This window comes from Thamnophis sirtalis, unplaced genomic scaffold, assembly GCF_051295495.1.
Source record: "Thamnophis sirtalis isolate CommonGarterSnake01/CBP01778 unplaced genomic scaffold, rThaSir2_p1.2 scaffold_9, whole genome shotgun sequence".
Lineage (NCBI taxonomy): Eukaryota > Metazoa > Chordata > Lepidosauria > Squamata > Natricidae > Thamnophis > Thamnophis sirtalis.
This window is the reverse complement of record NW_028261389.1, coordinates 18,720,197-18,864,375: the sequence shown is the minus strand read 5'-3', so window position 1 is coordinate 18,864,375 and position 144,179 is coordinate 18,720,197. Positions and strand designations below refer to the sequence as shown.

At 40.8% G+C, this 144,179-nt stretch overlaps 1 protein-coding gene across 1 annotated transcript; it reads left to right on the top strand.

Annotated features, from left to right (window-relative positions):
* The first annotated feature begins 71,330 nt into the window (after positions 1-71,330).
* PKP2 (plakophilin 2) lies at positions 71,331-138,575 on the top strand. The gene is made up of 13 exons (XM_087722988.1): positions 71,331-71,613; positions 89,148-89,260; positions 91,879-92,534; positions 96,684-96,819; positions 102,542-102,749; positions 110,555-110,732; positions 129,694-129,811; positions 131,140-131,298; positions 133,427-133,600; positions 134,562-134,715; positions 135,701-135,890; positions 136,204-136,279; positions 138,364-138,575. The coding sequence occupies exons 1-13, from the start codon at positions 71,412-71,414 to the stop codon at positions 138,430-138,432; spliced, it is 2,433 nt and encodes an 810-aa protein (XP_087579114.1). The 5' UTR covers positions 71,331-71,411; the 3' UTR covers positions 138,433-138,575.
* The last annotated feature ends 5,604 nt before the right edge of the window (positions 138,576-144,179 follow it).

Below are 144,179 nucleotides of genomic sequence, written 5' to 3'. Positions count from 1 at the left end.
CCAGACTCCAGAGTCAAAGTGACTCTGAATCTGCTTAGTGCTAACTGCAAGGGGAGGCGAGAGAACTACGGGCCTCCTTTGCATAAGGAATTTTTCACTTTTTAACGCTTGCTCAGAGTTAAGCAAGGGTTAAAAGGCGAAAAATTCCTTATGCAAAGGAGGCACGTGATTCTCCCGCCTCCTGATCTGGGAGCAGCAAATCATGCCTTGGCAGCCTTGCCTAAGTAAGTTGCTTTTTTATTTAATTTTTTTATATTTTCATCATGGCGGGTGGACAAGAGGAGAGTTGAAATCCACAGCTGGAAAAGGTATATGGATTGGACAGGGGGAGGGGGGATTCAAAGTGATAATTTAATTTGTAATTATTTGTGAGGAATTTGTGTGTGTGTGTGCGTGTGTTTCTTTCGGGGGCAAGGCGGCGGAGCGCGGCAGCGGCAGGGACGTTCTCGCCGCTGTGTCCAACAGGCCAGGCATCTCACGTTTATGTCCGCTATAAATGCAAGATGCCTGACCTGTTGGACACAGCGTTGGCGGGGGGAGGAATGGGAGGAATGGGCTGAGTGGGCTGGCTGGCTGGGGAGAGGGGAATCATGGCCGCTCAGGCCCCGGCAGCAGGGCTTTAAAGTGGCGGCAGGCACCGGCGGCAGGAGTTTAAAGTCCTGGCGCCGCATCTCCGGTCTATGGCGGACGCGGCACCGGAGCTTCGGCGGGGCTTTTGTGCTTGCCTCACTGGCCATGAAGCTCACCACACATCACTGATGATACCTTACCCAAACCCATCACCCTAGTCTTAGCTGAAGATGCCCTACCAGAGTAATCATGAATGTATCTTCTTTTTTTAAATAAAAGGTTAATATTGAAGCTCATGTCCATAGAAATAAAAAGACATAAGTAATAAAAGGATTACTTCAAGCATCCTTCTAAATTATGATAAGCAGGAGATAGGTTCAACCCCTGTAATTTACCATTAACCAGAAAAAAAACAACAGTAGTTAAGTACATCTATAGCAAAGCCGGTTATAAAGCTTATGCCACATTGTGCCAATGTATACCACACTGAACAATGAGCACTTTATATTTGGCTTCAAAAATAATTCACAATCCATTAAGTGGGTTCACCATAGAAACAGCCATTGCAATTTGGGCTAGCTGCAATTATGTATTTGTTTGGGATTGCTTGTACTTGATATTTTGACACTGTTGCAGTGTTGATAAACATGCATTGAAAATTGTTTTGTTTCGGGAATACTCTTCAAGAGAGGCACATTCGTTATCACTTGTGCGAGGAAAACATCATTGTTGACTTGTGGAGCAAAATAATAATTTAAAAAACCATCATAGATCTTGAATGGAAACTGCCTAGGTAAGATAATTCCCTCAATTTATTCTCACATGGTGAAGTCCAAGCCAAATACAGGTGGTCCTTGGGTTATGTTGGCAATCCCAAAAGTCCCCAGGATTGAGCCATTAAGCAGGAAAAGACTGGAATATGGTGGCGCAGTGATTAAAGTGCAGTATTGCATGCCAACTACCTGCTCATTGATCTTGACTGGCTCAAAGTTGACTCAGCCTTCCACCCTTCTGAGCTTCATACAATGAGGACCCAGATTGTTGGGGGCTCTGTAAACTACTTAGAGAGGGCTGTAAAGTACTATGAAGTGGTATATAAATCTAAGTGCTATTGTTATGGAATGTGGCTAAAGAGACTTCTTAGATGAGTAGCAAAATGTTTTCAAAAGAAAAAGAAATCAAGGAAATCCAGTTGCCTTTTGCAAAAAAACACTTTTGTGACAACTAGGAAATGTGGGGAAGTGAGGAGTGCTGCGGGTGGGCACTCCCTATGGAGTGTGGGTGGGCAAGGAATCCTGCAGAGTGGGGATCCTCAGGAGAAAAAACAGCAGGGGCAACTCATAGGAGCAATTTGCAACTTTGCCCGAATGTTTCCCCATTGATTTGACTTGTAGGAAGACAGCAGGGAAGATTGCAAAGGATGATCCCAAGATCATGACTTATTGCAATGTCCTAATCATGAAATTGGCATTTAAGCACGGAGATCACGAGCACATGACCACAAGAACACTACAATGGGTACAACTTTGCAAACCATCAATAAGTCCCCGTCCAGGGGTAGTATTCACTTACTTTCCCTACCAATTTGCACATGTAAGCACGCGCACCCTGTCCATGCATGCACTCGCCCTTCTGCATATGCATTTTGATCATACGTGCAGCTTGTACACATGTGTGTGGTTTGAAAATGTGCCTAAATAAGATGGCATAGAGCCAGGGCGGGTGGGCAGGCCCACTCACAATTTCTACTACCAATTGGGGTGAAACAGTCCAAACTGGCTGAATACCACCTCTGTCCCCATCATTCAACACCACTGCAATTTTTAATGGTTGCTGAATATATGTCTGAACTTGAACATGGGTTTCCATGAGCCAGACAAACACTTTAATCCTTATGCATTATCTGCCATAATTCTTTCCTAGGATCGTCTTTCTTTTTCTTTCTTTCTTTCTTTCTTTCTTTCTTTCTTTCTTTCTTCCTTCCTTCCTTCCTTCCTTTCTTTCTTTCTTTCTTTCTTGCTATGCTTGAGGGAGCAGATTCTTCTTACCTGAATTTATATAGAAGCTTTCAATATTTGTGCTATTTGTACTATATATTTGTTCCTCATATATTGTCAGATTATTAATTGATAATCTATACATATTCATCTCAAATAACAAGTTAACAAGTTGTATTGATTGGTTATTATTTAAAGTTTCATTTTTGTACTTCTGGAATGCATAAGTCTGACTTTATAACTTAGAGAATTTAGGCTCCAAAAGAATTGCTGCTTTGGCCTATTCCAGTAACAGCAAATTTGATTTTTGTCTTATCCAAGTGTAAGACTTTGCATTTGTTTCTGTTGAAATTCTTTCTGCCTTCCATCCATTCTTCCAGTGTAGGAATCCTGACACTCTCTTCTTAAGTGTTTCCTGTACCTTCACCTTTATGTCATGTGGACATCTTCTAATCATCTTTTATACATCCTCACCCAATATATTTATAAATATGCTGAACAACACTGAGCCGAGTGAGAACCGTGAATATGTCACTCAACCCTTCTCTTCAGCTAGATGCAAAGCCACTCCTTAGGGTGGTTAACCAGTTCTCTTTCCATTTCATATCATTTTCATCATATAAAGATCGTAAATTTCTTTGCAACTCCCTTTATGACTTTTTAAAATCTATCACAAGATCTCACTTTGTTTCAAGACCCTTCCATTTAGTTTCTTCTGACTCTATTTAATTTGTCCCCTATTTTATGTGACTCGATACCACTCTATAAAGCCGTAGTAAGACCACACCTAGAGTACTGCATCCAGTTTTGGTCACCACACTATAAAAAGATGTTGAAACTCTAGAAAGAGTGCAGAGAAGAGCAACAAAGATGATTAGGGGACTGGAGGCTAAAACATATGAAGAACAGTTACAGGAACTGGGCATGGCTAGTCTAGTGAAGAGAAGAACCAGGACAAATGATAGCAGTGTTCCAATATTTGAGGGGCTGTCACAGAGAGCGGGGAGTCAACCTATTTTCCAAAGCATCCAAAGGCCGGGCAAGGAATCATGGATGGAAACTGATCAAGGAGAGATTCATCCTAGAAATAAACAACAATCAACCAATGGAACAGCTTGCCTTCAGAAGTTGTGGGAGCTTCATCACTGGAAGCTTTCAAGAAGAGACTGGACAGCCATCTGTCAGAAATGGTGTAGGGTCTCCAGCTTGGGTGGGGGGTTGGACTAGATGACCTACAAGGTCCCTTCCAATTATTTTTCTATTATTATTACTGAAACTCTTCTCTTTGTATGCTCCATTGGTGAATGTGGATTCTGTCTTGCTTTTGTATATATACTGTTATCCATGGCATTTTTCAAACGATAACTTAGCCTACAAGAAGTTGGTTAAAATGTACAAATAATTCTCACTAGCAAGATAACTAATTATAAAAGAAGGCCCGTACTGATGACAATTTGTTCCCCACCCCGTTGGATAGAATTCAAAGCATTGTTTCTTGACCTACTTTTATTGTAACTGTGTACATTCCAGCCCATAATATCTTGAGTAAGACTGCATTGGCAATGAATAAAATGAGCTGTTCACTCATTTTAATTATATAGCAACAGTCTTCTTTGTTGAATTGTGAGCGTGTGCTCATGAAGACATCCCCCTACTGAAAAGTACTTTTTTTTCTTTGCTTTCCACAATACACACTTTGAAATAAAAGCCTAATGGCTTTGGATTTGAACAAACTCCTTGAAATTGTAGGTTCAAATCTGTTTCAACTACAGCTGAACTTCCCCTGTAAGTATATAATGATTTCTGGTTCAAAAAGAACTTCAAATATTCATTTCTCATTTTAGAATTGAATTTGAGAAAAATCCTATGCAGGCATTAAGTCTTTATACATTTTTTCCCTTAACAACTCTATAATCCCTTGCATCAGAGTGGAGTCAGGAAGACTGAATAAAGCTGAGCATTTACTGGCTGGATGCTCTTCCTGTTGCCTCTATGGAGGCATAGTAGATATTTCTCTTTGCACCCAGAGAGCGAAATATCTCCCACTTTCTAGGATTGAACTCATGACCTCCTGATTATGAGATGAGAGCTCCATTTCTAGGCCACCATGCCACAAGGTTTTATACAATTAACTTTCATAGAATTGAAGCTAATGATATCTGATTCTCCAAAAAGCAGATACAATACAATACAATAGCAGAGTTGGAAGGTACCTTGGAGGTCTTCTAGTCCAACCCCCTGCCTTAGCAGGAAACCCTACACTATTTCAGATAAATGGCTATCCAACGTCTTCTTAAAGACTTCCATTGTTCGGGCATTCACAACTTCTGGAGGCAAGCTGTTCCACTGATTAATTGTTAACTGTCAGGAAATTTCTCCTCAGTTCTAAGTTGCTTCTCTCCTTGATTAGTTTCCACCCATTGCTTCTTGTTCTACCCTCAGGTGCCTTGGAAAATACTTTGACTCTGTCTTCTTTGTGGCAACCCCTGAGAAATTGGAACACTGCTATCATGTCTCCTCTAGTCCTTCTTTCTATTAAACTAGACATCCCCAGTTCCTGCAACCATTCTTCATATGTTTTAGTCTCCAGTCCCCTAATCATCTTTGTTGCTCTTCTCTGCACTCTTTCTAGAGTCTCCACATCTTTTCTACATCGTGGTGACCAAAACTGAATGCAGTATTCCAAGTGTGGCCTTACCAAGGCATTATAAAGTGGTATTAACACTTCATGTGATCTTGATTCTATCCCTCTGTTTATGCAGCCTAGAACTGTGTTGGCTTTTTTGGCAGCTGCTGTACACTGCTGGCTCGTATTTAAATGGTTGTCCACTAGGACTCCAAGATCCCTTTCACAGTTACTACTGTTGAGCAAGCTACCACCTATACTGTACCTGTGCATTTCATTTTTGTTGCCTAAATGTAGAACCTTACTCTTTTCACCATTGAATTTCATTTTATTAGATAGTGCCCAATGTTCAAGTTTGTCAAGATCCTTCTGTATCTTTAGCGTGTCTTCTGGCTATTCCTGCCAGTTTGGTGTCATATGCAAATTTGATGAGTTCCCCATTTATTCCCTCATCCAAATCATTGATGAAGATGTTAAAGGGTACTGGGTCCAAAACAGAGCCTTGGGGTACTCCACTGCTTACTTCCCTCCATGAAGATGCAGTTCCATTGAGGACTACATGTTGAGTGCAGTTGGTCAGCCAGTTACAAATCCATCTGGTGGTGATGCTGTCTAACCCACATTCTTCTATTTTATCTAGTAGTAGGTTATGGTCTACCTTATCAAATGCCTTACTGAAGTCCAAGTAAACTATATCGACGGCATTCCTCTGGTCCACTAATTTTGTCACATTATCAAAGAATGCAATAAGATTAGTCTGGCATGATCTGTTTTTGACAAACCCATGTTGGCTTTTGGCTATTACTTTGTTTGCTTCTAGGTGTTCACTAATTCATTGCTTGATTATCTTTTCCAGAATCTTTCCTGGTATTGAGGTCAGGCTGATAGGTCTACAGTTACCTGGATCTGTTTTTTCCCCTTTTTTGAAGATGGGAACCACATCAGCTCTTTTCCAGTCCTCTGGTAGTTCCCCGGTGCTCCAGGATCTCTGAAAGATATAGTTTAGTGGTTCTGAGATCTCGTCTGCCAGTTCCTTCTGAACGCTGGGGTGTAATCCATACAGTCCTGGTGATTTGAACTCGTCTAGAGTAGACAGGTGCTCACTTACCATTTTCTTCCCTATTTCAACTTGTGTTCCTAATCTGATTTTTGTGGTGCTGTTTTTAATAGGTTGGACTGTTTTATCCCTTTGTATAAAGACAGATACAAAACATGAGTTAAATAGTTCGGCTTTCTTCCTGTTGCCTGTCTACATAACCTGTGTTATGCCTGACTGCCCCTATTTTCTTTCCACTTGTATGATTCATGCACATGGTATGGCACTCACTATTAAATGCTTGGTTTTGCTTGACAGCGGGAGTGATAATCTTACCCGCACAAACATCTGTATTACATGCACTGATAATCCTATGAATTTTAGATTGCTGGGGACAGAAATGTTCTGTATCAATTAATTCTCTGTCCCCACTGTTCAGTTTAAATGTTTATCCAGAAAAATCTGTGAATTTAATGCCAAGTAACTCAGTCCCTTTCTTGGATGGGTGCAAACCATCTCTTTTGTACAGTTTTTCATTGGACCAGCTGCAGACATCATGACTAATAAAACCAAAGCCTTCCCTTTTACACCACTCCTTTAGCCATACATTAAACTCTGCTACACACTCGCCCTTCCCTTTTTGTTCCTTATTTACTGGTAAAACCTCTGAAAAGATAAGCCTACAACCTATACTACTAAGTTCATACCCCAAGCTCTGGAAATCATTCTTCACAGAAAGTACAACTTTTTGGGACAGATCATTTGTGCCAAGATGTATAATAGCATCAACTTCACGGTCCTTACTTGCATTCTTGACTATCTTAAGAATATGCCTCTTGTCTCTGCTGGCAGTAGTACCTGGCAGAAACCTGACCTCGATCTTTGAGTACAAACCAGTAGTAATTAATTGGACTCATCCGACTTCTGAATTCTGACTCAATCAAGAAAAGATCCAGACCTTGTAATGTTCTATCAAATTTCCTTTCAGGTATCTTTTCTAAAAGCTAAACATATCCAGATCTTTCAATCTCTTCTTGTTAAGTTTCCAATCCACAATGTACAAATATTAATTTACAGTTTGACTTTCCATACAGCACATAGAAACAATCAATTCAAAATAATAAAAACATCAAAATGTCAAATATATCCAGTAAATATAGATCTTTACACAATGAAATTATAAAATATAAAGAAAACTGAGTCCACAATCAATAAAGCAACAAAACCAATTAAATATGTAATATTATACCTACCAAAACTGCCAGTTTAAAAAAAAAATCAATTGAATAAAAAAATCCATAAATAATAAAATATAAATGTCAGTGTGGTACCTAATTGGTAAAGGATCAGGCTTTGCAGTGTCTCACAAGCCATGATCAAGTACATCTGTCCATTTAACTGAAATAAATGTGTTTGCTAACCCTTTCTTTGCCCTTTTAAATTGGTTGTGATCAAAGTCTAGACAAAGATTTATGCTGGACTTCTAGAAGACAGATCCTGAAAAGTGCTTAACCAGAAAGAAGCTGTTGGAAAAAACAAAAAAATTAAAATAAAGCTGTATGAATCATCAAGGATATACATGGAAGAAGTAAGGGAAGAAACAAAAGATTGAGTATTGCCCCACAAAGACCAAAATCAAATGTTTATGTAAGACCCTTTCTCTTACATGGAAGAAGTGAAGGATCCTTCAATGAATGGAGCTGCTATAAAGATAGTCCTTCCTTAATTATGTTCATTGGGCTTGAAATACCCTAGGTCTGACATTGTATAGTGTGGTATCACATGATTATGCTGCTTAGTGATGGCAGTTTTTGCAGTCCCCTCTTGTTGATGACATTATCCCATCAGTTGTGTCCAACTGTTGGCAATTATCTGGGCCACATCTCTCCATGCCTTATGATCTTGCACTACTTTTTTGACTTGTAGTCCACAGTTACTATCGTTAATTGAATCACTGTGGGTCATTAAGCTTCATCATTGACTTTGCTTGTGGGAAGCTGGGCATGACATTGCAAATCATTATCATGTCACTGCAAGGGCACTACCACAGCCAAAACTTTCAGAACTGGTTATCAGTGCCTTCATTCAGCGCTGTCACAAGTTTAAATAGTCACTGAATGAGTTGTCATTAAGTGAGAATCATTAATGTAGGAGAACCAGAGAAGGTTCTTGTGCAAAGTGCATAGTTGTGACCCAGTTCAAGGTAGAAAGGACTTCACATAGAAGGTCTAAGAATAAATTGCCATAGGAGCCCTGTCACAAAATAAAGAGAGCTCACACCACTTGTCAAATTGTTATTGTTCTTTGAGTCACTTTTAAAAGATGGTACAATAGTATGTAGCTTAACTTGTTTTAAGTATATAAGTCAATAACATATTAGATTTTTCTCCTCATAATTATCTTGTCCCATGCAGTAAAAGTTCTTTTGGGAAGAATAAGGGATGTTAAGCAGTGGTGAAATTCAATTTTTTTTACTACTAGTTCTATGGACATGGCTTGGTGGGCGTGGTATGGCTTGGTGAGTGTGGCTTGGTGGGTATGGCAGGGAAAGGATACTCCATTCCCACCTCATTCCAGGGAAAGGACACTGCAAAATCTCCATTCCCACCCCACTCTGGGGCCAGCCAGAGGTGGCATTTGCCGATTGTCCAAAGTACTCAAAATTTCTGCTACTGGTTCTCCAAACTATTCAAAATTTCTGCTACCTGTTCTCCAGAACCTGTCATAACCTGCTGGATTTCACCCATGATGTTAAATCTAAATTTAGAAATAACTAAAGGTCAGAGGTCCTTGGTGCTTTCTGAGCTTGCTTGCTTTCTTGCAGACATTTCAATACCCTAACTAGGTAACATCATCAGTGCTAGTAAGTACATACTATAAACTGACAGCAAACCTTACTCCTTACTAGCACTTACTAGCACTAATGATGTTCCCTAGTTTGGGTAACGAAACATCTGCAAGAAAACAATCCAGCTCAGAGAGCACCACTTCAACTCTGAGCTACAAATATTCTCCTTTATTGATAACCAAAGATGTCTGTCAGTTCATAGATAGATGGGGTGCATACAATAATATTGATTTTAATTTTCTCCTCTAAAATTCAACTTTAGCCAGTTGTGAAAATAATAACAAGCACTCAAATAAATGCTTTTCTGATGTCCCCTCTCAAAGAAAACAATGAGCCCCAGTTAATACTGACAGAAGCTATAAAATTTCCTATTTCTTTTGTTGAACCAAACCTTTAACATTCTGGGACCATTCAGAAATCTGTTCTGAATTTTCATCATGCACACATTATTAAACTTCCATGAACATGATCAGACATCATAATAGCAGCTATATCACTTAGATACCAAAGAATGAGAAAATCAGGAGATAATCTAGCTAAAGAAATTTCTACATGTGTAAGAAATGTTTGCACTGAGGAGGATTGAGAGTAGGGTAAATAGAAGGATTACTTCAAATTAAATTTATAGGATTAACTTCACACATGTAATCAACAAGGTATCACTAAATAATCTAATTTGAGTGATGGGGAAAAAAACCGATCCAGGTTTATTTCATCTAGATCTAGAACATGCCCATTGAGCTAGTTGCATTAAAGTGCTTTAGTTATTAAAAATAGATTCTCCTTATGATTCCATTGTTAAGGAAAGGGAAAGAAGGAGTTTTTGTCCTTTTTTAAAAATATCATCTTTAATAAAGATAAAATTAAAAAGAAATGAAAAAATGGAGAGAGGGAGAAGAAGAAAAAATAGGAAAGGGTATAGCTATTAAAGTTGTAAAGAAGTTACAGATTGTAATCTTTATCGGTAATCAGTTTATTTATTTACTTACTTATTTACAGAAGTACATAAATATATAATTAAGAGCCATTTTCTTTTTTTGAAAAAAGGTCTTAATACCAGTAGCATCACCAGCAATATATTAGAAAGAAAATATTATCTCCAAGATTCAACAAGAACTTAAAGAAATAAAACGTTTCTCAGTTTTTATTAATGATGACTTAAATTTGGAATACCATTTGATAATTTCAGAACAAAGATAAAGTGAAACCTCACTTAGCAATGAAGATTGAGTAAAAATGTCACAAACCCATAGTATAAGGGAAATAAATTGGCATTGTTTATTTCTAGGTCAAGACATTCAATCGACTCCTGAAATCAAATTTCCATTTCTGACATATTAGCACCATATAAATGGATGTGAGCTCCCAATATAACATAGTTATTCTAACTAAACATGACTTTATCATCCTCAAAGGAAAGGTGAGGAAGAAGACAACCAAAAGTTGTCCATAAGGTCTGGGTCAAGGGAATGACCTCTTAAAGAGAAGAAGACTATGACCTCTTTCAAAGGTGAAAGCATTGGCTGGTGGGCTACTGTGAATTATGATCTTTTCTGGGCCATAAGATTTTACAAAACTGAGTCAGGGCCATTATTATCTAAAATAATGTCAACCTGTCAATGATGTCTTCAGCTTCAACCTCAATAATACACGAGCAAACAATCAATACAAACTCAAGGTAAACCGTTCCAAACTTGATTGCAGACCTCAGCAACAGAATGGTCAATGCCTGGAATGCTCTACATGACTCCATTATTACATCCTCTAACCCTCACAGCTTCAACCTTAAACTGTCTACTCACCCCATTCCTAAGAGGTCCGTAAAGAGGGCATGCATAAGCACACCAGCGTGCCTACCGTCCCCGTCTTACTGTCCCCATTTATTTGTATTCATTTCTTTCATTCATGTCCACGTTTATATTTATACCTGCTATCTTGTACATGTTTGGCAAACTAATAAATACAAAAATACAATACAAAATTTGCAGTGAGATATATGGCAATATATGCCAGCTGGAGAATTCTGGGAGTTAACGTCCACATATCTTAAACTTGCTACATTGGGAACTGTTGCTATATAGGGCTGATTTGGAAGGCTGTTTGGAAACTACAGCTGTCCATTCCTGACCATTTGCTGATTGAAGGTCCTTGGTAGAAAATACAGCTGTCCACTTGCTGACTGGACATGTTGCAAAATAGAAGGTTTGGTACACAGACATAGTGCCTCCAAAAATATTCACATTGAAAGTTAACCCTTTCAGAATACAACATATAATCTCAAGAATGTATGCATGGACTCATTACTAAATGTACCCCAGTTTTGCTGAAGAAAATATGCATACTCAAAATTTCCCTAAACAATGAATAATGAATACACTGACAATGTTTATTCTCGTATATTTAACTTGATCATTTTTTCTAACTGAGGGTAGAACATTTCATTTGAAGTACTGCAAAACCTGAAAAGAAAAGTGTTAAATCAATTTATTTTGATTATATTGGTTGTGTGTTGCCTATACCTTGAGTAATTATCCAATATATCTTCTCTTTTAATTACATTTAAATGTTTAGAGTCGGCTCTCTCCAGCTTCATTAGAAACCAGTGTATGCAGGGTCACTGAAAGATTAGGAAGGAGAAAAAGTGGGAATATCTATCATTTTGATGAATTTTGCTGATTAGAAATTCACTTTCACATACAACCAATTTACAATGTCCTTGGAACCGTGCATCTTAATGGGGTCTTTCAACTTTGTCACTCTTAAAAACGTTAGCAAGAAATATTTCAAAAAGAAAGCTCTTAACCAAAGCAAAAGAGAAAGAGTTGCTGGTACTATAAATATTGTATAATGTTTACCTGCATAATTATATTATAAAGAATGTCCTCTTTTAAATGTTTTGCAGGATTCAGCAGTGTTATAGATACTGCCCAGAAGCCTTCAACCACATCGCAAATATTTAATTCTCACTCTGTCATCTTGCCACAATTGAAATGTTTAGAGTCTTCAACAGGATCATCTGACACCTCCATAATCAACATGCCTCTTTTCTTTTTAATTTTTATTGTGAGGCCTATCCATTTGGAGATTGCGCAAAACATTTGACAGAAGAATTCACATCATGCCAAAAGTATGAATATTTTAAATTGTTAAGACAGTCATCTTTGTCAAGGTTAAACCAGCTGCTACTAAATCTTCCCCCGTTCTCTTCCTGTTTCACTGGCAGTTCAGTAGAAGTGCTACATTCATCAATGGAGACAGGGGGCAGTGTTTGCCACAATGTGTTTCATTTTTCACTTACATTTGTTCAATAAAATTGTGCACAAGAACAATATGGCCAGTTCTGGTTGGCAGGATAATTGGGATTCAGAGGATTTTAGCAACCAGACGTATGACCGAATGGTGGTACAGTGGTTAGAATGCAGTATTGCAGGCTGACACTGCCCACAACAAGCAGTTCGATTCTGATGCTTGATCAAAGTTGACTCAGCCTTCCATCCTTCCAAAGTCAGTAAAATGAGGATCCAGATTGTTGGGAGCAATATGCTGACATTGTAAACTGCCCAGAAGGTGCTGTAAAGCATTATGGATTATATATAATCAGAGTGCTGTTATTATTGCTATTGCTATTACTATGCCAAACCACCAACCCCCCAAGGAATTTTCAATCCAGTTCTGAAGTTACAACAGCTGACCCTCTCCACATCCTGTGGTCATGTGATCCTGTTTTATGTTTTTTGCTAAAAACCGGCATTTGGGTTCCAATTTTCAGCAAAAAATACTAACATACTGTAGCTAACAATGGGTTTACTTAATGGCTGCAGTGATTTGCTTAAAGAGTACCACAAAAAAAGGTCACAAAATTGAGTCCATGACATGGGCAGGCTCCATTAAGGACGCAAACCAAGGACTACCAGTATGATTTGATTGTTTCTTGGGACATAAGATGAGATTGATATTTTGTTATTACTGGCAAACTGTCAATTTATTTATTTATCATTCCTGCTTTATTGCTACATAGGTGATTGCATAAGTATTATAATTTTTGGAGTATAAGACACACCTTTTTCAAAAAAGAGGGTGAAAATCTGGGTGCGTCTTATACACTGAATACAGCATCCCATAATGCAGCATTTGCGAAAAATGGACCTTTGGGGGAGATTTGCAGAGTGCAAAACCTTTTTTTTATTTGCCTCTTCAAAATCTTAGTGTGTCTTATATTCCGGTGCATCTTATACTCCGAAAAATAAGGGAGGTGTGTATTTAAATATGTAATAGATATTTTCATTCATTAAAATCTCCAGTTACAATTAATTGGTCCCACTGAAAATCAAAAAGATTTGCAAATCAACTGTAAACAATATAACTAGTTGAACCACAAACATTTATCTAAGTCAAACAATTCCAGGCACTTAATCGCCAAAATTATATAATATGCAGCAACATGCATATTGATATTTTGACAGTGTCTTGCTGTTTATGAAGTTTAACATTTTCTTAATACTTTACTCCTCAAGTCATATTTGAATTTCCATTTAAATCGATTCCACCCTGTTTCTAAGTAAAATATATTTTTCACCAGGAAGAATGTGAGTCCCTTGCAGGAAATAATTTGTCTTCAAACACTTGAAAAGTTTCTTCTCTTACATATACCTCCCAACTCTTTAACATTCCATGATACAATAATTGCATATATAATTAAATTATATATATATATATATATATATATATATATATATATATATATATATATATATATATATATATATATATATATATATATATATATATATATAACAATTGCCATTCCTGAATCATAGAGAAAAAAAAATCCCCCTAAAATTTAATTATGTATGCATCTCTTCTCTTTTTTTCTTCACCCAACATTTTCAAGGCATGTGATCCTGTTCACCATTAAAACCATCTTTCCAATCAGCCTCCATGTTTCCAGTGTCTTTCTCCCCACTTGGAACTGAACCCAAAAGGACATTTTTTCCAACAGGTGTATCTGCGCACGCATGTGCACACACACACACACACACACGGGTACACACACAAAAAAAATTGTGATCCATCCTGAGCAACTGCATTTTAAATTTTAATATACATGTACCTATTAAACTTGAATAGAATTCTCCCTGAATTATTGCAAAAAAAGACAAGTCTTCTTGCATTGTTTTTGTTCCTTTTATGAATACGATACAGAAGAGCCGAGGTGGTGCAGTGGGTAGAGTGCAGTACTGCAGGCTACTTCAGCTGACTGTTATCTGCAGTTCGGTGGTTCAAATCTCACCAGGCTCAAGGTTGACTCAGCTTTCCATCCTTCCGAGGTGGGTAAAATGAGCACCCAGACTGTTGAGGGCAATATGCTGACTGTAAACCGTTTAGAGAGAGCTGAAAGCCCTATGAAGCGGTATATAAGGCTAACTACTATTGCTATTGCTATAGATCTGCAAGATATGCATGTAGAGAAGAATGTCCTTGCTACTTACAAGAACAAAAAGCAGAGAGCCGATGTGGAACCTTTCAACAATCTCCAGCTGTGCACAACTGGGCACTGAATCTTGCATGGTGCTCAAAAGGTATCAGATGTAACATCTGTCCATAGATGTCCGCATTGGAGAGAAGAAAACAAATAGGTGTAAGGCAGATAATTACAGAAATATACTAGAGGAAATTAACCTACAGGGTAAACAAGTTCTGTGGGGATTAAGCAAAGCTGTATTAATTGTGTGTGTGTGTGTGTGTATGTGTTTCAGTTGAAGCTAGGAGGTTTTAATTAGTCTTGGAGAATTATGTTTCAATGAATTAATTACACTAAGGCTTGTTCTTACCTATCATGACAACTTTAAAGTGGGAGTGGGCTGTTACAGGTTTTGGATGCGAGGTAAGTGCAGGGCCTATGCAGAGACTCGGGGAGGGGGAAAAATGGGCTTCTTGGAAATTCCTGAAGGCCAGAAATGGGCCATTCTAGCCTCCAGAGCCCAGGGGAGGAAGTTTTTGCCCTCCCAGAGGCTCGAGGAAAGCTTCCAGAGCCTGGGGAAGGAGAAAATGGCCCCCCACCGTGGTGCAGGAGGCCGATTAGGCCACACCCACCATGCCCATGCCCACCCAGCAACCGGGCTGAAAACCCGTTGCTGAAATTTTTGAAGCCCACCCCTGCTTTAAAGTTCATGATACTAAAAAAAAAAGTGAAAAGGAAATAATGCAAATTGAATATGGCAACAAGTGTTACAACAGCCTTTCAAAGAAAGAAAAAGAAGGAGGGAGGGGGAGGAGAGAAGGAGAAGAAAGTGATGGATAAGGTACAAATATGGTGTATGGAGAGCAGAAGAGCCAATAATTGGTTTTGGGGAGTTGTTGGTAAGATGAATTGACGTAAACATTTAATAATACAATACGATGTTGGTTATGTAATAGTATACATGTGGTTTTATGTTATGAAAATGAAAAAAATAAAAAAACTTTATAAAAAAAGAAAAAGAAACACACACACTGTAAAATGTACATGCAAGGAAAGGGTGCCCTTTTGTTCCTTGTTCCAGTTCCTGGATTTCTTAAATCCTTGACTACCGGCAGAATTACATTTCTATCAGAAGTCAATCTAGCTGAATTTCCCATTGCCCCTGTCACATGCCTCTTTGACGAATCGATCATCTAATACAGAAAGGCCTCCTCTGTATCTTCTGTCTGTCATAAGTAGTTTACAATAAGCTCCCATGACAATAACACTTGTTTTCCTTTTCGTGTTTATAACCAAATAGCCTCTACGGATTTTTCAAATCTCTGCTTTATGAATTTCTGTGCAGGCATATGCTTTCTTTATGCTCAGTGCCCTTTCTGTTAAGGCTGTTCCATTTATTTATTTATGTAGTTTATTCATTGAGTTTATACGGCAGCCCACTTGCAGAGCCTGGGCTGCTAACAAGGTTAGAAAACTTAATACAAATGCAACGATAGAGAAATAAATTGCAGGTAGCCCTCAATGTACAGTGGTTCATGTCATGATGGTTCAGAGTTGCAACGGAAAGAGTAAATTTACTACCAGTCCTCCCAATTGCGACCATTGCACTACCTCTATAGTTCCTGATCACAATTTGGGTGTTTGGTAAACCAGTTCACGTTTATGGCCAGTTGCAGCCATAAGGTCTGCTGATTGTGGTTTGCAACCTTATAGCAACAGCAATAGCGGTTAGACTTATATACCACTTCATAGGGCTTTCAGCCCTCTCTAAGCGGTTTACAGAGTCAGCATATTGCCCCCACAGTCTGGGTCCTCATTTCACCCACCTCGGAAGGATGGAAGGCTGAGTCAACCTTGAGCCGGTGAGATTATAGCAATAGCAATAGCAGTTAGACTTATATACAGCTTCATAGGGCTTTCAGCCCTCTCTAAGCAGTTTACAGAGTCAGCATATTGCCCCCACAGTCTGGGTCCTCATTTCACCCACCTCAGAAGGATGGAAGGCTGAGTCAACCTTGAGCCGGTGAGATTATAGCAATAGCAATAGCAGTTAGACTTATATACAGCTTCATAGGGCTTTCAGCCCTCTCTAAGCGGTTTACAGAGTCAGCATATCGCCCCCACAGTCTGGGTCCTCATTTCACCCACCTCGGAAGGATGGAAGGCTGAATCAACCTTGAGCCGGTGAGATTATAGCAATAGCAATAGCAGTTAGACTTATATACAGCTTCATAGGGTTTTCAGCCCTCTCTAAGCTGTTTACAGAGTCAGCATATCGCCCCCACAGTCTGGGTCCTCATTTCACCCACCTCGGAAGGATGGAAGGCTGAGTCAACCTTGAGCCGCTGAGATTAGAACCACTGAACTGCAGATAACAGTCAGCTGAAGTGGCCTGCAGTACTGCACTCTAACCACTGCACCACCTCGGCTCTTTAAACCTTCCCCACCAGTTTCTGACAAAAGAGAAGAGAAGAAGAGAATACTTTATTGTCACAGTATACCCATACAGTGAAATTCATATAACACCCAGAGACCAAGCCCAACACACAAGACAATCCCTACGCATATCCCCACCCATCAAAAATTCCCTGCCCCTAAACCACCCAAGCATCCACACAACAGACCAAGAAATGCTGTCCAACAGCTTTACTGGTGGCCCTTTAGTTCATTGTTGAGTGCAATTATAGCTCTGGGATAAAAACTGTTCAGAAGATGTGTGGTCCAAGTTTTAATTATTGTGTATCTTCTGCCAGAAGGCAACAGGGACCTTGGAGATCTTCTAGTCCAGCTCCCTGCTCAAGCAGAAGAACTTATACTATTTCAGATAAGTGACTTTCTAGTCTCTTCTTAAAAACCTCTAGTGATGTGGAATGCCCACAATTTCTGTAGGCAAGGTGTTCCACTGGTTTATTGTCCTCACTGTTAGGAAGTTTCTCCTTAACTGCAGGTTGCTTTTGTCTTTGATTAGTTTCCAACCATTATTTCTTGTTCCTGCCCTTTGGTGTTTTGGAGAATAATTTGACCCCTTCTTCTTTGTGGCAATCCCTCAAACACTGAAATAATGCTATCATGTCACCCCTAATTCTTCTTTTCTTTAAACTAGCCAAACCCACATTCTGCAAGTTTCATGGAATTTGAGAGGGGAGGGGGTTTAGCTCTGGGTCTCTTGCAGCAACACAATGACTCAAAACCAATTCCCGACTTGATTCCTCCTCCTTGCCTGTCTGGATGTTTCCCAAAGAATCAATCCTTATGGATGAGACCTAGATTCTAAACCTTGGTTCTGCAACCACAGTCAGAACTTTTTAACCAAGGAAAATGAGGTACACTTTAGAAGTAATCTGTTGGGCCTAATAGCATGTATCTTACCAAGCAAACCCCAGCTAGATAAGCAGATCTTATTTAAACACTTAACTATTTAGCTAATTAAGTTTCTGCACTAATAAGCATGAAAACAGTATATGTAGGACTACCTACCACTAAAAGTTCTAGAAATTTCTGTAGCCAGGGATGCAAGACAACCCATCATCCTAAAACTTTGTTAACAGTTTTGAAACAATTAACCATCCAAAGTGAAATACCCATAATAATAATATGAGAGCTCTCCTTTATAAAATACTAGCTGATAACTCAGTGTTGCCCAGGTTTTTATTTATACGGGGAAAATGTCAGGACCAAATGTAAGTTTTAATGTTGGATTTTCTCCCTTCCCAGAGGGAGCCCTCTTGTGGAGTACTGTGAAGCCATTACCATAGCAACTCCACTCCACTGTACAGTAGAAGCCATTTTACGGCACAACAGGCTGTATTGTAACAGAACACACACACTGAGGGTGTTAGGGATGTCTTACCCCCACAGTATTAGTTTCTAGAGAGTAAGTCATCTGTGTACCAAGTTTGGTTGAAATTGCTGCAGGCGCTCCAGAGTTATGCTGGAACATACAAACACAGATATACATACACACACATATATATATACCGGTATATACGTATATGTCTATCAGATAAAGCTTTGAGAACCTTAATTGTTATATAGTCTAATATATTAATAAAAGAAGTAACCATTATATGTGGAATTGAGTACAGATAGCCCTCCACTTACAACAGTTTGTTTAGTGACAGTTTGAAATTACCACGGCACAGAAAAAAATGATATATGACCATTTCTCACACTTATGACCTTTGCAGTATACTAATGGTCACGTGATTTAGATTTGGATGCTTGAGAACTGACTCATATTTATGACAGTTGATGTATCCTGGAGTCATTTGTCCACTTTTTGTGACCTGATAAGCAAAGTCAATAGGGAAGCCAGATTCATTTAACAACTGTGTCACTAATTTAAGATCTGCAAAGTCGTAAAATGGGATAAAACTCACTTAACAAATTTCTCACTTAAGCAACATAAATTTTGGGCACAATTGTGGTCGTAAATTGAGGATAGTATTTATGCATCCTGCAATCTTCCCTGAAATTTTGCTTATTAATCTGATCATATTTTTAATCCACCCAATAATTGCCTATAGCCCATTTAAATAATCTCTGATATGTTGCATCCAATTTATATAATCTCTGGATTCCTTATCATCCTTTGTAGTGACTTTTAAATGGGGAGGGGGAGAATGTCTCTGAAATGTTTTTGGCCAGATATCCCCCTATTTAGGCCAGAGATAATCTGTTAATTGGATTTTCTTCAGCTTTTTCTGACTCCCCACAATGTCTCACATCAAGGTGATTTTTTTAAAAATCTCTCTAAATCCTAAAGCAAATAGGAGAAAGTTGGTGTCTTTTTCTGCTAATGAAATATAAACAGTTTGGCAAATCTCTTGAGGAGATACTCACAGCACTTTCCTCCAACAGTCACCAACCTAACTTGGTTCCACAGAGGATGTAGAAGGACCATCATGCTTGACTAAGAATCTGGGTAGAAAAACGCAAGAGGAAAATAGGAAGTAAAAGCTAATTTTGCTCTTAGATTGGTTTCTTCAGCACAATTTGCAGATATTATCTTTATTGTCATGTCCTCTTTCATTGTTAACCCTACCGCTTTGACTGTTGACATTATCTTACAGAACCTGTTCTTCCATTAGTAGGACTATCTGACAGGGAGAATCTCTACCTATTGACATTCTTGTGACACCATAAACTGTGGGATAAATGCATTAATTCCATCTCTTACACAACACATATTATCTTGTTAGTAACCTTTTATATTATATGGCTTCACAAAAACCTCTCGCTTTTTCATACTAAGACTAACTTCAGGAAATTAGCAGGTCTCTGGACAAAAGCATCTATTTTTTTCAGCACCATAGTGTCCTATATATGACAATTGGATTGTTACTTAGAGACAGATAAGTGAAAATAGTAGCCTCCCTTTGAATGCATTAGCGTTAGAGTATTAGTTGGTAGAGTACTACCAGGGCCTCTAAAAATTGGAAACATTACTTCTTTCTTCATATCCTTCTCCAGCTTCATACCTTTCTCTGTTCCATTGAGTGGGAAATCAGGTTTATCTTGTTATTGGATTACTAATTACTTTGGATTCTTTTCCAAAAGTTGCTATTTAACTGAGCCATTTTTTCCCACTTATTTTTAGTATATCGGATAACAAAGGATAAGAGATCAAAATTCTTCTCCTTGATTGGGTATCAGGTCTGATATCAATGAAGTCAAAGAAAACCTTATAATCTTTTCCAATCCTCATCAGACACATGATGTCAAGATCTATCACCGAAATTGGACTTGCCTTAAAAATCTATCCTCCTTATCTAATTATCTTAAGGAAAGAATAATCCCAAATTTTAAGAGTTACCAGAAGTACTCTCTGAAATTTACACTATTGTAGTCTAGGTGTAGTCTAAGAGCTGTGGTGGCACAGAGGTTAGAATGCAGTATTGAAGGTTAATTATGCTGAATGCCAGCAGTTCAATTCTCAACAGCTCAAAGTTGACTCAGCCTTCCATCCTTCCAAGGTCAGTAAAATGAGGACTCAGATTGATGGGGGCAATAGGCTGAAAACTGCTTAGAGAAGGCCTGTAAAGCACTGTAAAGTGGTATATAAGTGCTATTGCTATTGTAATTGCTAGGTGATTTATGTATCATTAAAAAATACATAGAGCAGTACATTTTCTTCTTGTGTAACTTGAGTTTCTCAAAATATTAATTGTTGTTTGTTATTTTATTCCTTGCTGAAATAGAAAAGATGCCTGACATATTAATGCAGAATATTATGTGAAGTATATTTAAAGGAATTGATTATGGCAAGTAATTAAGCTTAAGGTGTAAATGTCCTGTGGAGAACAGTTATTCAAGTACTGAGAGTCTCAAAAGTTAGAAGTGACAAATAGTTAAAATAACCACCGTGTTTAATCTTTCATCCTCTGACATTCTGACACAGCCCACTTTGATTTTCTACTTTTTAAGTAGAATGCCCATTTTGATTTGTGAGCTGTAGATGAATTTAAGCGCACGTACCGGCAAGGCGTTCATAAATTAGAAAGGAAAGTGTTTCAGTATATGATCTGAATAAATCTTACAATAGCAATAGCAGTAGACTTATATACCGCTTCATAGGCCTTTCAGGCCTCTCTAAGCGGTTTACAGAGAGTCAGCATATTGCCCCCAACAATCTGGGTCCTCATTTTACCCACCTCGGAAGGATGGAAGGCTGAGTCAACCCTGAGCCGGTGAGATTTGAACCGCTAACCTGCTGATCTAGCAGTAGCCTGCAGTGCTGCATTTAACCACTGCGCCACCTTGGCTCTTAATCCAATGCAGGATTAAGCCCTGGCGTGAGAGAATGTATAACTATAACCTTTGTGACTCCATAGACGAACTAAAGAATTTGCAAAACAGGTAGAATCAATTATATTTTGAAGTTTCAAACCTTGTAACTTAGAACCCTGATTCAACAAACAGTTACAAGTTGAAGACTACCTGTGTTTTTCTCTCATAGCCAGCCAGCAAGAAAAAGTAAAGGGGACTATTTACCCTAGTGAGAATAAGTGCAGATCTGAACCTGATTTCCTCGATTTAAAATAAACCTATCTAAATAAATAAATACATTCATTCCCCTATCATAAAAGAAACCAAATTCTTGTGTTAAGTATCCAAACATTGATTTGTCCTAGTTAGCCATGTCCGTATGTCTCCTTTTCTGACTTTTGCAGGGGAACTCTTCGGAAACCTCTAGGTATCAGCTTTTCAATAAAAGAGTATTTGTCATCTTATTTCACGCTCTGGTTCCTAATGGGAAGTGATACTACTTAGTCAAGATTGACTACACAGATAACTCTTGAAAGATCTGAAATTGCCTAGTTTCAAATTGCAAACTCTCTCCCTCTCTCATATTCATACACACACACACACACACACACAAACACACACACACGGATTTAAGTGATTCATACTGGAGAAACTGCATTTTTGCTCATGCATTTTTCATTTCCTTTTTATGAAACTTTGTTTGGTTTCTTTTAAAAATGCATCATGCCTCCAGGTCCTAAAAGCTCCCCAGAGCTTGTGAAACGGAAGGAAAAAGCACTGTTTTCAAGGGAACGCTTGGGTCATAGAGACACTCAACTTTTTAATTTGTTTAGATTTTTTTAAAAAAATTGCAGGGGGGGGTTCCTAAGGAGGAAAAAGGGAGGGTGTCTTAACAGGAGCTACTTTACAGTCCTCATCTCTCCTTTTTGTCAAGCCTTCTGGGCTATTTTGTGGCAGTATTTGTTTTCCTGGATAACCTAATCGTTATCAGAGGTTTAAGGAAGAGGATGAATGTTCCTTTGCAGCTAAATCTCTCCCCTTCACTCTTTGCTTTAGCAACCTTTCAGCTGTTTGCGGTTTACAAGAAAACTGGGATTTTGGAGCAAAGCAATTTGTCTTGTGTTTAGAGCCCCAAGTACAACAAATGAGAACTCCCTGCAGCATAGACTTGTTACTCTTTGGGAACTTGATGTCAACTTCGACATTTGGTGCTCTGAGTCAGGGGTCTCCAACCCACCCACCCCCAGTCCATGAACCGGCACTGGGTAGGGGCTTGCCAGAAACCAGGCCATGCAAACAAGTGAAGCTCCATTCGTGGGAAGCAGGTAGCATGCGAAACCACGCCCCTTCCAGTCTGCGGAAAAAACTCTCTCCATGGAACTGGTCCCTGGTGCTCAAACCTTTGGGGGCCGCTGCTCTTTAATACAAGTATTTACAAAACTAACAGGCAAAAATCTGATAACAAAGGCAGCCTACATCCCATATGCAAAGACAATACCATTCTGAAGCCATTCCACAGAATTTCCCACTTATGAAATGTGGAACACCTAACAATGAGGTGTTCAATAAGAATTAGCCATGTGCTTAGATGTAAAAGTCGTTCCAGATGTAAAAGTTGTTAGATGTAAAAGTCGTTCCAGCTAAGAATGCCATTTTGCATAACAGAAAAAGTGGAGCAGTGAGAATTATCGGTGCTTGCACCTGCTTATTGTTGTTGTTATTTTTTTAATATTTTATATTTATTTTAACCATTTAAAAAAAAAAGATAAAAAGAAAAAAATTTTTTTTGCAATTTCCTTCCGTATCACATTTCCACCTCGGTATGCATCCATTGTAAATGTGCTTCTTCCCCCTAATTTCAATTCCTCTTTGTCTATACATATGATACTATTATAGACAGTCCTTAATTTACAATCCTTCTTTCCATTTATACATGTTTGTTCATCTCTACCTATATGTTAATTTCTAACTCCTGTGTCTTCTTCATTTAGCCTTTCCTTAAGCTTCACACCTGTCCTCTAGCCATTTGTACTACTCATTTCATACCATATAATATTCTGTTTCCTCCTTTTCTTTTATTTCTTTTGTAAATTGTCCATCTTTGCACACTCTAACATTTTCATTATAACATTGTTGTTCTTATTATGTGCACTTTGGCATTCTACTGTGAAGGTAAGAGAACTGCTAGAGGGTTTTTTTTCATTTTGAAGATCTGATTAATACTTGAATGGGAAGTCAAAAATCTCAGACTTGTAGCTAAGCCCAAGAACTGAAAACGAACCAAAAATCGGAAGAATGTAACAGCAAACCAGTTCCAGGTAATCACCAAGGAAATGACAAGGATGAGCAATTATTACCAGCCCGCATGAAGGTCAAGGATGCTTTAATCTTTTGGATGTTTCATGTTTGAAAAAAGCACGAAACTTACATGTGTTTACTTCCATCTGCTGCTTCCTAATTGCAAAGATACTCTGCTTGATTGCTTATTCTTGGTTTGTGCTGTGTATCAGAGGTATCAAACTTGTGACACAGAAGTGGGTTTCACATAATTTTACCATCGGTTTGCCACACATTGAAACTGTGAGCGCGCACTTCCACCGGTTTGCCTGAAACGGTCTAAACCGGCAGTGTGACACTGTCGCGGTGTCACATTGCCATCATGTGTTTTTCCCCCTTTGCGGAGCTGGAGTGGGCATGGCTGCGCATGACGCATCCAGCCTGCAGCTGCCAGTTTGACACCTCTGCAGTGTGTGTTTTTCTTAATCGATAGTTAAAATTTAAAACCATTTGTTAATTCTTGTATATTCTGTAGTAGTAATGAGTGGAACTTTGGTTTAGATAAAAGCCACGAGATTTGGAAGCTTTTTCAGATCTGGAATGGGGCAGAACAGATCCTAACAAGATTGGGTGACTGTTTGAACACATTGGGTTGGGGAGATCACCATCTTTGGACTTGGCTGGGGCTGCATTCCTCCAATCAAGACTGGTGTGCAATTTGGGTGCCCTTCTGGACTTGCCCCTAGCAGCTGTGGCCAGGAGTGCCTTTGTAAAGATTGATCTTGTGCACCAGTTGTACCAGTTCCTGACCTGGGAGGCCCTTCAGACAGTCACTCATACCCTGGTGGGACTCACAATTGGATTGTTGCAATGCATGCTATGTGGGACTGCCCTTGAAGACCAGCTACAAGTTACAACTGGTGCAACGTTCACCAGCATGAGCTGTAACAGGCACCTCTCAGTGTGCCCGTGCATCACAATTGCTACACAATCTGCATTGGTTTCAAATTCCAGATGCTGGCTATTCTTACTACCTCTGAAGCAGTGGTGGGATACACTTACCTTCGTTACCGGTTTGCAAATGTGAGCGCGCTTGCATGTGCAGAAGGTCGTGCATTATGTCGGGGCGGGTGGGCGGAGCCTCCAGCAGCAGCCACTACCAGTTCGCCTGAACCATTAAGAACCGGCTGAATACCTCCTCTGCTCTGAAGCTCTGTACTGTATAGAGGCACCACTTGTCTCCAACTGTATCTGCCTACTCAATGCATTTCAGAAGAGTGGGTGCACTCCAAGTACCCTCCTTTAAACACTGTCATCTTATGGGACCAAGGAAGTGTGTCTTCTTTGTTGTGCCACCCCCAACTTCTGCAACAGCATCTCTTCCAGAAATACAGCACTTTCTCTCCTAAGGTTTCAGAAAGCTTTGAAAATGTGGCTTTGGTCCCAAGCCTGGGCTTGATATTTATGATTTGTTCAATGACCCCTATTTTGTTTTGTTGTTTTTCCTATCTATTAGATTATTTTCATCTGGGCTGCCTGTCTGATTCAATATTTTTAGCTGCTTTTATGTTTTCCCTTGTTTTGTGTACTACCCAGAGTCCACTGGAGTTGGACAGCCGATAAATTTAAATTAATAATAGCAATCCAGTCTAAACATCGGGCTGACTGTGCAACCAACCATAAATTATATTCAATAAATTTAAATACATTTGTTTATTTAAGGGAAAAGGGAAGACAGATTTTACATGCATGAAATATACTTGCTTTGGTATTTAATTTAGCAAAGAGCATTCATCATTTTGGTTTTTAAAAACAAGGTTTTCTTGTTTAGATTTTATTGCTCATTTAATGTTCTGCCAGTGTTGATGCTTTTAAAAGATGGAACAATTATATGGGTGGAGGAAATGATGCCTGACATGCTGAATTGACATTACCGGAAAGAATGGCAAGAGTTTGAACAATAGCTAAAATGGCACTTGTTCAGTGAGGGAAGATACCAGCTAAAGCTGCTTTGTAAAAAAAAAAAAAAATAAGTTTTATCATTTCAGTTTTCATGTATTTTTATGCCATTAGCTCACTTTTCTTTTCTTTTTCACTGAGAAGTCAGTCAGAATCTGTCTAAATATACAGACTGTACAAAATAGAGTAGAAAAAAAATATATTAGGAAAACTTTCAGGGATACACTATAAAAAGAGGTATCATCCAGAGGTGGTATTCAGCAGGTTCTGACCAGTTCTGGAGAACCAGTAGTGGACATTTTGAGTAGTTCAGAGAACTGGTAAATACCACCTCTGACTGGCCCCGCCCCCATCTATTCTCTGCCTCCCGAGTCCCAGCTGATTGGGAGGGAATGGAGATTTTACAGTATCCTTCCCCTGCCATGCCCACCAAGCCATGCCCACCAAGCCACGCCACGCCCACCAAGCAACACCCACAGAACCGGTAGTAAAAAAAAATCGAATCCCACCACTGGTACCATCCTATCTTGTAACTTGAGAGTAGAAGATCTCAACAGTAACGGAGTTGGGAGGAACCTTTGAGGTCATCTAGTACAACCCCCTGCTCACACAGGAGACCTATACTAGGGATTTGAACCACAACCTTTCTGATTGGCAAGGTCAGCGTCTTAGCCACTGAGCCACCTAGCAATAAGTGTGTTTATTGGTTACTTTTTTACTTTTGGTTATGTTCCTGTGAGTGACTGGATTGATTCCTACCGTTTCTGGATCCCAAGGCTGTTGGCTGTCTATCAAATCTTTTCAAGGCCAAACTAGAATTTTCATCAGAGAAGAGGGAAACCATACATTTATTTATATATCCAGCCTTCAAGTTTAACATCTCAGACCAGAAATGTGTCTGGGAGACTTACCTCACTGCTAGGGGAAATTCTGGCTTTCTAACAGAAATTCAGGATTTACTGCTGTGATCAGTACACAGCACCCACAGAGGCAAACAACATCCTTGGTCTTCAAAATTATGTATGTAAACACACTGAGAGAAATTAGAAAAGAGAAAGATTTATTCTACCTTTGAAGCAGAACAGTACATTCAGAGAAATCAGAATAATAAATCATGCCAAAAATGGAATACAAGCAACATCAAAACAGACAGCCATGAATGTTGCTACTCTTATGTTTTTTCAAAATGGGTTCCCCTCTTCTCTCCTCCTCAAGTATATTGAATGAACTCCATTTGCCAAATGTCAATGTTCATTTATTAATTAATTTATCCAGATGCTCCTCCTGATTCTTTTAATGACCTTGGGACAAATGTCAAAGAAATATTCCATAGAGCCGCGATGGCGAACCTATAGCAAGCATGCCCAAAGTGGAAGAGCTGGTCCCACATTTTCCGGCCTGAGCATGCGTGCCGGCCAGCTGATCTTCGCATGCGCATGCGGCAGTGGTGGGCTACTGCCAGTTCAGACGGGTTCAGGCGAACTGGTAGTTGTGACCTGCAGGTGGCCCCGTCCATCTGCCCTGGCACTATGCCATCCCATAGCCGTTTTTTTCAAGTGGCACGCATGCACGCAAGGCATGTGAGCAAGCAAAGCGTATGCGCAGAAGGCAACACACTCACATTTTTGGTGCTGGGCAAATTGGTTGTTAATTTATGTGCATGCGCCCCCTGGAAAATGGAAGTGCCCCTGGGCTGCTTCTCTTCTGGGTCGTGTCCCAGACCAGCACTTGGTGCTGAAAAGGTTTGCCATCACTGCCATAGAGTATACACTTCTTGCATTTTTATATTTGTTTAGAATTTAAACAATGGCAACAGTGAACAGAAGGAGCTCAGTTTGAAAATGGTTCTCCAATCATTTTGGTTATAACCTGGGAATGTTCATTGAACAGATTTCTTTCTCTAACAGTTGGAGATAATGTGTCTGTCTATCTGTCTGTCTATCCATCCATCCAGCTATCTGAAATTATGGCAGATATGAAATAGCTATGTTAAACCAAAAGAGACCATTCATAATGGTTTAACCATAATAATCTCGCAATACTACATTCTAATCACTGCACCACCATATGGATTTATACAATCCATATTATGACTCTTCAGATCCCTCTTGAGCACAATACTTTCAATTAATTATTAGACTTTTAATTAATTATTAGAACTTCCCTGAAAGTCTTGTGCTCAAGAGGGATCTAAAGAGTCATAATATGGATTGTATTTGGTGGTGCAGTGATTAGAATGTAGTATTGTGGGTTAACTCTGCTGACTGCCAGCAGTTCGATTCTCACCATCCCAAGGTTGACTCAGCCTTCCATCCTTCCAAGGTCAGTAAAATGAGGACCCAGATTGTTGGGGGCAATATGCTGACACTTAGAGAGCGCTGTAAAGCATTATGAAGCTGTATATAAGTCTAAGTGTTACTGCTCATTCAGGGAAGTGTGGACACATTCAAATTATACAGGTAAAACTCCTTTGTCTTGATACAGGTTGGTACAGGATGTCTTGCTAGGTTGTTCTGAAAGGCACTTAATCATTTAAAAAAAACTTGTGTCTCATAGCTGTTCCTCAACACACATCTGAGCAATTGCTGGCTAACTGGACTGTACTTTTTCATCTTTTATTTCCTTTTATACAATTAGTTTGATTCAAGAGTTGTGCATCTGATGGTGTCCATGTTTATTTCCAAGGTCTCTTTTTACATATCTTGGGGCAAATGCATATAATAAACAAAGAATTATCTTCACAAAATTCTATTAACCTAAAATTTGCATTTATTATTTTTATCAGCTTAGATCTTCTTGTAATTCTAAATTTCTTTACTTCTCCAACTTTTTCCTTCCAATCACCTGGTGGTAATAATACAGGCTAATCTATAGAAACTGCTTTGCCATGGTTTTCTCTGCCATCAAAGCTGGAAAGAAATGACGTGAGCAGAAGTCACACTGCCCACCTCCCTCACCATGTCCTTAACAGATATTGTCAACCCCACCAGGTACCCTAGACCAGGAGTCGGCAACCTTAAATCCTCAAAGAGCCACAACGGTCCTAAACGGAAGCCCCTCGTTCAATTCTGGAGCCAGCCGGAAGTCCAGTTCCCCCACCATAGAGTCTCCTCCTAGTGCAGTGTCCTTTTTCCTCTACCTATCCTAACCGAAAGCCCTATCAATTGTAGAGCCAACCAGAAAACCTACCCTTGCCATAGAGCCTCCTCCTGGCACGCCGTGCTTTCCCCCACCTAACTGGAAGCTCCTCTCAAAATTGTGGTGCCAACTGGCAACAGGGAGCCGCAGCAGAGGGATGAAAGAGCCACATGCGGCTCCAGAGCCACGGTTTGCTGACCCCTGCCTTAGACCAAGAAATCAAGGCAATTCTGAGAATTAAGTCCACTCTTCTTCAAGCTGCTAAATTTGGGGAACACAATCTATTGCCTTTATTTTTGTAGAGTGAGGTTACAACAGTGTGGCTTTAATCAGTAGGAAAACATGCTGAGCTGTTACTATGAGCAGGACAGCCACCATTGGAAGCATTTAATGATTTGCCATGGTTTTCTCTGCCATCAAAGCTGGAAAGAAATAATGCGGGCAGAAGTCACACTTCTTTTAATAGTTCCAGGAAAATAAAATCTCTTCCTGAGACTTTTCAGGTTTTCACTGTGAAATCAGGTCCTTGACCTAAGATGGGAATCACAGACTAAACAAAAATATCTCAAACATAAGTTACAGCTGGATGGTCTAATGGTCCTATCATGAAAATATTGTCTAATCTGAATATTTGGCAGATAGGCCCAAACCTCTGTTCTCAAGGAGGCTAGTTAAAAGTGCCAGAACCAAGAAAGATATTTGAGTTTAGCAGTTATAATTCAACTCCCTTGTTCGTCTCAGAGTTTCCCTAGATTTTAGAAGGTGTTTTAGCTTATTTTGTATTGTAAACGTTATTAGGATGTATTTGGAAAGTTAATGCAACTGAAAGCTCTTTTTTATATATATAAATCAAAACTAATTGTGCCATCTGAAAGCTGCAGTATTACAATGCTTCTTTTTAGATTGCTAGAACTGGGAATAAGCAGTTCTGTTTTGGAGGAAGTAATGAATGAGCTGCACTCAGAAAAAAAACATACTTCTTTTAATAAAAGGCTACCAGATTTCTTTTGATTTGGGGGAAAGAGGCTATTTGAAATGAGGTAAATTGAATGCACTCCAGTCACCAGCAGTTCCTAGTGCAACATCTGCAAACAAGTGTTTTATTGGTAAATAGTACTTCAGGCAGACGGAAAGCCAGCTGAGCAAAAGTGTGTGTACGTTCCAAAAAAATACAGGGGAGAGGGGTGAATCTTGTCTGGTAGCCAGGCACAATACAGGCAGCACAAAGTTTTGTTTAGAGCTGAACTTGGTGTAGGTCCAGAGAAATCGGTTAGGGTGTCAGAGAGACATGTGAGTCAAACAGCAGGAAGTTTCATCAAACTGATCCAAGCTGTGATTCTGTGAATCAAGAAGCAGAGCAGGAAGTAAGGATACTAGAATGCAGATCTGATGTTGGGAAATTATTTCCCATGGAGGTCAGTCTCGGGCAGTTATTCTTACATCAGCTGCAGGTAGAGCTCAGTTAAAGGTGTTGGAAAGAATCTGAGCATATTTCCTTTGCTCCACCCCCCCCCCACAGGTGGGTTCCTACCAGTTCAGACAGGTTCGACCCAGTAGGTAGTAACTCGGCCTGCTACGCCCCCAAACTGGTTCCAGCAGCGGCAGCGCCATCTTGATTTTTGGTTCTGCGCATGCGCAGAACAATCTTCATTGCAAAAATGTACATTTTTTCCCTTCTCTAATGTTGTGCACATGCAGAGACCTTTTTAGGTGCAAGTTGCTTCTCATCTGCTTCTCCAGATTGGTTGCCACATCATTGTCAGTTGGCGGATTGTCTGCTGACTCCTGAGGCTGGCAACTTGGTGGATCGGATCCCTGAACTTCGGCCTCTGGGGAATCAGAGGTGAACCAATCAACATGTTAATAAGTAGACTGTCAACTCTGGTGCTGGCCTGACTGAGGCTCCAGGGTTGCCACAGTGGAGATGAGAGTTAGGAAGGGGGGAAATAGTGATAGCTGGGGTTTGGTAGCCAAAACAAAATAGTATACCCTTGGGAACCAAGGACATTCCCACAGGTGGCTGAAGAAAGGAGGAGTGATGTTGCCTAAGCAACCGGGTTGCACACTGATTGGACCGTGGGAATATTTAGAGTCATTTTTCACCAGCCTGTGCCAATAGGATATATCCAATAAATCTATTCTTTGGGGAACCTACTTGCCTCAGAGTTCTGTTTGCTATTGGTGTATTACTTGGAACTCTGGCATAGAATCCCGGTACTTTGAGATTTACATTGGCGGAGAAGAGTTAGAGCCATACTGATACAAGGCTCTAACATAATCATGTAGAATTTTGAATTCAGTGAATATCATTTACATAAGGTGACTGTAGGGAATAAGGAAGAAGACATTGATGGACATATGCCAGTTCCATTGCTTGGGCAAGAAAGCAGTTCAGGCAGATGCTCTTAATTCACTGAACTATAAGGAGGAGGAAGTACAATCATGGCAATCAAATCTGCAAGAACCTGCTGTTATAACTAATCCCAATGAAAGTACTTCAAACCTACCTGTGGAGTTGATTTCCTTGTCTGAGTCACTTAGTGAGGTTCACAATGATGCTTTAAGAGCATAGGAGAAATATTCAGTATAAATAGATCATCCATAGTCCAGGTTTCATGGAAGAGAATGTCAAAAGCTGTAATGAAACCTAGGAAGGAAGGATCCGGGTTATTTGCTTTCCAGTCAATGATATCCCAGAAGACAATGGAGATTAAATCATAACCATGGAGGAGTCAGTTAGCATCAGAGATCTCAACTGATGAGCTGACTAAGTTTACTTGTTTCTGCATGTTTCATTTCCATTAATGTTTCTCATATTCTACATTCTCATTAGAATCACAGAGTTGGAAGTTATCTTAGATGTCATCTAGTCCAAACCCACGCTCAGTATAAGATATATTACAGCATCTCTGACAGATAAGTATGGATCTTCCTCTCTTTGAAGATCCCTAGTGAAGGAGAACCTACAATGTTATAGGACAGCCTGTTCCACAGCTAGAACTCTATAGTTTGGAAATTCCTACTGATGCCTATTGTGAACCTGTTCTAACAGTGTCCTCTGAGACAATAGTGAATAATTCCATTCCCTCTTTTGTAAGGCTGCCCTCCAGATCTTTGGAGATTGCTATTATATCTCCCTTCAGCTATCTAGACTAAATGTATCCAGATCTTTTAACCATTCCTCATGAGCTTGATTTCCAGATTTCTCACCTCCTTGGCAGCAACTTGCTCCTGTTTTCCACATGTACTCCTGCCAAGCCTGTCCTCCATCTTATATTTGTCTTTTACATTCTCCCTGTTAAATTCCATCTTATCTTGGCCATTTCAGCCCAGCCTAGTTATGCTTTAATCATCTGCTTTTATTATATATTTTTCCAATTTATTTATATATTTTCTCTTTATATACAATAAATGCTTGGTAAATAACATACTGTCTGAGTCATAGTAATACTTTTTAGTATCCTGGTTTCTACCTCTGTTATCCAACCATTGATTAAAAACAAATTGCAAATTCAAAAATACACTGTGTCTTCTTTTTCTTTTATCTTCAGTGTTAATCTCTTCATTTCTGCACAGTCTATTTTTTTTTAATTATATCTTCTTCTGTAGGTGTTTCTTCATTTTTCCAATATTGTGCAAATACAATTCTTGCTGCTGTCAAAATGCGCAATATCAAATATACATTTCCTTTATCATATTTTTCTGGTATTATGCCTAACAAAAATAGTTCTGGTTTATGATCTATATGCTGCCTCAACATTTTCTCTAACCACATATGCACTTCCATCCAATTTTTTTTTTTTTTTTTTTTTTTTTTTTTTTTTGCTTTTGGGCAGGTCCACCACATGTGATAATATGTGCCTGGTATTTGATTACATTTCCAATATTTGGTGCATGGTTGGGTTCCAGATTCTTTTACTGCTGGTTCACTCAGAGATGCGCTTTGCATGCATGCACATGCTTGAAGCACACTATGTGTGGATGCACAGTAGTATGCGCAGAAGCAAAAAACAAAATGGCAGTGCCATAGGTGCCACTGATAGAACCAGTTCGGGGGCATGGGCAGCCAAGTTACTACCTATTTGACCGAACCAGTCCAAACCATATCTGATTTGGTGGACATGTTTTTTAAAATTGTTGCTAACCTCACCAGTTTCTTTTATCTAAAGATTTAACCCACCCACCCCTGGTTTTCTGCCATCTGTAATGTTTATAAGTGTTGCCACAACTCCATTGTTTAACTCATCAATAAAGTTGTTGAACAGCACAGGGTCCAGGAATTAGCCTTGTGGCTAATAATCAATACTTGGGAGGGAGGGGTTGAGTCCTTCAGCCAACTCATGTTTATTTAACAGTAGTGTCATCTAGCCCGTATGTTAACATTTTGTTAAAGCTAATATTAGGAGACACTCTGTCAATGACTTGGCTAATCTATGGCATTCCCCTGAGCTACTAAACTAAAAATTCTATCAAGAAAGCAAATAAGGTTAGACTGGCATGATTTGTTTGTGACAAACTCATGCTGGTTCCTGCTAATTGTAGCATGCCTGTCCATATGCTTGCAAACTTGCTGCCTGATAATTAGTTTGAGGACCTTGCCCAGAGTAGATATCAAGTGGCAAGTGTATAGTTTTCCAGGTCTTCCTCCTTTCCCTTTTTTGAAAATAGGGACAACATTTATTTTCCTCTAGTTTTCTGAAATCTCATACTCCTCTAGGAGTTCTCCAAGATTACAGCGCCAAAAATAGTTCTGCAATCATTTCCTTGACTTCCTTCAATCAACTTGGTTCAAATCAATCTGCCTGGCTTGAAGAGTTTAAATTAGTTTAATTCCATTTTACTTTCTTCTTGCCTGTCCTAAGCAACGGTTTCTCCTGGTGGCATAATGACGACTCTGTTTCTGGGTTTTTTTGGGGGGGTGGGGGAATGTACCATAGAATTTAAGCCTTGCCTTCTCATTACCAACTGACCACATTCTCCTTGCAACAGGTGATCTCTGGCTTTCCTTTAACTCACATCTAAAAAATATTTTTGTTGTTTTTGTTTTTAATATTCTTGCATTGGAGCCTTAGCATTCTGACACAGTTCTCCACCCTTAAAAAATGAAGAGCTCCTCTACATTATTGGCATCATGAGTGCTCACAGTTTTAGTCAGACTGCATCAGTATCTTCATATTTTCTGGGAAAAATTCAGTAACTCCAGGCGTTCTGTTTAACCTAGGAGTCTCACTGGCAGCAAATCTTTAAGCTATATTTATACTGTTTTTTTTTCCTTTGGCAATGCTACAATTGTGCCTTGCCGTTAACTTCTTCCTGGTTTAATTTTGGTGTTTCTCCTCCTAAGTTAGGGGTTGGCAACCTTAAACACTCAAAGAGCCACAGAGGTCCTAACTGGAAGCCCCCCATTCAATTCTGTAATCGACTGGAAGCCCGGTTTCCCCACCATAGAGTCTCCTCCTAGCACAGCGTCCTTTTTCCTCTATCTGTGCTAACCAAAAGCCCTATCAATTGTGGAGCTGACCAGAAAACCCGCTCCTTGCCATAGTCTCTCCTCCTGGTGCACCGTACTTTCCCTACAACCAGAAGCTCCTCTCAAACGTATGGCACCAATCAGCAACAGGGATGAAAGAGCCACATGCGGCTCCAGAGCCGCAGGTTGCCGCCCCCTGTCCTAAGAAGTGTGGCTTCCATTATGCCTGCAGAGCCCTATCTCACTCTCATAATATGTTAAGCTTAGCTTCGCTCCTTATTGGTAAGTGTTTTTCAACACTGGCAACTTTAAGATGATTGGACTTCACCTCCCAGAATTTACCAGCCAGTGATGGAATGGGGTAGCCTTACCTTGCTGGAGGTGATCCTACCTGGAGCACATCTTCCAATCAATAGCACCCCTCAAGATCATTGAAGCTCCTGGCTTCTGGTGGGTTGAAGCAACACCAGCATTTTTCTCCAACTCTTCGGATTGCGGAAGCACTGCAACCAAAATTCTCTCTGGAATAGAGAAAGAGATTGCCTGTATGTACCGTATAGCAGCTGTGAATGGACAGCAGAAATTGATATTTTAGTAGCTGCTTGTAACCAATTGAGACTTGTTGGTTTAGACATGGAGTCCAAACTTCTTAATTCAGAGAGAAAAGATTAACAAAAAGCTTTCAAGAAAGCATGCAATTATTTCTTGTTAACAGTTTGTTTTGTTCACCTACTGTGTAATGTCATGTATGTTTTACTCCAAGAGTGTTACCATGGCATAAATAAATGTAAAGATACGTTTTGCTGAGAAAAAGACAAAAACCATTAAGACTCTTCACCTTAAATAAACTCTAAATCTCCTGTCTCTATATACACATTAAAATAAGACATATTTATATCCAGTGATGCCCTCTGCTGGTCAGGAAAAACAATATTGAAAATACTATGTACGAATGAATTTGGGTTTTATGAGAAATGCATTCAGAATTGACTGGATAAGAATATATTTTATTTAATTGGAGATACAAATTAATCCACCTGACAATTTAGCAGTATCAGGGACAAAGAGCTCACTCAGTAGGTGGCATATGAATTTCCCAATTCTGCAGCTTCTGAAAAAAAAACCACTTAAATGAAAACTCATTTTAATAATCACATTTTACAATAGCTATAGCAATAGCAATAGCAGTTAGACTTATATACCGCTTCATAGAGCTTTCAGCCCTCTCTAAGCGGTTTACAGAGTCAGCATATTGCCCCCAACAACAATCCGGGTCCTCATTTTACCTACCTCGGAAGGATGGAAGGCTGAGTCAACCCTGAGCCGGTGAGATTTGAACAGCCGAACTGCAGAACTGCAGTCAGCTGAAGTAGCCTGCAGTGCTGCATTTACCCACTGCGCCACCTCGGCTCTAAGCTAATGCTTCCTCGAAGCTAATGCTTCCAAAGCTTTATTTTGTATACCTTATAACTGAAGGTGATAAGATATATCTCACCCACAAACACAAAACCCCACTAAAATATGTATTTCAAAAGATTATTAGAAAACAAAATCAGCACAGGTGTTAACTAATGGTACCTAATTAAACTGGATGAACTAATCATATAAAATAACTTTGATGGTTTTCTTTCCATTATTCAGATTTCAGCCTCACAAATCATCACAAAATTCTTTCAAACATTATTACAATGACAGCAAGGAGAAAACAGTAATTATTTCCCTATAGAATAGAATAGAATAGAATAGAATAGAATAGAATAGAATAGAATAGAATAGAATAGAATAGAATAGAATAGAATAGAATAAGATAGAATTCTTTATTTGCCAAGTGTGATTGGACACACAAGGAATTTGTCTTTGGTGCATATGCTCTCAGGGTACATAAGGAGAATAAAATACATTCATCAAGAATAAAAAGATGCAACACTTAGTGATAGTCAATGTTACTAATAAGCTATCAAATCATATTAGTAAACAAATAAAACAATATAAATTGAAAGATACACACAACATGGTTATAGTTATAAGTGGGAAGAGATAGATACTAGGAAGGAAGAGAAGAATAATACTAATATAGTCTTAGTAAATTATTTGACAGTGTTGTGGGAATTAGTTGTTAAACAGAATCTGTATCTCCCTAATAGTTCTTGCTAATGGAACAGAATAGGATTTTGATCAAGAAGAATTCGAAGACTATCACAGAGGAACAACTATAGCTTCTCCTTAAATTCAGATTGCTAGTGGCTGAAGAAGGAATATCCTGAATTTCTTACTTATTTTGGCAACAGCCATTTCTGTGCCAGGTTTGGTGTAAGTGGTTAAGCCATCAGGCTAAAAACTGAGGCGACTGAGAGTTCCAATCCTGCTTTAGTAACAAAACCATCTGGATCAGTGGTGGGTTGCCAATTTTGTTACTACCTGTTCGGGCGCTTCTGCGCATGCACAGAAGCATCCAGGCAGGTGGGCGGAGCCTCCTGCCACTTCTACTAGCAGTTCAGCCAATCTGGGCAGGACCGGGAGCAGCCCATCCCTGATCTAGATGACCCGGGGCCAGTCACTCTCTCTTAGCTCTAAGAAGCAGGCAAAACCACTCTGGAAATGTTGCCAAGAAAACTGCAGAGATTTGTTCAAGGAGTTATAAGAAGTCAACAGTGAGGCACAAAATAAAAACAAAACAAAACAAAATGGCTGCAGCCAAGAGGAAGCATTATCAGTAGATCAGTAGATCAATAAGCTTTCAAACTTGAAAGTAAAAAACCAAGAATGCCTCATTTTTGTCTCTAACATGACCTCATTTCAGCTTTCAGAACATTATATTAAGCAGAACCCATCTATACATTCTCCAACTTCGAAAGCTTATCGGTTCAACAGAATATGCTCTTCTTCCCTTTCAGCTGCTTTATCAAGTGTCCTATTAAATCCATTTCTGAGGACCATCCAAGAGGCAAAGTTTTTAAGCCACGTTTCTATGCCTCATTCTCATCCTCCATATCTTTTTCCTTTTTACAAGAGAGGGACGCTTCTTCACATTCTTACACATCAACTAGGATGATGAAAAGCCTGGAGACTAAAATATCTAAAGAAAAGAAGAAAAAGATTTGGGTTTGGCTAGTCTAAAGAAAAGAAGAATTAGGAGTGACATAATAGCAGTATTCCAGTATTTGAGGGACTGCCACAAAGAAGAGGGATCAAATTACTCTCCAGGATAAGAAACAATGGTTGGAAATGAATCAAAGAGAGAAGCAAGCTGGAATTAAGTGAGGAATTAATTGTCCTAATAGTGAGAACAATTAACCAGTGGAACTACTTACCTTCAAAATTGTGGGCACTCCATCACTGGAGGTTTTTAAGAAGAGACTAGACAGTCACTTACCTGAAATGGTATAGGTTATCCTGCTTGAACAGGGGCCTGGACTAGAAGACCTCCAAGGTCCCTTCCAGCTCATACTATTCTATTTCTATTTTGTTCTATTTCTCTTTCCTTTTCATAAGGCTTCCCTTCTGGGCATCATGCTATCTTTATCTCGATGTTTAGCTGAGTTAGCCTTCTTTAACCAGTGAAGATAAACAGTAGGCTCACCCAGCGTGCTGTCTTTTTTCAGTGAGTAACCATACACACAAAACATTTCTGAATAATCACAACATTTGCGGAATGAAACTGAAACTTATTTATGTTTTTGTAGATTTTCACGAGTGTAGGTATGCTGCTCTTGTTGTATTCGGGTCCTTTCCCATGTAAGATTGAGATTGTCTTGGCAACGTTTCGGCGAGGTCCCACTCGCCATCTTCAGGCTGGTGTTTTCGGCTTCGTGCTTGTGTGGGTAAGGCGTGATCGGAGCTGTCATCTTTGGTAATGTTGTTATATAGCTGGAAATTTTGAACTTGTTACATTTAACCAGTTGTATTAAGCAAAGTTAAGGTTGGATTAAAACACGATAACTTCTCATTTGCAATTATGCCTTCTTATAGACAAGAATGGTCTTTTCCTCTTATAGCTGCCTATTTTACATTCAGGCACAAAACATTTGGCTTCTTAATTTAGTTTCAGGCATAAGCAAGATCCGTCTGGCTCGCAATGTGCTTCTTCGGTTCAATGAAGGAAACATGTTGCATGTTACATAGGGAGCAGAAATTCTCAATGTACCTCTCAGGTAGACAGAGTTTTCCATAGCTGGAAGCAAACTACAGCTAGTCCTTGGTTTACAGTCATTTGTTTAGTGACCTTTCAAAGTTGACAATGGAAAAAATGACAACTGATCCTCGCACTTACAGATTCGTCATAGCATCCCCATGGTCATCAGCTTCTTTTAAGGATCCCATAATCCTTTGCAGGGTGGTGTCTGGGCAACTGAATGTAACTAAGTCAGAAGTGGGTTCCTACCAGTTCGCACCTATTCCGTAGAACCGGTTCGTCAAATCTACCGAAACGGTTAGAAGAGGTTCCATCAGTGGACCCGGAAAGCAGGCCACACCTACAGAAGAGGTTCCAAAAAATTTTGAAACCCACCACTGGTCCTTGGATATGATTATTCTACACTATCATGCTCTATATTTATAAAACTCAGTGCCTCTATGAAAGGTGAGGATGACTACTGCGTTTGTGGTGCAATCAGAACATTGCGTGTGTTGAAGTTGTTTTAACGCAAACCAAGGATGCCTTTTAAAAAACAAGTTTACATCATATTCTTATGCATGCCAGTGCTGTGTGTGAGGTAATTTAAGGTGGTTCTGACAAGTGTCATCGACATCTTCATATCTGGTCACATGGGCGGCAAGCCACTCCCATCCGGTCACATGGGCAGCAAGCCACTCCCATCCGGTCACATGGGCAGCAAGCCACTCCCACAAAGGAGGCCACACCCACAGAGTAGGTTCGAACAATTTTTGAAACCCACCACTGAACTAAGTGTTTACTGGCCAGATGCCCTTCCTGTTGCCAATGCAGAGGTTTTTTTTTCCCAGTAGATATATTCTCATTGTGCCCACAGAGAGAAATATATGCCTCTACTTAGGATCGAACTCACAGCCTCCTGATAGTGAGGTGAGAGCTCCACCTCTAGGCTACCACATCACTTATAGCATCCGCAATGGTCATATGATTAAAATTTGGGTATTTGGCAACCGGTCTGTATTTATTACACTTGTACTGACCTTCCCAGCCTGCTTCCAACAAGCTAAGTCAATGGGGGGGGGGGGGTAAGCTGGATTTGCTTAATGACCGCATGATTTACTTAGAAAATGCAGTGATTCTCTTAACAACCATAGCAGGTTGTTTTTAACTTTGCAAACAGTTGTAAAATCAGGCACGGCCACAGAAATTCTGGGCCCAATTGTGGTCGTAAACTGAGGACGGACTGTATTAAATGCTCAAGATTTCAAGTTACAAAGTTAACGTTGGGGGGCCGGGATAAGGGGATAAAATAAGAGGATTCCCCCCCCCCATCACCACCGCAGGACTTTTCTCCCATTATACACGGCTGCTTTCTTCGCCGCACCTTCCTACAGAGAGAGGAAGAACGAAGTGTCATTTTTAATCCCCCAAGTAAACAGGTTTGGTTGCCATGGGAGACGGCAGCAATGAATGTGGCCTATACTGAGAACCCAATTACCTTCCCTGTTGGTTTAACTCACAGAGAAGTATGCATGAAACACGTTATTAAACAAACTTCTTTTTCAGACCGGCCTGGACATTCAGTGACTAGTAGCTGTCGATCTCTTATTGCAAAGGAGTATAATTATAGGGTAATTGGGCTGCATTTAATATTTTGGGGCCAAGAGGGAAGGAAGAGCATGCGCTGCCTCTTGGCAGGACTGCAATTTGCTGTATTGCTTTGTTCTTTTCCCCTAAGTTCAAGTGGACTTTTTTCCCCTGTGATTGACCCGCACTGTTCAATTAAAGGCTGAAAAAACAGTTAGACAATAGTTAGACAAGCTAACTATCCCTATTTACTGTTGCAAGTTGTGGGATAGCAAACTTTTTGCTGTTTATTTTTTCCTTTTCTTTTTGCCCCAGCTCTCCGTGCCAGTTTCCCTACCAGTTCTATGGGTGTGGCTTGGTGGGGAGGGGGGGTGTCCTGTGACTGAGTGGGCATGGCCAACTCGACGTCACTCAGGGTCACACCAGTGGTGGGATTCAGCCAGTTCGCACCTATTCGGGAGAACCGGTTGGTAACTTTCTAAGCAGTTTGGAGAACTGGTTGTTGGAAGAAATCTTTTGTTTTTTCCCTTTTTACAGGGCTAATCCTGCAGGAAGGAAGCATTCTGGTGTTGTTTTTAGCCTAATCTTTATTGCCCTGCTTACAGAAACTGCCTCTTCTGTTAAACCTTATTACCATTGTAACAACTAAGGACAAGTGCCCATTGACCTGAGTGACATTGACTTGGCCATGCCCACATGATCACATGACCACCGAGCCCCGCCTACCCAGCTGGTCATTAGGGCAGAGAACTGGTTGGAAAATTATTTGAATCCCACCACTGGGGCACACCCACTCAGTCACATTACACACAAACACACACACATACACGCCCAGGGAGGAAAAAAATTGAATTTCTATTCTACCTATTTTCTGCCCAGGCCTGGCCTAATCTGTCAAAGACCTTCTGCTCTCCCTTCGCCACTTCCTCCCATGGCTGGCTGCCAGGGAAGGCAAGCCAGGGCTGAGTCGTCACCACTGGCCCGCATCTCACTCCTCCTTGTCGCGAGGTGTTTGCAGCCACCGGCTCTTCTTTTCGCTTCTTACGCCAAAAAAAGAGACGGTGGCTTCTTGCAGCAAAAATTACCGGAGCTGCTCCACTTCTTGAACATGTTGAGCCACTGCCCTGTTCTATGCACCGGCCATGCACATGCATACATTGCCTGCTGCCGCTGTACCGAGGAGATTTGTCCAGGCGAGTGAGTAGCTAGAAGTGGTGAGTGGAGACCGGGCAAGTGGGTGAGTGTGGGCCTGGCCAACCAGGGGTGGTTTTTACCAGTTCAGCGAACCTATTCAAATTGTTCCTACCGGTTTGCCTGAGCCAGTTGAATTTCACCCCTGTTCCGTGCCTGATATACACTTATTCCTCATTAATATGTAACCTTCTCTTGCTGGTGCCTAAACTAAGCATCTCTAGAGGCAGAGGGTGGAAAGAGAGGCTTGGCAGGGTTGTGAAACCCACCCAACAAAAAACAACCCCCTTGGTGATTTGAATTACAGACAGCATCCTGCTACTTGGGCTCACAGAGTGGCAGATCAGGGAAGAACTTCTGGGGCTCTAAATAATGGGGACAATTTAAATAAACATGATTCATTTGGTTCCGTTCTGGCACTTCCTTTAATCTGCTTTAATAGCCAGCTTCTAAATTCTAAATTAGCCAACAACATAAGAATTTCAGATATGACACTACAGAAATGGGCTTAGTGGAATACAGAGCAACAGTTGGAAGGGACCTTGGAAGTCTTCTAGTCCAACCCCCTCCTCAAAAGGGAAACACTATACCGGTGATGGCGAACCTTTTCAGCACCGAGTGCCGAAACCGGAAAGTGCATGCATGTGCATGCGCCAGAATACCGGAAACCCGAAGATCAGCTGGCCAGCTTGCACCTGCCTGTTTTCTGGCTGTTTTGGCCATTTTGGGGGGCATTTTCAGGCCACTTTTCAGGCCATTTTCAGGCCATTTTGGGGGGGGCATTTTAAGGCTGTTTTCAGGCTATTTGCATGGCCATTTTTCAGGCTGAAAGTGACCCAAAGGCAGCTTGAAAACAGCCCAAAAATGGCTTGAAAAGGGCCTGGAAATGGCTTGGAAAACAGCCTGGAAAACAGCCTGGAAAAAAAGCCCCAAAACGGCCTGGAAAACAGCCCAAAACTGGCCTGGGTTTTGGGGCTGTTTTCATGCCATCTTCCAGCACTCCAGTGCTCGCAAAGACCAGCTGGTGGCACGCATGCTCACAGGGATGGTTCTGCATTCCACCTTTGGCATGCGCGCCATAGGTTCGCCATCACGGCCCTATACCATTGCTTTCCCTTTTTATTCTCTCAATGAACTTGCTCTCTGCAAACTTGATGTCTTATATGTGCCCTTGAACAGCCTCAATTTGCTCGGTAAAGTTAATGCTGGGAACTGTTTACGATGTCAAGATGAAATCCTTATCCATGTAACCAGGGCCCTTACCCCTTTTTTAATATGTTGCATAACTGTTTTATGTCCTTGCAGACACAATAGGAAGCCAACACTATCCTGGAAAATCTAATCGTCAATCAGAACAAGAGAATAATGAACGAGGAAGGGATCTTGGAGGCCTTCTAGTCCAACCTCAGCTCAAGCAGGAGACCCTCTAACATTTCAGACAAGTAGCTCTCCAACCTCTTCTCTAAAACCTCCAGCATTGGAGCACCCACAACTTCTGGAGGCAAGTCATTAATCCATTGATTAATTATTCTCACTGACAGGGAATTTCTCCTTAATTCTAGGTTGGATCCCTCTTTGATAAGCTTTCGTCTGTTGCTTCATGTCTTGCCCGCAGGTGCTTTAGAGCCTTTCGTACTTCAGCTCTGCTCTATTGGTTGTCATGACTGTGCTTTTATGCAGGGCTGGTTGCAAACTGGAGGAACATTAAGGGAAAGAAATGGCTCAGTATTTAGTAGACTGCATTTCAGTCATGGCTAACCTTTTTGTGGTTGGGTGCCAAAAATGTGAGGACGCATGCGCATGAGGCCACACATGCGTGGCGGCACCCATAATGCAAAGTGTGCTCCCATATGCACATGTGTGCACAACTCTCCCCCCTCCCCCCCACGCTCACACACACACACACATGTGCCGCACTCCTTGCCTCCAAGTTGAGCTGGGTTTTTCCTTTTCGCCCTCCCCCCCCAGGCTTCAGGAAAGCATGGAGATGGTGAAAAACGGGGCCAAGAGGCCTACCAGGAGAACTTCCAGTTGGCACATTGGGCACATTTTTCGCCCTCCCCAGGCTCTGGTGGCTTTCCTTGGGAGGGCGAAACTAGCCTCCCCCTGGCCTCTGGAAGGCCAAAAATCAGGTGGCTGGTGTGTGCATGTGCGCTGGAGCAGACAGCTCGCGTGCCGGCAAATATGGCTTCATGTGCCACCTGTGGCATCCTTGTCATAGATTCGTCGTCACGGCTGTATTTGATCCTCCATCAGAAAGAAAAAGATGAGAAATTTAAGAAAAACTGTCAATGTATGGAGTGATATATAAATGTGGTGAGAGAAGGTGAAATCAAAAATGTTTTGCAAGGATAGAAACCAATAGGGCGGTCCAGTGAGTAATGTTGATGTAAATTAGTTTCAGCCTTGTTTCCTTCTCATTTTTTAAAATCTCAAATCTTTAATTTCTCTGGTTTCATACCAGTTTGTCCTTTTGCACGCTGACTAAATCTGCTTACCCCCAAAAATGGAATAGCATGATAATAGATAGGTAAGTAAGCAGGTATTCCTGGAATTATAAAGGACTTGCTCTGCAGGTTTTAATACATTAGAGACCGGGGATGGGGGAGTCTCTTTCAGCACCCTTTGTATGAACCAGGGGTGAGATTCAGCAGGTTCTGACAGGTTCTGGAGAACCAGTAGCAGAGATTTTGAGTAGTTCAGAGAACTGGCAAATACCACCTCTGGCTGGCCCCCAGAGTTGGGTGGGAACGGAGATTTTGCAATATCCTTCCCCCAGGGGTGGGGAGGGGATGGAGATTTTGCAGTATCCTTCCCCTGCCACGCCCACCAAGCCACACCCACAGAACCGGTAGTAAAATAATTTGCATTTCACCACTAGTGTGAACCATCTCTAAAAAATATATACTGCTTTTGCAATTCAGTCTAGTCCAAAGCAGTGCCCAGATGTTCTGGACCATGTAGGTCTGTATTGGGAAGGACCAGGGAAAGCTTGGACTAAAAGTTCCTTCCTTCCTTCCTTCCTTTATTTTCTTTTCTTTCTATTTTTTAAAGCTTTTCCTGAATGCAGGTCAAGAGATCACTGTCAAGTAAACATGGGAAGCTGCAATAAACATTTAGGTGAGGCCTTGTGATCAGTTTTATCAATGAACTCCAAGAGAATGTTAAATTAGATATAGCCAATTCATATATTCTAATTCAATTATTTCTGTTAATGAAAGACATGATGAATTAATCTGATGAGTGCCAGGAGACACAGTTGAAGCTTTATTTAATTAAATGAGTACAGGGGGAAAATGACAGAAGTAAAGGCTTAATTGGCAAATGCAGCAGATGTAATATTGCTTAATTCTAGGTGGTGTTTGGGGCATCAAAGGTTTGGCGGCTTTACCACAGTAGAAAATGGATTTAAACATAGCAAAATTGTTGAATGCTAGCATTGGGACTTGAAAGCCATGGTTTAAGTTTCATGTAATGTGTTTGATACAACAAGCCTGACCATTATGACTTCTTCAAGATACTATAATTATCACAAACCATAGGTTAGTATAATACTAGGTGTAAACCAGGGATGAAATGCTACCTGTTCGGACTGGTTCACCTGAACCGGTAATAAAAACTGCTACTGGTTCAGTAGTAAAAAAATGTTACCAGTTCAGGCGATGGTCAGCTGTGACGCACAATTTATATTAGCTAGAATCGTCGGATTTCCTGCTTTCTAGTTAAATCACATGGCACAGCGGATTCTCCCCCCACCCCCCGCTGTTCTACTTACCTGGAAGGTTTCAAAATGTTCCTTTTACAACGCTGCACGGGCGCACCTCAGGCGTGCACAAAGTGCACACTCGGTAGCAGACTCACCGAACCGGTAGCAGACCAGAGGATTTCACCGCTAGTGTACACTAGCTATTGGTTTCAGAAACATTGGTCAAATTCTACTATTTTGCTTATGTATGTCTTAATTTTTGAATACCACTGGCTGAATACCACCTCTGACGCAGTGGTGGGTTCCGGATCCCATTCCAATCGGTATGCGCATGCATGCGTCTTAGTACCTCTGCGACACTCCAGCTGCTCAGAGGAGCATTGCGCAGGTGCTTTACATGCCATGAGCATGCACTGTACATGCCATGAGCGTGTGCAGAAGCGCTGAAGCCTTAAAAGACCGGTAAGGAGCTCAGGCGGGCAGGTGAGCCCTCCGGAGCACCGTACCAGAATTGATTGATTGATTTATTATATTTCTATGCCGCCCTTTTCCCCGAAGGGGACTCAGGGCGGCTTACGAACCAAGTCAGGGGGGGGGTACAAATAAGGGAAAGAAAAAAGCACAAAACAAAACAGTACCACAATTTAAAAGCACACAACAATCATACCATTCGAGAGGGGACAAAAGCTCATTAGCCCCAGGCCTGTTGGAACAGCCAGGTTTTAAGGGCTTTGCGGAAGGCCTGGAGGGTGATGAGGGTTCGAATCTCCATGGGGAACTCGTTCCAGAGGGCCGGAGCAGCCACAGAGAAGGCCCTCCTCCGGGTGGTCGCCAATCGGCATTGGCCAGTGGATGGAATTCGGAGGAGGCCTAATCTGTGGGATCTAATTGGTCTATTGGAGGTAATTGGCAGCAGAATGGTATCCAGTGCTCCGGGCAGACTCCAGTACACCCATACCGGAGCGTACTGCCTGCAACCCACCACTGCTCTAAGTTATACTCCTGACAAGCAGACTACTAAAAAGAAAAAAATATTTTGATGTTGACAGTCATACATAACATTTTTCTGTTTCAGGGCAGAGCAATTACAATAGAATAGAATAAATGAGCTGGGTGGGACCTTGGAAGTCTTCTAATCCAGCCCTTTGCTCAAGCAGGAGAACATTTACTATTTCAGATAAGTGACTGTCTAGACTTTTTGTTAAAACATCCATGGGACACCCATGATTTCTGGAGGCCAGCTGTTCCACTGGTTAATTATCCTCACTGTTAAGAAGTTTCTCTTTAATTTCAAAGTGTTTTTATTTATTTATTTATTTTGAAAGATTTATATGGCTTCCCATCATCAACAATTTGGGGCAGCTCACAACAACAGTAAAACCACCGAAATTAATAAATAGCAAAACGATAAAACAAAAACTCTGCCCCTTAATGCCCTGCAATAAGCTCCAATTATTCTCATGTAATTCTTTGCATTATATCTTTGGCTGGCCAAAATGCTACTTATTAAAAGAAAGGAAAGATGAGCAATAAGAAGGAATTTAATGCAAATTAACAAGCAAGCAATTTAATATACATTGCCTGCTTCACTTTACTTTCTGGCTTAATATTTTAGAGTAACACTAAAACTATACAAATTTCTGAATCTGGAAAACTTAAAACACAAATTGTATGCTGATGAGTTATGGGTTTTTTTGTCTATTATTTCTGTACTGTATGCCCAGCCTCTGACAGAGTCAGCCAAAAGTGTCAAAAGTTTTAGGACACAGTATAAATTGATAATAGAACCTCACAACACAGGACTAATTAAGGCCACTTAATTAGCTATCCCCCAGCTTGTTGTCTTCCAAATGTGTTGGCCATGTGGTTCATAATTAATTGGAGTCAGAATTAAACCTATTCAAGGACTGTCAAGAAGAAGACTGAATTATATACTGCAATTGCAGGACTCCGCAGGATAGGTTGTCAAGACAAAAACAGCCTCAAAATGATGATCTTAAGTGCTAGAGATATTCAATAACTGTAGGAAGAAAAAAAAATGACCTTGACAGAGACATGAAAGCTCCAGAATCAAAGTAACAAGAAGTGACATTTCTGAAGTACACAGCAGACCAATAATATTCTGAAGACGCTCAGGCACAAAACGTCCCTAATTCACAGAAGTGTAAGAAGGAGATGACAAGGGACATAATCAGATTTAAAATTGTCTGGTCTACCTAGTGTTGAGGGTGGCTTAGTGGCTAAGACACTGAGCTTGTCGATCAGAAAGGTTGGCAGTTCAGTGTTTCGAATCCCTAGCACTGCGTAACGGAGTGAGCTCCTGTTACTTATCCCCGCTTCTTCCAACCTAGCAGTTCGAAAGCACGTAAAAATGCAAGTAGAAAAATAGGGAACACTTTGGTGGGAAAGTAGCAGTGTTCCGTGCACCTTTGGCGTTTAGTCATGCCAGCCACATGATCACGGAGACATCTTTGAACAGCGCTGGCTCTTCGGCTTTGAAACTGAGATATACCCCACACTAGAGTTGGGAACAACTAGCACATATTATCTTTACCTAGTGTTGCTGACAATGAGTAACTTAATTAAACAAGTAGATTCCTTGCAAGGAATTGGGAAGCCATGCTTATGAAGGTCTCCATCTTAACAACAGCTGGAATTTGCACTGATTTAAATTCTGGGCTTCTTCCTTCCATGTAGGGTTTCCTACCTAAGTAGGGGGTTGGACTAGAAGACCTCCAAGGTCCCTTCCAACTCTGTTATTCTATTCTATTCTATTTTCAAGAAACATTCATTGGGTTGTTGTTGATTTTCCAAACAGTTTCTCTCATTTGCCCCTTGTTTATAAAACAATTTCCTTCTCATGAACTTCAGCCCTTATATACGAAGATAAACATTCCTCTGTTATGTAAGAAAGTCCCGCAATTAAATTTAATCTGATAGTTTTAAATTTGGATTTCAATGTTACTGTTTCATATCACTTTGTCGAAATCTTCTTAAGCTGGTCAAAGACTGCAATAAATACTCATTTACTTACTTACTTACTTTTATAATTACTGGAATCTTTACTACATGAAGTCTTCCTGCTGTTTTTAATATCCGAAATTTCTTCCCTAGAATATTCTTTCATGTCTGCAATTCCTCCCTCAAGGATTGTATTTCTTTCTTTTTTTTTTATCAACCTAGCAAATACTGTGTTCTGTTCCTTAAAATACGTGTTTGATTCTTATGAAAAATTGAGAAGAGTCTTAACTAGCTAAGCCTGTGCTTATTTGCCTGTCAGATTCATTCTTTTTGAGGCCTTATATATTGCAAAGGTTACTGGCATTTTTAAAGAAGAATGAAAAATAGACACAGTAAATGACATGACATTTCAATAATCAGGTTTCAGGTTTTCACCTTCATGGCATTATATTTCAGGGAGACATTTTAAGAATTTGCTTTTAAATATTTCTTTGGTTAGTCAATTTCAATTGGAGTTGAAGTATGACCTTATACTGATCAGCCTGCAAGATGAAACGTGTTCCCTGAAGAACTGATGTTTCGACATACAGCCATGTGGATACGTTATATTGTAATGTTTAAATTTACCAGAACGTTTTCTCACAATGTCCCATAATCTCTGACAAGACTCCAAGATATAGTAGCATTGGTGGGTTGCAGGCAGTATGCCCGAGTATGGGAGTACCGGTGCCTGCCGAGACCACCGGGACCATTCCAGTACGATGCTCCGGAGCGCCCACCCACCTGCTTGCCCTTTTTACCTGTATTTTAGCTATTTGGAGTTTCTGCGCATGCACACGGAGTGTACGGCACCTGCGCGATGCTCCACCAAGCAGCTGGAGCATCGTGGAGGCATCGTGGAGTGTCGCAGGAGGTAAGGACACATGCACGTGCTGTGTGCATGTGTGCGTGCATTGTCCGTGTGTGCGCACATGCTGCGCACATTCATGTGGTGGACGCTGGGCCCCGTTGCACCGTACCAGTTGCACCGGGATCCGGAACCCACCACTGGATAGGAGCCACACCAAGCCCTATAACAAGGGTGTCAAACTGGATTTCTTCAAGGGCTAGATCAGCATTGTTGTTCTCCAAGGGCTGGCAGGGGGGAAGCGGGGGCAAGACGGGATGGACACCTCCTGCAGCACCCTGCTAGCCAAAACAGGGCAAAGGGGGCCATGTGCAGTGCCCTCTGCCCTGTTTATAGCCTGAATGGCCTCCTACAGCACTTTGCTGGCTAAAACAGGCCACGGGGGAGCCACATGTGGCCCCTTCTGCCCTGTTTTTGGCCTGAATGGCCTCCTGCAACCAAAAATGCCAATCAAAAATGGGCCACATGGAGGCCCTGCAAGGCCTCCATATGGCCCGTTTTTGGCCGGCAGATTCCTGCTAGAGGCCGGGGAGGCCAAAAACGGGGCATGTGAAGCCTCTGCACAGCCCTTTTTTGGCTGGCCAATTGCTGCTGGAGGCCAGGGAAGCTGAAAATGAGCCATGCAGGGACCTTGTGAGGCCACCATGTGGCCCGCTTTTGGTTGGCAGAGCGCTGCAGGCCATGGAGGCCGAAAAAGGGCTGCAGGGTGGCCGCAGGTGCTCCCCCTGGCCAGTTTTGGTCATCAGAGGTACCGCAGACCAGTCCTTTGATATTTCCATGCCTGCCCTGCAGGCCAGATTTAAGCACTCCACGGGCCTGTCCGCGGACCTTGAGTTTGACACCCTTGCCCTAGAATGTATTGAGAACTCTCTTGGCTGGAGCTGTTCTTTAATTATTTAACAAATACAGGTCCATGACTTACGACCACAATTGAGTCCAAAATTTCTGCTGTTAAGTGAGACATTTAAGTGAGTTTTACTCCTTTTCATGACTTTTCTTGCCACAGTTGTTAAGTGAATCAGTTGATAAGTTAGTAAACCTGATTGTTAATTGAACCTGGCTTCCCCATTGACTTTGCTCATCAGAAGGTCACAAAAGGTGATCACATGGACCCCGGGACACTGGAAAGGTCATGAGTAAGAACCAGGTGCCAAGCATCTGAATTTTGATGGCATAATCATGGGGATGCTGCAAAGTTTGTAACTATAAGTCATAAGTCATATTTTCCAGTGCTGTTATAATTTTGAATAGTCATTCAAACTGTTTTAAGTTGAGGACCACCTGCAATTACTTTTAATAGTGGAAGTCCAACTTCTCTCTCAAGATCTGGAAAATAAAGGAAGATCATGCCGGTATTCTTTTAAAACTTACTCTCATATTTGGAACTGCCAAACTCAGATCTTGTGAACCTGGGGGACACTATTGGCACAAATTGGGTGTTAAAAGGTCAAAGTTCAGGATTGCTTTATGAATAGCTATTAGTAGCAGGTATGGCGCTTACTGTGTATATAAATGGGGAGGTGAATAATATGTACCTCTCAGTGCTGTAGGACTTGCATGTCTATTGGTCCTATTAATGAGAGCTGATGGGAATTTGATTCAGGCAATACAGTCTATATTAGGGGTGTCAAACTGAAGGTCAGGGGGCTGGATCTGACCTGCAGGGTACTTAGATCTGGCCCGTGGGGCCACCCTGGAAACAGCTAAGGACCAGCCCGCAGTGCTTCTGCCAATGAAAATGCGCTCCTGGACTCCGTTTTCAGCTGCCACAGCCTCCTGCAACCCTCTGCCAGTGAAAACAGAGCTCATGAGCCCATTTTCACTGGCAGACGCACAAGGCCTTCCCGAGCTCTGTTTTCACTGGCAGAGGGTTGCAGGAGACCGTGGCAGCTGAAAACGGAGCTTGGGAGCCTGTTTTTGCTGGCAGAGCACTTGGGCCACCACAGGTGCCCCTGCCAGGAGTGACATTGAACTGGCCATCCTGGACCCTCCAACCCTCCCCCCCCCCCGAAGTCAAACATAACCCTGATGCAGCCCTCAATGAAATTGAGTTTGACACCCCTGGTCTATATGAATCTCCTAATTATAGAAATAGAATAAGCAAAACCGCACTAGAGAGCTATACTATAAGTGACTCTCTTCTGCTACGGATTCAGTCTTCTAAGATCGTGCTTATATTACATGGATGGCCATGATTGTTTAATTCAGTTTCTCTACTTTTAATCTTCTTCTAAATATTATTGACAAACGGAAGTACATTGTGTTAATCGCCTTTTTTTAAACTTCCGTCATTACTTTAATGAATTCAACAGCACAGTTCAATATTGCTTGTGTTAAATAATAAATAGTTCTCCGTCTCATAGACTGAAAAAATGCCATGGATAGTGGGAGTCTTAAGGGCTGGTTCCTTGTGGGAAAACCTCATCTCAGGCACTGTAAGTCTCTTTTACAACATTTGCATTTAGGATATATGAGTGAATGTATGTGTATTAAAAACAAATTTAAGCACTGCGTTAAAAAATTACATTTTCTCTGAATTTGTGGGTTGACTTTATATTCAGTGTGTTACAGGTAGCTCTTGATTTACAACAGTGCATTTAGTGACTGCTGTAAATTATAATGACACTGGAGACTTATGGCCATTTTTCACACTTATGACCATTGCAGCATCCCCGTGGACATGCGATCAAAATTCAGAAGCTTGGCAAGCGGTAGGTACCATATTTTTCAGAGTATAAGACACACCTTTTTCCCTCAAAGAAGAGGCTGAAAATCTGGGTGCGTCTTATACACTGAATACAATATTTTTTGCCTCCCAAAACCCCGCCCCCTTCACCAAAATGGCCGTGCATAGCCTCTAGGAAGCTTTCAGAGAGCTCCTGAGGGCAGAAATGAGTGAAAAATGAGCCAATTTTTGCTCAATTTTGCCCCCCGCCCAGCCCCCGGGAGCACCCTACAAGCCTCCTAAAGGCTATTCATGCCTTTTTTTAAAAAACAGGCCCATTTTTTAAGAGTCTGCAGAGTGCAAAAACTTTTTTTTTATTTTGCTTCTTCAAAATCTTGGTGCGTCTTATACTCCAAAAAATACAGTATTTATGTCATCTGTATCATGTGGTCATGGGATCACTTTTGTGACCTTCTGACCAGCAAAGTCAATAGGGAAGCCAGATTCACTTAACACCTGTGTTATTAACCTGATGGCTGCAGTGATTCACTTAATAACAACTGTAGCAAGAAAGATTGTGAAAACTCACTTAACAACTATCTCATTTAGCAACAGAAATGCTGGGCTGAATTGTGGTTGTAAGCCGAGGACTTCCTTTACAACATATAAGGCATGCCCTTATTTATAATCAGAAAGGTCAGTAATTCAGCAGTTTGAATCCCTAGCGCCACATAACAGAGTGAGCTCCTGTTACTTGTCCCAGCTTTTGCCAAACTAGCAGTTCAAAAGCACATAAAAATGCAAGCAGCAAAATAGGAAACACTTTTGGTGGGAAGGTAACAACGTTCCATGTGCCTTCGGTGTTTAGTCATGCCGGCCACATGACCACGGAGACTCTTCGGCTTTGAAATGGAGATGAGCACTGCCCCCTAGAGTCGGAAATGACTAGCACATATGTGCGAGGAGAACCTTTACCTTATTGGAAATATCATTTCTAAAGTTCCTAGCCTTGCTAGACCGCACCAGATTGAGAAAAGCTACAGTTCATCAGATCATCCCACTTTAAAATCCTGTATTAAAGAAGTCCACAATCCTATATTACAATGCCCACAAGCTAGAAAATGAAACCAAGTTATCTCAGAGGAGAATTCAGCCTGCAGGACAGGTCCGTTTAGATATTAGCACAACAATAGCCTAAGATTGGAGTGATTAATTTCTGCCTTTTGAGAAAACACGATGATGAGGGGTCATGGTGACCTAATTCTACTTTGTGTAATTTCTCCTGAGTTCGAAGAGCCCGAGACAGAGCACATTCTATTAAGTGCCTTTCATCTAATATTACTCTGGCTTCCAGAAATACAGCTGCCATATAATTATGGGAAAAGAAAACTAAGTGGTTAGGTTGGTGTTTCTCACATCAAATACAGAGACCCACAATCAATGTTAGGGTCAGTTTATTTCAAATCATGTGTGAACTTGAGTCTCATCACGAATAACATTACCCTTAGTCAATTTCATCACCCTATCACCTGACCCTCCTTTGTTTTCCTGTAACAGTTAATTTTATTTTTAAATCACTCTGGGAAAAGGACAGGATTTTAAACAGAAAATAACACTTTTAAAATGTTATTTTCAAGAAAAAGAATATGATCCATCACAGTTTCCTTCATATAACAATGCTTGTTATAAAAAAATACCTAAATACTTTGATTGTTGAGTTCATGCTAGAGAAAGTTAGCACCCCAGAAGAATTAAATATTTTAGAAAATGTTAAAAAGGGTCCCCTAAAAGAGAAATAGAACACTTAAGACAGAAACTCAGCCACAGCTCCTTGCCCCCAGCAGATATTTTGGTTACCTACAAAACAAAATACTGGGCCAAATTATCTACAAAGCGATAGATCTCCCCCCACCCCCTTAGGATATAATAGGATTAGCTCTCTACGCATCTAACAACAGAATTCACCGCATGGCACCTGGGGAGATTGCATTATCCAGCAAGGCTCAACCAAGCCTGGGACTCAGACAACCTGCATTGTTCTCATGGGAGTCTGCCAACCAATCAGAATACATTTCTTACACAGGAACAGGAAGCTCCAAGATGGGGCCCAAGAGGGTATAAATGGATGGATGGATGGATGGATGGATGGATGGATGGATGGATGGATGGATGGATGGATGGGTGGGTGGGTGGGTGGGTGGGTGGGTGGGTGGGTGGGTGGGTAGGTAGGTAGGTAGGTAGGTAGGGTTGTGTGTGTGTGTGTATTCATATATGTGTGTGTGTGTGTGTGTGTATGTATGTGTAGATAGATAGATAGATGATAGATGATAGATGATAGATGATAGATGATAGATGATAGATGATAGATAGATAGATAGATAGATAGATAGATAGATAGATAGATAGATAGATAGATGTATTTATGTGTATATATACACAGACACATATACATATATGCATACATACATACATACATACATACATACATACATACATATCATCCATGTGCTCTTTTTTTGCCCAGGACCTCAAACCATGTGGTCCTGTCCACCATTGACCATCTTTCCAAGCAGTCTCCATGTTTCCAGTGCCTTGCTTCCCACTTGGAACTGAACCCAGATGGACATTTCTTCCAACAACGCAATAATGGAGAGTTTGTGTCTGGGCAGTAATTAGCAAAATCCTTTCAATCCAGGGAAGAGTCTTCAGATATGAGCAGACCGGGGCCTATGTAAAGCCATAGCACCATTTTTATCATGTGAAAGTGTATTCCTAACTCTCAGGATGCAGACAGTCAACCTCTTGCACAAAATTAAATAGACCAAGATGGGGAGATGTCAAGAGAACAGGAGGCAGGCCAGATAACTACCAAAAATTTGCGCAAGGTGTAGAGGGAAGAGAGAATGGCCTTGAAGTATAGGAGGAAGAAAATGGTCAGATAAAAGAGGACTGAGTCTGAGGCAGGAGTTTAACCTGAATAAACCTAAATAAAGAGCTGTGGTGGTGCTATGGTTATAATGCAGTATTGTAGGCTAATTCTGCCGACTGCCAGCAGTTTGATCCTGACTGACTCAAGGTTGACTCAGCCTTCCATCCTTCCGAGATCGGTAAAATGAAGACTCAGATTGTTGGGGCCAATATGCTGACTCTGTAAACCACTTAGAGAGGTCTATAAAGCACTATGAAGTGGTATTTAAGTCTACGTGCTAGTTCTAAACATCTCACACAAGGCTTTCACTAGTTGTCTGAAAGATAAAAGGGAGGTAGTATGAAAACACACTCATCCTTGCAAGATTATGTTATTACAAACTTACTGTATAGTAAAAAAAAATAGTACTAGACACCCTGTACAAAATAAAGCTGGAATATAAATCTATAAATAAATATTTTAATATACATCAACATGCATGCCAAGTAGAAAAAAAATAAGGTCAGAAGCCTCTCAATATATCACAGCAATTTGTGGAAGACAAGGTCTGAGGAGAAAGAAGATTTCCTGTGACTATCATTATTCAGAAATGGCTTCAGTTTATTATTCAGTAAAAAGAAACAGTAGGTCCCAAAGATATTAATGCTTCTTGATGAATTAGAGAAATAATTGCTCAATTTCAATGTCATGAGAAGAGAACCTTTGAGTCTTTGAAAAGGTGGTTATGATTTCTCTAAGTGCAAAGCTACAATGTTGATTATGAAAGCCCACTATTTCTCTTCCAGCCCTGAAGAATAAACCACCACTTCTTTAGACACAAGTACGTTTTACAGAAGGGAAGCTCAGTGGCTAAGACACTGAGCTTGTCAATCAGAAAGGTCAGCAGTTCGGCAGTTCAAGCCCCTAGTGCCAGGTAATGGAGTGAGCTCCCGTTACTTGTCCCAACTTCTGCTAACCTAGCCGTTCAAAAGCATGTAAAAATGCAAGTAGAAAAATAGGGACCACCTTTGGTGGAAAGGTAACAGCGTTCCATGCGCCTTCCACATTTAGTCATGCCGGCCACATGACCATGGAGACATCTTCGGACAGTGCTGGCTCTTTGGCTTTGAAACTGAGATGAGCACTGCCCCCTACAGTCAGGAACAACTAGCACATATGTGCAAGGGGAACCTTTACCTTTACCTAGGTTTTATAGAATGATGGAACATGGGTTTCTGATATACATGCCTCGTGAAGCCCCACTGAATTCTTTCAGGGTGAATTCTTCAAGACCTCTCCTGGAGCAGCATTTTAGTTTTCAATAGATCTTTTGGGATCTATTGCATTGTATGCATCTTGATGATTCAGCTTTTCTTGGAGCTATCCATGGTCCTGACATCTTGTGTGGACTCCTACTCTCTTTTTCTCCCCTTGGCTGAGAAAGAATTAACAAGCAGCATTACAAGCTTACTTTTAACACAAAACCAAAAATGTGCCCAATATGTCGGACTAAATATTTTGCCAGCCACTTTGTCTGAAGATACTGACATATTCAATCCTCCCCTTGGCATGTTGACATATCTTATTCCTAGGTGTATTTATTTTTACTTTGCATTTATTTAATTATTTATTTAATACGAATAATTAATTATTTATCCTTAAATAAATGTTTATTTATTTAAGGAGGGACGTGGTGGCTCGGTGGCTCAGACATTGCGGCTGTCGATCAGAAAGGTTGGCCGTTCAGCGGTTCAAATCCCTAACGCCACATAATGGTGTGGGCTCCTGTTACTTGTCCCAGGTTCTGCCAACATAGCATTTTGAAAGCACATAAAAAATGCAGGTAGAAAAATAGGGACCACCTTTGGTTGGAAGGTAACAGGGTTCATTGTGCCGCCGTTTAGTCATGCCGGCCACATGATCACGGAATTATCTTCGGACAGCGCTGGCTCTTCGGCTTTGAAACAGAGATGAGCACTGTCCCCTAGATATAATTACAGACTTTTTATAAGTCTTCCTGTGTCTTCCCTCCCTTTCGTTATTGTTAGCCCTTCAGGATAGGGTGACATGGTGACTCAGTGGTTAAGACACCAGGCTGGTTAGCTGGAAAGCCGGCAGCCCAAGTTCGAAACCTGAGCACCACATGACAGGATGAGCTCCCATCCTCGCCCCAGCTTTGAACCCAGCAGTTCAAAACCCACGTGAATGTGAATAAATAAATAATACCATTTGGGAAAGTAACAGATGTCCACAATGCCATACTGGCCATATGAACTGGGAAATGACTTTGGACAGCACTGGGTCAATGGCCTTGGAACAGAGATGAGTACTGCCCCATACCATCAATTAGTAGAGTCAAATCTGCAGGGATTCCTTTACATTTACTTTTACCTTCAAAATAGACCAGATCAGAAAATATGACTCCATGAAAAGAATACAGCTATATATTGAGATAGACTATAATAATAATAATAGGGATGCGGTGGCTCAGTGGCTAAGACGCTGAGTTTGACGATCAGAAAGGTCACTGTTCAGTGGTTCAAATCCCTAGCGCCACATAACAGAGTGAGCTCCCGTTACTTGTCCCAGTTTCTGTCAACCTAGCGGTTTTGAAAGCATGTAAAAATGCAAGTTGAAAAATAGGGACCACCTTTGGTGAGAAGGTAACAGCATTCCGTGTGCCTTTGGCATTTAGTCATGCTGGCCACATGACCATGGAAACGTCTTCAGACAGTGCTGGCTCTTCAGCTTTGAAATGGAGGTGAGCACCGCCCCCTAGAGTCGGGAATGACTAGCAAGGGGAACCCTTATCTTTAGCTTTATAATAACAATATGGCAAATTCACCCGTGTCTTCCTTTCCCTTCCTCTTACACCTCAGAGGTTCAAGGGAGAAGGAAGGAGTTGCTAGACTCTTTGCAATACTCCCCCATCTCTCTGGATTTAACATTTTTTTCATCTGCACTTGGTGTTACCCTAACAGCCTATGAATTCTTTCTCCGAAGACATTTGATTGGCTCTGTACCAAGAAAACATGTCTATGCTGCTGAATTTACAAAAAACTCACAGAAGTAAATCTCATATTTGAAACACACTTTTCTTAACCAAATAATTTCTGAACAGTTACCATTCTTGTTTATTTATGGATCACCAAATGTCTCAATTATTTTTTTCCCCTCATCTGACATAATAAATGTCATGTTTGGCAAACAGGCTATTGCACAATTTCCTCCTCAATTTCATCTCCAGTTGTTTCATTATTACTACTCACTGGAGCATTAAACGCAACATATAAGATTCTTACTTTTATTTACATTAGCCTAGAAAACAGGAGCTTATCCTCACCAGTGAAATTTTAGCTATTACATTCACAATCGCTCTTCCATATCTTCATCAACTTCACTCCAAAATAGATCACCTACACTCAAATCTATTGTGTAATTCTCCATTCACTTAGTTTAACCACCACACACAGTAACTATTTTTATTTCTTACAGTTTAATTCACAATCTTTACCATTTACTCCTCTTGCATTCCACTTTGCAATCTTCTACATGCCATCACTAGAGGGGTTCATAGATATTGATTTCCACCACCCATCATGGCTCTGATCAATCAAAACTTTTGCATAATACTTTTAAACCATAGAACTTCGTTATCGTTATCGTTTATTAAACTTGTATGCCGCCCTATTCCCAAGAGGGACTCAGGGCGGCTAACAAACCATAAGGAATGGGGACAATATAAAGAAAACAACGAGACAAAAACAAAATACAGAAAACAGAATTAAAAACTCGCAATATCAAATAATATTATTAAAATAATACAGTTGAAAGGGACATTGGAAATCCTCTAGTCCAACATCTTGCTCAATAATTTCAGACAAATGGTTTTCCAGTCAATTTTTAAAAGCCTCCACTGATGGAGCACCCACAATTTCTGATTATTATTCTATTGGTTGATTGCTCTCACGATTAAGAAATTTCTCCTTAGTTCTAGGTTGCTTCTCTTCTTAGTTAGTTTCCATCCATTGTTTAGAATCCTAGAAAGGTACAGATTTACTTACCAGCCATACCTGTTGCTATGTACATGAATCATGCACTGATAACAGAAAGGATGGTACTTTTGCCACATTTGTTGAGTATATCACAAATGCTACCATAGCAGATACATTTTTATGCACTCTAATATCTTTAAATTATAGACAGGTTTGCAGGCTAACATACTATTGCCTGCAACTCACCAACCTATAGTGGGAAGGAAGCAAACTGACTGAAATACTCAGGATATTTATTCTAGAAATTTAAAAATAGAAGACTAAAGTAATGCTACCTAGCACAATGAAAGATATAAATATTGGGGGGGGATGATTATTTAATGTTTCCATGGGATAAAGCCATAGTTACATTTTATAAGATTCATATGTACAAGTATCCATTCTGCCACGAATGCAAATTCCCAAGATTGGACTTTAATTGGACCCTGTTCTATTTCTGATGGGACTTTATTGTCTACCATTCAGCTAAGATTAAACAGCCAGTCTGTAATATTGGGCTAATGAGACAATCTGATCTAATTGTCTTCACAGCTATAATTTATCATTTTTACAGTGCCATCAAAGATGGTGTGACAATTTTATGGAAGAAATATTAAGCTTCCCTTTTATGCATCTTGATAAACAGTCGCACAAAGGGAGGCTTCTGAATCAAACATAAAGAATTTCTTGAAGACTTCCAGTGAGGAGTCATGGTGAGCTAGATATCTTTGAAGGAGTAAGGATAGCACAGTGATGGCATCAAATGGTAAATTCTGGATGTCAAAATGTCTGCAGATAAAGGAGAGATCATGAGATTGCCCACTTCACTCTATAGAGTCTAGACAGACGTTCCATATGAGTAAACTGCAGGAAGTTTTATGCAATTATCTCATGAGTTGAGTGGCTGGAGTTGACTTCAATTCAGCTTTTATAACTTCAATTTAGCCTATAAAAACACAAAGTATGATTAATTTTGTTTCTTATTCAACTTTGGAAATTGCTTCTTAATTGTTTTTCATCTATTAAGGAGTTTTGGGCTAAGTTTCCTTTCATCTTTAGTGAAAGAAGTTTAAAAGATAAATTTATGGATTTAATTATTTTTTTTAATAAAGAGCAAAAAGTTGATTGACTTCAGAAATTTACAAACAGACTAGGGGACCAGATAAATTTGAAATAAAATTTGGAAATTAATTATAAGAATTTTCCTGTGGGAAAATGCTTCATATTCAGGTACTGCACATCTGGATAGGAATTTGAATGTTGGGTGCTAGAGGGAACCAGATAGCGAAGAGCATTTAATTTGACTTACTAATACAAAATGGAGCAAGACATACCTTAATTTTGGATACAGTGAAGGATGTTTGTGAACAATAGACTCAAATGTTTAAGAGTTTCTATTATTATAGATTTTTTTATTTGTAGTTTGTATTAGTTTTTATCTGTTTAAATGTAAGGGTTACTAAAATTATTATTAAGAGTTTCTTGAGAAAAAAACACCAACTTTAAGGTAAAAAATAATCAGTTTAAGAGACATTGGAATGATTTCTTATTGTTATAGAAAACAGCCCTGGACTTTGGGATCAGGATATTTCAACCATTAACTTCCTTTACAAGAACTTGCCAATCATATTCTTATGACAAGTTGGCTCTATTGAGATTTTTATACTCATTTATTAAATGCATAGAATTGATTTGAAGCCATAGGATATGCATTGCTTTATCTATAGTTTTCCCAAAGTTAGGGTGTGATCCAATTTCAAAAAGTCATGTACAGGTAATCCTTGACTTACGACAATAATAGAGCATGCCCGTTTTGTTCGTAAGGTTGGAGGACGTTAACTGAAACTCATTAAGTGAAAGAGCCCTTATCCTGGATCATCCCAAGGCATATGTTAAACAAATGTAGGTGTGAATGCAGGGGTGGTTAAATGCACATGCGGTGCCTCAGGAATCCCTGCCCTGGGCTTCCCAGGGCCTCCACCACTCCCGTGAGAGACCTCAGTATTGTGGGTCGTTCTTACTGGGCGACGGGGAGCAGCCGTCAGCCAGCAGCATTTCCCCCACCTTCTGCCTTTCCACATGGCCTCTTTAACTCAAAACAGGATAATGAGCCACAGTTTGTTCTTTGCAGTAACTATATTTCCTCATATTAAAAAAAAAAGTTTTAAAAAGAAGGGGGAGAAGCAGGTGCCTGGTGGAGTGAGATGGAAAGGAGACAGTGAAGGGTTAAACGTTAAAAGGGCAGTGCAGAGGGAGCTCCTTTGCCTAGTTTGAAACCTGACCTGGAATGCAAAGCTGCTCTCCCCTCTTCCTCTGCATTGCCTTTTGTTATCTTTATTAAATGTATTACATTAACAATGTTATTGAGCAAACAAATATAAATAATACTTTGATTCAATCACATTACAGTAACAGCTGTCTAAATTCCACTTTTCATGACTGCTGTTCCTCATATTAGCCACAAGGTGTCAATAGAGCTTCTTTTCTGTTTTTAAGTTCTTCATACCTACAGCAGTGGTCTCCAACCTTGGCAACTTTAAGACTTGTGGACTTCAACTCCCAGAGTCGAAGTCCACAGGTCTTAAAGTTGCCAAGGTTGGAGACCACTGCGCTACAGTATTAGTAAAAACATGTAATCAATATTCATTGTAGAGTTTAGCCTGGAAATATGTCAAAGTATTTTTGTTTGTCCCTGACTGTATTTTCACAGTGTGAAATCCTAACAGTGATTCCATCTGTTCTTGGGAATGAAGTCTGAGAAATTTACATTTAGCTAAAAAATCTTGATATATGTTGATGCTGTGGTCTGAGTTTTGAATTTAATGGGTGTGATTATTGAATTTCGTATTGTAGGAAGTTATCACCTAGCCCTCTCCCAGAAAAATAAAATATCCTAGGAAATATTGAATTGAATTGAATTTATTAAATTTCTATGCTGCCCTTTTCCCCTAAGGGGACTCAGGGCGGCTCACAATCCAAGTCAAGGGAGGGGGTACAGATAAAGAATAAAAAAGACGAACAGAACAATACACAATTTAAAAGCAATATTGAAAAGACAGAATATTTCTCTGGATGTGAAAAAGTAAGAAACATGTTTTAAAAGACAGAATAGCTTCCTGCAGCTTCCTGCCCATTCCCCTTTGTCAATGAACCATTAAACCCTGAGCTAGTCCACTTTACATAATAAAGAGTTCTCCCCTTCAGCTCCAGAGTGATGGGATTAAGGCATTACCCAACTCACCACATGGCATCTGAGAACTCAACCAAACCTGGATTCAAAACGCAGCCTAGAGAGTTGCCCCTGCATGGCACCATGGGAGTCTGACAACCAATTAGAACACAAACTCAAGATCAAAGGCCAGAGGGGGATAAAACCAGGGACTCAGCTTCTCTTCCGCCCTTGCTTTCCCTTCTCTTCTCTTCTCCACCAACATTGAAGCATGTGATCGCCTTTTCTGTTCAGGACTCAAGCCATGTGGTCCTACGCACCATTAAAACCATCATTCCAAGCAGCCTCCATGTCTCCAGTGTCTTTTTCCCCACTTGGAGCCGAACCCAGAAGAACATTTCTTCCAACAGTATCATGCAAAGCATTTTCCAATCCATCATTTCCTGTAAAATGGATATATAAATTCACATATCAGCTTTCTATAGTGGATATTCCAAACGTAGATTTAATTCACTAATCTTGTAACTTTCACCTATGAGTGGATTGTTGAAATATAATGCATGCATCCACATAAATCATCTACAAGTAGATATTCTTTTGTTCTTTCCCCCTTGTCTATTATTTCTTGCAGAACAGGAAGTACAACTGTCTTCGGAGATAAAATTGTTGCTGCTGTTTCAAGAATGCAGACCGAGAAAAGGCTAAAATGTACATATTTACTTCACTCAGACTAAGAACATCTTTGCTTATAAAACATTTAAGACTGTGGGGGGGTGGAGAGAGACTTCATATAGAGTCTTCTATTTTTATTTTATTGGGATTTTTTTTTATCCTGTGTTCCCTTTTCAGTTTTTTCATATAATCTAACTAAGGAATGGACAAACAAAAACAAATTTATATAATAATATCTGAATAAATGTTACAATTCTAAACACTTTAAAGGGAGGGCACTAGTTTAATTAGAATCTGTATAGCAGCTCCAGAAGTTAAGTTAGTTTTACTTTCCAACATACCGGTTAGATCAAGGGACAGCAGCTGCATAAATCTAACTTTTCAGAGAACTCAAGGGTGAGGTGAGATTCAAAACAGGTTTTTCATGCTTTGCAATTCAGTCTCTTGGATATTCCACCTGGGTAAAGAACCTCTGCCTTTCCAGATGTTGCTGGCCTACAATTTCCAACAGCCCCTCCAGCGTGAATGATGGCAAAACCGCTTGGAACACAGCAACAACATTTACAGTAGAGTTTCCTATCCCTTCACTACACTCTACGCCAGATCAAACAAAGCAAGAAAAAAAATAGCAAAACATTAACCAGGGAGCTATAAAAGAAAAAAAAAGTTTTGACCGTATCTACAACCAATCCAGATATCTTTCAAACTAGGAATTTGTTCACTAGTTCCTGGGAACTGGGAAAGTTTGTCAGCTAAGAGTTGTAAAACGTAGGTGCAAAAATCAGCATTCTGCACTTCCAGGCAAATTTGATCTTGGTATTTTTATTAAAGCTACTATTCTTTTAAGAGAGAGAGGGGGGGAGGGAGGGAGGGAGAGGGAGGGAGGGAGGGAGAGGGAGGGAGGGAGGGAGAGGGAGGGAGAGGAAGAGGGAGAGAGAGGGAGAGAGGGAGAGAGGGAGAGAGGGAGAGGGAGAGAGAGGGGGAGAGAGGGAGGGAGAGAGGGAGAGAGAGGGAGAGGGAGAGGGAGAGAGAGAGGGAGGGAGGGAGAGGGAGGGAGGGGGAGGGAGAGGGAGGGAGAGAGAGAGGGAGGGAGAGGGAGGGAGGGAGAGGGAGGGAGAGGGAGAGAGGGAGAGAGGGAGGGAGAGAGGGAGAGGAAGGGAGAGAGAGGGAGAGAGAGAGGGAGAGAGGGAGAGGGAGAGGGGGAGAGGGGGAGAGAGGGAGAGAGAGGGGGAGAGAGGGAGAGAGAGGGAGCGAGGGAGAGAGGGAGAGAGGGAGGGAGGGAGAGAGAGAGAGAGAGAGAGTGAATGTTTGTGCGCACACACACTAGATTAGTCTAGTTAGTTAAGGCAACACGCCAGAAGCTGGAATGAGTTCTATTCCCACTGTAGAAATAAAAGTTGGCTGGGTAACCTTGGGCCATTTCTGACAGGCTGTAGAAATTCTAAACTGATATCCAATAGCTATCCAGTATCTTACAAAATCAACCCTGAACCTCAAATTCTATGGTTCTTGACTATTAAAAGCTGCCCGCTCAGTAAAGAGAAAGAAATTGTGAAATCCTTAGTGTTGTGTGAGATTGTTTGTTTGCATGAATTCATTTCACCACCCAACTAAGTAACATCATCAGCGCAACTGAGTATGGAGTTTGCTCCCTGTTTATATACAGTAGCTTGTCCTGCCAGTTTTAAACTGGGGTGCGCTTTTCTTCTTGATGGTTCCTTGATTAAGTTATTGCTTTCTGCTTCTTTGTCTGGTGTTAATCCCTGCTTATTTGGATGTGGATGTGTTCTTTTTGTTTTCTTCTTAGCTTTGTCTGTTTTGGATCCTATCCAAACGTGGTTTATCTCTATGTCTCTACATTCTATATATTCTCTTCTACTAAAAGGAAAAAAAAGAATTTAGCACATTCATAAAATCACGGGGACCTAGGAGGACTTCTATTCCAATCTCTTGCCCAGAGCAAAAACCCATTAGCTAATAAAATACAAGTAGGAAATATCAAGAAACCAGCTTTATGTTGGTCAACCACAATCCCTGAGTTAGTAACCTAAGAAGTATTAGAATTCTAATACCCATCAGTAATTACTCAGATATTCTAGTCTGAAGAATTGTTCAGGTAGAGTTTCCCTTTGGAGTTGAACCTTTGCCTTTAGGTGGTTTCCAAATTCAACAGTGCTGGCTTTTCATTTGTTTGCATGGTGTCAGTGAAAGGTTCATTGCCAAGACTGGTTCTGATAATGGGTATGCAAACAGACAGGAATATGGCTCGGTGCAATGCAAAGCAGACTTTCCCTTTCTCCTTTCTATTTATGGAATACTGTTTACCAACCCCGCCCCGATGTGACTAAAGTCAAGTTCTGAAATGCATATCTAATTTACTACCATTCTTTCTTTGTTTTACTTAAGTGAGACGCCATTGAAAATTTGAAGGCTCTTCCTAATATTTATAAAATAAATATTCCTATAAATATAAAAGCGAAATCCACTCACTCATCACAAAATCTCCAGAACGGTAAAGCCTACAAACATGACATTTGGCATGTACGTTCCTCCTGGCTTCTAGGTGCTCGCTAAGAAAGGGTTTTTTGAAATGACCATCAGATCATTAGTATTTCATATACAGTATATTCATATACAATATATTAACAAGCTCTGATGTTAGGGAGTTAGACCTTCTACTCCCCCTCCCCACCAGAAATGTTCCAACTGCCACTTACCTCACATTCCATTACCTCAGGTCAAACTGGCACATATTCCACTCCTTCACTCAGGAGCAGTCTGAGGCTCCTTACAGTACTAAACATCGCTACCTCACCAAAATGTCTATGCCTTCCATCTATGGAACTGCTTCCGAACTCAAGGCGGAGGGAGAGATATTCCCTTATGTCAGTGTTTCTCAACCTTGGCAACTTGAAAATGTCCGGACTTCAACTCCCAGAATTCCCCAGCCAGCGAAGTCCGGACATCTTCAAGTTGCCAAGGTTGAGAAACACTGCCTTATGTGTTTCAATCACCAACCACCACTGAGCCAACCGATTGTGAAGCAAATTTCTCCTGCATAGTGTCCCCAGCCCCAACTCACTTCTTACACTGACCTCCTCAGTTCTGACGAATCTGTTCCTTCTACTTTAACACCAGTTAAAGGGAAAATACTGTCTTTCTGCTGCCCAGAAATATAACAGATGCTTCAGAATGACATCTTTTAGAACCAGAGAGATGAAGGAAGGAAATTGTATGCCAACGTTCAAAGTTCAGGGGCAGGTCTACCACAGGATAGGGAGTATCATGGTGGGGCCTCAGCAGCAGCCTTCATTTCTCCAGATACACTTTGTTGGTGATGATAACAATGAGAGTCTGTCAAGACCATGGGGATGCTACAATAGTCGTAAGTGTGAAAAATAGAACCATGGGTATCCAGCTAGTATAAAATATAGTGAAGAACATTCGAAGCAGATAAATCTCTCTCCCTATAGTCCCAAAGGTACTTTTTCAGGAGGCAACTGGACTTTCTCGTGACCCGTCAAAACCGCGGAGGACAAAATCGCGCTCGACGAAAGCGCGCATGTGACGTCATCACAGCGCGATGAAAAAAAATAAAAATTTAAATAAAATTAAAATTAAAGCAAGCCGATTCACATAAAGGTAAGGGTTAGGTTTAGGGTTAGGGTTAGGGTTAGGTTAAGGGTTAGGGTTAGGTTTAGAGCGTTAGGGTTACGTTTAGCGTTAGGTTAAGGGTTAGCGTTAAGTTTAGCGTTACGTTAACGGTTAGGTTTAGGGTTAGGTTTAGGGTTAAGTTTAGGGTTAGGTTTGGGGGGGTTAGGGTAAGGTTTTCGCTTTTTTTACATTTTTCGATCACAGCGCGATGTTTTCGTTGCGCTGTGATGACGTCAAATGCGCGCTTTCGTCGAGCGCGATTTTGTCCTCCGCGATTTTGTGGTGGAACTGACTTTCTTTGTTTTTTTCTTTGAAGACATTTCACTTCTGATCCAAGAAGCTTCTTCAACTCTGACAGGATAGTGAGGAACATGACCTGGAGCACTGAGAATCTCTACAGACTCTCTCCCTGTAGGAAGTGGTAATTTTAATCCCTACATAGGTAGTTGTCAACTTACGTCCACAATTGAGCCCAATGTTTTGGTTGCTAAGCGAGACACTTGTTAAGTGAGTTTTGCCCCATTTTACAATCTGTCTTGTCATAGTTGCTAAGTGAATCACTGTAGTTGTTAAATTAGTAACAGCTTCATTGAATTTTATTCGTCAGAAGGTCACAAATAGTGATCACCTGATCCCAGGACACGGTAACTGTCATAAATATGAACCAGTTGCAAAAATGCCTGATCACATGACTAGGGAGATTCTTCAATGGTCATAAGTATGTCACATTTTTCAGTCCCATTGTAATATCGAATGGTCACCAAACGGATGGCTGTAAGATGAGGACCACCTGTATTTCCATCTCACCTTTCCTTGAGGAATTGAACTCTATACACTCTATATGTTTTCTCCACAACACTAGGAGAGCTGTATCACCCTTTGCCAATATGATAAATTCCCCTGCAAAGAATGGTGATTGATTACATGCCATCAAGTCATTCTGAACTCTTAACAACCGCATAGATAGGTTTTCTCCATGGACATCTGCCCTTAACATGGGGTTCAGGTCTTCCAATAGAGCCTCCATTGCCACCTGTAACTGAACCCATACATCTTGATGTTAGTTATCTCCTCCTCCTCCTCCTCCTCCTCCTCCTCCTCCTCCTCCTCCTCCTCCTCCTCCTCCTCCTCCTCTTCCTTTCTATCCCAGCATTAAAGCCTTCCCCAGAGAGCTGGGTCTTTGCATAACATCTGAAGTAGGATCATTTGGTCATTTGTGCCTCAACTGAGAGCTCTGGGTTGATTTGAACAATGAATATAGGCTCCATAGCCACAGTTTTTCTGTTCTTCCATATAGCCTTGATGAAGAGAAGATTAGTTTCCAGGCCTTTCAAAATGGTACTTATTTGCAGTTCATCTTTGCAAGAACCAGGATTCCTTGGCAGGTTTACAGAAAAAAGAGGTGGGAACTATAAAATCCAATCAAATACAGGTACGATATCTAAAAGAGCAATAAAACTAACTGTTGTGTAAATTCATAAAAGGAGATAACGTAAAGATAAAACCTGCAGAAATTTTTAAAAAGAACACATTTTCTGATCTTAAAGGCCATCACATCCTTATTTTATTCAAGTCCCCATTCACTCAGTCATAATGCCACTATCTGCAACTCTCAAGAAAAAATAGTGTTTACCAATAGGTATGCAAGAGTATCCGTAGAACGCTACCAAAAAAAGGAATGATTCAACACTTATTCCTTTTTGGGTAGGGAAGAGATTGACACCAGTTTGGAAGATTTCCAAACATGGATTAGCATTCACCGGAAACTTCCTGAGTCACAGACAAAAAACTGTGTGTAAGCATTGCAACACAGCAGATAAGAGTTTACTGAAAATGTTAATTTGTAATCCAGAGAAATTACAAATCCAAGATCCAAAGGTGAAAAGCTCATTGGTGTTATTTTGAAAAGATGAACATAACAAAAATCGTTTCTCTCCCTGCAGAGCCTGGGAAATAAACTGATATCCCCCTCGAAGTATTTTAGCTCAAAAGATGGAACTGTTTCTTAAAATATCAACACAGCGTTATAATTGGTGCTGATAGCAGAGAATATTTGTAGGTTGAACTCCGGAGTCCTTGGTGTTCTCTGAGCTTGAGGGTGTTCTTTGCAGACATTTTATTACCAAACTAGGTAACATCATCCATGCTAGTAAGGAAATATGGTTTGCTCACATTTTATACATTAGTGGCTTGCTCTGTCAGTGCTGGTGGGAGTGGTCTTGGTAGTTCCTTGATTGGACTGTTGTTTACTATTAGCTTTACTAAGTCGGTAGTTTCTTGATTAGGGAATTGTTTCACCTTGATTGTTGGTCTAGTATTAATTCCCTGGTCATTTTAATAGGTAATTGCTTCGAAGTTATCCTAAGGCAGGAGTCTCAAATTGGCATAGTCACATGATGTATCGGGACTTTTTTTCCGCCTTTGCTAAACCAGGAGGGGCCGAGGCCATCACGTGACACATCCGGCCCGCAGGCCGTGAGTTTGACACCCCTGTCCTAAGGTATTACTTAGTGATGTTGCCACAAAACTATCAATTGCTCTTTCATATCAAATTGATTAATAACAGATTATTTGTAAACCTGGATTTAGTTGAAGAGTTAAGGCTACTCAGTTTGCAGTCAAAGGTTAAGGTTTACAGCGGATTCGGGACTGACAGTTTATACAATAAATGGATAGTGGGATCCCATTACACTAGAAGTGGTGAGACCAGCTAATTTATAGAAGGAAAAGAGCTCCGTTATAGGAGACTTGTTTGTCTAATTTCTGGGTGTGTTGCATTTTATAATGCTCACAGAGAAAGATGGGGGCACCATGTTGGGGAAGGTCTAACTTTGGAAAAAGTGGTTGTTATAAGAGGAGAGCCCTGCTACTCTATGGCAGCACTTAAAAAGTGATGGCAACTTTCCCAAATAACATAATTTATTAAAAGACCGAACTGTTGGTTGAATTGTAGGGTCCTTGATGCTCTCTGAGCTTGTAGGTTTTCCTACAGACATTACATTACCAAACTAGATAACATCATCAGTGCAATGATGTTACCTGGTTTGGTAATGAAACGTCTGCAAGAAAACCACCAAGCTCAGAGAGCACCAAGGACCTTACAATTCAACCCTTAGCTCCGGTTTTAGTCAGCTGCAGCCCACTTCAATAGATACATATTTATTTATTTATTTTATTTATTAATTAGACTTATATACCGCTTCATAGGGCTTTCAGCCCTCTCTAAGCGGTTTACAGAGTCAGCATATCGCCCCCACAATCTGGGTCCTCATTTCACCCACCTTGGAAGGATGGAAGGCTGAGTCAACCTTGAGCCGGTGAAATTTGAACCGCTGAACTGCAGTTAACAGTCAGCTGAAGTGGCCTGCAGTACTGCACCCTAACTACTCATAGAGGAATTTGACTAGCAGCAAGCCTGTCTTCCCATCCCTTCCTCCCCCCCCCACCCTAAATTTAAAATGGGGGGGATGAAATCAACCAGGTGAAGAAACGAAAGCACTCCCGAGGAAGTGCAGAGTGTACAGGTAGTCCCCGATTTACAACACTTCACTTAGTGACTGTTTGAAGTTACAACAGCCCTGAAAAAAAGTGACTTACGACCAGAGGTGGTATTCAGCAGGTTCTGGCCAGTTCTGGAGAACCGGTAGCGGAAATTTTGAGTAGTTCAGAGAACCGCTAAATACCACCTCCGACTGGCCCCGCCCCCATCTATTCTCTGCCTCCCGAGTCCCAGCTGATCAGGAGGAAATGGGGATTTTGCAGTATCCTTCCCCTGCCATGCCCACCAAGCCACACCAGGCCCACAGAACTGGTAGTAAAACTTTATGAATCCCACCACAATATTTTTCACACTCACAACCGTTGAGCCTGGTAACACGATCAGAATTCAGATGCTTGGCCACTATTTGTTTATGACGGTTGCTGTCCCTTGGGGGTCACGTGATCACCTTTCACGACCTTCTGACAAAGCAAAGTCAAAGGGATAACCAGATTCATTCAAGACGTCTGTTACTAAATTAACCCCTGCAGTGATTGACTTAACAACAGGGGCAAAAGAAAGATCCGCAAAACGGGGCAAAACTCACTTAACTCACCCAGCAACAACAATGTTGGGCTCCATTGTACAAACCATAAATCTAGGACTCCCTGTATTTGAAGGTAAAGGTAAAGGTTCCCCTCTAGTACAGTGGTCTCCAACCTTGGCAACTTTAAGACTTGTGGACTTCAACTCCCAGAGTTCCTCAGCCAGCTTTGCTTGAGTAGTTTGGAGACTTCAAACTACTCTGGGAGTTGAAGTCCACAAGTCTTAAAGTTGCCAAGGTAGTCTAGTACAGTTGTTCCCAAACTTGGCAACTTTAAGACTTGTGGACTCCAACTCTCAGAATTCTCCAGCCAGCAGAGCTGGCTGAGGAATTCTGGGAGTTGAAGTCCACAAGTCTTAAAGTTGCCAAGTTTGGGAACCACTGGTCTAGTACATATGTGCTAGCTCATCTCCATTTCAAAGCCGAAGAGCCAGCGCTGTCCAAAGAGTCTCCTTGGTCATGTGGCCAACGCCAAAGGAACACAGAAGGCTGTCACCTTCCCACCAAAGGTGTTCCCTATTTTTCTACTTGCATTTTTTACATGCTTTTGAGCTGCTAGATTGGCAGAAGCTGGGACAAGTAAAGGGAGCTCACTCCGTTTCGTGGGCTAGGGATTCGAACTTCCGACTTTTCTGATCAACAAGCTCAGCGTCTTAGCCACCGAGTCCCTACATTTACCAATATTTACACAACACAAAATCGCATAACTATATTTACACAAAGTAAAACCCTTGCTGGGCTTAGCGTGGATTCTCAGGTCATCCCGTTTCAAGGACGAGTTTTCCTCACTCTTCCCTGGAAGCCTTTAAGAAGAGGTTGGATAGCCATTTGTCTGACACGGTATAGGGTTTCCTGCCTAGGCAGGGGGTTGGACTAGAAGACCTCCAAGGTCCCTTCCAACTCTGCTATTGTACCTTGTATCTTCCCAGCAAAGGGTTAATCGCTATCCGCGGTCTCCACGGTGTAGGGGATTTACTCCCGAGTAACGACCCAAAGACCCCACTCTGGCCTTCTGCCATTTGCTTCCCCACCTGCCCCGCCACTAGATTGCAAGAGCCGAGGTGGCGCAGTGGTTAAATGCAGCACTGCAGGCTACTGCTAGATCAGCAGTTCAGCGGTTCAAATCTCACCGGCTCAGGGTTGACTCAGCCTTCCATCCTTCCGAGGTGGGTAAAATGAGGACCCGGATTGTTGGGGGCAATATGCTGACTCTCTGTAAACCGCTTAGAGAGGGCTGAAAGCCCTATGAAGCGGTATATAAGTCTACTGCTATTGCTATTGCTATTGCAAGGAGAAATCACCGCAGTTCCCGGAGCGCCAGAGGCAACTCGGCGGACCGGCTGGATGAAAGGTGACGCGCGCCCAAACAGGAGGCGCGGGAGGCGGAGCTGCCCCGCGGGTGCGGCCGGCAGATTCCCGCGGGGTGGCTGGGTGGCTGGGTGGAAGGGAGGGGCCGGCTGTTGCCGCCGCGCTCCTCCGCCAGAAGGTGGAGACTCGCTCAGCCCCCTCGGCAGGTCCCTCAGCCCAGCCCAGCCCAGTTCAGTCCGTCCCGGCCGAGCGCGGCCGACAACTGCCCGCCAGCCGCCGAGGTCCGCTCTCTCTCGCCCAGCCACCATGGCCGTTCCCGTCTGCAGTCCCGACCCCGGCTACATCCGCACCGTTTTGGGCCAGCAAGGTCTGGATGAGCAGGACAGTTCCACGCTCGCCTTGCCGTCGAAGCTGTCGGGCGGGAGAGCCGAAGCGCAAAAGTCGCTCCGCATTCAGCGGCAAATCCAACAGACCTTGGCCCGAAAAAGCAAAGGCTCCCTAATCAACGGTGAGTGCCTCGGGTCGGCAGGGGAGCGGCTTCCCAGGGCCCTTTTCTCTGCCCCCCTCCCTCCCTCCCTCCCTCCGGCTTTTTCGGGTGAGCGAATGGTTTTCTTCAAAGTTTCCTTTCCCTTCCCTGCCTTTAAGGTGAGAGAAGCATTTTTTATAACGCCTCCGCTTCCTCTTTCATTTCCCGGGCAGTGTGAGAATTTATTTTTAAAGTCTTCTTGCGTTTTAAGTTGGGCTCTTGTAAAAACTTCCCCACAAAGGGCCAGGGAAAGAAACCGGATTAAACTTCAGGCAAAGTTTTGTATTCCCACAAAAGTGTTTGCAGAATTTTCTTGGTGCAGGCAGGGTATCCGGTTGAGTACCTAAGTTAACCTCCTGCAGCAAACAAACGTAACTTTCTGAAACTTTTAACTTTGGACTGGACTGGAGAGATAGGTTTAAAACCAGCAAAGGCACCTGTAATGCAATCTCTTGTTCCAGGGAACTTATAATGGTCTACAATCTTTTTTTTGTTGTGTTGTTCAGCAACAGAGTGGTCACAATGCCTGGAATGCACAACCTGACTCTGTTGTTACATCTTCAGATCCCCATAATTTTAACCTTAAACTGTCTATTATTGACCTCACCCCATTCCTAAGAGGTCTGTAAGGTGTGCATAACCGCACCGTCGTGACTCCCGCCCCTGTACTACTGTCCCCATTTATTCGTACCCATTTCATTCATGCTCACGTTTATTCTTATACCTATTATCTTGTAAACGATTGACAAAACAAATAAATAAAATAATAATAAACAATCTGCAATTTAGCAGGCAACTTTTACAACTCATCAGCAATCTTGCCATTGCTTTAAAATAGGCTTAGAGAAAGATATGTGAGAACCAGCTTGGTGTAGCTGTTACGGTTATAATCTAGGAGACGGTGAGTTCTAGTCCTGTTTTAGGCACAAAGCTGGCTGGGTGATCCCTCTCTCAGCCCTAGGAAGGAGGCAATTGTCTCCTTCCATGGCAATTTCTAAAAAAAAACTTTCTAAAAGTTTTTAGACTTCTAAAACTTGTGCAGTTTTCTTGGCAATTTCTAAAAAAACTTGCCAAGAAAACTGCACAGAAAATGATAGAGAGAGGAAAGTGTATGGAAGACAAGGCTATTTAATTGTCCTGGAATGCACACCTGACAATGTTGTTACATCTTCAAATCCCCATAACCATAGGATATAGTATGTCAACTGCTGGGGATCCCAACTGTTTTTTTTTTTTTTTTTGAGATATATTGTATGTCTCATAATGTCGTGGGAACATTATGCCAGTCTAGGCTGTGGATACAGGAGCCAATTCTCCAGGTAGATGAATCCATAATTTCTATTCCACCTTCTCTTCAGAAGTTTAAAATAGCGTAGATGACTATCATATTCCCATTGTTCTGCCTTCTCAACAAGACTGTTGAGATGATAGGTCAGGCTGGGAGAGAGCATCTGATCCAAGTTAGCCAATGAGCTTCTTGGCTGAGTGGAGAAATTTGACCCTGGGTCTCACTAGAATAAGTCATTATTCTCAGTTTGCATCATTATTAACAGTACAAATTATGAGGTTGTTCTTCCCCTCCCTTCCTCCTTCCTTTTATGTCTGACTTCCTCTTTCAATTTCATATATATTACTAAGTCACCTTGTCAGAAAGTGAGTCACTGGGAGTTGGGAAGCATATACATTTAATAAAATTATTATTATTAACATTGAGGAAGGAGCCAATGTCCATACAAAACCACCCCAATTTAAGATCAGTTATTTATGGGTCATTGCAAATGATCTTTTTAGATATAGTAGGATGGACCATTTTCAAATTTATAGTACAGCCGACTTTCATCTTGCATAAGGTCAACTGATAAAAATCTGTTGTAGAATAGATGCAGCCACACCACATTGCAAATTTTATTGCTTGCTGCTATATATTTAAAAGAGAAGACAAAGTTAAGAGATGTTGAAAATCTGTGCCCTATAATACATGAAATAAATAAAACAAAACCCTCGGTGTTAAAAATATTTCACTTTCAATATTTCATTACATATTACATTACATTATATGATAAATACAATCTCAGAAATAAATACTATTTTACTATTATTGGAATGGAGTCCCCACAATATCACTTATCTGTTTTGATCACTAAACCGACGGAAGCTTTACACGATTAACATAAAAAGTTTTAAGCCTAGGCTTTTACCCAATTGTTAAAACATTCACCTTCCCAATCCTATTTGAGTAGTCCTCGACTTATGACCATCATTGAGCCCAACATTTCTGTTGTTAAATGGAACATTTGTTAAGTGAGTTTTGCCCCATTTTATGACTTCTTGCCACAGTTGCTAAGGGAAACTGGCTTCCCCATTGACTGTGCTTGTCAGCAGGTCACAGAGGATGATGATGTGACCACAGGACATTGCAATCATCATAAATATGAATCAGTTGCCGTGTATCTGGATTTTGATGATATGGCCACAAGGAATGCTGCAATGGTCATAAGTGAGAAAAAGGTCATAAGTCATTTTTTTTTCAATCCCATTGTAACTTTGAATGGTCACTAAATGAACTGTTTTAGTCGAGGACTACCTGTATAGTATAGTAATAATTTTAACTGTTATTACCGTGATCCATATTTCAAAGACCTAGTCATGGAGCCCTGGGAACGCTGGTAGTTCTTTGATATTAAATTGAAAAAGATTAGAACTGCAGAACCATATTAACACCACTCCATGAAGTAGCTTTTATCACCACCCAAATTTGTGCTTGTACAAGTAGAAAAAATAGGGGCCACCTTTGGTGGGAAAGTAACAGTGTTCCATGCGCCTTTGGCATTCAGTCATGCTGGCCACATGACCACAGAGATGTGGCTTGTGTGCTTTCTCCCAGGGGCATCCTCACGTGAGCCCTCATTTGAGCAGTTGTGAACACCATCTTGACTTTTTGATATCCTTTGTTGGCCCTTTCCCATTATTCTTTGCCATGGCTGTGTATGGATCTTATGTGCAAAAGGAAAATAAGGTAAAGGTTCCCTTCGCACATATGTCCTAGTCGTTCTCAACTCTAGGAGGAGGTGCTCATCTCCATTTCAAAGCCGAAGAGCCAGCGCTGTCCAAAGACATCTCTGTGGTCATGTGGCTGGCATGACTGAACGCCAAAGGCACATGGAACGCTGTTACCTTCCCACCAAAGGTGGCCCCTATTTTTTCTACTTGCATTTTTACATATTTTCGAACTGCTATGTTGGCAAAAGTTGGGACAAGTAAAGGGAGCTTACTCGGTTACGCAGCGCTAGGGATTCGAATCGCCAAACTACCGACCTTTCTGATCAACAAGTTTAGCATCTTAGACACTGAGCCACCGTGTTCCTTTTAAAAGGAAAATACTAGCTTCTTTAATTTTCCCCCACATCATCCACCCAACTACTCAAAAAGAGACCATACTAATCAACTAAATAATCAGATTCTTTCACACTGCCTTGAGGTTTTGGTATTGGGAAGTCAAGTGATATGTGTTTGAAATATATAAAGCAGGACTTTGAGGATAAAATCATTTGGAGATGTTAGTTCAGCCTCCATATTATCCCTTGGCAAATATTATTTTTGATACTTGGTATGCATTTAGTATGAATGCTTCTGTGAAGAAATCGGAGGTTGCTATTTTCATAACTCCACTATAAACAATGTATGGTATAGAATTGCATAAAGCATGATTTGTCAACAATCGAGTAAGGAATATATTTGTCACTCCTTCTTACTGAAATGATGTTTGAAGAACTTTTTTCAAACTCTTTGAAGCTCTAGTTCTTTCATTCAGGAATGGAAACTTGTCTCTATTAGCTGTTTCTCTAAACGTAGAGACTGAATGTTCCCCCAGGGTGACAAGTTTATGACTAACGTCTTTAACTAGATAATTCCGCAGTCAATCCAAGGATATCTTAGATACACTCCCTGGCCTGAAGGTACCAACCATAAATTAACCTACCTCCATTTCTCCTCATGTTTTATCTCTTTACGACATAGGTAATTATAAGAGTTCTGCATATTATATAGCAGAAGTCGACATCTATGGCCTCTTTATGACCTGTGGATTTCAACTCCTAGAATTCCTGGCATGCTGGCTCAGGAAGTCTGGGAATTGAATTCCACAGGTTGTATAGGGATCATGTTTGCCCATCTCTGGTAAATAAGCTATTGCTTTATCAGCCTCCAAGTTTGCTATGAAACATCACAATTCATATTTTCCTTGCTCGTTCCAGTCCAGAGATGGACAAAAAGGTAGCCAAAATGTGTGTCGAAGCCTATATAGACTTAGATGACAAAACTTACTTCCCCTCACTGGAACAAGACATGTTCCCCAATTCCCTTTAATTGTGAAGTTGAGATAAATTTGTTTTGTGACTTTAGGTTTGGGGTTATTTTATGCAACTATATGCCATTTTGCATGTGTGTGGGATCCAGTGGCTCAGTGACTAAGATGCTGAGTTTGTCAATCAGAAAGGTCGGCAGTTCGGCAGTTCAAATCCCTAGCACCACGTAGCCGAGTGAGCTCCCATTACTTGTCAGCTTCTGCCAACCTAGCAGTTCGAAAGCATGTAAAAATGCAAGTAGAAAAATAGGAACCACCTTTGGTGGGGAGGTAACAGTGTTCTGTGTGCCTTTGGTATTTAGTCATGCTGGCCATGCTGACTATGGAGACATTTTTGGACAGCGCTGGCTCTTCGGCTTTGAAACAGAGATGAGCATCGCCCCCCAGAGTCAGGAACAACTAGCACATATGTGTAAGGGGAACCTTTACCTTTATGATATAGTCACTGGCCAAAATAAAGCAATATTGATTGATTGATTGATTGATTGATTGATTTAGAGCATCCCAAATTGTAGGAAGAAGAGATTAAGATTAAGATTAAGATTTAGTATATTTGTATGCCGCCCTTCTCCGGGAGGGACTCAGGGTGGCAAGCAACTCAAAAGGGGAAAAGAGGATACAAACACAATACACGTAATTAAAATACACAAGAGTCATACAGCCATACAAGTCGAGAGGGGAGGGGAACTCATCAACCCCAGGCCTGCCGGCACAGCCAGGTTTTGACGGCTTTCCAGAAGGCCTGGAGAGAGGTGAGGGTCCGAATCTTCGCGGGGAGTTCATTCCAAAGGGCCGGAGCTGCTACAGAGAAGGCCCTCCCCCGGGTGGTAGCCAGATGGCATTGGCTGGTAGACAGAACCCGGAGGAGGCCGACCCTGTGTGATCTAACGGGTCTATGGGAGGTAATTGGCAGCAGGCAGTCTCTCAAGTACCCAGGTCCAAACTGAATGTCCTTCTCTTTGCAATATTGCAAAGCAAGTGAATCTCTGCGTTTACTATTTTGCAAACTGGATTGGATTGTTATGGTTCACTGAAGTTTCCTTCTTGGTTCTTATTGTTAGCTTGTATATCATTTGAATGTCAGATTAGTCTTTCCTAGTTTAAATACCCAATCGGGGACTATTTTCACTTCGCTTCAGTGCATATTAAATCATTGGGATTCAGGATGCTGTTTGAATTCTTCTAATGGGTGATTTATTTAATGAAGTAGGATTATAGACAACATGACCTAGGACAATGCGTGATCCAAGTTATCTCTTAAATTAACTTAAATTACAGTGTTTGTTCTAAACATAGAACAAAGTAGGACTTGTCTTTATGATCAGAAGTTCTCAGAGGAATGTTGAACTACTAAACTTTTTTTTAAAAAATTAAAAGCTGAGATTTCAGTAATTAGTTTTTAGAAAGTAGTTGATCCAATATTAGGATTTGAATGATATGTTACAGTTCATTCAAAGCCATGCACATCATAGTGAGTGGATCTATGTATGTATGATACTCAATCTACTGTAAAAAAAATGCATACTACGATTTCTTAAAGGCTCTTAATTTGTCTTCACCACTTATCAAATACTGTATGGGAAAATCTTTTTTTACAGTTGCATTAATAGAAGAAGCTTACCTTCTTTCTTTACTGACAGTAGTCTATTGCCTTAAGAATTTTAGCCAGCATTTGGTTCACAAAAGCATTTTTTTAAAAGAAAGAAATGTGCAACCCTTAGCTTTTATCAACTCTCTCCTGAGCTTTTACAGTAGTCTGCCCTTTATTTACCTTTTATTTAACACTATGCTTTTGAATTGTGAATTTCTTACTGCAACAGTAAATGGAAGTGCTTTAAGCAAAAGGATTATCTATTGGCTCATTTCCCAATGGATATATTTGAAAGTGTGAGTGTTTAAGAAGCACAGGACGTATCCACCAGTGAATTTCTTAAAGGAACATGTAGCTGCCTGCAGGCAAGAACTATAAATATTAATAATAAATGTCAATAGATCCTGGAAGTAGGTACAAAAGTGACAGGCTTAAGGTTACAGTGACTCAATAATATTCTGTATTAACTGGGGTTACAGACATGTTCTCAAGAGCTTTATCTGCATCTGCAAAGATTTCCACTAAGTTTTTTTTTTAATTTAACCAAAGAGGTAGGAAAGCTGTTCTTTAATTAATTAAGTGATGATAAGTTTGGGTGAATCTGCAGAGAGCTAGAAAGATCCAATTCTGTAAGATTAAGGGGGCAGCTTTATCATCAAAGATTGATACTGTCTAGAACAGTGTTTCCCAACCTTGGCAATCTGAAGATGTCCGGACTTCAACTCCCAGAATTCCCCAGCCAGCGAATGCTGGCTGGGAAATTCTGGGAGTTGAAGTCCGGACATCTTCAGATTGCCAAGGTTGGGAAACACTGGTCTAGAATACGGGTGTCAAACTCAAGGTCCGGGACCCATGGGTACATAGATCTAGCTTGCGGGGCCACCCTGGAGACCGCGAAGGACCGACCTCTGCCAGTGAAAATGGAGTTCAGGAGGGTCGTGCACAGCTGAACTACGTTTTTGTTGGAAGAGGGTTGCAGCTAAAAATGGAGCTCAGGAGTCTGTTCTCGCTGGGAGAGAGCTTGGGCCACCACAGGTGCCCCTGACACAAGTGACGTCAAACTGGCCACGCCCCCATCCCGAGCTCAAACACAACCCTGATGCAGTGCTCATTGAAATCGAGTTTGACACTCCTGCTCTAGAAAGCACTGAGATATTTCAATATTGGCATTCTTTGTGATTCTTCTTGCCTACAAACCTTGATATGGATAGTAATTAAAACATGTCTTTATCTGAGGCAGGCCAATGAACTTAATTAAAAATTGGCATTGGGCCCATAGGCGGAAATAAATCTGGTAGAAAGATGTAGTATAAATTTCTTATTAGAATATACCTGTAACTGAGGAAGCCTAAGAGCAGTTGTGATGTGAAACATTTGCAATTTGGGTTTAGTGGCAACAGCTTTTTGTTTCCTTGTCGCTTTTTCTACCTTTTAATTTCAGATCATTTTGCATTGTTGAGAGGCTGCTTTCTGCAGACTATAATATCCATACAGTAATTCCTGTAAATGCTAGAGTAAATGTTTAAAGCACTCTGTAGCGATTGAAGTTCCTTAATACAGGAACTGCATAATTATACATTAAAGTGTGCTTTATTGCACATGCACCCGTTTGAAGTTAAAAGAAGTTTGACCGCAACGTAAGATCTGCAGTCCTCAAAAGTGATCATCTGTACATAGAAGTCAGTTTCAGGGATTTCTTTATATAGCAATGGATTTTCATACACAGGGGGGGGGGGAAATCTGCACCGTTCTTAAGTTCTTTTCCTGCAGAGTTCTTCAATCCTAAAAGGGTGATACTGGACTACATATCTGATGTTGTTCATTTTCTATATACAGAACAAAAGGTTTCTGTTTTGTATGAACAAAGAATTTCAAATTTACTTGAGCAAATAGGGCAGATAATTCCATGGGGATTATGCAACTAAAAATTAATTACATCAATTATTTTAGATGTTGCTCTGTTTTCCTTGGTACAGATTTTTTTTCCTCTTCCAATATCTTTCTGTAGAAAATAAAAATTTTAAAGGGAGTGTTTTAAATATATCTTACTATGTTAAATACACTGCAAATGATATATAAGATGTTGCCTTATTTTTCTTGGAACACGGCAGAGGTGGGTTCCTACCAGTTCACACCTATTCGGTAGAATCGGTTCGTCAAATCTACCGAACCGGTTAGAAGAGGTTCCACTAGTGGACCCGGAAAGCAGGCCACACCTACAGAAGAGGTTCCAAAAAATTTTGAAACCCACCACTGACAGACAGACAGACAGACAGACACACACACACACACACACACACACACACAGACTGACACAGAGAGAGAGAGAGAAAGAGAAAGGAAGGAAGAAAGAAAGAAGAAAGAAAGAAAAAGAGTGAGAGATGAAAGAAAAAAAGAAAAAAGGGACAGAGAGACAAAAGGAAGGAGAGAGAGGGAGGGGGGGGAACACATGGCCGGCAAGCCACTCCCACCAGGTCAACATTCTGGCAAGCCACTCCCACAAAGGAGGCCACACCCACAGAGTAGGTTCCAAAAAATTTTGAAACCCACCACTGGAACACGGGAATGTTTATAGATCAACCAGGCTCCAATTATTAATCAATAATATCTTTTGCCAACAAATCCATCTAACTGAATAAATAAGTGTGGTAAAATGACCCTACATTAGGTTTTAAAATATGTTTTGTTGTTATGGGTCAAGGGACTTAATTTCTTGATCTCAAATATGTGGTCCAAGAAGGATGAATGAAATGAAAGCAAGGAGAGAATATTATTGAAACCCTTCAACAGCTGGAAAATAATGGATTTGGTTTTGTTGTGAGTTTAATGATAGAAGTTTGAATCCTGGAGAAAGATGGGCTCCTGAAATTGGAACTTAATGCCAACATGAAATCCCTTTTAGAGTACTTGATTTCACTATGGGCTATTTCTTGTTGGCAGAATATTATATAAGCTAACCATTTTGTGAGGATCCTAATGATAGACTGCTGGTTTTCTAACTCTGAAGATGAGGCATCCAGCTTTAAACTGATAAGATCCCTTCCTTTCTACTTGGAAATCTAATCTCTCTACTTAGCCTTTGTTCTAAATAATTGCTTTTCCTCTGAGTGAGAGGAAAATAAATAAAATAAGGGTTCCTGGCACCTTAAAGGCTAACTGATTTATGGTGACACAATCTCTCCAGAAGGTGAAGCTGCTTCATCTACTAGTCTTCCCACCCCACCCCACCCCACAAAAAGTTTCTAATATGCTCTACTAATGTCTGTATGTGTATGAGAGAGTTTGCTATAACAAATTATGGTGCTTCAGACTGCCAAAAGTATTCCAGAGATACTATTGGTATATTGGCTAAACTGTATCAAGACAGGCAAAGTCTTGGTGTATTTGTAGGCAAACACATCCGCTTATGTTTAAATTAGATCAGGGTAGTTTTATGCAGAGAAGGAAGAATATGGATTGAAGGATGAATGAGACCTCTGTGGTAAGAGACTGTTTCTGTTTCCCTTGACGGTTGAACCTTGAAACCATGCAGATAAAGCATCTTGACTGTTTTGTTTTTAGTATTTCCTATGGAGACTTATTTGAGTAATTAATATGCAGCTCTCTTTAGCTTTATTTTCATAAGGGAGTTTCCATTGAGATTCATTTTATTGCCTCTCACCCAAATCATATGGTTTGTGCTCTGGCAAAGAGATTCAAATTCTTTTAAGAATAATTAATGGGTCCTTTAAATAGTTGCCCCAACAACATGGAATATCTTCCCTATTGTTACGGGTTTACTCAGTCTCATCACTGACCACCTTTATTAATTAGGGGCAACCGGATCAGGAGGTTGTATAGCACATGTGAAAAGGAATTTGGGCATTTTGCAAACAGCTAATATCCACTTGTATATGATCAAAAACATAATCCTCACTGCAACGCAATGCAATGGAAGGAAGGGAACAGTTGAATCCCAGGCACTCCTTAAAACTTTACTGTTTACGTGCAAAAGTTCTTGCAAACTTTTGTATGACATTAAGATACACAAAGACAAAAACAACAACAATGCATCACTGGAGACTTACCAGAGGCAAATATTGTTGTGCCTAGAAGAACTAAATGGAAAGACATTATGGACTTAGGTGGTAGATAGGACACAATGCCGATGGGCATCTTGCCACCGAAATTAAGACTTTTTAAAACACAAAAGTGAAAATAAAAGAACCCTCATGAAAGAGCCAAATCTCTTATAGATTTCTTCTAGGTTCTTGCAGATCTCACTAGATTTCAACCACTTTCAATTATTCCCCTCTCCCTCCCCCCCTATCTCACACTCACATCATTCCCCCATGCTCAATAGGGTTGGATGACCACTAGCTGAAAAACTTATCCACCCTTGATTTGAGTCCAAGAAAGTAAACAGGAGTGCTCTGGAACCCATTGACGTGGTTGTAGTACGTCCATATCCAAACTGCATAATGCCACATGGCTACTACATAGCAAAAATATTTTCTTATTGCCATTTAGTGGTCATTTTGATTTGTGAAGCCAGGGTACAACAATCTAGGCTAATCTAGGTCAAATGACCTTGCCATGTTGTTAGAATCCAGAATTCACAACCAAACACTGGAAAACGTTCCTGCTTTAATCTGTAAAGCATTGCCTTGGACTGATGTTTGTTAGCAACAAAATGTTGTCATTTCTAAATGTAGATATTATTTTTCACTAGTTCTCCTCAGTTCTCCTCCAAATTTACTATTTTTGTTTTCCAGCTGACAATTTGTAGCTTCTGTGAACACTTAGAATGTGTTTTGTAATCTGAGATGATTGGCCAGTTACACACACACATACGTGTGTGTGTGTGTGTGTGTGTGTAAATATTGTGAATTGTCTTAAAAATGCGAGTTCCAAGTGTAGTTATAAAAGAAACAGACATTGTGATCTCCGGAACTTTAAAATTATATTTCTCACTTAGCTTTCGTTAGCAACTGCTAACATCGTCAGAGTGTAAAAGTCATTAAAGATATACCTGCCTTATACAATGTTGATCGATTTGGCCGTTATGCGCGTGACAAGCCCATCCACCTGCCTTCCAACTGTAATTAGCATTCCTTCTTCCCTTATGGAACACAGCTCATACATACATACATACATACAGTACATACATACATACATACATACAATGAATATTTAAACATGTAAACTGTAAATTTATAACTACAATGTGGGTTAACCACTACTTATCCATAAAAACCTTTCTTAAAGATTTTTAGTTTCAGATCTGGTGTCCAAAAATGCAGAAGCACCATCATAATACCAGCATTAACCGTTAGTGGCAAAATATACAGCAATTTATATTATTATATATATCAGAAGTTTTATATATATGTAAAACAATTCTGCTCTTGTGCTACATATAACCTTCAACTTTTCTTATGTTCTTGTTTAAATTAAAACTAAAACATCTAGTGAGGAAAATCACATCACTATAGTACTTAATCGTTTCCAAACCTTTTAATCAAGTAATTTAGTTCACTTCTGCTATTTATTTTGGGCATATTGCTACCTGCGTTAAAGAATTTCGCAACTCATATAAAAACCAGTATTCCAGTTTAATCAACTGAATCTGGTATGCTGGAGACTTTGGGGTGAGACACCCAGCTTGAGAGAATGATTAAAAAATAAATTAGAACAGAAATCCGATTGTAACCAAAGAAATAGATTACAGCTCAAATAACTTGATCTTTCAGGAATGCAAGACAAAACAGGGTCCCTGCCGCTCACATTTTCTGCAGAAATGCTTAACTTTCCAGGTATGGGTAAAAGAGTTTCATTAATCCACAATTCTGCTCTGCAGTTTATCTGCCATATGTTTCTTCTAATCTACACACAGTCTGCTGGTGGCCTCAGAGGAGGCAGAGAGGAAGATTAAGGAAAGCTTGCTCTGGTTGTAATTGAAAGAATCCAGAGCATGGGAAAGTAATGGAGGATCAATAGCTGGAGTCAATGTAGAATAAGCAAAAGTTTAATGATACAAGAGACAGCCAGACTGCACCATAATGCAAGAGGGGGCAGACACATTCTTATGGAAACCGGTTTTTTTTTCCAGTTTAAAGATAATGATGCATCTTATTTGGGGGTTATGTCCAGGGGTGGGCTTCAAAAATTGCAGCATCGGGTTCACTAGCCCGTTGCTGGGTAGGTGTGGCCATGGTGGGTGTGGCTTAGTCAGCCTCCTGCACCATGGCCGCGGGAGGCATTTTTCGCCCTCCCCAGGCTCCAGAGACTTTCCTCAAGCCTCTGGGAGGGCAAAAACTGCCTCACCCAGGCTTCAGAGGCTGTCAGAGTCCAGAAACAGGCCAGTTTCCGGACTTCCAGAACTTCTGATAGGCCCGTTTTTCAACTTCCCCAGGCTCTGGAGGCTTTTGTCGAGCCTACGGGAGGGCGGAAACTGCTCCTCCTGGGCTCCGGAGGCCCTCTGGAGGCTAGAAACACGCCTGTTTCTGGACTTCCAGAACCTCTGGTAGGCCCATTCCCCCCCTCCCTGAGCCTCCATGCGGGCCCTGCATTTACCTGGCTTGATGAAAGGGCCCCATGGAGACTCCTGGGAGGGGTGGCATAGGGAGGGGTGGGCGTGGCCAGCCAGGAGTGGCATTTGGGGATTTGTCAAACTGGGCAGAATCCTAGCTAGAGGATCACCCGAACTTGTGCAAACCTCCATCAGCCCACCCCTGTTTATGTCCTGTTTAACCATGCTGCAGAATTCTAACTGATGGCATTATTTATCTTAGGAGTGGGAAACCAATGAATTTTCTACTGGTCTGAATCATGTCCACTCAGAGTCCCTGAGATTGAGCTCAAATATTTAGCAGAAGGGTCACAGAATTTTAAATTCATATTTAACCAAGAGGATCTCAGAGAATTGGGGTGCCAGAGGAAAAAAATAGATAAGCTTATGCCAATATTTTAGGGGCCACAATGTATACAATCCTCAAAGGAGATTAGGTTGAATTCTAGTTTAATAGTTGGATACACAATGGGGTATATCTAACAGAGCTGACTTCAGTACAATATTTACCAACGTAGGCATCATTGATCATTTAACACATGACCTTTGCCCTATAGATCTTATTAACCTTCATGCTTGTTAGCACTGCAACATGTAAAATAGCATTTGCAAAATGATCCCCCCCCCCCGAATCCAAACTTTACCCTTCCAGGATGTTAAGGTAGCGAAGAAATTAACCCATAAAGGATTTAACCTGATTAATGCTGATGTAATCAGTTTCCCAAGACTGATAATAGCAGTTAGACTTATATACCGCTTCATAGGGCTTTCAGCCCTCTCTAAGCGGTTTACAGAGTCAGCATATTGCCCCCAACAATCCGGGTCCTCATTTTACCCACCTCGGAAGGATGGAAGGCTGAGTCAACCCTGAGCCGGTGAGATTTGAACAGCCGAACTGCTGAACTGCAGTCAGCTGAAGTAGCCTGCAGTGCTGCATTTAACCACTGCGCCACCTCAGCTCTATAATGCAGGATAGTGAAAATTAGGTGGTTTTTTAATTTTTTTTTGCTGTGATAGACAAGAAAGTCATTTTCCTTACAATAAGAGGCAAACATCCTTAGCTTTATCCTCAAACCGACTTGGGATGTACAATCGCTGTGGCATCTACAAACATAGAATTGAATTATGTCTGTCTGTTTATCTATCAAATTTATATGCCACACATCTTGATATCCAAATCAATTCTCTATTAATGAGAAAGGGAGGAATTCTTTTGACAAGGCTTTTACAAATGAAATAATTGCAAAGAATACATGATAGAATGTAGCTTTGTTTCACCTTTTCTGGATTGATATATAGCAGGAGTGGTGATCTGGCTACCTACTGGCTACCATCTGTAATTTTAAAGAAAACCAATTAGATCAAATTTAGCTTTTGCCATGTTTAAATTCAAGTTCCCAACAGACAATTCAAGAACCAAGGGCAGCTAAAATAAAGAGCAGCAATCCTAAAATAATTGTACATATTTCTTTTGCTTTGAAGGGCTGTGCACTCCAAGACTAATCTTAAAAAAAAACATAAAAGGGAGAATATGAATCTTAAAGTTGTTTTGGGACATAGTTGTTCTGGGACAGCAAATAAGTTATATGTAAAATGACTTCTCTGTTATAGAGAATCAACCGTGGTTTCTACATTTGTATTTATAGAAATAGGCTGAGATACATTTTACAAGAGTTTTTGTTTAGTGATGGAGGGAAAGTATTCCAAGTATGTTTCCTGTGTTATTTCTTATCTCACTAATAAAGCATAAAAACAATCTAATCATCATTTCTTGTTCATAGACAGAAACCAACCTGGTGGGGCTTCCAGATTCTCTGAATGCTGTTGTAATATTAAGTTTCAAAAATAGTGCCATAAACTTCTGTGCTTCAGTTATACTATGCAGAAACGTTTTGAAAGTGTTACTTGATGTTTGTTCTTGTATATTTCCTTATAATTGTACAGTGTTCCTGGTTTTAGTTCAGAAAAGATAGTGTGTTCCACTACTGAAGTTGGAAGTTCGTATTACTCAAGTGGCTTTAAGTGGCTTTTGAACTTAGATAAAATGAACGTAACAAGAAACTGTGAAGCAAAGATGTTGACATTACATGAAGTTGGAAAGTGTCCTACTGAATACTGTGTCCAATTTCTACTGCAATTCAAAGTTACCCACTGGGCTTGCCTATATCCTACAACGGTGGTGGTGAACCAGTGGTGGGTTCTGGATCCCGTTCCAACCGGTACGCATCTTAGCGCCTCTACGATGTTCCAGCTACCCAGCGCAGCATTGCGCAGGTGCTGTGCGTGGAAGCGCCGAAGACTTAAAAGACTGGTAAGGAGCGGAGGCGGATGGGTGGGCCCTCCAGAGCACCGGAACAGTATCTGGTGCTCCAGGCACGCTCCGGTACACCCATACCGGGGCGTACTTTCTGCAACCCACCACTGTGGTGAACCTTTTGCCCCAAAAGCCGTGTGGAAATGTCGCACACACACGCACGCTTATTGGGGCCACACTCCAGAAAAGCCAAACTTCTGGGTTCTGGCGCACATGCGCATCCAACAATCAGCTGGCCGGCACATGTGTGCAGGCTGGTTTTTGACACTGCCGCGTGCATGATGGGATCATGCTTTGGAAAAGCTGAACTTCTGGGTTCTGACATCCATGGACACCTGAAAATCAGCTTGCTGGTGCGCATGCGCATGCTGGTTTTTGGCACTGCTGCATGCACAAAAGGATTGCGCTCTGAAAAAACTGAACTTCCAGGTTCTAGCGTGCATGCATACCTGATGATCAGCTGGCCAGTGCGCATGCGCATGCCAGTTTTCGGCACTGCCACATGCACGAAGGACAGCTGATCATTGTGCACATGTGCACCAGAAACCCAGAAAACAAACAGGCAAGGCTGCGTGTGCCGGGCAACCATGGCTTCATATGCCACTTTTGGCACATATGCCCATAGGCTCGCCATCATGGTCCTTCATTCATTGTAGATAAAATGCTGTTTAATATTCTATTTGCAACTTATCCAACCACAAAGCAAATGTTTTGTCTGGTTGATCCCTACGGCATTGAAAAAGAAAAAAAGAACTAGATTTAGTGCTTCTTGAAGTGTTTTCTAATTCTTTCTACAAATGTTGAACTCCTTCTAAGCATGTTAATACAGGTTGTCCTCAAATATTGTCTATAGATTGGACAAGGAATTTCCATTGCTAAGCAAAGCTTTTGTTAAATGAGTCACACCTGTTTCTATGACCTTCCTTGCCTGATTGTTAAGCGAATCACTCTAAATGTTAAGTGAATCACACAGTCGTAAAGGAAATCTGACTTTTCCATTGACTGTACATGTCGGAAGCTGCCTGGGAATGTTACAGATGGCAATCACACAATCTCAGGACACCACAACTGTCGCAAATACACTCTGGTTACCAAGTGCCCAAATTTTGATCATGTGAGTGTGGAGATGCTGTGATTATTTTAAGCATCGGGGCAGTCATAAGTCACCTTTTTTTAAAGTTGTTGTAACTTTGAATGGTTACTAAAGGAATGGTTGTAAGTTGAGGATTACTTGTATTCTTCTTTTTATTTCTTATAACTCCTGGTTTGGCTTTCCAGCTGATATAATTCAGCAGCCTCAGGTCTACTTTCACAGGTAGTCCTCAGCTTACAATCACAATTGAGCCCAAAATTTATGCTGTTTAAGTGAAAAATTTGTTAAGTGAATTTGTCTCATGCTACGACTTTGTTAAGTGAATTTGGGTTCTCCATTGTCTTTGCTTGTTGGAAGGTCGCAAAATGACTCCTGAACACTGCAACCATCATAAATACAAATCAGTTGTTAAGCATCTGAATGTAAACAATGTGACCATGGGGATGCTGCAACGGTCATAAGTGTGGAAAAGGGTGATAAGTCACTACCGTATTTTTCGGAGTATAAAGAAGCACCTTTTTTCCTCTAAAAAGAGGCTGAAAATCTTGATTGCGTCTTATACACCGAATACAGCATTTTTTGCCTCCTGAAGCACCGCCCCTTCACCAAAATGGCCATGCATAGCCTTATGGAGGCTTTCAGACAGCTCCTGGGGGCTGGGGAGGGCAGAAATGAGCGAAAAACGGGCCGTTTCTCCCCCCCTCCCCCAGCAGCACTCTATAAGCCTCCATAAGGCTATGCATGCAATTTTTTTGACAAAAAACGGCCCGTTTTTGCAAAAAAATGGGCTGTTTTGGGCAGGTTTGCAAAGTGCAAAACTTTTTTTTTTCCCTTTTGGAAAGCTGTTTAGTTAGAATGGTTGATGAGAATTACATTGATGAAGTGCTGTGCCAGCAGAAACAAAGTTTTAGGTACTACAGGTTGTCAGCTATTTCCTTCTCCAGCATATGGATAAATATACCTGGAAACATCTACCTACCTACTCTCTCTCCCTCCCTACCTACCTACCTATTGTATTTCTCTCTCTTGCCCTCTCCCCCTCTATCTACCTATATGTCTACCTACCTACTCTCTCTTTCTCTCCCTCTCCCTACCTATCTACTGTATTTATCTCTCTCTATTTTTCTCTCTCTATCCCTCTACCTACCTACCAACCAACCTACCTACTCTCTCTCTCTCTCCCTACCTATCTACTGTATTTCTCTCTCTCTATCTATCTATTTCTCTCTCTATCCCTCTACCTACCTACCTATCTACTCTCTCTCTCTCCCTACTTACCTACCTAGCTACTGTATTTCTCTCTTTTTTTCTCTCTCTCTCCCTTTATCTACCTACCTAACTACTCTCTCTCTCTCCCTACCTACCTACTGTATTTCTCTCTCTTTCTCTCCCTCTCTATCTCTCTATCTACCTACCTACTTTTTTTAAAAAATTGCTTCTTCAAAACCTGGGTGCGTCTTATACTCCGGTGCGTCTTATACTCTGAAAAATATGGTATTCTCAGTGTTGTTGTAACTTTGAACTGTCACTAAATGAACTGTTGTAAGTCAAGGACCACCGTATTATGTGGTTTACTGAAATCTTATTTTTCCTGCATTTCTACAGGAGGTTTGCATCGGGCTAGCAGTGTTCCAGAGTATGTGTATAAATTAGATGGAGTGGAAACAGACTTTGCTTCAAGACCTTCTTTTGCAACTTCATATTATCAGTCTCATCAGGTAAGAAGTCTTTAATACATAAAGATTTATATGAATGTAAATTAGGTCTTATTTGGCAGCTTGAATGTCAACTTGCTATTAGTGAGAATACTATTGGGTTTTTCTTAGGTTTTTGCATTTAAAGTGCAAAGATTTTTTCTCCATTATTACAAATTCAACAACTAGGCATGGTAAACCTCTATATTAGTATCTCTTGGTTTTAAATTTAGCATCTTTAAGATGTGTTGACTTCAACTCCCAGAATTTCCCAGCTAGTGAAATAAAAATAAGGTTTTTTTCTAACCCGTATCTAGTCTCCTCTCCTTTCCATTCCTTCTCTCCCAGCCAGGGGTGGGTTTCAACCAGTTCGCGGCAGTCCCCGCGAACCGGTTGGTCGGCGAACCCGGAAGTAAGTAACTTCTGGGAACGGCAAAGGGCCCGCCTGCCCGCCCGCGCTCCTTACCCGGTTTTGACTAGTTCTGCGCTTCCACGCATGCGCAGGACACATACAGCACCTGCATGATCCTCCAGGAGCAGCTGGAGCATCGCACAGACGCTAGTACGCATGCGTGCACTGCGCGCATGCACGAGGACGCCGCCGGCCCCGTTCCAACCGAACCGGTTGGAACGGGGCGAGAAACCCACCCCTGCTCCCAGCCCATTTCTCCCTGTAGGCTTGGCGACACAAAAAACTAAAAAAATATTAAATTAGCCTCTATTTGATATCCGAGGAAACTATTTTGAAGCTTCATTGCAGCGCAGGGGAAACATAGGCTTTAAAAGGGGAGGTTTCCATGGTTGGGAGAAATATCTCCAGTTCAGTGGTTTCTAGTAGCATAACTCTTCTAAACAGTTCACTGATATCATGTGTTTGTTTCAAGGGTATGTTTGCCGTTGGAATAGGAAGCCATGAATTCAGTAGATGTACATAGGTAGTTCTCAACATACAATTGATTGCTTAGCAGCCATTCAAAGTTACAACAGACCCCAAAAGAGATACTTACTCCCCAAATTTTAAGTTCTGAGGTCCACCCCTCCTCCCATGGTCACATGTCTACATTTTAGTCCAGCTGTTTGTAGCACCCCACAGTCACATGACCATGATTTATGATGGTTTCTCCCAAAATCAGCATTTACTTCCAAATTCCAGCAAAATCATCCTACAACAATCATTGGGTTTCCTGAACAACCTCTGCAAAAGGATTGTAAAATTGGGTCTGGTCACACACAACTTCCAACTCACTTATGCTTGTAAGTTGAGAATCTATTTGTACATTGAAAAAAATGGTATCTCAGGCTGCAATCTTATACGCACTTATGTAGTGTTAAGACATACTTGACTTCTGAATGAACACATGTAGGCTGCATTGTTAATTGCTCACTATGCTTGCAAAAATTGAACTCCATCTGTTTATTATTGGCAAATAGCACATGTTTCAAATTTTACAAATGAATCACTATCTTAGCTATATAGCCAAACCAAGGTAGAATCAAAACAGAGATATTTTAAAGAGGAAAAGCTGCTCTCCAATACAGTCTCCCTACCAGGAAGGAATTTAATCCTCATATCAGACTCTGAGGCTTCTGATTGCACATAAGCCAAAAAAGAATTTTATCTTTGTTATTATATTATCCAGGCTTAGCGTGGATCCTGTAGACTCAAACATCTTGCTTGGATTAAATTGTATGCCCCAGTTTTAATTACAATGTCTGCATTTATGTAATTGCTTGCTTTGCCTTGTCATTTCTCCACTATCAGTAATCTACTTTGCACCTGCCTAATTCCTCATGTAGAATTAAAAGCTATTTCATCTATTTTTCATTCAAGGTTACAACAATTAGGTTACACTGGGAAGGGAAGAATAGGAATGCAATATAAACCTATGAGGAAACAGCAAACCGTGTTTTCTGTTTGATAACTAAAATAACCTTGAAAACTGGATAGCTGCTTGTAGAGAGTAACAATTTAATCATGTAGGCATGATCCTCACATGTAAATCACATTCCAGAAAGAAACACTGTATATAAGGTAAAGATTCCCCCGCACATGCGTGCTAGTCGTTTCCAGCTCTAGAGGGCGATGCTCATCTCTGTTTCAAAGCTTAAGAGCCAGTGCTGTCTGAAGATGTCTCTGTGGTTGTGTGGCCGGCATAACTAAACACCAAAGGTGCACGGAGCGATGTTACCTTCCCACCAAAGATGGTCCCTATTTTTCTACTTGCATATTTTACATGCTTTCGAACTGCTAGGTTGGCAGAAGCTGGGACAAGTAACGGGAGCTCACTCCGTTACATTTGTTAAGTTGCAGTGCTAAGGATGCAACTTAACTCCTTCCTGCAAACAGCAAGTTTCACTTTCAATTTCAGTTTCAGCAGGGCCTCCCGACGATCAGCTGTTTCATGCTGCAGGGATTGCCATAGCCTACTGCCCCCTCAAGCCCCATTTTCCCCATTTGCTGCAAGGAGGTAAATCGCTGGGAGGCAGAGGCCAAAGGCCGATGGGTTGGTGGGGCTACATTCGGTGTATAAGAAGCACCTAACTTTTCACCTCTTTTAGGGGGTAAAAAGGTGCGTCTTATACGCCGAAAAATGTGGTAGCTTCCAAAGCTGACATTAGTTTTACTTTCTTTGCTTTAACAGATTGGCTCCCAAAGCAGCTATGAAAATGGCTGGGGCCCTCGCAGCCTTCCTTACAACTATAGGGCAATGGAAGAGAGATTCCACAGGCAGCCATTGAAGAGATTGGAGGTTTCGCCTGAGAGCACTCCCGAGAAGCCGTTTCTCTTCCACGCTGACATGCGCTATAACAAGGCTTTAACATTTCGACAGAATGAGAGCAAGAGAGCCTGCGCCTTGCCGCCAAGATACGCTCGCTCTGAAATCCTTGGCTACACAAGCCGCAGCCCTTCCAGCAGAGGCCCCAGGCAGTTCTACATTGAGCCGACCAATGAGACGATGGTGGACTATATACCTTTCAGTCCAGGAGTGCCTCTGTATCAGCGTGTGAGGAATAGCCAGAGTATGAGCAATATTTTCGAGAAGGAGAATTATCCCACTTCCGGGGCTGCGGTGGGCCAAGCCAGGTCTTCTATGCATTCCCAAGTTGGAACCCAGCACAGGCATTCAAGCTGGCATCAGGGCACCGTCAGCAAGCAGAGCACGAAGGAAGCCTCCATGTCAACTTCATTCTCTGAGGGAGGTGGGAAGAGGACGACAATGACCGCGGCTATGGCTGCTGCTGGAGCAAAGGGCATCGTTGAGCAGGAAAGGATATCTGCCGGCAGATGTCAAATAGGGTATGTCTTTGAAGTTGTGCCACTATTAGCAATGCAAAAGACCAGGGGCATCAAACTCGATTTCATCAGGGTTGTGTTTGACCAGATTGCTGGTGGGCGTGGCCAGGGTGGGCATGGCCAGCTCGGCGTTATTCATGTCGGGGGGCACCCGAGCTCGGTTTTCACTGGCAAACATTTGCAGGAAGCCATCACAGCTGAAAACAGAGCTCGGGAGGGTCACCCTCCAGAGCTTCTTTTTTGCTGGTAGAGGCACCGTGGGCTAGTCCTTCACTGTTTCCAGGGCGGCCCCACCGGCCAGCTCTAAGCACCTGCGGGTCAGATCTGTTCCACGGGCCTTGAGTTTGACACCCCTGCCCAAGACTACTCACTCAGAAGTAGTGCACTTTTGGTTCACATCAAGGCAGTATATAAAAAGTCCTCCAAATGTTGAACTATATGTTAGTTAGAGTTATGAACTGTAATTCCAAGAAGCTCAGTTGCCATGACCAATAGTGACGGGTTCTAGAAAGTTAGTTCAGGAACAGCTGATGTTCTCCATCTATCCGGCATATATCCCCCTGGGCAGCAGAATTATGCCCACAATCCTTGCTTCTGCCTTCATTCATCTTCACTTTTGAAGTGCATAGTACAGTGATATTTCTCCAATAGCAATAGCACTTAGGCTAATATACCACTTTGTAGTGGTTTACAGCCCTCTCTAAGTGGTTTACAGAATCAGCATATTTCCTCCAATAATCGGGGTCTTCATTTTACAACCTGGGAAGGATGGAAGGCTGAATCAACCTTGAGACAGTCAGGATCGAACTCCTGACAGCCAGCAGAATTAGCCTTCAATACTGCATTCTAACCACTCTGCCACCACTTTCTTTTTCTGATTTTTGATAATGCACAGAGATTGATTTTGGACAATTTTTGTTAATGAGTTTGTGACTTATTCAACAAAGAATGGCCAGCAGAAATGATAGTTTAGGAAGCCAGCTAATATTCTTTGTATTGAGTCCCATTCAACTAAATCAGAGAGAATTCTGAGTGTACACAGCTAAATATGTGTGTTAGAATTGATTCATTTCCCAAAGGCAGAATGTTAAGCTTCAGTTTAATTCATGATTAACCACTAATTCTCATTTCCCAATTCTCATTTCATTTGCTCACTTTTGGAAATCCTGCTACATTCTACTGATTCTTAGTGATTGAGTTTGTATTTCCTGCCATTAAGTTTGGAGCTATTAAGATATACAGTATCAGGAAAGTAGAAGGGGAAAAAGGGGTTATTCATGTAATATCAGGTCGGAACAAGTTTGTGGAGTGAGCTAGTTCCAGCTATGGCAACAACTGGATTGAAGGTAACAGCTGAATCTTCTAGGCGATACCAGTGTTTCCCAATGCAAGATAGAAGCCAGATATCTCAATCCAGATAGAAATAGCTGATAAATTTGAGGCATGTAGAAAAAAGATGAGTACACCTTAAAAAAATGTTTCTTGAAATAGCCTTTATTTTTCTTTACAAATTATTCTTGGCAGTTCTAAATAAGGAGTGATAAATAAAACAACTGAGGCATAATTACCAGGGCTGCAATGCCTAAATGACTGGGGTTGAATCTACCAATCAAATAGATAAAAATAAACTATTTTTTTATCAAGTAATACTTTTGCCAGTATACTTTATTTACTTTTATAGTTATTTTTAACAGAAGAAGAGTCATTCTCCTTTAAAAAAAGAAGAAGAAGAAATCCCTCTTCTCAATATGTTTCTGGTTGTGCTACCTCCATGTGTTATGTCATATATTTAGGTTGGCACATCATGTATGAATCCAGCCATTGTTAAAGAAAGAGAAATGTGTTTAACCAAACCCAGATAAATAACAGGAGTGGCTTTAGAGTAAGTTGCATGAAAAAACTAAGTTTAACAACATCTAGAGAGCTAAGGATTCCCTCAGTTCTACATATATTTGATACTAAGCAGGAAAAGCCATGGAATAATTGCAACTGTACCTCTTTACCAATCTCATATAATAATTATGAGATATTGTACACCTTCAACCCTTTAAAAGGAAGATGCAATATAATGTAGCAATGAGTAAATAACACACTTATTTAGATTAATAATAATCGAGTCAAGAGGCTAGAAAAATGGCTTGGAGATGTGTTAGAATAGTTTATGAACTGAATCTAGAATTTGTCTATCATGGAAATCAACTTACATCTTACTAAATCTCAGAAGGATCCTGCTTCTTAATAGGCTTGTTAGGACTTGTTGTATGCACCAAAGAATTGTTAAATGTTTGGTTTCTATATCTTGGTTATATCCATCCATAGAAGCAAACTGTGGGCAAGGCTGATGACTTTAAAGACAAACATTGCCATCATGTCTAATTATGTTGTAAGATTGCTATTCACTGATAGGGAGCAAATAGACTCAACTGATACACGATAGATGAAAGGCCGTCAAAAAAATACCAGGGAAGTAAAGAAAATCTTTGTTGTATATCTGTGTGATACTGGCAATTGTAGACTTCAGATTAAACTTGGGAATTATCAGTGTTAATAGAGAGTGGCTGGAAAAATAGACTCATGCTTGACTTATATAACAATGTAGTGCATGGATTGTCAGCGGTTTTCCAAACAGAATCATGTTGCCTTATGCAATGGATCTGCAATGGAACATCACACTAGTTTAAATGCACAGAGCTGGCCCTATGCCAATTGAAGCTCTACCTTTCAAAAGCTGAGAAGGTTCAAGAGAAATAATGGGAGAGAGAATACTACTGATCCTACACCTGTACCTGCTCTCTGAGATAGCTAATATGCTTTGACTAGTAGTAAGGCCGGTTATTATAAAATGTTGCATCAAGATAATTAGTGTGTAGGGATTTCTTCTTCAAATTATCCATAGGATTTTTCCTCTTTCTTGTTGGCTGGTGGCATCAGAACCTTCCAAGAGGTTGGAAGCTTATGGGAGTTAAATTCAATGCATCCACTGTAATGAGTTTCAAGTTAGAAAGGCTACACTAATAAGAAATTGGGCAACAATTTATAGAAAAGCATATATGTTGTATATGATGACCTCATACAAGAGTGGTCTATGAAGGGATAGATCAAATGCAATCTGAAGTGCAAAATGGTTCTGCTTTATTATATTATACTAGCTGATAATCCGATGTTGCCTGAGTATTTATTTATAGGGGACAAATGTCCGGACCACACATAATTTCTAATGTTGGATTTTTCCCCCTTACCAGAGGGAGCCCCTTTGTGGAGTACTGTGAAGCCATTACCATGGCAACTCCACTGCACTGTTCAGAAGCCATTTTACGGCAGTACAGTAGAAGCCATTTTAAGGCACAACAGGCTATATCTTAACAGAACACACACCACTAGGGGTGTCTTACCCCCACAGTATTTTTTTCCAGAGAGTAAGTCATCTGTGTACCAAGTTTGGTTGAAATTGCTCGAGGTGTTCCAGAGTTATGCTGGAATATACATACACACACACACACACACACACACACACACAGACAGCCATTTTTATACACCAGTATATAGAAGATTGCCTAGAATTTTGGTTAGCTTTGGTTCAATATGATGTTGGGACTCAAACATTCATTGCGCTTATAAAGCCCCATTCATAACCAGTTCATATACACTTTGGGTCCTAACCTTGCGATTGAAAGATTGTGGTTCTTGATATATTTTACAAGTCCAATCTGGTCTTGAATTGACTGAACGTTCACATTATAAAGGAAAGTTGTAAAGGAAAGAACAGTTCTATATGGGTAATGAATCTTTACCTCTGTTAATTTAAACTTTAATATCATAAATCTATCATCCTTTGTCCCCTGAAGATTACATTTAATGACAAAGCTGTTATTTTACTCGTTTCTCGTAGAAAATCTGGTGGCCTTTTAAGATTCCAGAAGACCAGCTGTTTTTAATCACTGTAGGTTCTGTCTGGGTCAGAAGTTAAACAGGTTCAGGTCTGCTTGGATGGGGGACCCCAAAGAAGTAGAAACTGAAGAAAATATCCCAGAAAAAGTCAGTGGCAAAATTTTGTGCTACATAGACACGATTTATGTCAGACTCCTCTTCAAAAAGAATTTATCTTTCCCTTCTCCTATTGATTTGGTGTCTGTTTGTGTTTAAATCATCCAGGAATCCAGAAGCAGAGATGAACCTGGAGCGTGCAGTACATATATTGCAAAGTGAAAATCCTTTGTCCCCTCGAGTTCTTTCAGCAATTGTTTTTATACAGCACGAGAGCTTTCAGAGAGCAGAAGCCAGAAGGAAAGTGAGTGATATTTTTTCTTTCTTTCTTCAGATTTTCAATACTTCTTGCCTATAAAGTCTTGTATACGGAATTGGTGGAAGAAAATAATGTGCAGAAACGTATGGGAAAACATCCTGGAAGAAATCCTTGGTGGATATTAACTCATTTAGCTCCAGATGAGCCCTGTTTTCTCAAAGGAATGCATGTAGAAGGGAAGATAGGAGCAGACGTGAAACAAATAAGAAAATTAATTTTCAGGAGCAGTCGACCGAAATAAGCCCGTATTGATGCCTAGACAAACTTGGCTATTTTGGGAAAACTAAACAGTGTTGGATATGGTTGATAATTGGGATGGAACACTTGCCATAAAATATCAAAATAATAGGCTAGATTGGCCATATAGGTAGTCCTTGACTTATAACCACATTTGGTACAGAAATTTCCAACGTAAGTTGTTGCACCGTAGATCAAGTCAGACCCAATTTTACAACTACGTTTACATCAGTCGCGAACTGAATTGTGCAGTTGTTAAGCAAATCCAACTTTCCCAATGGGACTTTTTTGCTGGAAAACAGCAGAAACGGTTGCAAATTATGATCCCATGACTGTGGAATACTGCAGCCAGTTGTACAGTAAATGTGAGCCAATTTCCAACTACCCAAATTGTGTTCCCATGACGACAGGGGTAGTGGAATGAGTCAATGAGTTGTAAATGACAGTACAAGTCAAAAGTAACATTTCTACTTTGACTACAGGTAACTTGGACCTGTAGTTAAATGGTCTTAAGTCAAAGACTACCTGTAGATAGAGGAAGGAATTTGGCAAATTATTTGTTGCCAAGAATTTATAGGAGGCTAACTTGAAGGAGATTTTACCTCTTTATTTGTAAGTCTATCTCCTATATATTCTGCATACAGTGTGTTGTAGTATGTATGTATGTAGACAGAGAGAAAGAGAGACAGAGAGAGGAATGTATTTACATGTATTTTGGGGGTACCTTAATTAATTGATAAAAAGAGGACTCCTTAATACATTCAAGCTAAAAAAAAGACATAAGAACAAGACAGTGGATTGGGTTTGAGATTGAGATTGGAATTGGGATTGGGAGTTTCAGATCCAAGTATCCATTCATCCTCAGAGCTCACTGGGTGATTTAAGGCCTATCAGCCTCTCTTATTCTAATCTAGTACCCATGGTTGTGGTAAGGATAGAATAGCATGAGGTAAAATCTCATTAAAGTGTCTTAAATTCATTTGGGGGGGAGAAAGAATGAGGTATAAAAACTAAAATAAGCTTGGTCTTACCCCCCAAAAACAACATTTTACTCTAGTGGCTAAAAACGATAACAAAAAGCCCATGGCCATCTGTTTTGCCACATGATATCCCAGAGAACAATCTGTATATTCGTCCTACATGGTAGATATCTCTTGAAACAAGGTCACCTTTTCCTAGTCTTGCGTCCTCTAATTTTTAGAAAATATAACTCCCAGCATCCAGCTATTTTGCAAACTTAACTGAGTTTTCTAGCATTGTGATTCTAACAGATCTGAAGGACATCTGATTGGGGTCTGTGAGTTCTTGACCAAAACATGTTTTCGTTGACCAGTTTCCTGCCATAATAGGAGACAAGCTGTCTAGCTGTCTCTATTGCTCCTTTATAAATAAAAAATGTTCTCACCTTCCACAGGACTTTGGGCTGGAAATCTTTGAGGCACTTTCAGCCCACACAATTCTGTACCTCTTGTTTCATTTCTATATTTGGCACATCAACAGCTTTAAAAGAGTGTTATGAAACTGTTTGCACAAGGGTTTAGCATTATTTAGCAGCAATATCCTGCCCTAATAAAGCCTGAACCACCTTCATATCTCAACAACTGATAAACAAGGAGTAAATACTGATCATAGTGAAGTGTTGAGCATTCCTCAAACTATCAAAACAAATTCTCTTTCCTTCCTCTTTATCTCTTTTACACTGAACACTTCGTCATAATCAGAAAACTATTTGGGCAGAGCATTTACTCTAATATAATTTAGCAAAGATCTGGCTCAAAAAGTTTTTTTTTTTAATTCAAGGATTCCATACTCTTGATAAATTAGACTTTCATAATACCTCACTCGGAACTGAAAAGTATTACATGTACTTCAGCAGTCTTCAATATTCAGCAGTCTTGGTCCAGCAAAATGATCTGGCCAGACCAGTGGTGGGTTCCAGATCCCGGTGCAACCGGTACGGTGTAATGGGGCCCGGTATCCACCATATGAACGCGTGCAGCACGCGCATGCATCCTTACTTCCTGCGATGTCTCCGCGACGCTCCAGCTGCTCGGCGGAGCATCGTGCAGGTCCCGTACGCTCTGTGCATGGAAGTGCCAAAGAGCTCAAGTACAGGTAAGGATGGTGGGCAGGTGGGCCCTCCAGAGAACTGGAACGGTACCCGGTGCTCCCGGCAGGCACTGGTACGCCTGTACCAGGACGTACCGCTACAACCCACCACTGGGCCAAACAGTTGTTAACTTCCTATGTGTTAATTATTCCTGGGTGTATGTTCCATGAGGCCCAACTGCTTTTATTTTTTAGCCTTTATTTTAAAGTATGTGTTGTTCTTCTTGTTTCTAATCTATAGGAGAGTGATTTATAATTAACATTACATAAAATAAGAATTTGAACAATATGTGTTAATTGTTTGCCCATTTATTTGAAATTTGATGGTTTGCTGAATACAACCTATTGGTTCTCTATGGATTTCAATCATTGTTTGTGGTAGCCAACATTGGTGGGATTGAGTCCAATATGGTGAGTAAGTTAAATTGGAGAAAGCTGATCGAATGCTCTCTAAAACAATCTAAATTGGTGTAGGTGATATATTCGGAGAAAGAATTTTCCAGGACGGAAATGCTGAAATCAAAATAGCCAACTGCTATATAGTGCCGAAGGGATGTGGTGGCTCAGTGGCTAAGGCGCTGAGCTTTTCGATCAGAAAGGTCAGCAGTTCAGCGGTTCAAATCCCTAGCACTGCAACTTAACAACTGTTACGGAGTGAGCTCCCGTTGCTTGTCCCAGCTTCTGCCAACCTAGCAGTTTGAAAGCATGTAAAAAATGCAAGTAGAAAAATAGGGACCACCTTTGGAGGGAAGGTAACAGTGTTCCATGTGCCTTTGGCGTTCAGTCTTGCCAGCCACATGACCACGGAGATGTCTTTGGACAGCGCTGGCTCTTCGGCTTTGAAACGGAGATGAGCATCGCCCCTAGAGTCAGGAATGACTAGCACATATGTGTGAAGGGAACCTTTACCTTTATATAGTACTGAATATGAGAAGTATCAAGTAGCCTGCCACTGAGGCCATGGAAACCTTATAATGAAAAGGTGCTGAATTTAAACTCATAGACGTATAAAATGTGGACTTCAGCTCAATATCAAAGAGCAATCAACTGGTTGAAGGAACTACAGGTAGGACTTGACTTACAACAGTTTGTTTAGGAACCGTTCGAAGTTGCAATGGCGCTGAAAAAAGTGACTTATGACTGATTTTCACATAACTGTTGCGGCACTCCCATAGTCATGTGATCAAAATTCAGATGCTGACTGACTCATAATTATGACAATTGTAATGTCTTGGGGTCATGTCAGAAGGTCCCTTTGGCATCCTTCTGACAAGCAAAGCCAATGGGGAAGCCAGATTCACTTAACAACCCTGTTACTAAATAAACAACTGCAGTGATTCACTTAATAAATGTGGCAAGAAAGGTCGTAAAATGGGACAAAGCTCAGTTATCAAACGTCTCACTGCGCAACAGAAATGTTGGGCTCAATTGTGGTCATAAATTGAGGACTACCTCTACAGCATTCAGTACAAGTCATTTGCTTAGTTGTATCTTGCTGATTTTGTAGGAAGTCAAGCCAAGAGGAGTTTGGCAGCTAGTAATAACCAATTTGTTTTGTGCAGTGAATTTCATAAGTTAATGACTTCATATATGATTATTAAATTAATATTGAGAAATCATCCCCACCCTGGTGTTTTCTTAAAATAGCATTGCACATGGATTTCATATATGAAGAATGAGGCAGTACAATATTGTTGTGGGGTAGTCTGTGGCTTAAATATTCACTTTATGAACTAATGTCACCTTTATTTTGTAAAGCTGGCTAAATCTGATCCAAACTATTAGACATATTCTTGTCTTTGAATATATTAATCATCTTTTATGGAAGCCAATGGGCTGCCTTATGATCTTGCCCAGGGTAGACGGTATCATGAGATTATAAGAAGCAATATTAGTGGATATTGTAATATTATTACAAGAGCAAGAGACTTACAGAATGGGAGGAGGAGGATCATATTGAATAGAATCATTAGAATAATAACTTTATTGTCAGTTTGAATGTACACTAATCCGCATACATTAAAATGAATTTTCGTTGGATACAGCTCTCAAAGGGTCACCACCTCCAATATACACTAAATAAATATGACAAAATAAATAAATACAAAATTATGTATATAGCCACATATATTATATGACACAGAGAAACAACACAGTCTAATTCAGATGTATGCATGTACATGGCAAGAAGAACGAATTTTGCAAGTTTACCAGATGGATGGCATAGGGAACAATGTTACAGATTCTGGTATCCTGCTAAAAATACTTCGAAACCTCCTCCCAATGGGAAGTAACAGAAGCAGCCCATGAAATGGGTGTATGGGGTCTCTAACAATGGTTTGAGCTCTAAGCACATAGTGCTTATCCTTATAAGCTTCCTATAATCTTCTCTGCTGTCTTTACCACTCTCTGTATGGGCTTTTTATCTGAGGCACTGCTGCCACCAAACCAAACAGTGAAACAGTTTCTTAAAACGCTCTCAATTGTGCCTCTGTAAAAAGTGGCCAGGACAGAAGGAGAAAGACGTGCTCTCCTCATCCAATGCAGGAAATCTATCTCAAGGATAGACAGACTGATTGATACCCAATACAGGTAGCCCTTGCTTACCAACCATTATGAAATTAAGAAAGTGCTGAAAAAATTAACCACCATTACAGTCAGTATATGTTGTACTGTGCCCGACCTTTCTCACCCCACCGCATCATAGAGCAGACAGGGTTGGAGAGGAAGAGATTTTAAGGGAGTACTATAAGGTATTTGCACAGCAGGCCTGCAGCTACCAATCCCAGGTGTGATTGCATTGCTTTTGTTGTGTACAAAGAGAAGTAAGAAGCACTCAAGCATTGCAAAGGGTGGGATAATGTTTAAGAGGCAAACAAAAGTCGAAGGTGTGAAATTGAGAACAGTATGTTATCACTTTCCAGCCAGAAAGCACATTCAGGTCATGTAATTTCCCATTTAGAATGTAGAATATAAAATTCTTTATTGGCCAAGTGTGATTAGACACACGGGGAATTTGTCTTTGGTGCATTTAGCAACCACTTTGCTTCTTGGCAGATTTGCCAGTCCTAATTAAGGTCATTAATCAAGGACTATCTTTAAACATTTAAATTATGATGTCTGGACTCTCCCGCAAGCATGGTTAATGATTAGGAGAAATGTGCTAAGCCACATATTGTCAGAACATCTCAGATGGTTTTTCTTGACTGAGTTTGTTCATTCAGGTAGTAAGTTTGTTTTTTAAGAAAACCTTTGGGCAGCATAATATCCTTAACTCAAGACACTGATTTCATCCAACAGTCAAATAATCCTTTGAGACAAAAATTTATCCATATAAAAATAAATACTCTTATCTTCACAGGTCTATTCTCTAGTTGGTATTCCCAAACTTTTAGAGCTTCTGAATGTGCAGAATGAAGAAGTACAAAGGGCAGCGTGTGGAGCTTTAAGGAACCTGGTATATGAAGACAACGACAACAAATTGGAAGTGTCCGAGCGGAAAGGCATTTCAATCCTGCTGAGATTACTGCGACAAACCAGAGATGTGGAGACTAAAAAGCAAATTACAGGTAACTAATAAGAAACGGTTTCAGAGTGCATACAGATTCTAAACCTGATACCCTGGTTTATTCTATTTTATTCTATTCTATATTCTATACACATGTTGTGCTGAGTTTAGTATGGGTTGTTTTCCAGTATCTCATAAAGCTTGGGAGTACAATTTTTTATATTATGACTTATCCATCTTGTTTGTATTTTAAATAATTTATTATTTTTAAAAATACCCTGTGTAAGTTACATAACCATACAATGAATTTTAGGTTTTCAAAAAAAAACATCTGAAAATCATTTCATGCACATTATATCTGGTGTATTTTATTCTCTAACTTTTATTCTGCAATATTTATTAGGAAGTAAGCCGGGTGGAATACCAAAATATTAGTCCATTAAATGAACAGAATTTACACTTCCAGGGCGAATGTCCCTCTTAACTACCGTATTTTACAGAGTATAAGATGCCCCCTTTTCCCCCCCAAAAAGAGGGTGAAAATCTGGGTGCATCTTATACACTGAATACAGCAAAAAAAAACCTTTCACAAAAATAGACATGGAGAGGGTTTGGGAGGCCTGCAAAGTGCTCCTGGGGATTGGGGATGGCAAATACAAGCGAAAACCAGACCGTTTTCTGCTCATTAGCCTCCTCCCCTAGCCCCAGGAGGACTCTACAAGCCTCCTAAAGGCTATGCATGCCCTTTTTGGGGGCAAAAAATGGGCCATTTTTTACTCATTTCCCCACCACCACCACCACCACCTGGGCCCCAGAAGCACTTTGCAGGCCTCTCAAACTCTCTGCACGCCCTGTTTTTCACGAAAAGTGAGGTGTGCAGAGGGTTTGGGAGGTCTGCTGAGTGCAAAAACTGTTTTTTTAAAAAAAATTTACCTCTTCAAAATCTTGGTGCATCTTATACTCTGGTGCATCTTGTACTCCGAAAAATATGGTATTCATTTTTCTAGCTCAAGAAAAGACGAAATCCTATGTAGGCTGCTATGATAATGGAAGACTGAAGAGCTGTATCAGTTCCTCCTGTCTAGCCTATTCCAGCTTGCCTTGTAGCCCTTTCCAGATGTGTGGGGGCTGCGGTTCCCATGGTCTTAAGCCATCCTATCTAGTAATTCCAGGAGTTCATATATCTGGAAATAATAATAGGCTTCATTCGGGCAGTCTACTGAACTTGGTGGAATTGATTAGGAGAGAGAAGAAGATGTCAGAGAAAAATTTAGACTATCGCTCTTGGTTCTGGCTCCACACACTGCTGATTTCAGGCCCATCCACCCTTGGTATGTGTTTTTCTCAGGGGAAACAAAACAGGCCCAAGAGAAGAACTACAGTGAAAACAGAAAGGTCTCATTATTGGCAGGCTAACAGCGGTCTTCCCTGAAACGGCATTGCTTCTTTTGAAGCTCAACCCAGCAAAGGCTGGGAAGAACAATGCCTTTACATGCCTCAGCCATCAACCACAGACAATGAAAAAGGGTCCCATGACCCTTTGCAATGCAGCGATAACAAGCTGAGGAAAACGCTGGGCTCAAAGTTCAAGCCAGACTTCTCATCCCACTCGCTGGAATGATGACAACCTCTCTTCAGCTTAATCACAATTGCAAATTAGGCAGCCCTGAGATGGTGATGGGGTGGGCGGAAAGTTGTAGAAAGATTCATAGCGTTACCGTTTGATTAGCACCTCTATGGATTGTGTAGCCCCTTATGTCATTGTTCAGGAATGTTTGGAGCCTGGCAGAAGACGATATAAATCCTGTTAAAGAGATTGCTCTTTTTGCATGCTCGCCTTTAGAGATGTTTTTGAGTCATGTTAAAATCTTATCGTTAGGGGGTGGGCAGAAGTCTCTTGTTATCCGAGGCTCTGCATTTTAGAGGTTTAGAAATAAGAGTTAAAATTCTTGCACAATAAAAGTGCTTGAAATACAATGGTTTGCTTGTTCTCAGTTATCTAAATAGCCCCAACAATTTTTTTCTGGTGAAATTTCCTTCTCAAAATTGTGGATTGTTTCTCTTATCAATGTTTCTTAATCGTTTATAGTCAGGTATTGTATCTCGACATTGTTATGTAAGAACATGAGGAAGAACTTGTACAATTATTACAGAGTCCTGTAATCCTGTAAGAGTGCAGAGAAGAGCAACAAAGATGATTAGGGGACTGGAGACTAAAACATATGAAGAACAGTTGCAGGAACTGGGTGTCTAGTTTAATGAAAAGAAGGACTAGGGAAGACAGGATAGCAGTGTTCCAATATCTCAGGGGTTGCCACAAAGAAGAGGGAGTCAAACTATTCTCCAAGGCACCTGAGGGTAGAACAAGAAGCAATGGGTGGAAACTAATCAAGGAGAGAAGCAACTTAGAACTGAGGAGAAATTTCCTGACAGAACAATTAATCAGTGGAACAGCTTGCCTTCAGAAGTTGTGAATGCCCCAACACTGGAAGTCTTTAAGAAGATGTTGGATAGCCATTTGTCCGAAACAGTATAGGGTTTCCTGCCTAAGCAGTGTGTTGGATTAGAAGACCTCCAAAGCAACTCTGCTATTGTATTGTAAACCACCTTAATATTTCTCATTATGGTCAGTTAGATATCTAAGGAAGCTTCTGTTTTATGGTCCCTGGAATCCAGCTGAGATGGACGTCTGTGAACATTTCTATGCCTTTCCACCTAATCTATGCATTTTGTGGTGTATATTTTTTTCTAACTTGCATTGCTGTGCATGATGTATGTTTATGAACTACAATGCACTGCAAACTTTTAAAAGTGTAGATTTCAGCATTTGATAACACGAATACAGAAAGTGTCATTCTCATTTAGCCCACCATATTTAATCTGGGATAAATACAAGAAAGTCTTCGACTAATGGCCGCAATTGAGCCCAAACTTTCTGTCGCAGAGTGAAACATTTGTTAAGTGAATTTTGCCCCATTTTCTGACTTTTCTTGTCACGGTTGTAAAGTGAATCCCTGAAGCTGTTAAGTTAGTAACACGGTTGTTGAGTGAATCTAGCTTCCCCATGGACTTTGCTTGCCAAAGGGTTGCAAAAGGGGACATTGCAAAACCGCCATAAATACGAACCAGTAGACAAGCATCTGAATTTTGATCACATGACCATGGGAATGCCGCAACCATCGTAAGTGTGAAAGACAGTCATAGGTCACTTTTTTCACTCTCATTGTAACTTCGAACAGTCCCTTAATGAGCAGTGGAAGTCAAGGAATACTTGTACTTTCAAATCCAAAATAAAGAAAACTTGCTTTTCTGCGGATCTTTAAATAATGGCCACAGGACCGTGGAAATGTTTTCAGACAGCGCTGTCTCAATGGCCTTGAAACGGACATGAGCATCCACCCACCTTAGGCACCGACTAGCGGAGTAAACTCCATAGGGATTCCTTTCAGTGGTGGGATTCAAAAAAATTTACAACCAGTTCTGTGGGCGTGGCTTGGTGGGCGTGGCAAGGGAAGGATACAGTAAAATCTCCATTCCCTCCCCACTCCAGGGAAAGGTTACTGCAAAATACCCATTACCTTCCGATCAGGTGGGACCTGGGAGGCACAGAATAGATGGGGCCAAGGCCAGTCTGAGGTGATATTTACTGGTTCGCCTGACTACTCAAAATTTCCACTACCGATTCTCCAGAAATGGTCAGAACTTGCTGAATACTACCTTTGATTCCTTTACTTTTTTTAATTTATGGGATTATTTAAGCATCTTTCCTAAACTCATATAGCTTTGTAAGAACTGGCTACATTTGCTGTTCCATCAACTGCTCGTGTTTTACGACAGAGGTTGAAAGAGAACTCTGGAAGAATAACTGCCAGATTGATAGAAAGCCACATTCTCTTTATATTATAGTGTAAAGATGGTAGCGAGAGAGAGAACAGCAAAGCTCAGGCAGCCAAAACTAGCTTTTGAAGGTGAGCCAAAAAGCCTTTGGGGAGCACCTAACCTGCATTTGATCTTGTCTCATCGTACATACATCTAAGAAATGAAAAAAACATTCCTTCCACAGGAAGAATTATAAGGCAGGCAGGCCTGTCATGAGGAGAACATAAATATGAAAAGCAGCCACACCTCTCTTGCACTAAGATTCTACCAAGCTGACACTTTCGATTACGGAAATATATGGTTCACCGACAAAACCGCGAAGCCCTTATCCGCGCTGACATAAGCGCGGAGGGCAAATCCGCGCCGTCTGAAGCGCTAAGGAAAAAGGCGACCCTAGCGCGACGACATAACCGCGGAGGGCAAATCCGCGCCTTCCGAAGCGCTCAGCACCCTAACCCTAAACCTATCCCTAAACCTAACCCTAAACCTAACCCTAAACCAAACCCCTAAACCTAATCCTAACCCTTACCTTAATTTAAATCGGCTTTCTGTCGCCACGCTGTTTTAAAGCGCCCTTCTGTCGCCGAGCTGTTGTCGCCCCGGTGATGACGTCGCGGTGATGACATCGCGGTTTTAGCGATGCGGTTTTGTCGCCGCTATTTTGACGAGCGCAGTTTTGTCGGGCCACGGAAATATATACATGCCCAGTGCAACTATTTCTAAGCTCAGTGCATATTAAGATTTGGTAATTTCATTGTTTTTCCTAAAGGATTGTCAGATTGGCTCTTTTTATCTCAAAGTCTTCTTTTTAAAAAAAGACAAAAGGTTTCTCCTCTGTAGGAGAATAAATATGGCAATAATGCCCAAATCCTACGTATTGCTTATCCGCTGCCTTCCTAACATGACAATAAAAGGTAAAGGTAAAAGTTTCCCTCGCACATATGTGCTAGTCGTTTCCGACTCTAGGGGGCGGTGCTCATCTCTGTTTCAAAGCCAAAGAGCCAGAGCTGTCCGAAGACGTCTCCGTGGTCATGCGGCCGGCATGACTAAACGCCGAAGGCACACGGAACGCTGTTACCTTCCCACCAAAGCTGGTCCCTATTTTTCTACTTGCCTTTTTTACATGCTTTCGAACTGCTAGGTTGGCAGAAGCTGGGACAAGTAACAAGAGCTCACTCCATTACGCAGCACTGGAGATTCAAACCACCGAACTGCCAACCTTTCTGATCGACAAGCTCAGCGTCTTCGCGACTGAGCCACCATGTTCCTTAACATAACAATAAAGCTACTATATTGGCAGTTTTCAAAAGGATGATTATTCAGGAACCAAGAATGAAAAGTATTGTGTGGAGATTTAAATGCCATCTGCACTGAACTAAGATTTAAAAGATGTGTTCTGGGATTCGGAGCAGTGAGCTGAACAATTGTTCTCTTTGTAAAACAGATCCAGCGTGCATGTGATGCACTGTCAGATGATACTTACAAAACCTCTTTTTTTTAAAAAAAAAATGGGGGAAATGATCCTTTTAAACTCTTACCGTCAACTTTTACAGATTCATCAAATTCCAAATTAGATCCAGACTTCCCGTCCCTGGGCACACTTTTAATCTGAATTATTAAATCACCAGACTGGGGGGGGGGGGGGTTAAGTACCTTTTAAACAGGAAGAACAAAGATGACCACATTGTTAATAAATTCTTCATAGCCCCAAAAGTAAGCTTACTTTTATCACAGTGCTAGCAAAAGTTCAGGGTTATAATTGGTAGATTAATTATTGCAAACATTGCCAAAGAGCTGTTATTTCAGGAAGAAGTCCAGAAGGGAGTTCCTCATATCTACAAGCCCATTAGGTTCTACAACTTATAAAGGCTCCCTGTTGGGGAGACACTGTTCCTAGTGAAAGAATTCCTGTTGAGAAGCTGACAAAAATAGACAAAAATCCTCTGCTACAGCAGTTTTTTCTCCTCTGTGTTGTAATTTATTCCCCCCCTCCTTAAATTAATAACCACCATTCATTCCTGTAGAACATAGGACAGTGATGGCGAAACTTTTAGACACAAAGTGCCCAAACTGCACATGCGCACATGCCCAAACTGACAGGTGCACGCGCATGCATGGACATACATGAATGTGCACATGCGCAACAGAGACCCAAAGACCCAGTTGGCCAGTGGGAGGCGGGGCATCCCATCAGTGGCAGCACGTCAAGAGGTAAGATCTTTTTCTTTGGTGAGCTTCTGTTTCGTTGTTTTCAGGGAAATAGAAGCTCACTAAAGAAATGCCACCAAGATCTGATCTGGAGCGATGGCACACATGCCAGCAGAGAGGGCTATGCGTGCCATCTCTGGTAGGTGTGCCATTGCTTCACCACCATGGACATAGGGCATCATGAGATGAGGACTTACCTTACAGCTGCAAAGATCTGACCCTACTCCTATCTGCATACAGCCCTAGATCTGAGAGTTACACTAATGACTCCATCCTGCCTTCTGCTTCTAACCTGGGCTAAATTTTGGCAAAATGTTAGGAATTGGCTAATCTGGCTGGACTCCTGTGCAAGTAAAACTAGCCCAGAAGTTTTACTAAGGAAAAAAAAAACAACCCACTCTATTATTTGAACTTCTTCAGAAATAGAAGCCCAGTTATGACAATGCCTTTAGTAATAGCACTGATTCTGTTTAGGTCTCAGTGAAATAAATAAAATGGGAATTCTCTGTTCTAAGGAAAGAAACTTTAACACTCCAGAGGTTAGTGAACTACAACTCTTAGTAGCCCCAAACAGCATGGCCAATGGTGGGAGAAGATAGAAGTTTTAGTTCAGGAACAGCTGGAAGATTGTCTATCTCTGCTGTAACAATGAGCCAGAGAGCTCACAATTTAAAATAGCAATATAGCAATAGCAGTTAGACTTATATACCGCTTCATAGGGCTTTCAGCCCTCTCTAAGCGGTTTACAGAGTCAGCATATCGCCCCCACAGTCTGGGTCCTCATTTCACCCACCTCGGAAGGATGGAAGGCTGAGTCAACCCTGAGCCGGTGAGATTTGAACAGCCGAACTGCAGAACTGCAGTCAGCTGAAGTAGCCTGCAGTGCTGCATTTAACCACTGCGCCACCTCGGCTCTCCACTGCGCCACCTCGGCTCGCCCCCCCCAAAAGAATTGGTTGTACTATGAAGTTTGTGTAGGCAAAGTAGACTTCCAGCGTGAAAAGATGAAAAGTAGAAGTTTTGTGATGAAGATTTGATGGAGAAAACTATATATATTAACTTTAGATTTACCATCCAAATATTGGCAAAATATGTGCCAGGGGAATTCTTTATATACCTAACTAGCTGGATACCTGTGTTTCATGACAAAACTATGTGATCAGGCTATGCAGGAGAAATTCAGTTTACAATCTGTTGGCTCAGTGGTGGTCGGTGATTGAAACACATAAGGGAATATCGCCAGCTTTAGTCTGGAAGCAGTTCCATAGATGGAAGGTGTAGAAATTTTGGTGATGTACCGAAATTTAGTACTGTAAGGAGCCCCAGACCACTCCTGACTGAAACGTCTGCGAGTTTGAACTGAGGTAACGGAATGTGAGGCAACTGGCAGTTGAAACAGAATTCTTTTCAGGTGGGGAAGGAGAGTAGAACTCCTTAGCATCAGCGTGTGTTAATTACTGTATAAAAAATACTAATGATCTGATGGTCATTTCAAAAAATCCTTTCTTAGCGAGCACTTAGAAGCCAAGAGGAACACACATGCCTATTTCAAGTTTGTAGGCTTTACAATTCTTGAGATTTCATGATGAGTGAATTGTATTTGGCTTTTATATATATAGATATATTTTTGCACTTTATGATTAAGGAAACATGAAACACTGGAATGAAATAAGTCTCTGATCCAGAATTCAGTGAATTCAATTAATCCATTCATTATCTATCAGACAAAACCCTCTGAAGAGCCACTTTATCATCCTGTTCCTTTAATGGCCTTTGCAGGTTTGTTATGGAATCTCTCCTCCAATGACCAGCTGAAAAATGTATTGATCCGGGAAGCCCTGCAGCCATTGACAGAAACCATCCTTATTCCTTATACTGGATGGCCAGATAGAGATTATCCAAAATCGAGTATCATCCCTGACCCTGATATCTTCTACAATGCTACAGGATGCCTGAGGTGAGTTGTTTACTGTGTGTGGCTTGTAATCCAGTTGCAAGGCTGTGGTGGAATGTAGTCTGGAGTTGGGGCTCTTTCCAAGAAGATAAAAAGACGCTAGAGGTTGGAATGTCCGATGGACAGAAAGAGAGCAAGGTCAGACACTCCCTAGAAATTCACATACTATAATTATTGTAGATCATTGCTTTAGTTTGGCAAGATACTGTCTGTAGGTGTACAGCAATAGGGGAACTAGTCAGAAGTGATTTCACATGTAGTTCTTGGTTTTTCAATAGTTGAAGACTTCCTAGTGCTGTGATAACGAACCTATGGCACTCATGCACAGGTGGCACACACAGCCCTCTCTGTGGGCACGCATGCCTCCCGCCAGCCAGCTGATTTTCGACTCTGCTATGCATGCATGTGAGGGCACATGCAGGAGACGTGCATGCATGCGGGGGTGGGGGGTTTCCGCATGTACGTGGAGAGGCCTGCCCCCCCCATTTTTGGTTCCAGGAGGCTGCAGGGAGGCCTGCTAGGCCAAAAACAGGACACGGGGGGGGGGTGCGGCGGGCATGCGCAGAGGGGCAGATGCGGGGGAAGGATGTCACGCACACAGTGCATTATGGGGACAGGCACGCATACGCACTGTCACACACACATGCATTTTTGGCACGTGGTGACAAAAAGGTTAGCTATCACTGCCCTAGTGTCTTCTAGTGGACTCTGGGCAGTGAACAACAAAATTAGCAAATTAAATCATAAACATTCTTATGAAAGACACTGAGTCAGTTAGGACCAAAATCATGTTAGAATAATATATTTTACCTGTTTGCAAAATTTAAGAAAGGCTGAATGTATTCTGAAGTAAGAGTCCCCCCCCCTCTGCCCCTGAGTATAGCAGCTGTCATTAAGAAAGGTTATCATACATTCCATGGACTACCCAGCTCTTGAAAAGACGGGCATCTCAACAGATCCTTTAGACCAATGGAACCAAGGACTGCTTTCATGGAAGACAATTTTTCCACAGACCGGGGGTGTGGGGAGGAGGTGCAACCTAGATCCAATTATTCTACTATCCGTAAAATGGTTAAATTGAACATTTCCAAATGTGATTAGAAAGTGAGTGAGGCTGGCTTAGTGTTCTTATTGAAGTCTATGAGTCCACTGAAAACAAAAATATATATCCCTCAGTTCCTGATACTCAGACTCATGGGAGGCTGCTGTTTTACAGTCTCCTTGAAAGAAGCTGACAGTCAGAGCACTTGTGGGCAATCTTCCATCTCCCATTCTCTCCTTCTCCAGAGAGCTTTGAAGGAGAGTTACTCCCTGATCTTTTGTTCTATCTATCCACTCATTCATGGAAGACATCTTCCATCAGCCATGACTCACAGCGGAAGCCCAAGGAAAATTAGTTTTGATGAACTTAGATAAAGTAAGAGAACTTTGTTTATGATGGTAAACTAGTTACAACCACCTAACTTCTGGGAATATGTTGTGGGAATGTAGTCTGGATTCCCAGCAAGGAGGGGCTACATTCCAGAGGGCAAAGATAATGCAGAGTTTGGAATGTTTGATCAAGAGGAAGAGGGTTAAAGCAGATCCTCCCTAGCATATATCTGTAGTTGTGCAAATAGTTTTTTTAATCTGGCAAAATCCTATCCATAAAACAATAATACAAGAAAAACAATCATTAGTACTCAGACCTAATTTCACCTGTTCTTTGTTCTTGGGGCCTGATAGAATTAAATAGTAGCTTTGACACAACTGAGCTTTGCAAGAACAGAGAAATACGTCATATATTCCTGGGTGTTTAAAGCATAGCCATATCAGATTCCAAAGATCATTCATCAAAGATTTTGTTTCCTACAGTCCGAAAGGTACCGTTACAATTTTTTCAGTTGTTTCTGGTACTTTTTTTTCCTATTGCGCCATTAGAAAATTCACAGCAGATCAAAAGCATAGCATACAAAGCATAGCAAAACTGAAAATCTTAATATCAGGGATTGGGATCATTACACCTGCAAAACGCATAGATAGCATCAACGGTCTCCAGAATTAAATTTGAGTTTTGAGTTTGAGTTTTATTTCATTTGTATGCCGCCCTTTTCCCTAAGGGGACTCAGGGCGGCTCACAGCTCAAAAAGGGAAGGGGGGATACAGACAGTTTAATAACAACACAAAACAATACATAATTAAAAGCACAACAGTCTACCATTCGAACTAGGGGCAGCGAATCTTTAGCCCCAGGCCTGTCGGAACAGCCAGGTTTTGAGGGCTATGCGGAAGGCCTGGAGGGTGGTGAGGGTACGAATCTCCACGGGGAGTTCATTCCAGAGGGTCGGAGCAGCCACAGAGAAGGCTCCTCTGGGTAGTCTCCAGTCGACACTGGCCGGCAGATGGAATCCGGAGACCAATAGGCAGCCAGTGCAGCTTGCGGAGGATAGGTGTTACGTGGGTGAACCGAGGTGCACCCACAATCGCTCGCGCGGCTGCATTCTGGACAAGCTGAAGTCGCCAAATACTCTTCAAGGGCTGCCCCATGTAGAGCACGTTGCAGTAGTCCAGTCTGGAGGTCACAAGGGCGCGAGTGACTGTTGTGAGAATTTGATTTCTTTTCCACAAGGCAAAGATCTGGGATGTCAGATTTTGAAAAATTTTAAAATCTTAGAGGGTACCCACACACTTGTGTGAAAGTATGCAGTGAAGTTTGGTTCATGAAAAGTTTTTGATCTGTGTTTTAGATCTACAAGAGGTCTTGATTTACTGAATTGCTTTGTAGTATGTGGTCACACCTGCAACTGTAACCCATAAAAAACCATCACAGGTATAGAGTTTCCTTCTTGAGCAGGGAGTTGGATTGGAAGACCTCTGAGGTCTCTTCCAACTCTGTTATTCTGTAGTTTGTTGTGGTTTTTACTTCCTGCTTCTTTTTGTCTGTTTAAGAGATAGCAGGGGAAGGTGGGGCTAAAAAGCCTGTGATTGAAGATCAACAGCTGTTAGCCTTGACGGCCCAGTGACTTTGTCTGAAGGCCATCTGCTGGGAGATTAGTGGGCTTCCTCGTGCAGTCGGTTGGCCCCTGTGAGAGCAGACTGCTTGGCTAGATGAGCCAGGGGCCCATCCCAGTGGAGCACTGCTCATGTTCTTGTTATTTTAACTAGCAAAACTTTGTTGCGGCATTACAAGGTTCTGTTTATATAACTTCAAAATCAAAAACAGTGCTTAGAGTAATAAGGTAAACGTACAACACTGCTTGTTCGTTGGATTATTCCATACGCCAATTTGTGTGATGTTGTTGTCTTCACAGGTAACTTCTTTCCTTGCAGGATTTTGTTTTTTCTTCTGGGTAGAGAAGAAGAGCAAGTTATTGTTAAGAGAGGCCACTAACAGGGCAGTTGGGAAAATAATTTGCCTAAATGCTTGTACATCTGCCAGCTTACACAGCCTAATTTGTTTTCTCCTTTTGTGATGCTTACAATGCTGATGGCTTGGGTACTTCAAGGAATGCAGCCTGCAGCCTGTAATATAGAAAGAAAGTTTTGGATTTCGTTATTTATACATAATATGCGTCTGATACTTTTAGTAGAGTCATAGCATTTGCAGGAGTATTAGAACTGAGAGATATTATTGACTTTTGTGATGCTTTGGGGAAAGCAGACAAGGGTAACCAAAGACTTATCTCACTGCGAAGAATAACAATAAAATCATAAAAAAATTTTTTTATAGAATACGGTAAGAGAAGATGCTAAGATTTTTATACACTCTACACTAGCTGATAACCCAGTGTTGCCTGGGTATTTATTTATAGGGAGAAAATGTCTGGACCAAGAGTAATTACTAACGTTGGATTTTCCCCCTTAACAGAGGGAGCCCCCTTGTAGAGTATTGTGAAGCCGTTACCAAGGCAACTCCATTGCGCTGGACAGTAGAAGCCATTTTATGGCACAATAGTTGTATCTTAACAGAACACACACACCAAGGGGTGATAGGGGTATCTTACCCCCACGGTATTTTTTTCCAGAGAGTAAGTCATCTGGGTACCAAGTTTGGTTGAAATTGCTTAAGGCGTTCCAGAGTTATGCTGGAACACACACACACACACACACACACACACACACACACACACATTTAGATAGATAGATGATAGATAGATGATAGATAGATAGATAGATAGATAGATAGATAGATAGATAGATAGATAGATAGATAGATAGAGATAGATAGATAGATAGATAGATAGATAGATAGATAGATAGATAGATGATAGATAGAATGAATTGAATAAACCACAGCTGAATTTGACACAATATGCTAAATAATACCATGCTTCACTAATTTGGTCTAGTGGTTAAGGCACAAGGCTAGAAATCAGGAGGCTTTGAGTTCTAGTCCCACTTTAGGAATGAAAGCCAGCTGGGTGACTTTGGGCTGGTCACTCCCTCTCAGACCAACCCATCTCACAGTTTTGTTCTGGTGGAGGAAATAGAAGGAGGAAGGAGTGTTAGGTATATTTGCCACCTTGAGTTATTCATAAAGTAATACAAGTGGGATAGAAATTTAATAAATAAATAGTTCCCAAATTATTGATTGATTTTATACAGTGGGAGGAAGACCCATACAAAATCTCTTTCACTCTTTAAATTAAGTCTTGACATTGCTCCAAACCTCAGGTCAGCTATAACAAATAAGGTGTCACTATTCTTCTATGAAATGTACCAGTGGAAAGAAGAGAAACTAGTATCACCTCAAAGGACATGGTAACAGAATGAAATGTTGGTTGGAGCATTGCTTCTCAGTCTTGTCCATGTATCCTAAGATACATGGATTTCATGCTGGCTGGAGAATTCTGGGAGCTGAATTCCACACATCTTAAAAGTTGACAAGGTTGAGAAGGTGGGAATGTATCGTCCCCCAAACGCAGCAAAATCTTAGAAGTGGAGTTGATGTAGAAGTATGATATATTCGGGGAGTGATTAATGAACTTCACCTTTGATGGATGAATGGTGTTGTGGCAAAAGCTAATGTAATTGAAATCAGATTTAAATTTAATTAATGTAGTTCCTGTGATTTCCATCTGTCACTTTAATATGTCCTGTTTGCCACAATGACCTATGGCTGATTTTTTTTTTAAAAAAGAGGGGGGATTGCCAACACTGTGTTAAGTATGGTGGTGTGGTGGATGAATCCTCCCAACATGGGAATGGTTGTGTATACGGAGGTGGGGGGGATGGAGGGAAGGGGGGGACAGAGAGAGAGGGAAAGAGAGAGGGGGGACAGAGGAAGGGAGAGAGAGAGATATCACACAGAAAAACTCAGTAGATCTGCAGTTGAAACTTTTCAGTGCTGATACAAGGAGAACTTTCTTCACAGCATTGGAGCACAACTAGAAAGCTATGGAGATACAGGGCAAGACCTTTCAATTGACCTAACCTCTTTACCTGAGGCAGTTGCCTTGATCTGCTTAAGGCAAGGCCAACTCTCTACACTTCCTCGGCTCCCCTTTTTCATTGCCTAAAGGGATAATAAGCAAACAAAAGAATCATGAAAACTTTCTTTGGAATTTCCTGATAGAAGTATTTTCTTCAGGTTGCTTCAGCCTAAAGTTAGCCTTGTTTTGTAAGTACTTTGTTTGCATGTCAGAGGTCCCAGGTTTAGCCCCTGTAGTTAAAAGGTTATCACTGCTAAAGGGTGACCTTTTGTTTGAGATTGTAGATGAGCTCCATGGAAGCTAGCATAGATAGATATAAGCATATGCCATTCATTGTGCCTAAGCTTTAGATGATCTCCTTAAATAATAAAGCCAATTTCACTCACTTGTTTCGGCAACAAGCTTCTCCTTTTTATCTTGAGAGCTCTCCTGAGAGCAGATTGTCACCATATTTTCTTCCTGTTATCTATAGCTGAAACTTCATTCTTAACAATTGAATTTCTGATGTAGCTAGTGCAGGTTTCTGTAGACCAGGGGTGTCAAACTCGATTTCATTGAGGGCCACATCAGGGTTGTGTAACCTCCAGGGGCCAAGTTGGGCGTAGCCAGGATAGGTGTGACCAGCTCGACATCATTTGTGTTGGGGGCACCTATGGTGGCCCAAGCGCTCTGCCAGTGTGGCCCTCCTGAGTGCATGGCCCTCCCGAGCTCCGTTTTTGCTGGCAGAGGGTTGCAGGGGGCGGTGGGAGCCGAAAACAAAGCTCGGGAGCCTGTTTTCACTGGCAAAGGCACAGAGGGCCAATCCTCCACTGTTTCCAGGGGGTCCCGTGGGCCAAACCTAAGTACCCCATGGGCCAAATCCAGCCCCCGGACCTTGAGTTTGATATCCTTGCTATAAGTTGTTATCATTTCTATAGATCAGTGGTTCTCAACCTGTGGTCCATGGACCCCTTAGAGGCCACTATGTCATTACAGGGGCTCCACAAAGGCTCGAACAAATGTTATGATTTAAATAATGAGTTAAGTCTTGGGAATCTGCGGCCATGATTCATGGGCCACAAAAGATATTTAAAGGGGGTCCATGGTGAAGAAAAGGTTAAGAACCACTTCTATGGACTGCTACCATATTAACATTGTTCTGTCTGCAGCAGAAATAAAGTTTCGGAATGATATACTTTTTAATTTATATTAGATTTAATATAAATTAAATGTAAAGTTTTTCCTGTCAGTCATGTATGACTTTAAATATAAATGTATGAATAAAATATAAATGTAAATATAAATTTATATATAAAATATAAATTAAAATATAAATTTCTGTATTTATATAAATTAGCAATTCTTAATCCTGAGATCAAGATACAGTATATAGGCATATTTTATCCAAGCAACTCTTTACATTGGTTTTCCAATCCTTACTATAGGTTTCCTCAATTTTCTGGATTTAATCTTCATAATTCCTAGGCACATATCTTGGCTTCTAAGTAAAAGTCAGAATGAGGGTTTTGAATCTAGTCTTTATATAAAAGCCAAATATCACTCACTCATCATGAAATCTTCAGAACTGTACAGTCTACAAACTTGAAATTTGGGACATACTGTATGTTCTTCTTGGCTTTTAAGTGCTCACTAAGAAAGGGTTTTTTGAAATGGCCATCATATCATTAGTATTTCTCATACAATAATTAACATGCTCTGATGCTAAGGAGTTCTACTCCCCCTCCCCACCTGAAAAGAACACTGTGATAACTGCCAGTTGCCTTATGTTAACACACACTGATGCTAAGGAGTTAGACATTCTACTTCCCTTCTCCACCTGAAAAGAACTGTGTTCCAACTGCCAGTTGCCTCACATTCTGTTACCTCAGTTTAAACTAGCAGATGTTGCACTCCTTCACTCAGGAGCAGCCTGGGGCTCCTTACCGTACTAAATGTCGGTACCTCACCAAAATGTCTATGCCTTCCACCTACGGAACTACTTCTGGACTCAAGGTGATAGGAGTGATATTCCCTTATGTGTTTCAATCACCGATCACCACTGGGCCAACAGATTGAACCAGAGTGAACCAATTTCTCCCGTATTGCCCGATCACATAGTTTCATCGCAAAACCCGGGTATCCAGCTAGTTATTACATATATTGAAAAGAGATAGTGACTATTCAGTGATTAAGGAGTAAAATATTTCATTTTTCGCTTTCCGTGGACCCTTCGTCCATTTAGGTAGATCTTATTTACTCTCTTGTCTGTAAAGAAAGTAATATCTATTTGCCATCTCTTGACAAAGTCTTTATTGAGTTTGTTCTTTGCAGCTAGTTTTTAATTGCCATTTAGGAGTTTATCTTATTCATCTAAATGTCCATTCCATAGCAGTAAAAGACTCTCAGCATTGCTTCAGGTGGGTTTCAGGCCTTTTTATCAGATGTGGGAAAATAACTTAGAGTGGGATATTGAAATAGTAATTGGGGGGTGGGGGGGGACGGAACATAAAATGAGATTATTTCTTTCACACAGAAGATCGTCCTCCTTTGCATTGTTCCACCTCCACCTTCTGCCCTTTCTGGACAGTCTGGTTATGGGGATTTTCAGTTCCCTCAAGTGGGCAGTTGATGAGATAGAAAGTCTAAAATATCTTGACCAGACTACTTGTCAGGGTTCCAAGTAACACCCACAATGAAAGAAGGCTCCAAGCTTGAGTTTCCTCAAAGTTCCATTTTATTAGAGATGTCATATTGGCACATCTGGAAAAACCCAAATCTGAAAGTTTCCAGGTTTTCCCCACCCAAGTGAAAGTTAAAGTCCCTGCCCAGCACCCACATGTTCATCACATCATCCAATCAGACCCTGACCCAACTGGAGATGCCTCCAGTCATAAGATGCAGTTATAAGGTCCTTGACTCTCTGAGAAAGAAATGTTATTTTGACTATCTCTACCCCACTCCATATAATTCCCCCCTCCCATTTTCCCACAGCAATAAATGTGGCAGGCCTGAAGGCCCAAGCGAAAGATGGCTTCCAGGCCTGACACTACTCTTCAACTCAGGAGTGGTCATTCTGATTACTGTGGCTGTCTAGAACAAATGTTCTACCTCTGCTTTTAGAACCTTTTATGGGGAGATTACAGGTCTGATTCTTGGAAAGCCTTCTGTACCAAAAAATGGGCTTTATTTCTATCCCTCTTTTGTTTACTTGTGATTACCCCAGTTGTCACTTACCTTATTTCTCTGATGCACACTCCAAGTTGCCAGAGCTGCATGTAATAGGATTTTCATGTCTGGGCAGCAAAAATCCATACAACCACAACAGTAAGTGAGATTCAGAAAACTCGAATGCTTTGCTTCCATCTAAGATTTTTTCAGCCCAGGTATGATGTCCTAGGACAACGGACGGATGGAAGGAGGGAAGGAAGGAAAGAAGGAAGGAAGGAAAAGAAAGAAAGAAAGAAAGAAAGAAAGAAAGAAAGAAAGAAAGAAAGAAAGAAAGAGGGATGGAGGGAAAGAAAGGGAGAGGGACCCATTTCTCACAGAAGACACTGGGAGCCACAAAACCTGGGTAGGTGTGACTGAGGGGTGTCATGTGACTGGGTGGGAGTGACATTGAATTGGCCACGCCCAACCAGGTTTTGTGGCTCCCTGTTTTTTCTTTTCTGTTGGAAATGGGTCCAAATGGCTCTTTGGGTGTTGCAGAGACCCCTGTCCTAGGTCACAGCATCCCCAAAACTTGAAGCACTGTAACAAATTATAGGATAAAAAACATTGGTATCCACTAATAATAGGATGGAAGCTCAAAATAATTAAACACATAAAAGTGAAAAGTAATTTAATTGCCTACTGCCTTTATAAATGTAGTATCTGACATACCGTTCAAATTTAAGTGCAACCCTTGGTCTCCAGACATTAACTTCCTTCATCACTTAATTCATCCCATTAGTCAACATACAATTTACAATCTTCTACATTATTTCAAGCAATAATAACATGAACCAGCAATCATTAGACTGCTAGTTGTAGCCTAATTAGGCTGCTGAGACTACAGAATATTAATCTTCCATTAGTTCCACCTTTGAGAGTAATAATAAAACACATCTCCCTGAAATATTTCAACACCAACTACATCCTTGATGATGAATCTTTGTCTGACATTTGTGTTTATTACCACCCAGTGGACAGGACTTCCTATTGTGTTGTGAACACTAAAGGCTCTGATTTTGCATGTAACATGAATTCATCCATTTACAAGAATTGGTTTCTTTTTCTTTTTGTTCTTTGTTGGCTGTTGTGTTCTCAACTACAGCTATCAAACAAGCAGCTGGATACAAATGCTGTTCTTTGTCTGAGGTGCAGAAGTTGCCTCGTGGTTCTGCAACCCAACAATTCTCCTGGTACCAGGACATATTGGAAATCACATGCCATCTTTCAGCTGCTCAGTTGGGTCACAATTGTAAGATTTTGCAAACATTCATCACTGATTCTTCATCTTAGAAATAAGTCAAACATTCTAACCTTATGGTAGATATACATATTAGTAAATTAAGCATTCTAGTGCAATGCTCAGGCATCCTTCACTTTTTAAAAAAAGCAACAACTTATGGAAATAGTGAAAGAGATAGCAATGACATCATAGACATTAACCAATAGGGCAGGGTGTCAAATTCAAGGCCCAGAGGCCAGATCCAGCCCATGGGGTGCTTAGATCTGACCAGTAAGGTCACCCTGGAAACAGCCCATTTTCACTGGCAGAGCTCTCGAGCTACCATGGCAGAGGTGGGTTCCTATCAGTTCGCACCTATTTGGTAGAACCAGTTTGTTGAATCTACCGAACCGGTTAGAAGAGGTTCCACCAGTGGACCTGGAAAGCAGGCCACACCTACAGAAGAGGTTCCAAAAATTTTTGAAACCACCACTGTACCATAGACACCCCGGACACAAGTGACATATAGCTGGCCATCCCCACCCCGCTTCCCGAGCTCAAACCCAATGCTGATGCAGCCCTCGGTGAAATTGAGTTTGACACCCCTGCAATAGGGTATTATTCATAAATGATGCATTCCCATTAAAGTTGACTTGCTCAAAAAATCTGAGTTTCTACAAACCATCTGTCTTTGGGTGACTAACATTGTGTAGAGCAGGGGTGTCAAATTCAAAGGCCCGGAGGCTGGATTTTTTAGATCCGTGGCAACAGTGATGGACCAGCCCACAGTGCCTCTGTCAGTGAAAAAAAGGTCGAGAGGGCCACAGGCGGCCCTTCCGAGCTCCGTTTTCTCTGGCAGAAAGTTGCAAGAGGCCGTCACAGCCAAAAATGGAGCTCAGGTGCCTGTTTTTTCTGGCAGAGCACTTGGGCCACCCCAGGTGCCCCTGACACGAGTGATATCAAGCTGGCCATGCCCACCCAGGCCATACCCACCCTGAGGTCAAACACAACCCTGATGCGGTCATCAATGAAACCGAGTTTGACACCCCTGGTGTAGAGCGATGAATTAGTATTAGACTAAGGCATCTTTTTAAGCCAGGGTTTTGTATCTTTCTTCATACTGTTCTTGAGTATTTCCACATTCATAATTTGTCTCTTGTTACTGTGAGTGAAGAAAATAGAACCAAACCTTTCTGTTGCAACAGCAACTCTGGTTCAGTCAATTTCAGTCTGGCCAGGCGTTGGAAGACAATGCATAAGCTCTAGTTCTGTATTTTACTCTCAGAGATAAAGGCTTACTACTACAGGTTATTAAATCGTGGCAAATTATAAGTCTGCAAAGTAAAATGATTGTACTATGTTACTTTACCTGTGCAGTTATTTTTTAATTCTAGCATTCCGTGGTAAACGGAATATCTATGGCGAATTCTCAGTCATCCAGGTCAGCCGTTGTCCCAGAGATGTTTTTTCAAGAGACAACTGGACTTTCTGGTTTTTCTTTGAAGTCGTTTCGCTTCTCATTTGAGAAGCTTCTTCAGCTCTGAGAAAAAGCACCCTTGGGAAAATCAGTGTAACCTTTTCTACATGAAGTACTACTTACTATTGATGTGTTTGGTTATGGTTTTGTTTTTTAATCAAGGCACCCAGTGCTATCAGATCGCTTTTCTTTTATTTTACTAAAAGAAAGAAAAATGGGAGCAGAAGCCAGAGGCTTAATTAAAGAAGCTTAATAGAAAGAGACTTAATCATGTACAAAGGAAGAGGAGGGAAAACAGATGTCGGGGGGGGGAGCACAACTCAGAACAGAAGCAAAGGCCCTTTTGAGAGAATTCTTGGGTCTGTTTTCAAAATTCAAACTGTGCCTACTGGCTCAAACCAGTTGAGAATTCTTGTATTTGACAAATCAAGAATATTGAAAAATAATCTGCAATGGGTGGAGTCAACGTAATGGTATTTTGTGAGAATTAGTACAAGAGATTAAGCACTGTTTTTCTATCCCCTATATCCATATTCTTCAGGGACTCAACCATTTGGCAAAGTAGAGTAGGATAGGATAGGATAGGATTCTTTATTGGCCAAGTGTGATTGGACACCCAAGGAATTTATCTTTGGTGCAGATGCTCTCATTGTACATAAAAAGACAAGATACATTCGTCAAGAATCACAAGGTACAACACGTAATGATAGTCATAGGGTACAAATAAGCAATCAGGAAACAATCATTATCAATATAAATCACAAGGATACAAGCAACAAAGTTACAGTCATGCAGTCATAAGTGGGAGGAGATGGGTGATAGGAACGATGAAAAGACTAATAGTAATAGTAATGCAGCCTTAGTGAATGGTTTGACAGTGTTGAGGGAATTATTTGTTTAGCAAAGTTCAGGAAAAAACTGTTCTTGTGTCTAGTTATTCTGATGTGCAGTGCTCTATAGCATTGTTTTGAGGGTAGGAATTGAAACAATTTATGTCCAGGCTGCAAGTTTTCACAGCCCTCATGCAGTATACAGGTCATCAGTGGAAGGCAGATTGGCAATAATTGTTTTTTTCTGCAGTTCTAATTATCCTCTGAAGTCTGTGTCTGTCTTGTTGGGTTGCAGAACCAAACCAGACAGTTGTAGAGGTGCAGATGACAGACTCAATAATTCCTCTGTAGAACTGTATCAGCAGCTCCTTCAGCAGTTTGAGCTTCCTGAGTTGGCACAGAAAGAACATTCTTTGTTGTGCTTTTTTGATGACATTTTTGATGTTAGATGTCCATTTTAGGTCTTGAGATATGATAGAACCTAGAAATTTGAAGGTCTCTACTGTTGATAGTGTAATGTGTAGTATTGTAAGAGGTGGTAGTATGGAAGGGTTTCTCCTAAGGTCTACCACCATTTCCACGGTTTTGAGTGTGTTGAGTTCCAGACTATTCCATTCGCACCACGAGGCTAGTTGTTCAACCTCCTGTCTGTATGCGGATTCATCATTGTCTCGAATGAGACCAATCACTGTTGTATCATCTGCAACTTTGAGTGATCACTAAAAAATGGTTGTAAGTCACGAATTACCTGTGCTAAGAATGCCATCCCATCTTAGCTTCCAGGTGCAGGGGAAATCAGTAAGAAACTTCTACCTACTAAAACTTCCTTCCTTTTTTCTTTCTTTTCTCTCCTTCCTTCTTCCTCCCTTTCTTTTCTTCCTTCCTTTTTTCTTTTGTTCTTTCTTTCTCTTTCTTTCCTTCCTTTCTCTTTCTTTCTTTCTATTTTTTATACCTATCCATCTCAATCAAGTGATTTTTTTTTCAGATCAGACCATATTCAGAATTATAGTTTACCATTCTGTTTATGAAATACGTCATTCCGATCTTTTTTTTAAAAAAAAACTTTGCATTTTAGGTGAGATAAAATTAAAAGGTAATATATAGAGCGGTATGCAGCCCTCACTTCAGGCATCCATTCAAGGAATAAAGCATGGGGGGGGTGGGACAGACACATTTTTAATGTCTTAAAATCCATGAAAAAGGACATTTTTGACTTGGCTTTGCACCCCTTCTTGACAGTCTTCCATGGCTGCTGCTAAGACCACAAAGCAACAATCCCATTTTGTTTATCCAACATCAGATAATTTCCTTTTTGCTAGAGCTGCGGCTGTGGGGTTAGTTTTGAAATGCACTCAGGGTGCTCCAATCCAAGCAATGGATTTCAGAATTCCACCCTTATCTCTTTTGTTTTATTTAGCTCTCGCCACACAACTATTTCTATATGCACAAGAAAAGCTGTTGCGAACATGCCACTGTCAACAGTGTTTGCAAACTGACAAAAGGGTGAATGTGCCCTTTCAAGTGTAGCCATAGCTTTGTGAAAACGCATAATCATTTTTTTTTCCACATCAATAATGAGCTGGGAGCTAACTGAGCAAGAGGAAACAGCTTTGCAGCAGGCAGGAGAAACCCAACAAAACCAGAAGCCGTTTTTATTGAGGGCCTGGTACACATTCTCCCCTGCCTCCAAATAATCCCAACTAAAAGGCGATCCTTCGTACTTCAAAAAGTAATCGATTAGCAAGACTTTCTGGGATTATCGTGCCTGTTTTTTCAATATATGAGGAAAAAGGTGGTTTATCCTGTAGGGTTTTGAGTGTATCTTTCTTGTAAGACGTTAACCTGCTGCTGCTTGAATGTTTACTTCTTGCTTGTTTTGTTTTGCTTCTCTTATATTTAAATTGGGAGTGTGTTTTCACACAGAAGGATAGGATTTTGATGATATCTCTCACTCTCTTCACTCTTCAAGGACAGAGTCCTGCTTTGATTGTGCAACAGGACAGTCCCAGTTGCAAAGAAAAAAAATCTTTGGAAATTTTGGGTAACTCCCACCATTTGAAGAATCAAAAAATATGCCCAGCCCCCTCCCCTGAAAAATAGTTTAGGAAAAACTGTTCTGAGCAGCAAATGAATGAGAAATGGAGTGTGGGGAAGGAAATACAGGTAGTCCTCAATTTAAGACTATAACTGAGCCTGCCCATTTATGATTGAAGGCATGATGGTCACAAAGTAGATCATAGCATGACTGGATTGTACAACCTATTTTTTAACGGCAGCTATAAAACACATACTGTGGTTATTGAGCAAACACCATAGTTGTTAAGCAGATCTATTGTCACTATAAAGCTTCCTCCCCCCCAGGAACTGAAAGTAAGCAACCAATTTCTGGGGGGGGGGAAATGTCATAAATTATGGTCATGTGATCACGGGACATTGCAGGCTGTTTCCTGAGTGCTCAAAATGTGGTCACATGGGGAAGGCCAACATCAGAACTTCAAAAACCAGGTTGTAAGTAACTGTTGAGGGATCCGTTGAGCGGTTGCAGCATGGAACTGCCTGTGTAATCTCAGCAAAGAGGAATGAAGTACAGTAGAATGGCTGGAATCCCGAATAACAAGCACACTGTGCAACAAACATTTTGAAGCTTCTTGTAAAAGAAAAAAAACTTTATTTAATGCATGTTCCTCTCATTTGCGGAGTCAATGGGAACGCTTGAAAGGGAAGGATTGAGCAGCAGTAAATGATGCTTAACTTCTCCAAAGTACCTGAGGGAAGGACAAGAAGCAGTGGATGGAAACGAATCAAGGAGGGAAGCAATGTAGAACTAAGGAGAAATTTCCTGGCAGTTAGAACAATTAATCAGTGGAACAGCTTGCCTCCAGAGTTGTGAATGCTACAACACTGGAAGTTTTTAAGAAGATTTGTCTGTGGTGGGGTAGGGTTTCCTGCCTGAGCAGTGGGTTGGACTATTCCATTCCATTCCACCCCACTCCACTCCACTCCACTTGACTCAACTCATGCTTGAAGACTTCCAATTCTGTTATTCGATTCTACTCTACTCTACTTGACTCGATTTGACTCAACTCTACTCTATTCTGCTGTCCCTGCACACATGTTTCATCTTGCTCTGGATAGCCAGAGAGACTGACCTCTGGATTTTGGAGGGAGAAATGAAAAACTAATCATAGAGGGCATTTATAAGAGAATGTGGACAGTCAGAGGAAGAGCCCCTCCCTGCCTTCAGACTCACTGTCAAATCAATTCAAAAGAGAAAAGGGATGCAGAAGGAAGAGAACATCAAAGTGATTTAATAGTAATGTAATTTTATTGACATTTTAAAAAAAGAAATACAGAGGAAACTCTATACAAAAACAAATTTTAAGAAGAACAAGCAAAGTGCACACATTTCACAAATAGTATGATCTCCAACCTGCTCACTGTTATATAAGTGGGTCAAATTTCTGAAAATGCTTTTATTGATCTTCAGTTATACAGTGTAGAAACAGCGGCTCTTATTTGAGCTGTCTAACAGAAATCTGTTTTAGAATAATCATAGTCTCTATGCAGAACATTGCAACGGTTTCAGACGTTACTATCGGTTCTACAATATATTTAACAGATGGGTTTTAAAGGCATCTAAGTCAATTAACTTGGGTATATCTAATTCTGTATAAATTTGGGCTGCCTGGTAAGGGTGCACACATCTGTCATTTTGTAGTTGGTGTTGCCACTATGCAAGAAAAGCATTAAATTTGCTTTCCCCTGTGACTATCAAAGTGGTTTCCTTGTTACATAAATTGGAACTAATGAGCAAATGTTTTTTATTCACTGCTTAAGATAATTGCCAGAATGTACAATGAATGATTTTCTGTTGAGAAGCAAATGTCGGGCTGTGCAATCTTAAACTTGTCTATTCAGAGGGTAAAGCCCCACTGGTTTACTGCCTGTTCAACATATATAGAATTACAGTTTAATTACAAGAGATGAAAAATAAATAAAATGTTTTTTTTAATCATAGAATCTTGTTTTCTGTAAATTAAGCCAAATGGTCCAGCAGAAATCTGTCCCCTTACTGGTTATAAATCTCTACTGAACACACTTCTGAATTAAATGCACTCCACATTGTTCTTAAAGGATGAAGCTTCATGTTAAATATGAGTAAAGAATTAAAGTAATAGATCTTGATTTGGAGTTTGAGCGACTGCATCAATCGATGGGGACTTTCAGAAGAAAATATTTTAGTAGTGTATGAGTTTTATACCAAAATCCTTCCCTCCCAAGGAGGCATTCAGAACAATTGAAAGAATGTTGATAGCTTAATCTGCTTGGTAATGCTGACATTCTTTTTTGTTGTTATTCTTTTTCATACCAACCATGCAAATGGAAGAAAAACAACATTCACGTTTTAGATGTCTATGGACATTTTCAGTAATCCAGATCATAGTTGTTTCAAAGGTGCTTTTTCAAAAGGCAGCTGGACTGATTTTTCTCGAGGGAAAAGAAGACATGTTGCTTCTCATCTAAGAAGCTTCATCAGTTGTGCAGAACATTTTCTTCCTCAAGGGAAAAAAAACCAGTTCAGATGCCTTTCAAAAAAATCACCTTTCAGTCATATTCCAAATCTATGTTACTAATTTTAAGTGTATTTTATAATGGCATCCCAAGCCAAATGTTTGTTTTCTGCAAATATAAATTTGGTATAATTTATATGGTGCTTTGTAACATATTTTAAGAAAAGTTATATATAATTTATATATAACCCTCTTCAAAATATTTTTTAAAAAACTGAGCCATATTCTTATTAGTTTAGTTTACTTTATTGTCATTGCACCTTGTACAATGAAATTAAATGCGATCTTCAGTGTACAATGACAGTTCAGGTTCATGTGCAGTAATTAAGCACAACATCAGGTGGTGGCTGATTTCCTTATTGACTTGACTTATTGGAAGCTGGCAGTGAAGATCACAAGTGGTAATGATGTGACTGTGAGAAGCTGTGACCATTGCAACTGTGTGCCCGTTGCCAAGTGCCCCAGTCATGATCCTGTGAATGTGGGGACACTGCGACTGCCACAACTTCAAGGATTGGCCATAAGTCTTCTTGTTGAGCACTGTTGTAACTTCGAATGGTTGCTGAACAAGAAGTCACTAAGTGAGGACTACCCGTATAGTCAAAAGTCCTTCCCTATCTTTCATGGTTGATGAAGCATAATGATACCCCTGACGACCACAATCGGACCAACCGCTTGGTTGTCCAGGGGTCTCTGGCTTCTGGCAAAACCATGTCTTCATGCTTGTTGAAGGAATGTCATGGGGGTTAATATGGTGGTGGGGGCTTTATATATATTCAGTCTAGAATGTAGGCACATCATAGAGATTAAGGTAATCCTTGGTTAGTTGGGTCCGTAATGCTAATCACTAAATGAAATAGTCATTACATGAAACATTATGTGAATTCATCACATAGCAATGGCAGTTACGGTAGTCCTGGTTACAGTCATTAGATAAGGACCTCCTGCTTCTACTACCCTAATGTGCTCATCTCTGCTTCAACATTTCCACCCACCTATCTTGCCCTTATCTCTCTTCTGTTGGCCACCCTGCAATCCACCCCTACTGCATCTCCATCCCTGGTTGACCTTCACTACCTTCTTCCTCCTGCTGACAACGAGGCACATCTGGCTAAAACAGATGTTGGCCCTTGGTGAGGTCTCTATAGTGCCTTCATGGTGGCATCGCCCAGCTTCACAGAGACTTCACCAGTAGCTACCATCTGCTTTGGCTGGAAGTGCCTCAGTGGTATGGGAGACGGAAGATACTCCTAGGACCAGCAGTGGTAGGCAGTGTTATTAGAGCACAGGAGAGCCAAAAGAGAGAGATAAGAGGGAGATAGGCAAGAGAGGGGTGAAATGCACCTTGCAATCATAAGTATGGAAGGTTGCCCAGCACCCAAATTTTCATCGCTTGACCATAAGGGGAGTTGCAATAGCTGTAACTTTGAGCTGGGTGGCACAGTGGTTAGAATGCAGTATTGAAGCCCAACTCTGTCACAGTCAGGAGTTCGATCCTGACTGGCTCAAGGTTGACTCAGCCTTCCATCCTTCCAACATCAGTAAAATAAGGACCCAGATAGTTGGGGAAGTATCTGACATTTGTAAATTGCTCAAAGAGCATAATTTACAATTATGTAAAGCACTATGGAGCAGTATATAAGTCTAGGTGCTATTGATATTTGAGGACTTTCAATAAGTAGCATTTGTTCTGCACCATCATAACATGGAGTATTCGCTGAACAGATTATCATTAAGTGAGGACTATCTGTAATCTATCTTGTATGAAAGAAACAGATTCTGAGCCTGACATTAAATAAGGATGAACAATAAAGCCAAACCTGGATACAATGTTTCTAAGCTGAAGCCGTAGACCAGTGGTGGGTTGCTTTTATCGTCGTTACTGGTACACTGCTTGTGGTCTGTTCATGCACACGCCGGACGTGCGCTGTGCACGTGCCTGATGTGCGCTGCACACGCATGCGTAATCCACCATCCCTGCGACAACCAGATGCTTGCTGGAGCTCACGCAGGGGCTGCACGCTGTCTGTGCGTGCGTATTTTGCCCTTTCCCATAAAAACAGCTATAGAGGGTGGGCCAAACGAGCCACCGTATCGGTACGCTCTCAGCTGCTCCCAGCCACTACCAGTACACCCCTACCAGCAACAATCCACCACTGCCCTAGACACAAAAGTGGAATCTTCTGTTATAAAATCCTTCACAAAAATCAGAGCTAAGAAACTGATGTGTAATATTCTTGTGATCAATTTTATTACCTTATTTACAGAAACATGAGCTCTGCTGGCCCTGAAGGGAGAAAGAAAATGAGGGAATGTGATGGGTTGATTGATTCGCTGGTATATTATATACAAGGAACAACTGCAGATCGTAAACCAGATGATAAGGTAACTTTTCCAAACCAGTGAAATCTCTGGGATTAAGATAGAGAGCATTTCTCTCTAGCACTGTCTCCAAACTGTGTTGATATTCATCCCCTCTTATAAATCACCTAACGACTTTATGCTGTGAGTTTTGGGGACATTCCAATGTTTTAAAAGTCCTTGAAAATCTAGCTGTTTTCTCAAGCTTTGAGATAGGGTGATTGCTGAATCACTGTACTTACTCTGATTTTCTCCTCTGGGCATCCATGAACTGTTTCTTAATTTTTATTGTTTCTTGCTTTTAAAGGGTAAACTGCCCAGAGTCATTTGGAATCAGGCAACTGCTGAAATATATGAATAATAAATACATCTCCAGCTATAAAATTCTTAGTTCCATGTTAATATATTCTGCTGAAAATAACTTGCTTGAGATTACCCAAAAGCACCACTACAAGGCACAAACACCACATAGGCTAAAATACTACCAGAGATCTACAACTTTGCATCCTCCAGATGCTGTTCTCATGTTCTCAGCCATAGTGGTTGGTAATGGTGGGAAGAGTTGTAATGTCTGGATGGTGCAAAATAGAAGAAGTATGGAGAATCTTATTAAACCTAGACTTTTGGCTGGGTTTGTGCACACCAATGTTGTCTTCGCTTTTTCTCTCTGACTTAAAAAGTTTGGAAGAGTTGATCAAGTATAAGGCATCCATCCTCCAGTTCCAAAACAGTAGAAACTGTAATTAAGAGCCGAGGTGGCGGAGTGGTTAAATGCAGCACTGCAGGCTACTTCAGCTGACTGCAGTTCTGCAGTTCAGCTGTTCAAATCTCACCGGCTCAGGGTTGACTCAGCCTTCCATCCTTCCGAGGTGGGTAAAATGAGGACCCAGATTGTTGTTGGGGGCGATATGCTGACTCTGTAAACCGCTTAGAGAGGGCTGAAAGCCCTATGAAGCGGTATATAAGTCTAACTGCTATTAATAGATTTAACTTAACTTAAGGTTTAAACGAGTAAAATTTAATACTTTAAATTCAATCCTAATTGTCTGGAAGATTATTCAAGTATGAAATGAATTAACATTTCTCATCTTTTACTAGTTGCTCTAAGTGCATCTAAACACACAACTCCATTTATTCATTCATTCATTCATTCATTCATTCAAGATCTCTGCTGTTTACCTGATAAGGAATTAGAGCTGATTTGAAAATTTGCAGTACTGTTGCTTTTCACAATTACTAAGAGCTATAAAATAAGGCCAATGGTTATCTGAATGCTTGAATCTACAGTACATTCCAGATCCCCCCCCCCATTATTTACACAGTCAGAGTAATGTATTTGTTCATTTTTCCAGGCTACAGAGAATTGTGTGTGCGTTCTACATAATCTTTCTTACCAGTTAGAGGATGAACTCCCTAATCATTATACTGAGAAACTCTATGTGCCAAAAAGGGATGATCCATCCAGGAACAACATTGGATGTTTTGGAACAAGGAGCAGGAAAGCAAAGCAGGTAACAGAGATGTAAGGAGGGAACAACAGTTTTGTGATAGACTGCCCAACATCTCTGAGAAACTTTTGTCTGAAACTCATACTTACCCATAATGAAATATCCCTAGAAGGATCTTATTGGGAATTCTGGGAATTTTAATCTTAATAGAGATGATGGATACTACTTTGAAGGTTTACTAATATAGAATATATATGTAATATGTAAGACATATTGGGTGAAAAAGATCCCTTACATATGAAGCAATATTCATAAAATAAAGATAAGTAGTCCTTGATAGTAAGGGAAGAAAATCTGAAAAGTACAGATGGGGATTATTCTGATGGACAGATGGATGCATTCATGCATGTGTTATGTACCATCATATTGTCATTAACTCTTAGCAGCAACAAAGACAGACCTTCTCCAGGATGAAATATCTTTATTAGGACTAAACCAGAATGCTATAGAAAACTTGCTAATCTTATAAAACCATTCATCAGGCCGGTGGTATAAAGTTGGTCTAAAGTGGCCTAAAGTTAAGTGCACCAAGTTTGTAAGACTTCAAAGACAAATTTGTTAATCTAGTTTTTCAGATGTCTCCTTGCCCCAGATGTTCTGTGGATCTAACAATTAATTAAATTATGAAGATGGAGCCAGAGTAACTAAAAGAGAGGGGTTAAATCATATAAAACCAGATACATCACTGAAAGCTGAAATCATAAGACTATATCTAATTTACTTGGGCCATGTTATTCATATGAATTCATTGGAGAAGACAATGATACTAGGAATGGTTAGTGGATAGAGAAGAAGGAGCAAGCAAAGAACCTACTGGCTTGATAACATCATATCTGATGCAAAGTTGAACATAAAACAATTGAAAGAAGCTGTGCATGACAGAATAGCACTTGGCTATAAAGTCACCAAGAGTCGGACACAACTAAATGGTTAAAAACAACAACCTAAAGATGGATTTCTAACTTCTAGAAAAATATAGCCATTAGATGTGAATTTCTTTCCTCTTTAAATACTCTCTTTTTTAAAAAGAGGGTCATCCCCAGTAATCATGAGTAATCAGAAGATGCATCAATAATCTCGTTTCGCTGGTTGTTCTTAATGATCAGTCTTTATATGGCTGCTCAAATAGGGGTTACAGCCTATTATGAGGCATGGTGGTCAAGTGGTTAGAGTGCAGTACCGCAGGCTACTTCTGCTGATTGCCAGCTGCCTGCAGTTTGGCAGTTCAAATCTCACCAGGCTCAAGATTGACTTCCATCCTTCCAAGGTGGGTAAAAGAAGACCCACATTGTTGGGGGCAATATGTGATCCTGTGAACCACTTAGAGAGGGCTGTAAAATACTGCAAAGCAATATATATGCTATATTGTCAAAAGTATTTGCTCACCTATCTTTACTCACATATGAACTTACTGTAAGTGACATCCCAGTCCTAATCCTTAGGGTTCAATATGACATCGGTCCACCCTTTGCAGCCATAACAGCTTCAACTTTTCTGGGAAGGCTGTCCACAAGGTTCAGGAGTGTGTTTATGGGAATTTTTGACCATTCTTCCAGAAGCGCATTTGTGAGGTCACACACTGATGTTGGACGAGTTTATGTAGCCTACCACTTCATGGCTGAGTTGCTGTCGTTCCCAAACACTTCCACATTCTTATAATACAGCTGACAGTTATGGAATATTTAGGATATTTAGGAGCAAGGGAATTTCACGACTGGATTTGTTGCACAGGTGGCATCCTATCACAGTTCCATGCTGGAATTCATTGAGCTCCTGAGAGCAACCCACTCTTTCACAAATGTTTGTAAAAACAGTCTGCATGCCTAGGTACTTGAGTTTATATACCTGTGGCCATGGAAGTGATTGGAACACCTGATTCTGATTATTTGAATGGGTGAGCGAATACATTTGGCAATATGGTGTAAGTCTAAGTGCTATTGCTATTGCTACAGAGGGTTTTTGCACTATTAAACCCACACAATGATTTACAGATAGACATTCATTGAAATTTAGGGCCGTTGGTCTCTATATTTTACTAGCTATCATTAAGGAGTCAGACTAGTTCTACTCCAAAGAGACTTTGATTCTTTCTCACTTCGTTTCTGAAATATTAATCTGTTTGCCTTTTTAAAAGCAACAAGATACGCCTCTGCCGGAAGAAAAGAGTAACCCCAGAGGCATTGAAAAGCTCTGGCATTCCACCCTGATCAGGATATATTTGTCCCTAATAGCAGAAAGCACTAGAAACTTCACTCAAGAAGCATCTCTGGGCGCTCTGCAGAACCTCACTGCTGGCAGTGGACCAGTAAGTATCTGAAAAGGAAATGGATGTGGCTGGTATTAATACTGTTATTTTACTGTTGTTTCTCTTGGATACGTTCGGAGCAGCACATAGAGGGGGTGGGGGTGGGGACTTATAATGGATCCATAGGGCAGTGTTTCTCAACCTTGGCAACTTGAAGATGTCTGGACTTCAACTCCCAGAATTCCCCAGCCAGCATTCGCTGGCTGGGGAATTCTGGAAGTTGAAGTCCAGACATCTTCAAGTTGCCAAGGTTGAGAAACACTGCCATAGGGAATAGAACAGAATAATTAAACCAGTATAACATTAACCTGGTCAACAATAAAGGCCTGGATAAAACTAAGTGAACATTTACAAATTTCTCTGCTGGTTGTTGTTGTTAGTTGCGAAGTCATGTCCATCATGACCCCATGAACAAAGTTCCTCCAGGCCTTCCCGTCCTCTACCATCCTCTGGAGTCCATTTAAACTCATGTCTAGTGCTTCAGTTACTCCATCCAGCCACCTCTTTCTCTGTCTTCCCCTTCTTCTTTTGCCCTCAATCTTTCCCAGCATTAGGCTCTTCTCCAGGGAGTCCTTCCTTCTCATTAGGTGGCCAAAGTATTTGAGTTTCATTTTCAGGGTCGATCTCCTCTAGGACTGACCGGTTTGATCGCCTTGCAGTTCAAGGGACTCGCAGGAGTCTTCTCCAGTGCCATAGTTCAAAGGCCTCAATTCTTTGGCGCTCAGCCTTTTCTAGATCTGTTCTCCTAGCCACCCTTCCTTTCTAAGGAAACCATCAGTATCGCCTGCCACAGAATTCTGCTCTTCTTTGGAGGTGGGGATGTTTTCTTAATACTTGACATGCCTTTGTTTGGGGACTGACAATAATAACAATCCACTTTCTGGAAGAGAATTATGCATGGTACACAAGATTCTATGATATGGAGTGGCGAATTCTAAAAGCTGTATGTGTTTCCTGACAGATGCCATTTGGGGTGGCTCATATCATTGTCAAGAAGGCCAATGGACTCCCAAATATTATAAGCATGCTACATGTGAGCAACGTAAGCGTCAGGAAAACAGCAGTCTCCTTACTCAGGAACTTGTCTCGTAACACCTTGCTGCACAATGAAATAGGTAAATACACACTCCTAATGAAGACTATTTGCATGGGTTTAAATTGCATGATAGCATGCTAATGATGTTGAACTAGACCTGGGTATATCTAGTTCAATGAAAAGAAGGACTAGGGGAGACATGATAGCAGTGTTCCAATATCTCAGGGGCTGCCACAAAGAAGAGGGAGTCAAGCTACTCTCCAAAACACCTGAGGGTAGAACAAGAAGCAATGGGTGGAAACTAATCAAGGAGAGAAGCAACTTAGAACTAAGGAGAAATTTCTTGACACTTAGAACAATTAATCAATGGAACAACTTTCCTCCAGAAGTTGTGAATGCTCCAACACTGGACATTTGTAAGAAGATGTTGGATATCCATTTGTCTGAAGTGGTGTAGCGTTTCTTGCCTAAGCAGAAGATTGGACTAGAAGACCTTCAAGGTCCCTTTCAATTCTGTTATCCTATTCTGTTCTAAAAGCAAAAGAGGGCATAAATTTGATATATTATGATTACCTTCAGCGGAAGATTCCAACTATTTCTTCAATAAGCTATCAAGGCTGAGAGTGAATTGCATCCAGTTTAATCTTTTTGAAGTGATAAGGTTGATATGTAATGGCTAGCCACAAGACACTATTTTAGTTGTTTGGGAATCAGAATCGGACAGGTATGGTGGCATCCACTAGTTTTTGCCAAATTGTGAATCTCCAAATGTGTTGAGGGCCCAAATCGCAGAAGAGCTGCAGCCATTTGAAATGTTGGGAATTTGGAAGCCCTACAAAATTTGGAGGCCTTCAGATTATGACAGATTAGCCAATTCTGTTATCCAACTATATGCCTACTCATAAATCCCAACATTTTCATGAAGTAAATTTTCAAGGGGGGAGGGATTGGAAAAGTTTCCTTAGAACTGAATAGTGTACTAAATAGATACAAGCAGGTTTTGAAGAACGTGTGATGGGTATATTTAAACTTTAGAATAAGGGCACATCTTGGTTATTTTCCAGCCAGAGTACTATTGCCAGAATTGATGGCCATGCTGCCAAATTATGTCCCAACGTCCAATGTGGACAACGATATTGCGGCTTCTGCTTGCTATGCTTTGCACAACCTGACTCAAAACAGTTCCTCAAACGCTCGGCTTCTCTTGAACAATGATGCCATTTCAAAGGTTATTAATATCAGCCAAAGTGACAAGTAGGTATCCATTCCTAAAATAAATGTCTGTAATACTTAAGTTTGCAGCAAAAAGTTGCATGAAGAAGAGAATTTTTTCTGTTCTTGTTTCTTTAAAAAAAAAAACATGTTTAAAGGGAATCTGAAAATACATATTTTTATGGCCTATGGTCTCTTCTGCCTGTCCTTTTCCTGTGCCCTTCCTTTGGACCTTTCATTTTCCCTACTAGGTTTCTTTTGAGTTGAAATTCTGTGAAATGTTTTGTTCTTTTCAACTCCATGCTGGTACAATGCTGAACTGCTTTAAAAGTTTTTTTTTTACTGTTGTTCCCAGCAAAAGTGGCAGAGCCGCCTCGATCCTCTTGTATTCCTTATGGTCTCACACTGATCTCCATAGTGCTTACAAAAAGGTAAGTTGGCAGACAAGACGGGAATCTTTTGAAACGGCTTTACAAACCTTTGGGTTATTTTTCTGAGGTCCCTGTTAAAAAAATCCACATTCTGGCCAGCTCAACCAACGCCTTTTCAATCTAAAGACATGAGCCATGCCACGTTTTGTTTTTCCTCCTTGGTATCGGTTTTCTTTATTTTTAAAGGAATGTCCTACTTTAACTTATTTTTGTTATTCGAAATATTTCAAGATTGAACCCTAATTAACCCTATTAGAGATTTGGAACTGTTAATTAAAATAGAAATCCATGTACTTTTGTTGGGTTTACCATGGTGCTACACTCACCATAGAAAATGCTTTTGTGAATAGCATACGCAAAACATTTTTTCAACTAGAAAGTAGCTTTACTAACACTTTCTGCTCTGCTTCTGCATTCTTTTGGACAGGTAACACCTGTTTTCCACATAACCCTTTTTAGTTTTGTTTTTTTCAAACAATGGGAGAGTGTCCTAGAGACAACACAACCAACACAGCTCCCCAAAGGCTTCCAAGTTGTTGAAAGATTTCAGACTGACCAATGAGCAAGAAAGTATTCTTTTCCATGTTAGGTTTCTCAGATATCCCACCTTTAAATCACAGGACCACAAGCTGAATCCCCAGGGCTGCATTTAGCTGTAAAAGTCTTAGGGCAGTCTCAAAAACGGAATGATCAAATTGTCACTTGTAATGTGACCAAAACTAATGAATACATAACAGGAAAGTAATTCCATCAAATATGTTTAATTTCAATTAAGTGTGAATGAAACTGAAAAGGAAATTTTGATTTGCTCCGGACCAATTTTAGAACATAGCCTCCAGCCTACCAATCAAAAACTAATCGTGGCAACTAATTAGCCCAACAGAGGTTGCAAGTTCCTGCTTTATTTTGCAACATTCAGTTTGTTTCTGTCAATGGCATCAAGCCCATTTAAATTAATAGAAATTTTCCACGTATGTAAATACAATATACACCATCAATCGGTATCAAATTAAATGTAATTTTAATTGCATGATTAACTTCTGTGTTTACTTTTTTATGTAATATTACAGAAGGTTGTTTTCATAGGGATCACAATGCACTCCTCCCTATCTCATCACAATCCTGACAAATACATATTTGTATATGTTTATTTATGATCACAATAACAATCTAGGCTAGTTGTCTCACATCTGGTACTCCCAAAAGTGTTGAGACTGCAGGTCTCCAAATTACTAGGCAGCATGACCAACAAATAGAGGCCCATAGATATGAATAGTTGGTCTACACCCTCCTGAATCCCAACCTAATTTAAGTGTCTTTCAGATCCACACTAATTTAAATCAATTAAACCAACCTCAATCCAATCCAATAGAAAAAATGAACTGATATTCTTTCTAGGCTCCCAAAGTAGCTTCAGTAGGATGTGCATCTCATTCAGTGGTGAGATTCAAAAAATGTTATTACCGGTTCTGTGTGCGTGGCTTGATGGGCATGTGAGCCGAGGTGGCGCAGTGGTTAGAGTGCAGCACTGCAGGCTACTTCAGCTGACTGCAGTTCTGCAGTTCAGCTGTTCAAATCTCACCGGCTCAAGGTTGACTCAGCCTTCCATCCTTCCGAGGTGGGTAAAATGAGGACCCGGATTGTTGTTGGGGGCGATATGCTGACTCTGTAAACCGCTTAGAGAGGGCTGAAAGCCCTATGAAGCGGTATATAAGTCTAACTGCTATTGCTATGTCTTGTGGCCATGGCAGGGGAAGGATACTGTAAAATCTCCATTCCCACCCCACTCCAGGGGAAGGTTACTGCAAAATCCCCATTTCCTCCGGATAAGCTGGTACTCGAGATGCAGACAATAGATGGGGGCGGGGCCAGTTAGAGGTGGTATTTTCTGGTTCTGAACTACTCAAAATTTCCACTACTGGTTCTCCAGAACTGGTCAGAACCTGCTGAATACCACCTCTGATTTCATTCCTAATATATGTTTAATAATTTACCTTTGTGTTTTCAGGGAGAATTTACCTCAGTGTTCCTGAAATTGTAGTTAACTATATTCCATTTCCTTTTATTTTATTTTTATTTTAAAGGCTGGATATAAGAAACTGGATTTCATCAACAATCGAACATTAAGAGCCTATAATTTACTGAGAGACTGAAAACCTGGAGGGGTCTTAAAGATCTTTGTGGAAAAACAATACAGACATGTTAGCATCGTTCACTCAGTACCAAGAACTGAGAAAAAGTGAAAGAGTGTTTTATATTTACAAATGATGTCTGGAATAAAGTGCTAATCCCCATATTATCTGCCATTATAGCCGTGTTTATTGTTCTTAAAATCAAGACTCATCTATAAACATAATGAAATCCAAGCTGAGGCCTAACAAATAATTTTAATATCTGAAACTGACAACCACGTTATACTCGGTCAGTTTGGGGGCAATTGTCCACATCAATGTCTTCATTTTGTATTATGGGAAAGTAATAACCAAAGAAGATGGGATGCGGGAACTCTTGCCGAAGTCTTGTGTTAGTTTTCCTTTTGCTAAACTTATTAGAGTGAGTGAGTGCTTCATGCAAAACTGCCTCTTATCTGCAGACATTTTATGAATGTGCAGACTTTTGTATAAACTGCTTTTGAATAATATTTTCCCAGGTTGTAATTTTTTCAGTATAATCCTGCATGTATGATTACTGTTTTTTTTAAAAACTGAAATATTGTTGAAGATGTTTTTTAAAATTCCCTATACTTGCACCCTGAATTTATCAGTGCAGGAGACTTTTCAAATTTTGTTGTGTAAAATTTGTTCCAACAATGCCAAGTTGCTATCTTAGAGTGTGGTCTCTTTTATGATAGTTTTGACCAGAGAAACCAAATGTTTCTAATGCTTTTAACTATAACATTCATCAGGAATAAGCATCTGGTGTGTTTGTGTGTTAAAGAGAGAGAGAGAGAATGTGTGCATGCGTGCGTGTATGTGTGTATGTGTGTGAGAGAGAGAGAGAGAGAGAGAGAGAGAGATTATTTGTGATGCTGTCATCATACAAAAGATGCAATTAATGCACATTGCACAAGTAGCATCATTTGCACCATTATGTCACCGAGGTAAGATAGGTGGTGTAGAAATTTAATAAATACTATAAATAAAATATGACAATAAATAAACTTTGTCACGCTAACTCCTACCCGACAACTATCAACTAAGGAAATTGCATTTATTTAGGAAATTTATTTATTTAGGAAAATTTATATTGGCGCCTATTTGCACATGGCGACTCAAGGCAGCTTACAAAAATATAAAAACCTCATATAAAAAAATAATAAAACTAATAAAAAAGAGAATCATATAACAAATTAATAAAATAATACAATAAAATAACCCCTCTCCCCGCTGACAACATGTTACATAAGCCATTTAACGGTCTCCATCCCACTCTGGGTTCCCCAGGCCCGCTGGCCGAACCAGGTCTTCAGCGCCTTCCAGAAGAGTATAAGAGTGGGGGCCATTCTAATCTCTGGGGAAATGATGTTCCAGAGAGAGGGAGCCACCACGAAGAAGGCCCTTCTTCTGGGTCCCACCAGGTGTATCTCCCTAGGGGATGCATTGCACATACTCAATTGAAGGCTGGTGATGTCCTCCCTTAGTCATCCTAAATACTTATGAGATGGACTGTATGGTCCAATTTCTCTTTCACCAAAACAGCAGGCAAGACTGCTCCATTTACAAGTTAAGGTACATGAAAAGACAATATAGGCATGAGAAGATACTGTGGGTCTGCACTGCATGTAAAAGCAAAGGTGAAAGACTCCAGAATACCTGACAAGAGCACTGAAAAGTAGCATGTTAAGAATGGTTTAATTATTTATATTACTCAAACAGTCATAAAATGTCCTTGTTCGTTGTTTGAATTGAATTTATACCCTGTACATGCGACTCACTCTCCTTAACAGCTCAGTGCAACTTGTTTCATGTGGCTGGTGAGAAATACGATCTGTCCCTCTCCACTCAAATGACTTTACAATCGGTTTTTTAGGAATACGTGCACGGGAGATATTTATTTAGCCTTCCCACACCCATCTCAACAATGCATTCTTTCTAGGAGAAGTTAAGAGACTCACCAGAGGGTGTGACCTCCTTGGTGTGTTACTGCGAAATTCTGTTTATTGTTGCAATGCTGAACACTCTTGTGAAAGGCAGAGAGGATGTGTCAAATCCCATTCCAGCTGCCAATTCTTTTCGGTGTAATGTTTTTACTTTAGTCTCTGCAGTAATTATAACATGGCATCAGATCTAGGTGGACCTAGAAACCAAATACAACATTGAAGATATACGACAGGGAAGCTTTTCTGAAAATAAACTTGGTTTGTTTGGGTTAAATTCCTGCCTGGTATTCCAAACACATCCTTGTATTAGTCCCGCATGATAGATTTAGGTGTGTAGTTAAAAATACGGAATGATTCCACATGCGATCATAAAAATAAAATTTTGTAATCTTACTCCACATACAAGGAATCATATGCAAAAGGAAGCTTGCTACAACATCAGCACATTCTTTGAAAAAGTTAATGCTAATATGAATATTGCACAGGGGTGGGATTCAATTTTTTTTACTGCTGGTTCTATGGGTGTGACTTGTGGGCGTGGCATGGCTTGGTGGGCATGACTTGGTGGGCGTGGCAGGGGAAGGATACTGTAAAATCTTCATTCCCTCCCCACTCCAGGGGAAGGTTACTGCAAAATCCCCATTTCCTCCCAATCAGCTGGGACTCGGGAGGCAGAGAATAGATTGGGGCGGGCCAGTCAGAGGTGGTATTTACTAGTTCTCTAAACTACTCAAAATTTCCGCTACCGGTTCTCCAGAACTGGTCAAAACCTGCTGAATACCACCTCTGATGTTGTAGTTCAGGAAGCTGAATTGATCATCAGGAATCCAGATAATGCTGATCCCAATTCCCATTGTCCCTCTATTTGGGCTGATTGAGAGTGATATGATTTATAGACCAGCAATATCTGAGCCATTTGTATGTACTTAAAGCACCCCCAGTTTTCTCAGACCTGAATCATTTTTAACGAATTGTACAAATATCAATAGAATTTAGACTTAAATACGACTTTACAGGCCTCTCTAAGCGGTTTACAGAGTCAGCCTATTGCCCCCAATAATCTGGGTCCTCATTTTACACACCTCGGAAGGATGGAAGGATGAGTCAACCTTGAGTCTGGTGAGATTTGAATTTCTGACAGCCGGCAGTCAGCAAAAGTAGCCTGCAGTACTGCATTCTAACCACTGCGCCACCACAGCTCAAATCAATCATAACTCATTGGAAATGCCAAAATCAGAAAATAGGGGTACAAACAGAGGGGAGCTTTCCTGCAAACAGAAGCATTTTAGCAGTTTGGTGTTAGAAATTAGGATTGAGAGGTGCCAGCTACTGTAGATGGAGACTTAGAGCTTCCAGTATTCAAGGTCCCAACTGAGCACAGCCTGATGTTGGAACAAATTCCAATTTTCTAAAGATGTCCTGGAAGAAGAAGAACAGTTTTCCTGACAATGTTACAGAAGGGGTTTGCTATTGCTTGGGATGATAGGACAGGATGGAGAGGGGGATCCACATATTTTAGCTTTCAGCCTTGGGGTTGCTGATAGTTTTCCACCCAATATGGAACCAGGTGTTTGTTTGTTCCACCCAACCAGGTTCCATATCCTGAAATCTCAAGGATATGTAGGTCCTGTAATATATTTAAAGCCGGATTGCAGCTGTTATTGTAAAGCTTGACTCAAACTAAAATCCTGCTTTGCCCCACGGTCTTCAGATGCAACTAGAAACTCTGTTCTTCTTGAAGCTTAACCTGTGTTCATAACTATCCCTTTGCCGTTGGGTTTATGACCCTGTAATCATTAAGTAAATAACTCTAGTTATTGAGAAGGGCAGGGCATGCTCAGGCCTTGTTAGAAATGCAGATTACGTTAGAAGCTAGTAGTTTGCTTTGCAGGACACTTGCTTCTCATTCATTCTCTACTAAAAGGATCATTAAAAGCAGTGGTGGGATTCAAATAATTTAACAACCAGTTCACCCAGGGTCAGGTTGGCTGTCGTGAGAGGTGTGGCCCAACCTGACTCTAGGCTAACTGGTTAAATTCCTCCCCTCAATCAAAGTGGATCCTGGGCACTGGGCTGCAATGGAGAAATGGGCAAAGGAGTGGCCAGCATGAGGGAAGGAGGAAGAGCAGGGAGAAGAAAGAGGGAAAGTAGCCTTCTCCTTCCCTCATGCCAGATGCTCCATTGCCCATTTTTCCATTGCAGCGCAGCACCCAGGATCCACTTTAATTTAATTTATTAGATTTATAGGCCGCCCAATCCCGGAGGACTCCACTTTGATTGTGTCTGTGTGTGTGTGTAATTTAACAAGTGGTTCGCTTGAACTAGTGCTGGGAGACTGCCTCCTGCCACATACCTCCCAACGGCCTATAAGAACTCACAGACTGGGCCTTCTCCGGGTGCTGTCGACCGGACAATGCCGGCTGGCGCTCCTCGGAGGAGGGCCTTCTCTGTAGCTGCTCCGACCCTGTGGAACGACCTACCCATAGAGATCCGGACTCTCCCCACTCTCTTGGCCTTCCGAAAAGCCACTAAAACCTGGCTATTCCGGCAGGCCTGGGGCTGCTGACTTCAGGAATGAGGTCCAGCCCCACCCAGATTGAGTGTATGGTGCGTTCTTTCTTTTAAAATTGTTTCTTTTTAAATTGTTCTTTATTTTAACTCCTATATTAACTTTTTCTGTAAGTCCTACGGGATTGGGCGGCATATAAATCTATTAAAAGTTAAAGTTAAAGTAGTGTGAACTGCCTGAATCCCACTACTGATTTAAAGGGAAGGTATTTGAAACCTTAATGTTTCTTGGACACCATACTGGGGACTTGGTTGCTGAGTTAACATTCTGGGGAAGAATTCCCTAGTCGGGGTCTCTAGCAAAATCTCCCAAGGGATGTGAGCATGAAGACATATAGCTCCTATCTGCATCTTCATGTCAGAACATATTAAATGTGCATTCAGGTTACATTTCAGCAGATTTGGGCAACCCTATTATGACTTTACTAACTGAAAGATAAAAAAGTGTTTTTCCTTATTCATGTAGAAATGTATAGCTGCTGCATTGAAACATGTGAAGATATTGCATGATGTCAAAACATGGTTAATTATTTGTTTGAATGCCCTTCATGGTAATTTTTTGTTTGGGTGAAGCAGAAACATCTTGGTTTATCGTGTTTTGACAATTTCCTAATTCGTATGTATTATGTAGGAAGCTTTAAAGAGGATGTGACCGAGAGTGAAAGCCATATTGAATTAGGACTAGGGAGATTTCATTTCAAGAGTATTCCCGCATATTAAAAAGTCACCGGATGACTGTGGGAAAGTGATTCTCTCAATCCAATAGGTTTGTTATAGGGATAAAATGGGACCTCCCCATATAAACCACCTTGCCGTTTTAGAAGAAAAATAGGGTGGAGTACTAATAAATAAATCTGAAATTATTATAGCACAGTGGATCATTTGAATGAGACCAAAATGAGATTTCTTGTGAAATGTAGTAACACAAGAATGTCAAAGTTGTGTCGTCGCATGACATATTACAACTTTTCCCCCCTTCGCTAAACCGGGCGTAGGCGTGGCCAGCACATGACGCATCTGTCCCGTGGGCCACCAGTTTGATAGCTCTTTAGTAACAGGAAATAGAATCTATTTCCAAATGTGGCTTTAACTTAAAAGAACAAATGATTTGATTTTTAAAAGAAGGTCAGACAAGTTGTTACAGAGTAATTAAATGCAGCACACTTATAAAACCAACTGATCATCCATAGATGGAGAAATGAATTCAATCTTGGCCAGGTAGTCCTCAACCTA

Excerpts from the sequence above, each read along its gene's own strand:
- PKP2 (XM_087722988.1), top strand. The coding sequence starts at position 71,412 with ATGGCCGTTCCCGTCTGCAGTCCCGACCCCGGCTACATCCGCACCGTT. Across the intron at positions 96,820-102,541 it reads GAGCAGAAGCCAGAAGGAAA|GTCTATTCTCTAGTTGGTAT; the intron begins GTGAGTGATATT and ends TTATCTTCACAG. Across the intron at positions 134,716-135,700 it reads CTTGCTGCACAATGAAATAG|CCAGAGTACTATTGCCAGAA; the intron begins GTAAATACACAC and ends GTTATTTTCCAG.